At 44.2% G+C, this 119,637-nt stretch overlaps 2 protein-coding genes and 1 long non-coding RNA gene across 4 annotated transcripts; 1 reads left to right on the top strand and 2 right to left on the bottom strand.

The window, feature by feature from the left end:
- Positions 1-25,138: 25,138 nt before the first annotated feature.
- GPALPP1 (GPALPP motifs containing 1) lies at positions 25,139-47,730 on the bottom strand. The gene is given in 10 exon segments (XM_068425346.1): positions 25,139-26,159; positions 28,132-28,224; positions 28,632-28,726; positions 28,729-28,777; positions 28,779-28,796; positions 29,033-29,167; positions 35,613-35,721; positions 39,700-39,795; positions 40,807-40,948; positions 47,547-47,730. Coding segments are annotated over 10 exon segments (1,041 nt in total). The 5' UTR covers positions 47,632-47,730; the 3' UTR covers positions 25,139-25,940.
- A 114-nt stretch (positions 47,731-47,844) lies between these two features.
- On the top strand, positions 47,845-73,577 carry NUFIP1 (nuclear FMR1 interacting protein 1). The gene is made up of 10 exons (XM_068425118.1): positions 47,845-48,161; positions 48,410-48,498; positions 49,620-49,724; positions 50,357-50,419; positions 50,747-50,823; positions 58,175-58,267; positions 62,222-62,484; positions 66,539-66,667; positions 69,597-69,829; positions 73,119-73,577. The coding sequence occupies exons 1-10, from the start codon at positions 47,915-47,917 to the stop codon at positions 73,458-73,460; spliced, it is 1,641 nt and encodes a 546-aa protein (XP_068281219.1). The 5' UTR covers positions 47,845-47,914; the 3' UTR covers positions 73,461-73,577.
- A 13,480-nt stretch (positions 73,578-87,057) lies between these two features.
- LOC137677858 (uncharacterized) lies at positions 87,058-94,121 on the bottom strand. Of its 2 annotated transcripts, XR_011050329.1 has the most exons (3): positions 93,966-94,121; positions 93,753-93,849; positions 87,058-89,196 (listed from the first exon to the last, which is right to left on the bottom strand). It is a non-coding gene; the product is annotated as an uncharacterized lncRNA (long non-coding RNA). The 2 variants fall into 2 exon arrangements; XR_011050330.1 differs by lacking the exon at positions 93,753-93,849.
- Between the last annotated feature and the right edge of the window lie 25,516 nt (positions 94,122-119,637).

Below are 119,637 nucleotides of genomic sequence, written 5' to 3'. Positions count from 1 at the left end.
TCAGGGCAATGGTTGGACTCGATGATCCCAGAGGTCTCTTCCAACCTGATTGATTCTGTTAGTCTGTTATTCTGTCTGCCCAGTGCGGCTGGTTCTGCTTCACGAGGGGGGTACTGGGCTTAGGTAACTTATGTGAGTCCCGATTTTATGACTCTTTCCCTGACACTGGGGAAGTTTTCCTAATGTCTAGACTGTTCCCTTTGTTACAGTTTAAGCGTATTCTTTTCTTTCTGTCTGTTGGGGACGTGGAAAGCATTTTATTACCATCCTCTCTGCAGTTTTACTTTATCCCTTCACTGAGATGTTTCCTTTTGTTTCATCTCCGCTTATACTAGACAACCTCAGTTAATTCAGTTTTGTCTCATAGGTGATATTTTCTAGACCTCTGGTCGTGCCTATTGCTCTCTAAATTCTCCCTGTACGGGTTTACATCCTCCTTGAAGTCTGGTTGCAGAACAGTGAAGTTCACACTCTGAGACTGCAACAGCAGCAAGCAGAAAATAATTCTGGTACAATACGCAAGACATTGCTCATCTGGCTTGCAGAAAACAATCTCAGCATCACATCTCAGATATGATAGTCTGTCTTTCTAATTATAGGCAAGCATCTAGGTAAAAAAGGAAGGCAATGGTTTTTTGCATGCCTGAAAAAACAGCAGCTAGCATTGAACTATTCTGATTAGGATTAATTGCATTTAAAAATTACTTTTGTTTTTACATTGGAACTGTGCATGTCTGCAGAACTCAGCTGGGAGGGTGGATGAAGCTTATAATGTTAGTCAGCTTCCACTAAAAATTCAGATTTCATTAAGACAACCTTTCGCAGACACACCAGAGGCAACTCCTCACATCCTGACAAAAATGGAAGCAGATGTGTCTCAACAGTGGCAGAAACAGTCACCATTCCTGGGACTGTGCGACCCTCAAATATTAGAGGTCTAAGATCCTTAGGATTTATTCACCTGGAAAAAGGGTGGATCTACACAGTCTAACACCATCACTTCCCAGTTTGCTTTTGGGTCCTATTCCACTGATTCTTCCTGCTGCACATACAGCAGTGTGTTCCTGGGGTTTCTTTGAGAACAAACCAGTGAATCCCCTCTAAGAGAAACCCAGAGGCACGGCTGGATATAGAAGAAGGTGTGTATGCAGCTGTACCCTGCTCTGCTCTATGTGCCCAGTACAGTCCTCCAGCATAATGCCAAGAAACACTGTGACCTGAACTGCAGCCAAAACCTCACAGGCCATATTTCAGCATATGTGCTGTTCTCCACCCTCCTGTAAAACCACTTGGTGATGGGTCTGGCAGAAATGAGGTGCTCAGTGATACAATTTTCAGAGGATCACAGATTTACAGAATCACAGAATGGTTTGGGTTGGAAGGGGGCTTTGAAGATCATCTAGTTCCAACCCCTGACATGGGCAGGGACATCTGTCACTAGACCAGGTTGCTCAAAGCCCCATCCAACCTGGCCTTGAACACTGCCAGGGAGGGGGCAGCCACAACTTCTCGGGGAAACCTGCACCAGTGTCTCACCACCCTCATCGTAAAGAATTTCTTCCTAATATCTAATCTAAATCTACCTTTTTTCAGTTTAAAACCATTCCCCCTCGTCCTATCACTCCATGCTCTTGTAAAAAGTCCCTCTCCCACTCTTCTGTAGGCCCCCTTCAGGTACTGGAAGGCTGCTAGAAGGTCTCCCCAGAGCCTTCTCTTCTCCAGGCTGAACAACCCCAGCTCTGCGAGCCTTTCTTCACAGGAGAGGTATTCCATCCCTCTGACCATTTTCATGGCCCTCCTCTGGACCCACTCCAACAGGTCCATGTCTGTTTTGTGCTGGCAACCACAGAGCTGAAGGCAGTACCCAAGGTGGGGTCTCAAATTTTCCCATAGGATAAACATTGAATTAGCAACAAAGTTGTCCCCCTGCCACCGCTCCCAGCTCAGTCTGCATGCTCAGATCACACCTGCCACCACTTTTAAAAAAGAAAGAAGAGGTGGAATGGGTGTTTATAGCAGGATTGAAATTTTCAGTGAGGCGGCATAGCGGTGGGTTTGGACAAGCCTGTGCTCCGCTGGATGGGCGATGGAAGGAGAGGAGCTCCTGCTTGCAAGCATCCAGGTTGCAGGCGAAGGCAGCATGGATGACCACCTCGGGACCCCTTAGAGAAGGAACCCATAAGGAGTCATCACTCCTATCCCACATGTAACAACAGTGAAAACCTCTGTAAAAGCCTGGCAATTGGGGTGGCTCAGTTTCCTTGGAAATGGGTCTGGAGAGGCTGCCTGGAGGGATCTAGGAGAGATCTCTGCCTGGCTGCCTTCTCCTCCATTTTCTTCTTGCTTGCATGGAAACAGATGTTGTGTCTGAGGAGATAGGTAGCCAAATTCAGACTTGCACAACCTTTCTTTCTCTCTCCCCTCCCCCCGCACCCCCTCCAGCTAGGTGAGATGAAGAGGCTGCAGTGTCACTGGCAGCCGCACACAGTTTCTCTTTGGCTTTAGGAACAGGCTGATCGCTGCAGACTGGTGGTGCTGGTTGAAAACCAGTGCAGCAGGAGATGCAAAAGGCCTGATGCTGTCCTGTTGAAGCTGACAGGAGTTTTGCCATCAGGAACTGATGTGCTTCCCTCAAAGCCCAGTGATGATGAGGGGAGATGTGCTCCCGGGAGTTGGTAGTGGGCCCTCCCAAGATGTCAGTGATGGACACCATCAGACAAGTTTCGCTGAAAATACTTCTCAGGAATCAAATGGATTTTTTAGGGGGAAAAGACCTACTGGCAATGTGAACTGCACATGAGAGTGCTCAAACCACTCAGCTGCATCCTCTGTGAGGAAAACCTGCTTTATTGTTGGGTAGCACTAAAGCATGATACCTGGGAATGCTCTTCAGCTCCCGGCATGGTGTGCACATCTCCCCAAGGGTGCCCCAGGGACAGCACTCACGCGTGCTAAACTGAGGAAGTGTGGTCTGGATGATCGGGTAGTGAGGTGGATTGTGAACTGGCTGAAGGAAAGAAGTCAGAGAGTGGTGGTCAATGGGACAGAGTCTAGTTGGAGGCCTGTATCTAGTGGAGTCCCTCAAGGGTAGGTACTGGGACCAGTACTATTCAATATATTCATTAATGACTTGGATGAGGGAATAGAGTGCACTGTCAGCAAGTTCGCTGATGACACAAAACTGGGAGGAGTGGCTGACACAACGGAAGGCTGCGCAGCCATTCAGAGGGACCTGGACAGGCTGGAGAGTTGGGCGGGGAGAAATTTAATGAAATATAACAAGGGCAAGTGTAGAGTCCTGCATCTGGGCAAGAACAACCCCATGTACCAGTACAAGTTGGGGGCAGACCTGTTGGAGACCAGCGTAGGGGAAAGGGACCTGGGGGTCCTAGTGGACAGCAGGATGACCATGAGCCAGCAGTGTGCCCTTGTGGCCAAGAAGGCCAATGGCATCCTGGGGTGTATTAGGAGGGGTGTGGTTAGCAGGTCGAGAGAGGTTCTCCTCCCCCTCTACTCTGCCCTGGTGAGGCCGCATCTGCAATATTGTGTCCAGTTCTGGGCCCCTCAGTTCAAGAAGGACAGGGAACTGCTAGAGACAGTCCAGCGCAGAGCCACGAAGATGATTAAGGGAGTGGAACATCTCCCTTATGAGGAGAGGCTGAGGGAGCTGGGTCTCTTTAGCTTAGAGAAGAGGAGACTGAGGGGTGACCTCATTAATGTTTATAAATATGTAAAGGGCAAGTGTCATGAGGATGGAGCCAGGCTCTTCTCAGTGACATCCCTTGACAGGACAAGGGGCAATGGGTGCAAGTTGGAACACAGGAGGTTCCACATAAATATGAGGAAAAACTTCTTTACGGTGAGGGTGACCGAACACTGGAACAGGCTGCCCAGAGAGGTTGTGGAGTCTCCTTCTCTGGAGACATTCAAAACCTGCCTGGATGCGTTTCTGTGTGATATGATCTAGGTAATCCTGCTCTGGCAGGGGGATTGGACTAGATGATCTTTCGAGGTCCCTTCCAATCCCTAACATTCTGTGATTCTGTGATTCTGTGTGCTGGTCACTGCTTTGTGATTCACTGGTTCCTGCTGGAGGGAAGGAGACCTGGACACGCAGGCAGAGAGCTGGCCAGAAAGCCTGGAGGCCACCTGCTTTCTTTTCCTGAGCCCCTCTAATAGCACCAAATGGAGAAACCCCAACAAACAGCTCTTGAAGGTGTCAGGATTCCTTTGCCCCAGCCTCACTGATTTTCGTTGCAAGATGATTCAACATAGTTCTTATTCCCTGCCTGGCAGGAAGAAGTCTTCGGATAATGTTGTTTTAGTAACATTGGAGGCCTTGATGAAAACTACATTTTCTCCATATTTTCCCGCTGCAGAGAAAGCCCTTGGGAAGTGAGGCAGGCTGTGTAGAAAGGAAATAAAATAGAGCACATGATAATTACTGTATTATGAGCTAATACAATGCAGAGATCTATATTGCTTTCTGTGCAGATGTCCCCAAACCTTCCACATCAGATAAAGTAGCAGATGACAAACAGTTTTCATATACCAGACCAAACAAATCAGCTATAATCACACTAAACTGCAAGCACTGAATTATATTAAGCAGGTGGGTCCCAACTTGAGATTCAGTTTATAAGCAAGGTAGAGTGCGTGCACAGAATTTTAACAAGACCAACAAAATTTCCATACTTGGGGTGCATGACAGCAGAGAAGATCAATGCTTTGAGTGACAGAAAAATGGAGTCACAGCCATCTCTGGGTCCTTTTCACTATGCTTCCAGCAATGAGTTTGCAGACTCCCTGTCTTTATTTCTTTCCATGTGGTGGATGAGGAGAAGTGTGTGTCTGGCACAAGGCAAGGAGGAGAGGGACGGCAGCTCTTGGGTGTGGTTCTGTGAAACCACATTAAGCATATGAAAGCTCCTTCCTACCTGAAATGCTGCAGCCATTGCTGCTCTGGGGCTCAGGCTCCAGATGTGCCACAGGGATCCAACTGTGGGCTCTACCTGCAAGATAGACCACATCACTGGGCCACAGGCTCCCCTTCCCTTGAAAGGCATAGGAGCATGGCCAGCAAGCCCCCATCCTGTCATGGTGCTTGTGTGGCTGTGGACACGCAGGTGTGGGAAGAGTTTGAGAGAGGCCACAAGGCTGCCCTGGTCGTGCTGGCCACCTGGCTAGCTTGAGAGGTGGGCAGCCCTGAAAGCCAGAGGCCACAACTTCCTTCCTGTGGCCAGATGTGGCTTGGCCATCTCACAGCCCAGAGGCTTGGTTATCAAAGACCAAAGTGTTCACTTAGTTTCATGCAGCTAGAAGACCCTGTTTTGGTGATTTATCACTCCTCCTCACAGCGGGTCTCCTTGGGGATGGCTGGAGCACCCTTCTTTTCTGGCTGCTGGTGTTGAGCATGTTGCAGGACCACCACCTCCTTGAGTCACACTCCACATTTGATGGGAGACCTTGGCATCTGCACATGATTCTTGGTAGGTTTGGGATGTTTCCTCATCTCTTGGTTCCCAGGTTTCCAGAAGGCATTTCACCGGGAAATGGTGATGCCCCAGAAACCTGGTTTCACCTCTCCTCTTCTCTGTGGAGGGGGTGACACCCCCAGTCTGTTTTCTAGCATTTCCATGGGCTGGAGGAGCTGAGTGCTGCCCACATCTGGATGACCTCTGAGTTCAGCTGTGTACACAGGAGCTGTGCCAGGCCTCCATAGGGTCAAAACTTTCGGGTCTGGAGCTACAGCTGATCTCTGCTGCCAGGCATGGAGGGAAGATCCTGCAGAAGCTGACTTCCACTTGGGAGCATTGAGCCAGGAAGGAGACTATTCCCCTAACAGCTAATGCTCTGACTTCATTCATTCCTGTCAGCCAACCTCCTCATTAACAAATTAAGGTGAGCAGGGCACTCATTTTGGAAGAGGAAAACTAATGGAGTGAAATTGTTACAGAGCTGCTTGTCCTACTCCATTACAAGTACCGCATGGCATTGGCAGAGCTCCGCTGGCCAGCGAGAGTCTCTCCTATAGCCTGAATATCTGATTTCGCAGCCAGCAAAGAACCCACAGCATCACAAATGTCCAAAAATTAAATCTCAAAGCTACCACTAATGCTTGAACAGCCAGGGCAAGCAGACGGCAAACTGACCTTTGCCGTCTTCAACTGTGATGCATCGTTCTCTTGCCTGCACTGCAGATGGTCAGTGTAACCTGGAAAAAAAGAGAGGAAATAATCTGCAAAGAGGCAAAAAACATCTGGGCAAAGCATGATCATTTATTTTGGAATAAGAGAAAAGAAAGTCTGCATAGCTTATTCCCAAAACAGAGCATGGGCCATCAAGCTGCATATCTATTTCCTCTGGCAGTGAAGGATTCTGTGTGCCTGTTTAAGGTCAAAATGTATGTTACAGCCGTCGTGTTTTCAGACTGCCTTTGAGCAATACATTAATAATAGATTTGGTCAGCCCAAGATGTTCTGTGTCAGAGAGGGCAAAAGCATCAAGCTCACGGCAGAGCTCCCATTTCAGTACAATGATAGGCAGCATAAAAACTTTAACATCACACTTCTGCCTGAAAATATAACTCAAAAACCCAGTTGTGATCAGAAGGTGATCTTCATTCATTAATCCTTTTTGTTTCTTTCTATATGTTTACAACTACACATTTTTATGTATGCTATGCATTGGAGAACACCTGCTTTTCAGGTTAGTGGAATTGCAGCTGTGCTTACAGGTTCACCCATACCATGTCTTCCATCACATTAACAACGTGCAGTGAGTTTGACTGTAGGCAGCTTGGCTTCTCGTTTGTTTGGATTTTCACCATATCAAGAAAGGAAAAAAAGCGCAATGTGAAAGATGCAGCTGCAAAATTAAAAAAAAAGGAAGAAGAAGGCGGCACTTGTCAGAGAATTTCAGAGATACTTGATATGATCGTAATTTAAAATAATTTCTTAAAAAGTGACCATAAAATTGACATTGTCTCTTCAAGTCTAGGTCCCTTTTGTTTGTCTTTGGCATAAAAAAGTATTATCTAGAATTTTTCACCAGCATCTCTCAAGAAGGGGTTTTAAGGATGTGACAGTTTTAACCCAGTAATGGTATAATGGTAATGTGAGCTTTGAGCAGCCTGTTGCTTTCTAAAGTGCTTTTTCATTGTTGCTGAGCAGATGTTATATAGGACTGAGTGCTGCCTGTTCTCCAGTCCTCCACTCCTTTACCTTTTTTCTGATCCTTGAGTTTTCTCTGGCAATGTACTACCTCAGCATGAAAGGTCAGCTGTACCTACAGTCACTCATCTCCTTGAGTTACCACTAATGACTTGGTGTAGAGTGAGCCATTTTCTGTTCAGCTACCAAAAAAAAAAATGTTTTCAATGGATTTATTTCCTTTGTGTTATAATTAAACAAACGTGGTTATATGCCAGTGATATTGCCATAATTATGTAGGTACAGACAATGCAAAGTTGCCAAGGTATGTTATTGACATATAAATTATCTCCTAATGGACTATTGTTTTGCAGAGGGAGCTTTCCAATGACCCTAGGAGAAGACTCTGTGACTAAGCTGAGCTAAAACAGCATTAGTGACCAGAAGAACAAATCTAGAAGGCTACTAAAGAAAAACAGGACGCTCCTATATAGGAGTCCGTGTATAGGACTGGCTGACAACCTCCTGCAGCTGCCCACGGTTGAAAGCATAGGCAGGCATATACAATTTTGAGGTTGTGTGTATATATGAATGCGATATAGGCACCTAGTTTGTGTGTGCCACTGCTTCAGAAGCGATCGCTATGGTACCCTGCAATGCCACATATTTAATCACTGTCATTAAAAGAAACAAACTACATGTATTTGCATCCAGCCTTGTATCTCTCCCCTGCGCCTGGTTGCAAGTCAGCCACAGCAGTGCCTCCCAACAAGCTCTCAATGAGATAATTAACCGGAGACATCAGACGCATCTGCTTCATTTCTGCTGCAAACTGCCTGCAGGTTCCCTCCAAAGCCTTTCCACCTCATGGCCTTTGCTGCCAGCTCTCTTTTTTCCCTAGGTGCCAATTGTTGGCACTTCTCTAAAACAGAGCTAATGATCTAATAAATATGATTATATGAAAGTGGTTTGTCTCCTCACTGCATGAGCGAACAATGCTACTATGGACCAGAGTTCTCTTTGCCACAAAGAAGGGCTTTCCTGCTAAATTGAAATGAATAAACCGGAATGAGCAGAAAGTGTTACAGACCTAAAACTGGATCGCATTTTACTGGGTTTCTGTTGATGGATGAGGTTAAGTAAGGTTTGAAATTTTGCCTTCTAGTTAATTATTATGAGTTAAAAATGAAAGGAGAACAGAAACAGCATTTCAGTCAGTGGGAGGAAAATAAGCAGAAGAAGAAGAGAGGGAAACAGCAAACAAAACCAGCGAGGACAAAAAGAACTGATAAGAACACGGGTGTCAAAGGATGGTGAGAGGGGCAGGGACCGCCGCTAACCCTGACGGACTCGTGTTGCTTCCTTTGATATTCTGACAAATGGCATGTCGGGTTGGGGGAAAGAAATGTGATGATTCTGGGATTATTTATCATCAGAGGCTCTTTCCTCATAGCTTGCTTCTTGCTGAAAACCGCAGGCTTATCGCTGAGAACAATTTGTCCCAGAGACTGAGAGTTTAGCAGCAGCAGCCCTCAAACCGGCACTTCCAGCTTGCAGGATATGTCTGCCTCCCTCCAGAAGCTCACACCCGGTTTCACATACACTTGTCATTTCTGGAGACGTGACATAATCAGGAGTTCACTCTACACATCACTCTTAAGGATGAATCATTGAAGCTTTATTTAACAAAGCTGGATGTTAACTTCTTTCTTAAAGTTACCGGAAGAAGGAAACATAAATAACAAAAGGCCGTTTCTGACTGCAATGAAATTTCCCTTCAGAGCCTTCAGTATTTTCACTACCTTTGCAAACCTTGTCCTGTTACTTCTCCCTGCCCTAAGGCTCGCAGGACCTTTCCTCCTTTCACCCTCTGGCTTACGGTGGCTCTCCTTGCTGTTCTGTGAATTTGAGCTCTTGGCCCTCATTCTATTACATTACTTAATTGCGCTCCTTTTTAATATGCATAGTCATCCTCACTTGCATAACCTTCCTGGTTGTTACAGCTCTTTTGAGGCTTTACCGTTATATTCTGATTCCTATGTGTATACCTCCTTAAAACCCCATCTCTCACGCAGCGCCAGTGCTACATCAATCTTATATAACATTATCCTTTTGGTGTTCTTATTAGCGGAGCATTTGCCTAACCCGTCCTTCCTCAGACTGGGGCTCAGAGCCCCCCAGCAAATTACTGAAGTCTTGCTTTTCCACTCTGTTCTTTGAGAAAGAGTATTCCCCCTCTGCCTGCCTTGCCTTGCCCCGCAGATCTGGTTCATGCCTGCACGGCACGTTACCTAGTTATTTCTTACAGAACAAATGGAACATAATCCTTTTAGGAACATCCCCTTATGAGCCACAACATGTCTCCTACCTTCAACACCTCTGCCTCTAATTTACTGATTTGTTGTTAAAGATTTGCTGTTGGTGCTGACTCTGACTCAGCCGCCTCACAAATAAACACCAAAGAACAGCGCTGGCCCCAGCTGAGCTTCTCACTCATCTCGCCGTCCCAGCTGTGCAGTACCAGCACCTCCAATGGCCCCTGGCTACTGCTGAAGATCCTACGCTTTTGATCAGGTGTTGAGACAGCAACGACTTGAAGCCAGCCATAGACTTTATCCTCATTTGCTGGCATGTTACAGTAGGCAGTAAGATCTCCCTAACAGCATGACGGTTAAATTACGTGGACTTTCTTTGTTCGCGTGGAGATCTTCTGGAGTTAGGGAGAAGGCATCATTCTGGCAGTGCTAGGAATAATGAAGTCTGATTTCCCATCTGCTTGTGTCTCTTGCTTGACTGACTTTGAGTCCTTCGTCTCAGAGAGGCTCTTCCTCTGTCATTAAATGTTAAATATTAACACTACATTAACAGCTATATGTGGCTTTTCAACATGTAGAGGGTTAGAATTGAAAAAGGGCCAGATTTAAGGATTTTCTCACTATGTGGATAGGTGAGTGGCAGAGCTGAGATTAAATTTCTGGGACTTGCCTTCCTTGCCCTTTTGTTCTGGTCTCAGTGACATACAACCGTGCTTCTGCTGATGAAAACACAGACATAGGGAGTTCCTTGTGCCTGCCAGCCCATCATGGGCTTTCTAGGCATATAGAGTCAGTTGCAGAGAAGAGCCCACTGCTATATTAGAAATATGGACAACATGAAGTCATCAAGATAACTGCTCAATAAACCTCAACTTTTGAAAATCAAGACAGGTCATGCTAAGTGTCCTCACATCTCGATGAGTTGTAGGTTTGGCATGACCTCCATTTTGAGCACTTTTGGGTCAAGGCATTTTTCCTCTTGTAAGTCATTATTGATTGAGCCACAATTACAGTTTTGATGAGGGACTTCAGAGTGGCAAATTCACGCAGAGAGGAGCAAATGTAAGAAGAATGGGTAGCAATTTCCTTTGGGCCAGATGTGTACTGATCTGACATGTCTGTGCATAAAAAAAGGCCTGGATATGAAACCATCCATTGCCTCTGCTGAGCGACGGCGCGAATTATTTCTCACAGCCATTCAGAGGTGCTTCAGTTAAGCACCCAAAGCCGTGCAGCTCTTCACTAGAAAATTTGCTGGTATTTTGAAAACATTGTGATACTTCCCTAGTCTAAAAAATCGTTGACAACCTGTCAAAGATAAGAGTCAGCGTCTAAGTCTCCGCACTAATAATTACTCCTCTAACCTGCTACAGAAAGTGCCTTCCTCTTAGGAAATGTGAAATCTATGGCAGCTAATAACATCTTTTCAACATATTTACAGCAATTGTCCATTCTGACCCTCTCCAGAAACGTAGCTTCTGTTAGCTGCTTTTGAGAGTGCCAGGAGAGCACTGGCTGGTAGCAGATTCCCATTCTTTCACTGTTGTTAGTCTGTACTTGTAAACAGTGACCCAAAATAGAAACATGAGTGTTGTTTGAGCAGCTAATATTTGCTACAAAGAAAGCGGCTCCACAACTAAGGGCAGATCCCACAGCTTCTGCTCAAGTGAGTCATCTCTCTGCACCCAAGTGGTGCTGTCAGGTTCAGTAAGCCTGTCCGTGCAAGGCTTGAGGATCAGACTCATCGGCCTCCCATCATCTGTGGCATGGGGACAAAGACATGGATGGCTTTTGCATTGCTGATCCTCTGCCTATTTGTGCACGTGTTCATGAATATACTCTTAGTGGGGGAGGTGTGTGTGGGAAGAATGTAAAAAAGGTGAAAAACCACAAAATTAAAAGGCATCTTCCTCCACGTAAACACACTCCATTAAAGTTAAGGTGCCATTGCACGAGCTACTGCATTGCATATAAAAACGCTTCCTTGAAAGAGTCATTAAAATTGCAAAGTCAAGTTGCCAAAGGTTAAAAGAAGCCAAAATTTAGGCTGCCCACACAGTATTATTTCTGTACATCTAAGTTTGTGTATTATAATAGAGCCTTGAATGTCATGATTATATACCATTTAGCTTGTTTTTCTATGGGGAAGAGGCCCTTGTGGTCATGCTGTCTGTGTAGGTGTATGTCTGCTTGACAGTTGCCCCCTCCCTAGTTTTTGAAACCATCCACCAGTTTCAGCCAGATCTCTAAGATACTATACTGCCATAGATATATAGAAATTGGAGGTCAAATTGAGGAAAGAGATCCTGCTAGAGATCCAGTGAGAGAGAGCAGTGTAAACCCAGCCCTTACTAGACACCTAGAGAACCAACCTGAGGGAGGAGATGCCAAAAGTGCTCCAGGTATGCGAAAAGCCTCAGCTGGTCTCCATGCTTTGTTAAACACTTGGCCACAGTCAAAGTTTACCTCCTCTGTTGGTCCTCTGAATGGGCTAAATATATGTTGTGGTGATGCTCCTTCAGTAGGTCACCCTGCAGGCTGGGTACCTGCTGGTCCCAGAGCTTCTCACTCTTCTGCACAGCCCAGCCCACTGTGGTCAGTGCTTCCCATGGGGGCATTGCTGCAGTGCTGGTTTAGCCCACACCATTGGGAGTACCACATCCTCTGCCCCACATGCCACCTTTCACCAGCAATGCTCCTTCTCCATGGGATCTTCTGTGGCAGCTGCTGCCATAGCATGTGAGGGCTTCCCAAATGCTGGGTAAGTCACCTTCAGAAGCTCCCAGTGAGGATACCTGGCTTCAAGGAGAAGAGGTTCAGGTCCTCTCCCGCTGTTGAGACACACAATAGGGATATTATGCACATGCCCCAGAAGGTATTGGTAGGATCTGCATCCTACTTATGCAGTAATTTGACAGTCAGAAGCTGTACAAACCCCTGGAGGAGAGCAATGCTGGAGGGTCCCTGAAGAGAGACTGGTCGTGGTCAGGAGCAAACACAGGCAGCAATGGATAAGCAGCGGGGGTGACAGCAGGCTGGAGTGACTAAGCCTTAACCTGTCTCCCTAGGACTGAGGGAGACCATTATGTCCTTATTCTACAGACGGGAACCTGAGGTTCAGTGAAAGGGCAACTCAGATGCTGCTTCCTTTCCAGAGAAGAACCTCCTGAAGAAGAGGCAAAGAGGTGTTTCTTCCAAGTAGGGGCTGAAGGAGCGAGGCGGAAGATGAGCTGCACCAGAGCTTCTAACCATTCAGATGAACACTGATTTTAAACTAGTGTTCAAATGCCACCATGTCTTATGAAACAGAGTTTAAGATCTGCTGCGAGGCATGTCATAGTGTTACACCTCCATTTTTTATAAACCAGACCCAGCTGCACACTGCCCCTCCTCTTTCCAGTGTATGCAGCCTTTTGGCATGGCAGTATTGCTAGATCCAAAGGTTTAAAGATAATGATTTTTAGGTAGGTGTAATAGCTTTTATGAAGCCAGCTAATATAGCTGGAGAAAGCAGATAAGGTTTCGGGCACACACGCTCCTCAGGAAAGACTCAGTGAATTTCAAACCTAACTGCACATGGGGAACAATTGTTGTGGGTTAAATTAGACCTGTGTCTGAGCTAGACATCTGACAGCACCTGTGGAATATAAAGAGGATATTGGTGGTTATCTCCTAAGGGGAAAAGAGAGGCAGGTAATTTGTAGAATAATAGTAGCACAATGTAAAGCACTGAGAGATTAGTGGGAATGGTGAAAAGAGGAGGATGGTAACGTGCTCTAAAATGTTAGTATTCAGAAAAGTGATGAGATACAGTTCCCAGATTTACTTAGGGCAGGTTTTGTAGATTTTCTTTGAGAGTCAGGGCTGGGAGATCAGAGGTGGAATGACTACACTGTAAGAAATGTTGCCTGTTGGAAGCACTCCAGCTGACTCTCATAAGGAGTTGAAGATTGTATCTTTTGACAGGCTGAGAGAAAAGCTTTCTTCTGCCTTTGCAAAGTTGTGCCTACTGCATTTCAAACTCCCAAGCATTTGGCAGATCTTCACTGTCTCAACTTAGCTGCTAAACCAAGAATTCCTCCCTGTGTAGAGTTTTTAATGTTACTTTGCAACCAAAAATGCTCAGCTGCTAATTTAGGGGTGGGCAGCAGTCAAAACAGGATGATGCATCAGCTGACTGCATCATGTCTCATCTCACTTGCTGTTGATATTTGGATGCTGGTGAGGGTCCCTGTCTTTTCTGTGTGCCTAAAACCATCCTAGAGGTTCCAATTCCACTGTTGAGCAGTGTTTCCTCCTTAGGACAGAAGGGATACAGGAGGTTTCAAAGGAGGAAGCCTGACATCCATGTCCCAGGACATATCAGCCTGTTGGGTTGTGCCCATCTCCCAGGGCTAGTGAAGATCACCACCAACCGGTGGCCAGACAGCTCCTTCTACCGTGTTTTCCAGGATATCCATGAGCAGAATTCAACACATGGGGATGGGACAGAAGCTTCATTGTTTGCCTCAGCTGATAGTGAGATATCATTTCATCCCAGCAATGGACAAGGCGAAGCACATCTCTCCGCGTGCTCCAAGAGAGCAGGCCATGAGGCTCCCGCAGGCCAGCCCACCCACAGAGAGGGAGAAGACTGATCCCATGGGGTGGGCAGGCTCCCTGCTCACAGATGTGCTCAGCCTGGTATTGCTGCAGCTCCTGCCTGCCTGTAGATCTCAGCCAGCCCCCTTGCCTGAGGGTAGAGCATCACCAGAGCAGGGAACTGCTCCTCAAGCTCCAACCAGTCTCTCCTCAGCATATGTGACCTTAGAGGGTCCAGGGGTTGTAGATGGGGTTAGATTTGGTAAAAAATAAAATCTTCCTGACACTAATGGGACTCCCAAATTTTCCTCTTCCAAATCTAATCCATATTCCAAACCAGAGCTTCTCAGCAACATAGAGCTAGGAAATCTTCAATATCGGCAATGCTACCGGAGTTGGTGCTCTGAAATACTTGAAAAAGAAAAGTGATACGGAGTCTTGTGGGTGAATCAGAGCTGACACCTGGGGTAGGTAATGCCAGCTGACAGAATATTTCAGGAAAACCTCGAACACAGGGAAAGGAGGGCCTCTTGATGCCAAGTTTTTCAGACAATGTTTGCAGGAGATGTCATTGCCAGGTCCCCTTCTGGGTCCTGGCCATGCGCTGGTTCCTGCCAGAGTATCAGTACTGTGCAGAAACCTCCTCAAGAGCATCACCCATAACCCTCGGCACTGCAGTGGTGGTCTTACACTGGCTTGTGCCTGAACAGGCTCAGCCCGGCACCTGCATCTCTCTCCCCACCTGGGCAGCCGTTGTGGTGTGAAGTTAATGGAGAGAAGACACTGAACCAGGGGCAGCAGAGGTGCCGCAACTTGGCCGTGCATCTGTGAGCTCTGCGGGAAGCTGACGTTTTTGGAGTGGGCTCCCTGCCTATGCACAGCATGATAGTGACGGGAACAACCACGTGAAGCCTTTGGCGATGGCCTTGGTTCCTCTGCTCTTGGAAACTCTTCCTTTTGTGGACAATAATGCATACATCAAAGAATTAAAGTATTAATTCAGTACATGACCGTGAGTGTATCCTCTCACCACAGTTGTTTTCCTCTCTCGCATTGATTTTGAAGAGGCAATTAAAACCCAATGGTTTTTGTAGCAGGCGGTCCAGAGGTGAACAGCACCTGACTCGTGTGACCCCATGTGTGAATAGCTACCCAGTTCTCTGTGACAGCAGCCCAGCTCTCCTGTGGCTGCCAGGGAGATGCAGTTTGGGAAGCCTTGACACCCTTATTTCCCCAGAAGACCTTGGGAAGGCCTTGAGGCAACAGCTGAGCCCAGCTGGTGCCAATGCCAGGATCATGGACTCATGGATGCTCTCAGGTGAGCACACAGTGAAGGTCAGAGCCAGACTGTGGTGCACCGTGTGGTGTGGGCACCAAGGGGCGTGGATTAGTGGGGTCCCTGGGCTCTCGAGTCATGACTCCAGCTGGAAAGCCACCTATGGTAATTTTGAATTACCTGGCTTCCCTGTGGCAGCAAGTGAGTTGTGAAGGTTTAGCTGTGGTGGCCAAATTCCTCGTTCCTGGCACTTTGCCTTGGTGGGAAGGGTGGAAGGCAAGCAGCCGCTAGCAGAGCATCTGGGGTAACACATGGCATTTTGTGTGCATTTCATTTTCCACCTCAGACCCACTATTTGTATTCTGCCCGCATGCTCGTAAAGGCTGAGCCTCACCTGGGTTGCAGAAGTTGGAAGTTGCCTTGGAAACCGCAGCAAGCCCTTGATGGTTTCTAGACAGCTTCCCCCAGGCTGCGGGCTTTGTGCATGCCAGCAGCCAGCCGGTTTGCTTTTCCTGAAGTTGCTGGGTTTCCATCGTGCCTTTTCTCCCTGGATGGGAACCGATCACTTTGACTTACCATCTCCTGGTGCTCTGGGGGCATCAGATGCCGAGAGGTGCCACACCTGGAAGCTACGGTGGGAGGTGGGCTTGCCTGCTTTCACACAACACAGACGTCCCTCTAGGTAAGGTAAAACCGTCGTTGCCCTGACAGGAGAGGTACAAAGCAGCTGAACAGAAACAAACAAACCCCAGGCAGGTGACAGGTTCATTAGTCTTCCGTGGCCCCATTGTAAATGCTCTCCAGGCCTCCTGCATTTAGCATGGTCAGATCAGCCTGTGCGAGGTGGAGTGGACCTGGTCACCATGGCCATTGCCAAGTGCTGCGCAGGGGCTGTCCCTGCATCCTGGTGAGATGGGGCCAGCCTGCCCACTGCTGCAACAGACCCCGTTGTGTTCCTCTTGTCAGCTGTGCCTTCCTGAAGGGCCCATGAGGCCACTCTGTCATCTACAACTCCCTCATGCACCGTGCAAAGGGAGGAGGGGAAAGGCAGGCAGAAGAGGAAGATGCCAAAAACCACAAATCAAAACCACAGTAATGGCACACGTGGGGTAAGGAAGAGGAAGGAAGGGAAACACCACCCTCTGTCCTCTCCTGTGAAAACTGCCTCTGTCTCCTTTACCAACACCCGCCACTGTTGGGGTCCTGGAGACTCCACTCCCAAACTCATATTTATCTCCTTAAAATTATACCGTAGGAGTCCCCTTCTGAACGACGAATGGCATTCAGGAGCTCCCATACCTAACACCTTTCTTGTGTCTGTGGGCAAGACTATCCCCAAAAAACCTCCTTTGCTGGAGCATTTTGTGTGGGAAAAGAGAGATCCAGCAGCAGCAGAGCTCTGATGTGAAGCATAACGTGGTGCACATGGCCTTCATGTGGGTCATGGAGAAACACCTAAAGGTATTTAGGACAAGATGATGGGTATAAGACTTATTATGGGATGTGGTGGGAAAAGCATTTTTGGGATTGTCTACAACTTATTTTGGGATGTTTTTAAGGGACTTGTGGGAATGTGCAAGACTTAGTTCAGGATGTTGGGAGATGGATTAAAAGTGGGGAAAGGAAGGGATCGAGGTGGATTGGGAAGGAGCAAGCGTGGGAAAAAAGAAGAGAAAAAGGGCAAGTCAGTACGCTTGCCTGAGCCCTGCCTGCACTTGATCACTGCAATCTGTTCTATATTCTCGTTAAAACCTTTTTCTAGCTCCGTTCAATGGGCTGTGCTCTCTGGTCTGAGTGGAGATGTGTGAGCACAGCGAACGTGATGCTGGACTGGTTGGTGAGCAGGGGAAGAGGGCTGAGTACCACAGCTGCAGCAGGGCTGTGAGTTGGGGGCTTGCAGCAACGGGGAGAGCAGGGGATCAAGGACCAGCTACGGGCTGGTGTGTCCAAGGACAGCTCTGTGTGTGTGTGTGTATGTGTATGTGCATGTCCACACCCCACTAGTGGTCTTCAACCCTGATCAGCTGTTGGAGAGGAAGAGGATGAGACGGCAGGCTCCTCTGGCAGGCAGGGAGACCGGCCTGCTTGGAAGAAGTGATTGTCAGCACAGCAGGACAAATCTGAAGCCTTGCAGAAATCTCCAAAACCTTCAAAATAGTCACAGCTCTAAAAACAGGAATTTTTCCTTTCAAAGGTCTTTTGCTTTTCTTGCTCTGGGCTCTTGAGTGCCCAGTGGGGACAGAAGTTTGCCAAAAAATACACCAATTGCACTAATACGAAAAAAGTTAAAACCAGACCTACAGATTTTGAAGAGAGACACAAGAAGGCCGTGCTTTTTCCCACATAAAGATTAGCCATCAATAGGAGGCAATATTAACCAAAGGAGTGAACCAGGAGGGGATGTTACCACATGGGACTTGCACGAGGCTCAGGAGAAACAGTCCACTGGGCTGCCAGGAGCTCTGCTACTAACTGGAGGGCAGAGGGGTGGCTGTCCTTGAGTCTCGAATTTCTTCTGCTGTATTTGTAATGAACAAATTTAAAGTAGTGCAGGACATAGGATACCCTTCATATACCATCCTCCTGTTCCAGAAACAATGTGATAGTTTTAGTTGCTGCAAAATACCACCCAAAGAAAGTCTCCCTATCTTCGATGCTCTACCACTGGAAATGAAGTTGAAAGCGCATTGCAAAGCTCTACAAGACTTTACACCAAAGACAGTCTTTACAAGACATTACAAGACAGTCTTAGAGACTCATCTACAGTAAGTTTTACACTAAATTGCAGAGAAAACAGGGAAATTATTTACTTATCTGGGGCAACCTTTTATGGAAGAGCTTTAAACTTTGTGGGGTATTAGAGCCGCATAAATTCCATGGAATATACCATGTTATATTCAAATAGAAAATGTTGGGTGTCGCTATTTAGAATCGCAAATAGCTGCAGGTCTGGAGCGGCAGCAGCCTGAGTGTGGTCCCAATGGCTGTCATTTCGTTTAGAGCCTGGGAGTGGGGAGAATTTCAATCAGTTTTTATGTTCTGCAACAGTCTCTTTAGCTTCAGCTGGGGCCTGGTATCACAGCCTGCTCTGTCATACTGTGGCTCATGGGGAGACGTGTTAAGCCCTCACAAATATTTTCTTGCCAAAAAGGAGCAAGTAGGTTACAGGAGCTTTTTTTAATATATATATATTTTTTGTCAAGTGTGTAGAAAAAGGAAAACCTCTTCAGTTTCCAAGGGTATGTCTCCTAATAGCAAATAAACACCTAGAAGAACACCGCTTCCAGGGATGCAGCTCTGTGGCTCTTAGGCAGTACTGAGCTCAGCCGTGCCCAGCCGCCCTGGGGACTACGAACATAACACTTTCTAAAAGGAAAACTGAGGTCCATACATATAATCACAGGTCTTCAGGCTCTGTGGCAAGTGGAAAGAAACTCTTGGAAGCAACCCTAATCTTGATTTACTCATGACTAAAGCAGCGATGGTGAAGGGCCCCAGGAACTGTAAATGCTGGCCACCAGCTGCATCTTTGTGTCTTTGCTCCTTCATACATGTGCCCCTCCACCCCTTTCACACTGTGATCCTTGGGGATGCTCTTCCCAGGACCTTGCTCCGTGTTAACCAAAATTCAGGAAAGCATTTGGTACCGAAGCATTAAAGCGTGGCAGGGCACAAATTGCTGTTAGTTAATCCTGGTTGCTGTCAGGCATCCTGTGAGTCCATCTCCCTTTGCCACTATTATCAGATCACCTCAATGTCACATAGGCAATGACATCTTGACCTGTTTGCTCCTTCATGCTTGTGCCTCTCCAGTTCTTTTTGGGTATTTGCCTCTTCCAGGGGTGTGACTTCTGGAAAACTTTAATCGAAGTATATTGCCAGTGGGAATGAAAGCTATGCAGAGATGAGTCTAATGGGGTTGAAATCCAGTGTCCTAACCACATGCACAGCCGTTGCCATGTTAACAGTATAGTTTTATGATTTTTCTATAACCAATGTGGACAAGAAAGAAGACCCACACCAGAATTTCCTTCCCAATAATATCTGAAGGCAGAATTTATGGTACTATATGTTTGTGTCTTCAGCATCTCCTAATACTATTAGGAGGAGGAGGAGAAGGTAGAGGAAGAGGAGGTTGGCTCTGTGGGGCAGCTCACGCTGTGGCAATCCAAGGGTGGTGGCTGGCAAGGCAAGCAACATAGGACCTCCCTGGGACCAACAAGGGGAACACTGCTGGGGGTGATTTTGCTAGGGGGGCCCCCAGGTACCCCAGGGGAAGTCCTCCCATCCCCAGTGCTGATGTGCTGCAGGGAGGGAGGGGATGGTTGAGATTTAGCATTAGCTGGGTGGGCATGTGAGCTTGGGTGGTTTCCTGCATCCTGACCAGGGAGACAACCCAGGTGTCTTCACAGGGCTTTTAATTCCTCCCTCAGCCCCAAACCTCAGGCCAAAGCAGCGTGGCTCTGTAACACACACCAAGCCACTTTCAGAGCACTCACTTTGGAGACTGTTTCTTCAGACCTGTTTAGAAAATTAATAATAAGAATAGTCATGGTGGACTTAGGCCAGCCAGGCTGGATCCAGCCCAACAGTGCATGCCTGTGGAAGCCCCCCTGGGCTGTCTGGCCAGACACCAAAGAGGAAAGGTGTCTTCAAGAGCTTCGTTGATGGAGGGGCATGCCTAACACAGAGATGGGTCCTGCTGAGTGATGGGTCTGTTGCTCAGGCTGAGGAAAGTGAACATGTACCTATGGGGCTCTCCTGCTCCTGGATTTCTTGTGTTTGAACCAAAGTCTGGCTTGAGAGACTTAACCAGGGCAGCTGCTGGGTTCAGGATGGTGTCACAGCTCTACTGCTCTACCATAAAGCCCACTATCAAGCTCCAGTAGGCAAAGGGTTTTCTCTTCCATGAGCCAAGGGTGATGTAATAACTCAACACTTGTCCTCTCCACATGGTGGCTGGGCTCAGGCAAATTCCTTCCTGACCCTAAGTTGGTGACAGATGACAACCCCGCACAGGCCAGCAAGATCTAAGGACAGATCCTGGGAAACAAAGGAGTAGCCACAAAACTCTGCAGGTGGCTGGTTCTTAGAGCCAGGCCACCAGGAGGACCGATGGGGAGAGCTGCAGCGGCTCTTCCAAGGCTCACACAAATTAAGACATATCAAAAAGTATTTATTGATGTACATCAAGTGTTTTGTAGCAGCTCAGGTATTGGTATACATAGGGAGTGAGGCTCCTTGAGAGAGAGACAGTCAGGAAAGGACAGAGAGAAGATGTAATTTGGCTCGAGGCTGGGAAGTTGTCAAGCTCCTGGTCAGGTGTACACGTGCAAGCACAAGCGGTTACAACCCTCTGAAGTGCAATGTTAAGTAGCTGAGAGCCTGGGCCAACCGCTTCTTTTTTATTTTTTCTTCCCTCTGAAGTCTGCTTATGAGAATTGCTTTTGAATATTTATGTTTGGATTGCTTATTTGGAAGAAGTCATGGCTGCAGCTGCTCCTGCTGAAGTGACAGTCTGTGCTGCTGTCGCCTAGAGACCTTTAGTTCCCTCTCTAAAAGAAAGACTTTTTTTTTTTTTTTTAATTAAGGCTTGATTTGCCACACTGATTCAAAATGGGTATAATTTCAAAGAGCAATGGGATTTATTACTGGTTTAAAGACCAGTGTAAGAAAACAGATGATTGGAGCCACAGAGAACAAAGATGGAGAAAGGGCTTTTGCCTGTTGCAGCGATGGCTACTGCAGGAGGACCCAGAAGTGGCTACTCTGAAAAGATCAGCTCTGCAGGGGCAATACCACAGCCTTCACATCACACACATAGGAACTGCAGAAATAGTTTTAACAATCATAGAATCATAGAATGGTTATGGTTGGAAGGGAGGAAGGGACCTTAAAGATCATCTAGTTCCAACCCCCCTGCCACAGGCACGGACACCTTCCACTAGACCAGGTTGCTCAAAGCCTAATCCAACCTGGCCTTGAACACTGCCAGGGAGGGGACAGCCACAACTTCTCTGGGCAACCTGTGCCAGTGTCTCACCACCCTCACAGGAAAGAATTTCTTCCTAATATCTCATCTAAATCTACCCTCTTTCAGTTTAAAACCATTCCCCCTTGTCCTGTCACTACATGCCCTTGTAAAAAGTCCCTCTCCTGCTTTCCTGTAGGCCCCTTTCAGGTACTGGAAGGCTGCTAGAAGGTCTCCCCAGAGCCTTCTCTTCTCCAGGCTGAACAGCCCCAACTCTCTCAGACAGTCTTCATAGGAGAGGTGCTCCAGCCCTCTGATCATCTTCATGGCCCTCCTCTGGACTTGCTCCAACAGCTCCATGTCCTTCTTATGTTGGGGGCCCCAGAGCTGGATGCAGTACTCCAGGTGGGGTCTCACGAGAGCGGAGTAGAGGGGCAGAATCACCTCCCTGGACCTGCTGGCCACGCTGCTTTTGATGCAGCCCAGGATACAATTGGCCTTCTGGGCTGCGAGTGCACATTGCCTGCTCATGTTGAGCTTCTCGTCAACCATCACCCCAAGTCCTTCTCCTCAGGGCTGCTCTCAATCCATTCTCCGCCCAGCCTGTGTTTGTGCTTGGGATTGCCCCGACCCACATGATTTTCATGACCGAAAAGCACAGAAACGCCACATTTGGGTGAATTATTGTTGAGGGTCACCACTTCCTATGTGGCTGCCAGAGCTGGAAGCATCAGGAAAATGCATTTCATGCAACAACTGCGGCCTGCACTTGGCGTTCCTCACTGACTTCAGGTAACAAGACACCATCTGCATTAGTGAGCACATGAGAAAAGTCTAAAGCTGTTGGCTGGAAGATGCCGCATAAATTTCTTTTTTTTTTTTTTTTTTCCCAGCACATAATAAGGCTACAAATAATTCATAAGGACAGAAAATCACATGCATGTGTTTTATTTGAGGATTAGGTAATCATGCAATTAGAAACTAATACTGTGTGCAGGTGTGGCGGCTGAAGGTAAGGGTGCATGTACAGAAAGTTTTCACAGATTCTGATTTTTAATGATATATATATTACTCTTAAACCAACATACAATGTATAATTGGCTGGACAGAAATAACAAAGTTTACATGTCAGCAACAAAACAAGTCCCCAAGCACAAGTGGCTCTGGTCTCCTGGATCCCTCTGGATCATTTTGAATTTTCTTTTATGCAGAAACCCCCTTTTCCTACTAAACAGAAACATCTGAATGTTTAACCTCAATGTTTCTTTCAAAAAGAAAAAGATATTTCGACAATGCCATTTTTGTGCTATCAATATGACTTCACCAGAGTCCTAAATAAAATGTATTTCTATTGCTGTTTATTATTTGGGAACCGCACTTCATCCAGAAAAGCTGACATGCACATCCTGGAGCAGCAGAAGCAAAAAATAACTCTCCATAAATAGGTGTTTGAATAAGACGAGCAGAGATTTTTCTCAAGAATGGAAATTTTTCTCAGGTGACAGTATTGCTAGACCATAGTCTAACAAAATTTTTCTGGATCAGACATTGTAGTAGCTTAATATTTTGTCCTGAAGATAGATGCAAAGGAATCAGAAAGTTTTCTGGAAATGTCTTTATTGGTTTTAATTTCTTCTTGGTAGTACAGCAGACTCAATGGTTTGTGTTGTGGGTTTTTTTTGTTATTAACGTCTAATATTCCTTAAAATTTTCTTAAATATCCAATATTTCATTTGCCTACCATGAAAACGTTTTTTATCTGTTTCACTATGAATCGCCTTCCACAGCTATTTCACATTTCAGAAGAAGGGGAACCTACTCGAGCAGAAATTTTTAACATCAGTATTAATAAGGGATGTCTATGCCAGCACTAAACAATGGTGAGCACTTTAAAATCTAGGCTGACAGGCTTTTCACGGCCAGGAAAACTTCCCTGACATTTTTTTTTTCCTAAAACAGTTTCCTGATGCGCCTCGACGTGATATGCCACGATGCAAGCTGGCAGCACAGAATAGCAATAGAATCCATTAAATCTGTGTCAGGAGCCAGTTACCAGAAATGTTACATAGTAATTCTGACGAGGACTTTCTGTGAAATAAATTCTGGTTTTTCAAATGAGATTCTGAAAAATCACCCACTAACATTTCTGCAGAAACGCTTTACAGCTTGTGCAAATTGTAGAGGACAGCTCATCTTTGCCCACAAAAGCTTAGAGAGCTTGTAATTTCCTGAGTTACTGCTTGTTCTATTGACCGTTTGAGGGAATCGTTTGGCATCGGTAAGAGATTAGTTTGTGTATCAATGCAATTCAAAAGTTCACTCAATTTACACAAACTGATGAAAAGCTTAATTTGAACTCTCAATAATTCTACCTTCCCCCGTCTCAGGTTCACAGCACAAATTTCATCCAGTCTTCGAGAGGTTGCTTCACAGCGGGGGAAAAAAAAAATTTAGCAGATGACAGAAAACATGTTCCCAACTCGCATCAAGGCTTCACTAATTAGAAGGGCACGTCGCGCATACAGAGGTGTAATGTACCGCCGCACAACAGCCAAGGGGCCGCCTGCGCACCCGTTACAAGAGCTCTCCTCTTGAGCAACATCGCGGAGCCTCCTCTCAAAAACGTCCTTGGAGAGGGCAGGAGACTGCAATGGGGCCAGGCAGGGCAGCGAGGAAACAGCAGGGATACAGCAGGATGGCAACATCTGGCCATCTGCGACGTCTGATGACCGGTCCTGTTTGGAGAGGGAAGCACCAAAGACCAAAAATGAAAAGAAAGCACATAAAATCTTAATACAAGCAGCCCTTTTCCCTGCTACAGACTTGTCTGAATGAGCAAGGACTGCGTGATGCACTCATGAGATCCACTCTTTCAGCATAAGGCCACACCTGATGATAAATTGATTTCTTGAGGCAGTCAGGTTTCCAAAAGTGGGCATGAGGATCATTTTTTGTCAACCACAGATTGAGCTAGTCACACGCTGCTCACCCTGACATTGCTTTAGTTGCCCAAAACCCCCTGAACTTTCCTAATACTACCCAATTAAGAAATCTACGTTTGCTGAATTGATACAGAGATGTTATTTAACCCCCAGCTGCAAAGGAGCTCCCCAAAAAGGGGAAGGAGACAACTCAGAACATAGAAACCTAGTGGGACATTGTTTGCCAAGGCAAAAAACCATAAGGCACTAACAGCAGTCTGTCGGAGGGGAGGAAAAATAAACAGCCCTTGTTTAAACCCTCCTCTCGCCTCAAAACAAAAATGCTCAGAAACTCAACTGATTAAAGGAAAACCCAACACAATACAAAACTAGTCCCTCTTCCTCCTGAAGGTAGCAGATTTTTCAGATGACAAAATAGCCTATTAAAAAAAAAAAGCAGTATCTAAATATATTGAAATATATTGTACATAAGCATACATTTTGTGATATTGAAAATTCTCCCAAGACTTCTTAGCACGTGGAGGCTGTGCCTTGGGCTCACGCACACGTACAATAAAATAACACCAAGTTTTTAGCCATTCGTTTCTGCGGCTTCTCGGGTCACTGCTCCGTTAACATGAACCAACCCAGACACCGTCTGTCACAGTAGACTTCTTTGAAATTACAGTGAACCCCATAGTTTCTAATACACAAAATGTGTCACACTTCCAAACAAGGTGCCATGGTCTCACGTATAAAATGTTGCTCATATTTAGACACTTTCAGTAACTCCTCAAAAAGGATCCCAAACATTACTCGAGAAAAAAAAGGATGAAAATACAAGTCCAATTTTAAGTAACACAACTCTCCCTTCAGCTGCTCCACACACACACAAAAGAGCTAAAGAACTCTAAGCACGGATGTAGGTTTTTTAAAATGTCAGATTTATTTCCATTTTGATACCAAAGAGCTGTTCTGCTCTGCAAATTAACTGACAAAATAAGCTTTATTTTGGTTTGGGTTTCACATTGTATTTGCTTAAAAAAGATAAGATTTTCTGATAAGCTCTGCAAATTGAAGCTCAAATTACATTTTCTCTTCTTGTATACTACCATGTTCTAATTAAATCTGCAAATCTTGAGGTTTTATTACTTCTGTTACCACTAGCTCTTCCTGCTATAGTACGGAAATTATACTGCACACATATAAACCTGTATTTATGTACAGACACAGAATCATAGAAATAAAAGCACTGGGCCGACATAAAAGCTGCTATCCGCCCCAGCAGGAACTCCAGTCAAGCAATGTCCTGCCCATGAGTCTAAAGGGGATTTTTCCATGGCCTTCAGGTCAGGCTCAGCAAGAATCTCTCAAGCATGGCAGCAGAAATGGGGAAACTGCCAACTCCATTGCAAGATCAAATCTAGAGCTCCTTAAAATAATACCTATTTTAATTTATTATTTTTCTGCTAACAACAACAAAACACCCCTATGTATCAATGTTTTAATGCAACAAATTTACATTATCTTTTCTTATACCAGGACTTTCCTTTACCCGTTTAGTTTTAGTACAGATGATCCTCCCTAACAGAGTATTTACAGAGAAGGAAAAATAGTTAAACATCAGGATATTTATTTTGCATACAAATATTTACAGCAAATACTTTAAAAATTAAGTATTCAAAGTTTAATTGACTTCACTTCAAAAAGCTTCATGCTTTTATGTTATAAAAACATATTGCCTTTACTGTGCTCAAATTTAGTATTCAGATCTCTGGATTTTCTTAGAAGAGCTTTCTTTTGTGCTTCGTCAAATCGATTGACTTTGAGATCCTGGTCTCGGTCAAATGGCCTTCTTTCTTGAGGTTTGTTCTTTTCTTCAGACGCTTTGCTCTTTAGCTTTTTCTGATGTATGTCCATGAGAGATTCTGACCTCTTTGACTCCTGGAAAAATGGGAAGAATGAAGAGGAAATAAAGTATGACAAAATATTAGCAGTGTACATAAAATCCAAATAGAAAGATTGGAATTAGGAAGGGTAAAAATTCCAGAAAAAGACGACAGCTTGTACACTTCCCCTAAGCGTCTGGTTTTGGTCACTGCTGGAGGCAACTAGATAGCCTTAGATCTTACTCTCATGCACTCTCGTGTTTGAATAAGTACTCTTAACTTTTCAGTATTTGAATCATCTGTTTTAAGCCCACAAGACAAAGTCAGAGGCTTGAGCTAAGCATGTTGTTTTGCCAAGTCAAGGATGTTAGTTGTGTTTAATAAAGGGCATGATCCAGCCTAAATACAAACATAAAGCTTTTGCTGATTTCACAGGGGAGCAGGATTAGTTCTCACAAGATTATGTGGCCCCTCTTTTAGTCAGATGAAGTGTATTTGTGTATCCCTAAGTAGTCAATTTCTCAGCTTCTCAAATCATTACAAACCAGCCAAAAGACCAGTCCAAACTAATTCTCTCATCAGAGCAAAAGACGAGCAGCTCTGTTTTCATATGTCTAGGAGCACAAGACCTTTATTCTGAGTGGTTCATTCCCTTCACTCCCTGTGCAAACACTTACTCATCACACATACAAATAATAATTCATATGTGATGTAAGAAATGATTCTCATGGAAACGGAAACGGACAAATACTTATTCATGTTTAACTGCATCAATGTTGACAGAATTGCACCAGAGAATGTATATGGCATCAGCATTGAAAGAATTAACTGTAAGAAACTATTTCAAGAATTAAAGCTCCTTTTCTGTGAAAGTATCCTTGATAAAGGTCAGTGGAGAAAGAAATAGGAAGAATAGAGGAAAAAAAGTTTAAAGAAAAAAAGAACACCTGAAAATCAGAAAAGAGCTGATTTAAAAAAAATAAACAACAAAACAACCCAAGAAACATTGTTCTTAACAAGATGCCTTCTTCAATTTTTTTTTTTTTTTGTTGAGAGAACTCTGTTAACATTAGAAACAGTAAAGGCCTATATGTTTTATTCTGGCCAGTGTACAAAGCAAAACTCTTAGTTTACATGAAAATTATTCTATGTTCATAACGGACAGTCGAAACAGACAATGCAGAAGAAATTTAAGACAGTAAGGTAATAGCTCTGAATTTTCCAAGCCTCTAAGTCAAGAGGGACATGTGATTTAATGAACTACAAATAAATTATTGAAAGTGCCAGATAAACTTCAATCATGTAATATAAGCCAAGGCTGTGATTCTCAAGTTAATTATACTCTCAAGAGACCAGACTGACTTCCATAAGACTTCAGGCCATATATCAGGGAAGAGCTGGAACGAAGAGCTGTAAGGCAGGCAATAGTCCATAGACTCCAGTGGACAGGGTTGGCAGACAGAAAAGCGAGAGGGAATTTGACATGGAGTTCAGATTTCTAGTAATCAACATCTGTCTGTGAAAATTACTTGCTTCTGCAGAGACTGAGGAAAAGTTCATGTAATAATGCTGTTGTAATGAGCAGTTAATTTAATTAATTACACAGTGTAATTAATACATTGATCTGCTTAGCCCATCAAGCTTCTTTTGGGTTAATGCATATTTTGCCCTAAAAGTTAAATTTTTACTACCGTTTTATTCTTGGGATTTGGTAATTTGGAGAAACAAGCTAATATTTGAATTAAGGTTGTGTTTTAAGGAAAACACCACCTAAAAAAGAGACAATATACACAAACCCCAATTCTGTCACACTGTTTTCAGCAGCGGCTTGAGGACCCAACCCTGCTCTTGTTGAATTCAATGGCAAATGTTCTAATGACTTAAACAGCACTAGGTGTGGGCACTAAAAGGGAAGACTGTAGTGGCATCACCATGGAAACCAGCAGCACTAGAAATGAGAACCAGCAGAAAAGAATGAAGAATTAAAGGAAATGCAGGAAGAGGAAGTATTTTGCTATTACACTTACATTGTATGAAGCCACCTGCTCAACAAGTCTCTTGTCTCTCCCAGATAATACAATTTCTTCATTATCCTTACTGGTTGACTTTTTGCCTCTTCTCTTTCCTGATTGAGTAGAAGCAAATCACACACTATAGTAATCAGAATTTCTGAAGTAAAAAGCACAGAAATCTATATTTACTTGAATTAAATCTGAAGAGTAGAGGCCATGATAGAGGCCACCAGATATTTTTTGCTCAGCTTGATAAAAGAAGAAACTGGACACACTGTAACTGGAAATTCAATGAGCTGATACAGAGTACCTGACTATTGCAGAAGGGAGAGGGAATAAATGAGTATCACTGTTACTTAAAATCATTATTTGCTTGCCTTTACCTTTAAGCCTGAATTAATAAGTTTTGATAACAAAGAAAAATCTGGGAAAAAAAAAAATCACTGAACAGCTCAGGGTAACTGTACTTTGTTTTCACAGCATATCAACAACATACATACTGCCTGCATGCTCACCTTGGCTTTTCTCTCTCTGTCAGCTGGCGTATCTGTCCAAATAGATCTATCGCCTGATTTATCATCAGCCCTTCTCTTGAATGTTCTTGGGCCAATCCAAAGCTCTTCAATTCAGGTGGAAGCTCTGTCATCCATGATTCCCTGGTAAACTTTCTTAGGTTCATGCTTTACAAAAGAAATATTGGGGGGTGGTGGTGAGGGATTAAAAAAGCAGATAACCAAAAATTGCTGTCTGAATCTCTTTAGCTTCCAGCAGAAATAATGGATTTTTTTTTGTCTTAACAGTTGCAAACACTTAGCATCCCCAGCAGAACTGCAACTGGGTTCACACAGAAATAGGCAAAGAAAAACACAAATACACTCCAGCAACAAAATATTAGAAATTAAGAAATCCAACTTACACTGTCTGCTGAAGTAAGTTTTTCCTTCATTCTCTGAGCTCTGCGTTCAAATTCTTTAGACACATCAGACTCCACTGGTCCTTTAGCAGGCATTGGGCCTATAAGATTGTCTTCTTCCTCACTACTATCTGTGACCTTCCAAAAAAAAAAAAACACCAAACCCAAAACATTTCTGTCAGCCATAGTGCTAAGACCATCAAGAAACACTTTAGCTTCATACAATTAGAATGATTTTGTCTAGAAGAGCATATCACAGAATCACAGAATCAGCCAGGTTGGAAAAGACCTCAGGGATCATCGAGTCCAACCGTTGCCCTGGCACCACCCTGTCAACTAGACCGTGGCACTAAGTGCCATGTTCAGTCTTTTCTTAAACACATCCAGAGATGGTGACTCCACCACCTCCCTGGGCAGCCCATTCCAATGGCTAATAACCCTTTCTGAAAAGAAATCTTCCTAATGCCCAACCTGAACCTCCCCTGGCGAAGCCTGAGGCTATGTCCTCTTGTCCTATCACTAGTTGCCCGGGAGAAGAGGCCGACTCCCACTCCACTACAACCTCCCTTCAGGTAGTTGTAGACTGCAATAAGGTCACCTCTGAGCCTCCTCTTCTCCAGGCTAAACAACCCCAGCTCCCTCAGCCGTTCCTCGTAGGTCAGACCCTCCAGACCCTTCACCAGCTTGGTCGCCCTCCTCTGGACTCGCTCCAACACCTCGACATCTTTCTTGAAGTGCGGGGCCCAGAACTGGACACAGGAATCAAGATGCGGCCTCACCAGTGCCGAGTACAGAGGGACGATCACTTCCCTAGACTGGCTGGCTACACTATTCCTAATAGAGGCCAGGATGCCATTGGCCTTCTTGGCCACCTGGGCACACTGCTGGCTCATGTTTAGCCGGCTGTCGATCAGCACCCCCAGGTCTCTTTCCACTGGGCCGCTTTCTAACCACTCTTCCCCCAGCCTGTAGAGCTGCATGGGGTTGTTGTGGTTGAAGTGTAAGACCTGGCACTTGTTCTCGTTGAACCTCATGCCGTTGGTCTCGGCCCATCTATCTAACCTGTCCAGATCCCTCTGTAGGGCCTTCCTACCCTCCAGCAGATCGACACTCCCACCCAGCTTGGTGTCATCTGCAAATTTACTGAGGGTGCACTCAATCCCTACGGCTAGATCATCTATAAAGATATTGAACAGCACCGGCCCCAGAACTGAGCCCTGGGGAACACCGCTAGTGACCGGCCGCCAGTTGGACTTTGCCCCATTCACCACCAATCTCTGGGCTCGGCCATCCAGCCAGTTTTTAACCCATTGAAGAGTCCACCCATCCAAGCCCCGGGCAGCCAGTTTGTCCAGGAGGATGCTGTGGGAGACAGTGTCGAATGCCTTACTGAAGTCTAGATAGACGACATCCACAGCCCTGCCCTCATCTACTAAGCGGGTCACTTGGTCATAGAAGGAGACCAGGTTGGTCAAGCAGGACCTACCTTTCATGAATCCATGTTGGCTGGCCCCGATGCCCTGATTGTCCTGCATGTGCCGTGTAATGGCACTCAGGATGATCTGTTCCATCACCTTGCCTGGCACCGAGGTCAGGCTGACAGGCCTATAGTTCCCTGGATCGTCCTTCCGACCCTTCTTGTAGATGGGCATTACGTTTGCTAATTTCCAGTCAGATGGAACTTCTCCAGTTAACCAGGACTGCCAGTAGATAATAGAGAGTGGTTTGGCAAGTTCATTTGCCAGTTCCTTCATTACTCTGGGGTGAATCCCATCTGGGCCCATAGCCTTGTGGGTGTCCAACTGGCACAGCAGGTCACTAACCGTCTCCTCCTGGATTACGGGAGGTTCACACAGCCCCCCGTCCCTAACTTCAGGCTCTGGGGGCCGAGTCTCCTGAGGACAACCGGTCTTGACATTAAAGACCGAGACAAAGGCGTCATTGAGCACCTCTGCCTTTTCCTCATCCCCTGACACTACACTACCCTCCTCATTCAGCAAGTGGTGGAGGCTCTCCTCGACCCTCCTTTTGCTGTTGATGTATTTGTAAAAGCTTTTTTTGTTGTCTTTGACTGTAGCAGCCAAATCAAGCTCTAATTGAGCTTTGGCCCTTCTAATCTTCTCCCTACATGACCTGGCCACGTCCCTATAGACCTCCCAAGTTACCCGACTCTTCTTCCAGAGCAAATAGGTTCTCTTTTTTTCCTTAAGTTCTAGTCTAAGTTCCCTGTTTAACCAGGCTGGTCTTTTTCCCCGACGGCTTGTCTTCCTACACACCGGGACAGCCTGTTCCTGAATATTTAGCAATTCCCTTTTGAAGCATGTCCAGCCTTCCTGGACTCCTTTGCCCTTCAGGACCGACTCCCAAGGGACTCGGTCCACCAGCCTCTTAAACAGGCTAAAGTCAGCCCGCCGGAAATCTAGGGCAGAAGTTCTGCTCTTGCCCCTCCTTACTTCCCCCACTATCGAAAACTCTAACATTTCATGGTTGATACTCCCAAGACGGCCACCGACCCTCACATCTCCCACTAGTCCTTCTCTGTTCACAAACAACAGGTCAAGCAGGGCCCCTCCTCTAGTGGGCTCATTTACCACTTGCATGAGGAAGTTGTCCTCCACACATTCGAGGAATCTCCTGGATTGCTTCCTCTCTGCCATGTTGTATTTCCAGCAGACATCTGGCAAGTTGAAGTCGCCCACAAGTACAAGGGCCGGCGACCGGGCGGTTTCTGACAGCCACTTGTAAAGCGCCTCGTCCGCCTGCTCATCCTGGTTGGGTGGTCTATAACAGACTCCCACCGTAATGTCCGCCCTGCCAACCTTCCCCCTGATCTTCACCCATAAACATTCAACCTTGTCATCCTCACCATCTTCCTCAATTTCCACACAGTCCAAGCACTCCCTAACATACAGCGCTACCCCACCGCCTCTCCTGCTTCGCCTGTCCCTCTTAAAGAGCTTATAGCCATCCACAGTTGCACTCCAGTCATGAGAGTCATCCCACCACATTTCTGTGATGGCAACCACATCATAACCTTCCTATAAACCTAATGCAATGCATCTGCCAGTTAGACAACAAAAACCTGGATTACAACTCCAGGTTAGACCTGTTCTAGCACTTCAACAAGGATACTTAGTCTCCACGCTTCCAAAAGCATCATCTCTTGTCTGAGGCAAAACTGCTAGTAAACACAGTGGCAATACACAAAGTCCTGCTAAAGTAGCAGGAGCTACTGCATGTAGCCACATAGCCTCTGTGGCCATAGATAAATTTGAAACTCACAAGCGTACATCTTCGATACTTTGGGCTTTATCATCACTAGCAAAATTTGGATGCGTCTCTGTCCTAAGGATCGCAATTTTCGCGCTGCAAGGAGAAGCATCTCAAGCTCAGATTCTGTAAGGATGCTAGAAAGACTAACATGCAAGCTAGGGTACAGGGGCATGCATGGTTCTACACCCCTGGGACTATAGTACCTGCCAGTCTAATCTCTTGGTTCTGTCATTCGCTTCTTCTATCCCTTTTAACATTGCATTCTAAGCACTTATTTGGAGAACTGCTCAAAAAACTAAATTTGAAAGGGACTAGATGTTAAGAATTTTTGTGAATGCCATGGGTTTTACAGAAAGCTCACAGGTCCCTCCAAGTTAAAATGGTACAGATGTGGACGGAGGCAGAACTAGGCAGAAAATGGTGATGCCACAGTGCCCTACAAGCAAAGTTAAGGTGCCCGATATCTACAAAAGTGAAAAGATTTAGCTACAGTCTGAACGTGGGCAATAAGGCAATGGGAGTATGATGATGACAAGGCTGTATACTCAGGAAACACAGAGCATTACTTGAGAATATAAGTTGATGGCAAAGAAGTTTCAAGTGGAGGATGAAGAAGGTGGGGGTGAATGGCTTGTTTTTGTCATGCCAAACTTCGGCTACCAGGTGGACATCCTAGAACCAAGATACGACACCAACAGAGAAGACAAGGGCTCAAGAGTGATGAGCAGTGCAAAAACAGTATCAGGAGCCTTCTATGTAAAATAAGGCTCCCGAGGCAGAGGTGACCCAGTGGAGAACACAAGAACAGAGTACAGAACCTCACTAGAAGGGTCATCTAATAGGAGCATGTGGAATGGAGGACGAGTGAAAGGAAGAGGAGAGCAGGAAAGGTATCCTGCTACACTGAGTTCAAGCCTAATACTTCAGGCTGCTCATAGCTGGCATCCCACTGCTGTAGAGGGATTTGGGCTAAGGAAGACAGCAGGTGTGAAATAAGCCACTTCAGTCCTCTGTGTGCCATTTGCTACAGAAACTGGCATGCTTTAATGACACTGCTCCAAGCTAACCAAGCCAGTTGGCCCTGTCTGCCTTTAGGAGTCAGCAAAGGTATGAACAGCAGGGAAGGCAAGCTTCACGTAGCAAGAGACACAGTTACGTATGGCTGTGGACCACAAAGTGCAAGAAGAGGCTCAGCAAATTTAACGTCTGTAAGATCAGTTGCATGAAATGGATGTGAAAGACTGAGGAGGGTGAGAAATAGCTGGTCATTTATAATCATCCATCAATGCAAGGTGGTAACACCAATTTCTCTTGTCATTTTTCTCAAAAACATTTCCATAGTCAAGCTTTCACTAATTATCTACCATTGAGCTATTGCTTCAACTTTTGAAGAATGAGGTGACTGCATTCTCGCCCTTTTTTTTCCAAAGAAGGAGTTGGTGGGGAAGAGGAATAACCATCCTGAGAAACCAAGGTAGCAAAACACCTCCCTCTCTCTTTGTACAATCAAAAAATGCAAAGATGTAAGACTTTCATAGTAAATTGTATTGTAAAGTAGTTGAGGACGAAAGACAAATTCCATGCTGAGTTTTAATTGAAGAAGCATGTCTTATTTCCTTTCTCATTAGTCTTAAGTTCAATTCACTCCATTACCACCTGCCTCAAACAAGATGAAATTAAACAAACATTAAAATATACTGCTTTCCAGTTTGAAGGGGAAATCAATACAAAGAGAAGAGTCAGTATGGACTAAGCTGCCTCTAAAGATGTACTAGAATACAAAATAAGGAAATAAATTAAAACAAAATAAAAAAAAATTACCCATCATATTCAAATGTAAAAAAAAAAATAGAGTACTATTAGGAAGAGAAAAAAATAAAACAAGCTAAGTTCTGTAATAGCTGTAACAAAGCTGATACTAGAAGATCTGTTTAGGAGAAAAGAGACTTTTTTGTTTGTAAAATATATAAGCAGACCAGTTTTGACATCCCTACCTCAAGAGATTTGACATTATGATAAATTGCTTAATCGGTATTTGGAGTTATAAGATGATGAGTATCTTAAAAATGTCAGACAATCATTCTTCGTGAAGGATTATGACAACACTCTCTGTAGGAGGCTGGAGAATGATGTACTTCACAACTGCTAATCAAAAAAGTGAAGTCCCAGAGCAGCCTTTGCCTCATTCCTTTCTGGCACATCTAGCATGTCCCATAGTGCCTGGGAGTTAAACTTAAAAATCTAAGTATTTGAGAAATAAACAAAATAACTTAATTCTCACAATGAATTAATATTTAGTTTATCATAGCATCAGAGAGATTCAATTGCCTAAACACTGGTATCCAGCACCATTTTTGATGTCTTAGGGTATCCTGCCTGGCTTAAGAGGTGCTGCCCAAGAAGGATGCAAGCTTCTCTAAGGTGCTACTTCCTATCTGCCAGCCCACTGCAGGCGATTCAGATCTTCAGAATGGTACTAGAAGCCCACGTTTAGGGAGCTGAATCTTCCCCACACTTCTAGCTATATGTTATCATGCATCTTATTCCTGAATGTTCTTTAGTAGTACATGCATTATTTTGCAGCTAGGGATTAGACTATAGGAATTCTACCTAGTTTTTACCTAACCTGATGAGAACAGTCAAAAAACACGAACCAAAAAATTTGTGTCAGTGTCACTGTCCTGCTCTTCTTTACTCCCAGTTACAGGTATCATCTTGCTATTGGTAAGAACAAGTAGTGACACTGTAGTGTCACTATTTGCATTCAAGCCTTGTCTTGATTGCATTCTTTTGGATAAATTTATTTAACACATCCACTAATAAACATTTTTAAGGAGGTGAAGATATGTGAAATATTCAATCATTTTGCTCCCCCATCAGCAAAGGAGTAAAAGCTTGAATTACAGGTAAATATTTTCATTCTAACAGGTTGCATTACTTCTTTAATGTCTTTAAAAAACTGAACTTTGCCAAGGTGTTCACTTGTGAAGGACATCACATCAAAAGAAAGAATGGAAAAACATTAGGAAGAATTACTGTGACTGCAGTTTAGGATGCCTAGATCTCTTGTGTTCAGTGAGTGCATCATCCATCTAACAACACAATCACAACAAACCAGACCAGCCTTTTTCTTTTTTAAGGGTTATATATGCTTCAGTATTTGACTCAGGCAAAAATATGCCAGACACTTTGTGGTCTAAAATTAAACTGTCATGCTGAAAAGTAAGTCTAGTAGACTCTTTCACGCTCCTACTTGTTTAAGCACTTCAGATAGCTTGTAGTAAAACAAAAGGCTTCTGTTTTCACAAACCTGGGTACGGAATTCTGATGGAACAGGCGGTCCTATGAAACATCTGCTATTCCCGGTGTCCTGTGAAGGTTTCCTAAAGCCAGGTGGTAACGCAGGACCTATAATGGGCCTTGAGGGGGGCGGGAAAAAAAAAAGAAAAACTTGTTTTTCAGTTGAGGGGGAAAAAAAAAAAAAAGGAAGTAACACAACCAACATGGACAGTACATGAAATGACAGCCTTCCACTGTTTGCTGCAGGAAAAACATGTAGTATATTAACACAAACATAAAAATCAAATGTTGATGATAAGAGTGATTCTCCTTCCTCCCCATGCCAACAGTGCCCCCTATGAGCACACCATAGAAATAACTGAATAAGAAGAGTTTCTCCGTTTTCTGTGAGGATCTCTGAAGATAGCTGGGATGCAAGAAAACAAGGAAAGCTGCAGCACGCAGTCAAGGAAATCCACTTTTTTTCTTCTCTAGCTTCCTTCACCAGATTCAAGAGCAATGAAAGGTGGGAGGTAAATATATGCTACTCTTTCTATAGCAACAAAGCCAATTTTGTTCATTCTTGCCTTGCACCACAGCTTCACTGTCCTTCAATAAACAGAATCAGCAAACTGCTCTGATTTTAAGTTTATTTTCCCTTGGAGTGGGGATGAGAGAAGAAAAGTTTTGCCATCCCAGGTAACTTCATTGGTTTGGTTTTACACAGCAGCTCCGCAAGCAGTATAATTCAATTGTCTCCAGGAACACAGAAAGGTGGGAATCTCTTTTCCATGGTGAAACCAGTTCAAAGCATACTACAAACTGTGCTTGTGGTACTGAAGACTTTTGCATGAGAGTTCCTCTTAATAATCCACCATCGTATTCTTTAAAGCTAATAAAAGCTAATTAAAAACCCAAACAATTATCACCTGAAGAAATATCCAAGTGACAGTATCCTCACAAACTATCAGCAAAGACTTTGTTTATTAGGATCTTCAGTTTCTGAGCTTCAGGGCAATCAAACGTAACACAACATGAATTGAATTATGCTAATTATGGTCTTCTACTAAATTCCGCATAATCTAATCAGTACAGCACTGCTCTAGTGATATTATTGTCAGGATTTGAAGAGGGGAAATAAAAAGCAGAAAGTCCTGCCAGAAAGCCAACCGCAGACAGACAGACACAAGCAATAAATGTGAGTTCAGGCCAGGACAAGGGCACTGGTGAGGTTTCAAACCCAGGCAAGAGCTCTGGGTTACATTTGAAGTTCCACCCCCACCTAGATGCTGCTGCTGCAAAAAAAGAACCAGTTTTTATTTTCCTCTGTTCCTTTCTGACTGCTTTCTTGTTAAGACCATATTTCAAATTCCCAATATAAAGAGATTGAATTTAAACCTATACAGATACGGCCAAAACAATCTTTTATTTTAGTATATAAGTACCTTTATTTTGCATGGAGAGACAGTTAAACCAAACGATAAAAAAAGCTTTCTACTAGAATATGTAAGAACATCGATGCTGTGGGCTGTATCTGCACAACTTGTGAAAAAGAACACATCTCAAATACTCTGTCTTGCTTCTGTCACAGGTCAAAGGCTCTTCCAAGGAATAGAAAAATGGTTCCCATATTCATCCCTCCCACGCTTTCCATTTCTACGCCTTTTTTTTTTTTTCCCACATGAATAACCCTGGCTCATTCTCCAGCAGCACACGGCCAACGTGATTTTGACAGTTTCCTGGATGTCCAAAGGCTCTCTGAACTGGTGAAGTGAATCAAACTAAATTGGCAACTTCGGTACCTGTCTATACACGTTCAAAAAAACACCCCAAACTTATAATGAATTAAGCTTTCATTTAAGTAATATTAGATTTCATATATGGCAAAGAATACTTTCCTGTTGTTGGACTTGGAGTCCTTGCTAATGCATGTTTCAAGACAGGCATTTCAGCATTCTGATGTACGACATAAGATATTTTTAAGATAACCTTCGCTCTTTACCTTGATGTGTGAATACTTAGGGAATATTTATGAGTGCTGCACTTCTGTCTAACATTCATAAACAGCAATATCCTTTCCAAAGTTGAAGGAAATCTGTTCATATATATATATATATATATATATAATGCTGGAATGATTCAAACAATTTTTAACAAGCTGTAAATTGCCACATGAGCTGCTCCAAATCATGAATATGTTGCTTTGACAAGTTTGGAAAAGATATAATAGAACAAAAGCTTTTCTAAAAGAATTCACGCAGAGCTAATAAACAGTATGTCCATACATTGAAACAAATAGCCTGCATTTGTTTCAATTATTCATGGCTAGATCATCAGCTGGCAATCTGCTTAAGGCTAGGGGCAATGCAGTGGGGAGACAGTTAACAGCATTGTGTCTACACCCTGCACAGCTTACAGCACAACTAGACTGCCAGGTGTATGGGGGTGGAAGACAGACAAGGCTCTTCCCACACATCACACCTTTCCCACCTGTTCAGGGAATCAGGCTGGGTGCAAAACAGCTCTGCTCAATCTGCTTTCTCAGTGTCTGCTAGGAGCAGTTGTATGGTGAGCTAGGACAAAAAAAAAAACCCAGACTAGCAAGTGCCTTTTACTGCTTTGATCTCTCATACTCACAGACACAGAGCAGACTCTTGCTCTCTGAATGTAAATGCAAGTTATCCAGCATTTTGGAAGTAAACTGCTAAGTAGAAATACAAGTTGTGTGAATATATAAAAGACTAAGATTATATGATGGGTGACCACCTGTATTACTGCTCATGTGTCTAACTTTCACAAGACAAGCTGCCTCTTTTCTTCCTCTTTTCCTTTGCACACTTTGACATAACATTTTCCCACAGGAGTATTCACGTCAAAAAATCAAGAAAGCGAGAAGGCTACCTCTGCTGATATTAATAGCTACAAGTATTTAGTTGCTTTATTAGAGATCACATAATTTTTAGTGACTTCCTAAATTTTGTAATTGAAATAACATAGTGTGCATACGAAATGCATGAAAAAGAAAAAATATTAGTTACTCTTGGACCATTAAAGCACCAAACTAGCCCACTGAGCACGATACCCACAATTACAAGAGTTTGCCAATTACAGCAAAGCGTAAGCAAACAGATACGAAGAGGATACTTCCAAATAACCTTAGTTACATAAATTCTTGTTTTCCTAACCACTGCCAACATCATAAAAATTTATCCAAACTAAAAAAAATTTCAACTTTGAAATTTCCTTTGAGACGGTATACTACATACACAACTCAACAACAAATTGAGTCACTTTCCTAGAACTGAAAACTCATACCTGACAGGTAGGTATTAATTTATTTTATCTACCAGCTCCCTATTGCTCTGAGGAAGATAACAGTGATCAAGGGACTCTTGTACCTTTCATCAATAAGTGTCCCCCTGGAAGTACCAATTTCACTACGGATTATCATTTCAAATTATAGAAGGAAGTGTACAGATTGATGTAAAGACTAGAAGGCTGTGAGACACGGTTAAGTTCTGCATAGGAAATTCATAGGGTTTTTTTTGGAAAGTATTTTTTAATTGCATGCATTCAAATGGAAAGTTTCCTGATAGAGGCTATAAATAATGCTTTTTTGCTTAGACCTGACAGCTTGCCTTCTAGAAACCTACACTGTTCAGATTAGTTGTCTACCTGGAGACACATAAACAACAATCCTTGGTGCATTTGCAAACAACAATTCCAATAATGTGCATTGTATTGCACCACACAAAAGCTAACTGCTCTACTCCCTCACAGCCCAGAATGAACTACAGAACTACGGGTCCTTGTACCTGTAATTTGTTTTGTCTGCACTGAGACCCATCATAAGAAACGGTAAAAATTTGACATTCAAAATATAACTCAAGACAAATCCCATTTTTTCTTCTTCTCTCCAACCTTCCAACCAGGACTAGGGTGACCATGTGTTCTGTTTCAAGGGAGTGCTGTTCCTGTTCTCAGAATGTAGAGGAAGCAATTCTAATCATCTGAATCTGAAGTGCACAATTGAAGTGTTCTGTAATAGTGCTACAAAATATTTTATGTAAAATAATTGTGTTTTAAGGAAAAGAGTCTGAATATAATTCCATAATTACCTCTCTGGAGAATCATCCTCTTTTTTAAAACCAGGAGGAAGAGCAGGCCCAAAAAAGCCATCATCATCATCGTCTTCCTGAATTCTTTTTGGCTTTCTGCAAATACAAAGATTTCACTTAATAATTACCTTGACAGGCATAGCAATTATCTACATTTTAAAAAGGAAAAAAAATACATAAAATTATTTCAGTCTTATGTACTAAATATCCTGCTGTTACCAAGGAAACAGTGCAAAAGGATCCAAAATAATTTGAAGCAATTAAAAAATTGGGAGCATAAGCTTCACTCCAAAAATGCTCTGACATTTAAAAAAACATTAAGAATGCTTTTGCTGTGGAAAGAAGAGTAGTACAATGTTGAAATATCATTTTCTAGTCACAAAGTAATTTTAAATTCGGCACACTTCTTTCTCCATTTTTATACACTGTCTGCATTTTGACTAGTATTTTTCCCAGTTCAGTTCTAATGAACTGAAAAACTGTTGAATAAGACAACAAGAAAAAAGCGAGTAATAATTACTCTAACACTCATTAAAATGGCACAATGCCCTTCTAGTCCCTTATACAAGGCCTAGCACAAACACACACAAGTTCTTAACATAGCAATTGTGAGTAATCAACCCCACCAAATCAGAGTATGTGCAGACTCCTGTTACTTGCTAAACAGTTTGGTTTTTTTTTTCCATTAGAATTGACTTAATTGAATGCATAAATTCATGCCCATAAATAGTTCTTATGACCTCTCAATGAGAGGTAGTATACCAGAAACAGGGCAAAACTCAAGCACCAAATACTTACATACATGTTAAGTGGTGTCTGTCCTTAGTATAAACAAGCAAAACATTAAGGATTTCATTACTTTAATTGCAAAACTAAAATAAAACATGTAAATACAGAGATCTGATTGCCCTGAATAACTTAATTCCACCGCAGGGTGTCAAACAGGTCAGTTGAACATTCTTGACTGCAAAGAATGTGCAGAACAAGTACACAAGTACAGGGTTTACCTTTTTATTTATATACCACTGTCCCTTTCTCATAATTTATGCAGACACATTTCATTTGCAATACAATGTAAATATACAAATAACCTAAGAACATACTCACTTGGGTGCTGGATCTCCTGTCTCCTCTTCAGAATCTCTGTTTGCGTCTTTGGGTAGAGGAACAGATTCTGAGTCGTCATCACTGTCAGCAGTTTCTGAGCTACAGCTGCTTTTATAGCCTGGAGGCAGTGCTGGTCCTGCAACTGAACATCCAGAGTTATTTGGGATACTCGTTTGAAATGTTTAATAAGTATGATCTATCTTGGTATTCCCAAAACACATCTCTACCTGGAATTAAGTTTATTCAATCATTGCTCTGTCTAGCATTTAGAGAAGGTATCTAAACAAACTTCTAGAAGTTACTGTTTTCAGCACCATATTTCAACAAACCACACACACCCCCCCTCCCCAAATTAAATTAGTATCTTCTGGAACAGGACTAATGAGTGTGTTCTGGAACAGGACTAGAAAGCCCTGTTTCATCTAACAACCAATTTCAAATGCCCATCGTATAAACTGGTATATTTAAAAGAAACTACCAACTTAAAGCATTTGAAGCTTACTAGTGAAGAATCACATCATTTGTACATACACAGGATGGGAGACCACAGATTAGTGGAATTTAATTGCCAGCCTGCTTTAGGAATGGTTTAATGATTAAGGTTATTCCCAGTTCAGCTAAGCATGAAGAGTAGGCACAGACTTAAGTAGTCTGCTGAAAAAAAGGGTAATTTAGGCATTCAGACTTCAAAGAATCGTTGCTGTCAGAAGGGCAGGGCAGTGGATGGAGCTCTCATGCTCTGGTCAACCCTTCACCCTCTGGAGTAATGAGGAGTGGGGGATACCCCAGCAAAGGAAAAATAGAGACCCTAGCACTGCTAACAGGCCTGAGCTGTTTCTGGCACTGTCCCCACCAGCAGGCACAGCAGTTTATAACCTTATTTGGATAGAGTACCATGCACACTGGATCCAGAAACAGCTTAGCCACTGACCCTAACAGCAAATGCCCCCCAAATGAGACACTTAACACAGGTACCCTCACAGGCTCAATCAACACAGAGCCAGCTGGAGTAAGCAAAGACCAGCACTGGTCCCAAGAGAAGAGGCGTTCCCAGATCCAGGGCAGCGCATACACACACAGCACGAACAGCCATCCGATACAACGGAGATTTGATCCTACTGATGATTTAGAATCCTGAAACACAGACACCATTCCTCCTTTTAATATTTCAAGCACTGAGTCCAAGACTGACAGGACAGAAAGATGTCTTGGTGGGGAAAAGACATTGTTAGCTTTATGAATAGTCAAGGATTAGATGAAAAGATGAGGTGCAATAAAACACATAAATGAAGGGTACCAGGAAATTACATCTCCAGGTAAAGAACGACAACCTTTTGATGGTGCAAAATAAAACCCGATACAGATTATGGTTGCATTGTTAGCTGACAAAGAGTAGGCAGAAATTGAGTCCTTCAAGGGAACTTCATAAAGCTTTTACTCCTCTTTAGCACAAGGCACAGAACAAGGACAGTCTACTAGTTACAAAGCATCCAGACAGATCTGCCACTTATTTTGTTTTCTGTTTTAACGGGAAAGGTTTTAACCAGGACATACAAATGCATTTCAGCACTAAGAAGGAAAAAACCACAACACGCCAGCCTATAAAGGTAAAGTAAGTTCAAGATGAGAGGGAACCAACAGATGAATGATCAACAGGAATAAAGACTGCTATCAAGAAGCCTCCCATTTTGGGATGATAAGCACCACTGGATAAAAAGCACTTAAAAACCAGACAAAACCCACGCAACAGCTTTCTCCAGCCACCTGGTGCCCTGATATGATGAAAGCAGAGCTTCATTTGCTCTGAATGCAGACAGGTAAGAGAAAGGACTTGGAGTGAAAGGAGCAAAGTGAGATGCGGTTTGATGAGTCTGATACTGCAGAGGAGGAGAGAAATTGGGAGCAGCTTTGTGAGCTGGAAAGAACTAGTAAATCCAGAACTATTTAAGGAAGAAGACTGCTCCCACTGACATGCTGTCCAACATCAGGGCTAACATACATGCTTTCTATCCCAACTCCTCTCCATTACGCTGGTACAACTGTTTGCGTGGGCTATGCAATAAACTGGGTCAGGGAACTTAAAGAGGCACAAAAATAACAGTGCAAAACACAGCACTGCCCTGAAAGAACTGTTTGTGAAACTGCAGCCTGAGCAGGACAATCAAAAACAAAACAGAGACAGAGACAGGTTCATGACAGGAAAATCGTGTTTAAAGCCTGGGGAAGGAAAAGTCATTGGACATGGTGAAAGAAGTGGTGGAGAGACTTGGGAGAATGCGAATTAAAAATTAATATGGTCATGGTACTGACGGAGACTAATAACCAGCACAGGTGGGGACAGAGCTATGGATCGGGGTGGGGAGCGGCAGGAAAGAGTAGAGAGGAAGGAATGGGAATTCCTAAGCATAGATTCTGGGAGCAAAGAAAGGGTAAGGAGGGAGACCAAGATCTAATGAGAAGTCTGTGAATGAAATTCCCTGAAAGCCAGGAAAAAGTGGAAAGATACAGATCAAAGGAGGAACAGAGGAGAGCTCAGAGTGTCAGGAAACTAAAACCAATAAGGTGAGGAAGAGAAATGGATGCAGCAATGGTAGAGCAACAGGAAAGTGAGGAAGTAACCAGAACTCCGAAAAACTCAGAGCAAGACAGCGGGATAAGAGTGTGAGAACAAAATCTTGGGATAGAGAAGAGAGAAACAGAGCCAAGGATAGATCTCAAGTCACACTGAAGTGAATGTTTCACAGTTGCTAGAAGTGGCTATCCTACTGCCGTTGCTCTGACTTGCCCTCTCCATTGAGCTGCCTCTGGTGACTATTCGCCTGAAAATGAAGTCAATTCAATTCATAAACCAAATGAAAAACTACTTTTTCTTTTGTTTTTGCTAGGTTAATGTCTGCTGTATTTGGTGATTCTAAGCAATCTACCACACCATCAGATAGGCACTGCGAACCTCTCAAGGACAGACAGGAGAGGGGCCTTTCACCTTCAGCAACCCTGATAGATCAACTCCGACACGTCACATCAACACATCTGTACTTTAACAAATGTGGCCTTGATGCAGAAATAGACAAAACCCCCTTCCGCATCTCGGGTTATTTTTGTCCGTTCCCTAGCATTTTTCTCCTGCTGGTACAAGGACAGCACAGAGGCAGGGATGAATGAGCCAAAGGAAGTATGATTCTTCTGGCAGGAGCACATTTAGGCCAGCTTTGAAGAATCATCATGAGATGAAGAATAGGGAGATGAGTGTGTCCCATGGGTGGAACAGTGACAAGCTGAAGAAGGAAAGGTAAAGGATTTACCAGGGATGAGCTTTTGAGTCTGTTCAACTACTGTTTGCTCCCATCCTGGTCCTGATTAAGGGTTGCAGGGCTTGAGTAGCATCAGTTCTCTGACACCAGTGGACATGGGTATCTCCTGGCAAAGTCCGTTTCAGCTCCCCCCACATTGACCTACAGGCAGAGCTGCAACTGGCACTTCACCTTAGTTACTCCCTTATCTTCCGAGGCAGGGATGCACAAGGAAATGAACAACCAAGCTTTTAACTCTGCTCACATTTCGCAATGCGAAACACATGTTAACATCAATGTGATTACACAAGCTACAATTACATCTTCAGTTTTTCTTCAGTAAAAAAAAAAAAAAGAGGCAAGAATTCGCATGCTAAAAGTTACAAGTATTAACAGAGCTGTTATGTCAGAGGTTGGATCTAGGTGATCTTTAAAGGCCCCTTCCAACCCAAACCATTCTGTGATTCTATGTTATGCATATCCCGAGGAAAGAAATGCAAATCTCAGAATGGATCAACAGACATTTGTTTTTTTCACTACATCTAGCACGGCAATGTCATATTGCAGACAGAAGACAAATGCTTATCTGGCAGCCAAGAGGGCAAACTGAATCCTGAGTTGCGTCAAACACAGCATGACCAGCCGGTCAAAAGAGGTGATGATCCCGCTGTGTTCAGTGTTGGTGTGGCCCCACTTTGAACCCTGTGTGTGGTTTTGGGCCCCACAATTTAAGAAGGATGTGAAGGTCCTTGAATGCATCCAGAGGAGGGCAACAAAGCCAGTGAAAGGGCTGGAAGGAATGTCCTGTGAGGAGCAGCTCAGGACTTCGGGCTTGTCTAGTCTGGAGAAAAGGAGGCTGAAGGGCAACCTCATTGCTCTCTACAGCTTCCTGAGGAGGGGAGGTGGAGAGGGAGATGCTGATCTCTTCTCCCTGGTATCCAGTGATAGGACACGTGGGAATGGTACAGAGCTGCACCAGGGGAGGTTTAGACTGGACATTAGGAAGCATTTCTTTACCGAGAGGGTGGTCAAACCCTGGAACAGGCTTCCTAGAGAGGTGGTCGATGCCCCAAGCCTGTCAGTGTTTAAGAGGCATTTGGACAATGCCCTTAACAGCAGGCTTTTAACTTTTGGTCAGCCCTGAATTGGTCAGGCAGTGGGACTAGATGATCGTTGTAGGTCCCTTCCAACTGAAATAGTCTGTTCTCTTATATCATAGTTCTGAATGAAACCTTTTTGACAGAATTCTCAGAATGGCTGCTCAAAGTCCTACTTCGTTGTTGTTGGGAGGCAGAAACTATGAAAGTAGAATAAAAAAACAAGTGTTCCTAAAGAAAAGCAAAGAGCAGCTCAAATATCAGTGAGACCAGAAGGAAAGAAAACATATGGGAAAAGCTGTTCAGCTTTAAAAGGTGAAGTATCTCTTAAAATAGCTAGAATACACAAGGGAATAGTCACAGAACAACTTCTAGGCCCATTCTGTCTCAAGACCCAGCAAGTGTTACAGCACAGAAGATGCTTGTGGCAGCCTTACCACACAATTTTGTCACTCAGAACCTCCAGGAACAGGGCTCCAGCTGGAGCTGTACTTCTGTACAACAAACACTCTCTCTTTCTCCTCTGCACTGCATCAGTATGGCTTGTGTTGAGCAGGTACACTTAGTTGTTGTGCCAAGCTGTTGTAAGTCAGGAAAAGTTTACAAAAGCTATAAAACCAAATAAACAACCCCCCAATAGTTGAGGTTTGGGGGATTTTTTTTTTGTATAGGCAAATAAATTCCTTCATCCACTTCACACAGAAATGCCCAAGCACATCTGCCAGTGTAACTGTACTACTATGGAGCTGATGTACACTGGGACAAAAAGTGGACAAACTGGGCTGACTAACCTAGACTAGATACTGGCAAAACACTTTGTATCACGAAATCATGACCTAATGAGAAGTTTAACTTATTTTGTTCAGTGGATTCATACACAATATAAATACCTGCAACATGTACCAGTATGTTGATAGAAAGTCAACACAAATATGCATAGGAAAGGCTACATCAGCTCAAACAAGCAAGTAGTCAGGACTTCAGTGTAAAGCCAAGCTAGGACCCGGAGCTTGATGTTGCTATGGTGTCAGCTAAGGCAGCATCTTTGCTTTCTCTTCCTATTACTCCCTCTTCTGGATTAAAAAACAAGAAGCGCAGAGGAGCACAGCAAACCCTTCCCATCAGAGCTGCTTTGTTCGGAATAACCGAATGATCACTGAAACACTGCCAGAAATTGAATATATTATATATACTAGTGACTTGAACCAGGGAGTACTAACACTCAAACTGCTACTTCCAGAGATATTACTGATAGGGAACATGTAAGAGTTTAAGTGGGGGAAACTGAGCTCTGCGGCAGAAGAGCCAGCCTGGCAGCTGGCTGGTCTCAGAGAGACCCCACTGCTGATGAGACCCTGGCAGGTGAGGCACCACAGCCCCCATGATAGCCTGTCAGCTCTGTGTCCCAAGGGAAGCTGACTGAAAAACCACAGTTTCACAAAGTGTTTTGGTTTGACAAAAGAAAGCATGCTGCAAAGCCCCAACCACCGTGTTTTTTCTCTGCCCACCAACTTCATGATCAGAGCTACCACAGAACAGAGGGTTCTAAAGCGTGTGTGGGACTTGAGCAGGAAAATAATAAATCATAGAATCGTTTTGGTTGGAAAGGGCCTTTAAGATCATGGAGTCCAACCATTAACATGGCACTGACACCACTAAACCATGTCCCTAAGCACCACATCTACTCATCTTTTAAACACCTTCAGGGATGGTGACTCAATCACTTCCCTGGGTAGCCTGTTCCACTGCTTGATAACCCTTTCAGTGAAGAAATTTTTCCTGATATCCAATCTAAACCTCCCCTGGCACAACTTGAGACCGTTTGCTCTCATCCTATCACTTGTTACTTGGGAGAACAGACCAACACCCGCCTCACTACACCCTCCTTTCAGGTAGTTGTAGACAGCGATAAGGTCTCCCCTGAGCCTCCTTTTCTCCAGACTAAACAACCCCAGTTCTCTCAGCCGCTTCTCATACATCAACGCGGTATTTTTCCCAAACAAGTTTCAGGCTGTTCCACACCCGCAGGATCCCATCGCACGCCGTTTTTTTTCCTGAAGCAGTCACTATAAAAACCACCCGGGAAGTTCCGCCTCACCGACGCCCCACACCGGGCGGTGAAACACCCGCCGCAGGGGTGGCCGCGCTCCGCCCCCACACGCCCGTTCCGGCCCCCGCACACGCCGGGGCCCCGCGGGGCCGCGCTCGCCTCCTACTGAGGAACGAGGAAACGGGGGGGGGCGCCTCCTCTCCCCCCTCTCCCCCGGCCCTGCCGCGCGCGCTCAGCGGGGGGGCAGGCGGACGGCCCGGAGCCGCAGCCGGTACCCGGGGCGGGGCGCCCCTCGCTCCTTACCCTGGCTGAAGTCCTCATCCGGGTCCGCCTCGGCGCTGCGAGGGAAGCCGGGCGGCAGCGCGGGACCGATGAGCTCGCGCGCCATGGTGTCGACAGGCGCATGCGCGCCAGGAACTCGCGCTCGGCGGGCCGCAGCCCGGCCCCTCTCTCTCTCTCAGTTCACTCTACTTCCCCGCCCCTCCGCCGCCGCACTTCCGGCGCTGCCGGATGACGTTACGCCCGCTCGAGTCAGGAGGGTTTAACCCCTCGGCGAGTGGGTAAACTCCGGAAGTGACGTATTTTGTAGTGGCCGCAGTAGTGGCCCCACGTGCTGGTGGGAGCGCATCGCGGAGCAGGGGCTGCGCCCGGGCGGCTGCTCCGGGCCTGACATGAACCCCTTCGCCTGGTACCCGCAGCCCCCGCCCTTCTTCTGCCCGCCGCCTCCCTGGGAGCCCAGCTTCTGGGCTGCCCCCGGGCACTACCCTCCTCCTGACAGCTACGCGCCCGCCGACAATCACTCCCAGCCTGCCAAGGGCTGCCCGCCTGCCGAGAACTACCCGCCGCCTGACAGCTACACCTCACCCGCCGCCTGGTACCCGCCGGCCTACGGAGAGCACCCACAGAGCCTGCACACTGGTGAGGGGTGCGGGGGAAGTCGTTTCTCGGGCCCATGGGCTCCTTCCCATCCCTCACTGGCAGGGACGCGGGGGCTGTCCCTAAACCTTGAGGGGCAGAGGACTCCCCCTCTCTCCAAGCATGTGCTCTGCTCTCTGTGCTGGTCATGGAGCCCCAGGGCCTTCCCTGCCACACCAGGCCCACCGAGGTCGCAGGGGGTGTGTTTTACCAGCTGTATGTATAACTGACTTTTTTTTTTTTCTTTGAAGGTGGAAATGGCAATTTCTTTCAGAAATGGCAAGGCGAGCAAGTGCCTGGGTTTAGTAAACGCTTTCCAGAAGAAAACAACAAGCCAAAGGTATGGACTGGCTCCCCAGCACAAGACAGACATGGACCTGTTGGAGCAAGTCCAGAGGAGGGCCACAAAAATGGTCAGAGGGCTGGAGCACCTCTCCTGTGAAGACAGGCTGAGAGAGTTCAGATTGTTTAGCTTGGAGAAGAGAAGGCTCTGGGGAGACCTTATAGCAGCTTTCCAGTACCTGAAGGGGGCCTACAGGAAAGTGGGAGAGGGACTTTTTACAAGGGCATGTAGTGATGGGACATGGGGTAATGGTTTTAAACTGAAAGAGGGTAGATTTAGATGAGATATTAGGAAGAAATTCTTGACTGGGAGGGTGGTGAGACACTGGCACAGGTTGCCCAGAGAAGCTGTGGATGCCCCCTCCCTGGATGTGTTCAAGGCCATGTAGGATGAGGCTTTGAGCAACCTGGTCTAGTGGAAGGTGTCCCTGGGGCTGGAACTAGATGGTCTTTAAGGTCCTTTCCAATCCAAACCGTTCTGTGATTCTGTGATGGTGGCAGTCATGTGAGACTTGCCCTGTGGTACTACAGAGACCCTATACTCTTGTCTAATGTGCCCGCCCTTACAAGAGAGCAAATGTATAACAATCAGTCTGCAAATCTTGAGCCTGTTGAAAGAAAGATACATTTCAACCAGATTCTAACACAGATTTACTTTAGAGAAGCCCGAGTGCCTAAATTACATTAGCGCTCTGTTATATTATTAGGGCCTGACAGCTAGATCACCCTGGTGTGTGTAGTGGGAGAAGGAAGGATCTCTGCTGCCCTCTGAGCTCTTAGATGTCATGTGAGAACAGGCATGGTCTGACTTGATGGGGAAGAGAGGGCTGTAGCCTAGCTCTCCTCCCTCGATAAATCTGTGCCAGCGTGGTATGTTTGCAGAAGTGATAATTGATGGAGAGGTGGCAGTGGGAAGAGCTGAGTGTAGGGTGCTTTGTTTGGAAGATGAGTGATTTGAACTTGGTGTTATGTTAGGTTCTCTTTGAAACTTTTGAAACATGTTTTAATTGATGGCTTTATTAACAAAAATACTCATGAAAGTGTTTCACATCTAATTAAACATAGAAATACCTTGTAATCTTGTAACTGCAATCTTGAGATGACTTCTTTTTTTTTCAGACCAAAAAGAAAAAAGAGCCAGTTTTTTCTCATTTTTGTGATACCTGTGACCGTGGCTTTAAAAACCAGGAGAAGTACGATGAACATATTTCACAACATAAACAGGTTGATGAGTCTGGCTTGTTTTATTTACACTTTGATTTTTAACTTTGTGCCTGATAAGTAGTTAGCTATAGTTGCTCTTTGAATGGAAGGCTTAGCAAAGAGATTCCAGAGCTACAAAAAGTGTTAGTAGGGGATTTTTTCTGAATGCTGTGTGTAGGGGAGGTCTCAGTTGTATTTTTGGTTTTATTGCTGAAATAATTTTAATATCTTTCTTGTGATGTCACCCCAGTGGTAGGAATTAATTCACTGACATTAGTGTAGCATGTAAAATTTTTGTGTGAAAAGACTTTATGTGGAAAACATATTTTTAAAATCTACTCCTTTAGTGCAAAGAAGTATCAAAATTTGAAATTGGAGAGTCTTGTAAATCTTTCTCTTAGGTTAACTTCACGTTACCTCCAATTGTCAGATATGTTGGCTTCACTGGTTATTCTAAAATCAGATGAAACTTAAAAGTATATTATCCCTTCTTACTGTTTTTACAACGTTGTTTCTTTTGAAGCTGGGTAGCTTAAAAGTTCTGTGTAACTAACTACAGGTATCTGGCACTGTGTTTGAAGTGTGCTCGAATGCTTGTTTATAATTTGTTTGTGTAACTCGGTGTGTCTTAAGTTCACCCCCTTATCTTGCAGTGCACAGAAGAAGGTTGCAATTTCAGCGCACATGAGAAGATAGTTCAGATACACTGGACGAACGTAGGTATTCCCCTGAGCCCAAACTATGAGTCTGTGCAATCTTCACTGCAGTCCCTTTTCTCGTTCTTCAGAGGCTTGCTTTCATTCTTCTGGAAGGAAAACATCACCTCTGTGTAGGATCTGTTGTAAGACAATATTGTGGATGAAAATATGTTGGATACTATGGGTTTTTTAATTGATTCATTTTGTAATTTTTGTGTGCAGTCTCTCCACTTTTGGAGTTGAAAAGAGTGTAATACTACTATAGTTGACAGAATGATGCTTTTTTTTTTCTTGTGTTTTTTTTTCCTTCCACTTTTAAACACCTATGAAATACTTTTTCCTTAGGCACATGCACCTGGTGCTAAAAGAATAAAATTAGATAGTCCAGAAGAGATTGCTAGATGGAGAGAAGAAAGAAAAAAGTGAGTACGACTTGTGACCTATGAATTTGTTCTACTGGATTTTCCCTGTGTGTGATCATTAGATGACAGCTGAAAGGCAGCAGCAGCACGTGCTTGCTGCTGCTGTTCCTTTTGAATCTGCAAAACTCCTGCGGTAGTGGTCTGTGTCAGAATGCCTGAGCCAGGAGGGTGCGAGCTGCAGAGACTAATCATTTGGATGATTATAATAGAAGGCAAGGTGTCAGTTGAGAAGGAGGTAGCCTTCCCAGACGTTTGATTTGGTACCCCAGGTTAGGTGAACAACTCATTCCTTTTAGCCTGATCACTGAGACAGTTTAGGTCAGAAATGTGTCTGTGTGTTTGCTTGGTGATTTTCTGATAGCTAAGAAATCTGGAACTACTGTACTGAATATAATTGTAATCTATCCCACTGTGTACAAATTTCCACAGCTTAAGTTGTCCCTGTAGACTCCAACAGGGAGTTTTCCTGTTTTTTAAGAACTTTCTGCATTGCTTGACACTTTTCTGCTGAAAGAGAACAGAATTCGTGAATGATGCTGTTTCAGACAGTTTAACTCGCATTTTACCTAGGGTGCAAGGTGAAGTTCCCATGTAAGTGGTATTTCTCATTATTTCTCATTCTGTGATGTGAGGTGGTGTGGGTTTTTTTTTTTCTGTTGACCTGCACTGAAGTGTTTAAAAATTTGCACTGTGCTTCCATAGACCTTATCCCACTGATTTTTTCTCTGAGTTGAACAGATTAAAATCTACCCTTTTTCAGCGGGTGAAAGATGCTGTAGGCTTTCCTCACTTCTGTTCCTCACTTAGAATATAGTCTTGCAAGTGATCAGTACACGGGTTTTGTTTCTGTGAGCAAGAGTCCTATAGGCAGAGGGGGAAGTGATACAAATTTAATTTCAAGATCACTGGTGATAAGCTAGGGCAGTGTACTAGCTGCCTGTGTTTTTTTTAAATGGAAATAAACCTAATTGTCTGATGCAGTCTTATGATGAATCCAGCTTGCATTTATGTCAGAAAGCAATGTTAATGCATTCTTACTTTGAACCCGACTTCTCTTAATAATTTTTTTACGTTGTGGCTTTGTAAAAAAAGAAAAATGAGCGGAATGTGTCGTAGGAATTTTTATTTTTTTGCCTCCCATCACTTTTTGCTGTATTGAGAAGCACAATTTCTCCCCATGTAAGTTCATCTTCGCAAGTGGTAACTTTCCTTTGGACATGGTTTCAGCTTTTTCTGCAAATTTCAGAAAGGCAAAGGGAAGTCTTATCAACTATGTCAGCACATCACAGCAGTCAACTGTTGCACCTGCTGTTTGTTTTTTACAAATTAAGGTAATCTGTAGCTGCTGCTTTTTTTAAAATCAACTCTTGTTGATACAGAAACAAAAATTTATTTTCTCCCATGTTTAAAATGCCATAATTAACCAGACAAAAATTGCTTGTGATGTGTGCAGTTTGGTGTTAGATAGTTTTGGTTCCAGGGTTTCGTTTTGGTTCCAGGGTTTCCATTATTCAAAAGATACTTGAGGGCTTGGCTTTTATTTGCTTTCAGTCTACATATTGCTGTCCTTTTTTTTTTTTCCCCAACAGTGATACTTACAGTGTCTTTATTACGTACAATATGAAGTGTTAACAGGGTTAGCAAAACCTAAAATGTCCTTAGATTTGTTTGGCTGGTGGCCTATACTTTATTTTTTAAGAGTAGCTCCACGGAAAAACATCAATACTTGTGTGCAGAGTCTTTGCTACTCATTTTCAACTTTTCATATACTTTTCTGTTTTGGGAGGTGTTTGTGAGAGTTCCTGTCTAGTGGCTGATGCTAAACTTTAAGTGTTGAAGTTACATTTAAGGGGTGTATGTCAGTACGTGCACTACTATATACTAGAATGTGAGGGAAGCAGGAACTGAATGTACAATCATGTTTTAGATACTGTTTGCTTGGGGAGTGGGTGCTGTGGGTCAAAGCAACATTTATCTACAGTTAATTGTAAGGATGATGGTACTCTGCCTGAGATTGTTTTTGCTGAGTTTCTTGAGAATCTCGTGGTGGATACTGTTGTTTTTTTACACATGAATATAATTTGGCTGTGGTACAAAGTTACTGAAAGCCTTTGTTCACTGCAGCCCAGTGAAATCAATGGAAAAAAAGCTTTGTAGTCACGACCACCAAACAAAAAAAGCAATATGGGATTAGGACCTTCTAAGCCAAGGCCACTAGATGGAGTAGTGCTGTGGCTGATTTTGGTACTTTGGTCCTTCTGTGGGCATCTTGTTTACCTATAATGGATGGGTGCAGAATGACTACCTGGGTGGCTTTGGTTACTCTTTGTACAGCAAGGAAGCTGTACTAACATTCTTCTTTTTGGTTTTTTTTTGTTTGTTTGGTTGGTTTTTTTTAATTAAAAAGAGAAACCCAGCTGAAACTTTTGTAAAGCATTAATTGGGTCGCCAGCAAAGCATCAGTTTAGTACTGAAGGTCTGTTGTTGACTCACAGTAAACATTGCATTGTACAGAAAAAAAGGACACCAGAGGGAGTCTGAGCTATTAGGCAGGTTTGGTTTATGGTGACAGGAAAAAGCCTGTTTCTTTTTAGAAGCTCCAGTCAGAGCTAAGAATGAATCTTTTAGGTCATTAGTAGTTTGTTTCTAATTAGGTTGCAGTTATTTAACATGTGTGTTTCCATGCTGCATCCCTAACATTCCTGTTTTGCTTGTTCTTTCAGCCGTTATAAATAATTACTTAGAGTTGAGATTTTTTCATCTTAATTAGCTGTGTGTTGCTCAGTTGTGTATCCTGCTTAAAATCTTTTAGAAAGAGCCTGGGTTTAAAGTGCAGACTTACTCACATAGAGGGAAGAGAAGGGGTAAGGAGCTGGTAGGGAGTGAGTATCTCTGGATGAAGTATGCTGGGTCGGAATGCTGCTTTCCTGCCTGATTCTGTACAATGACCTGTTCATTGCTGCAGCCTTCAAGTCTCTGCCTACCTGAAGGACTCTTTAATGGTTTGTGGCCTGTTGAACCTGCTAAACCAGGCAATCTAATTAAGCGAAGAGCAATAGAGATGAAGTTCCACAGGATCTCAGGGCTTTCCTGTGTTTTGCAGACAGATGGTTGTGAAGTCTGACATCAGCTTTGGTGATTACAGTTACTTTTCTCCTTTTGACTTGTCCTGTCCCTTCCAAGTGTTGAGAAATGTGCTGTTTTCAGCATTTTTTTTCTTAAACACGAGCTTAAAGGGAATTATCTACAGTGTGTTTCTTTAACGTGTCAGAATGAAGTATTGCTGTCTTCCGTTCTTCCCAAGTGAGGTCTAGGTCCTGTCAGCCCATCTGTTTCTAATCAACACTTCTTGAGCAAAAGTTATTAGAAAGAACGTGGCAAGGCTGCTCTGGTGTTAAAGAAAATCATTAAACTTACTTTTGCTTAGGTCTTAATATAACATTGAAGGACTTTTTTGATCTTGTCTGTTGCTTGTAAATTCTCCCCCTCCTCCCCCCTTTCTTTAATCTGTTGGGGTTTTTTGTTCAGTCAGGGATTGACGGCTGTATTTCCTTGCAATACATCTCAGAGGCTGAGCATGTGCTTAATGAATGAAGGCCAGTACTGTCAACCACACCACTTTTAATTTGTGGTTTTCTAGTTGAATAATGATAATCCTAGAGTAGCTTGGAATCCTCCCTGGTGTCGCATTCATAGTAGTTAAATATGTAATAAGGAAAATAACGTTTTAGCACCTGGTAAAAGTAGAGAAGACAAAGCAAAGTAGAAGGAATGTGTTGATGGATCAAGGTAAACGTAGGTACAATAAAGCTTACTCTGAAGTGCAGGGATGGATTACCAATAAAACTGCCTCAGCTAACCTATGGTAAAATAGCACTGGAGTTGCAATGCTTGATAAAATGCCTGGGAGTCTTAAACCAAGATTTTATCAGCTCTCTGTTGGGCCATCTTTGTTCCCTTTGGGCTATCCATGTCCCCTTTGCTGTTGGTTGTGCGTATGCAATCAAGACCAGCTCAAGAAATTACTGAGGCAATTTGATCACACTGCTGTTCCTATAAAGATGATAAACTTGTATAGCTCTCGACTCAGCAGTTCATTGTGTAAACTGCTATAGAAACAGGTCTCTTTTCTGTTAGATATAGACAAAGCTCTTTTTCTATTGCTTGCTAAGAGCTGGTTTACTCTGATGTTTATGCGAGCAAGATAGAGTATGCTGTATGCTGGCCTGTAAAACAAGTATGGCTCTGGCTAGTGCACTCATTTATTGAAAAAAAAATCTATTCACTAAGGCACACATGTTAGTGATTACGCTCAGTGTCACGATTCCCTGTCTCTGGAAGTTTAGGGTATCTTTTACCTGCATGTCACTTTGTTGATGTATATGTAATATACTTGTCTGAGCCTGAAAGCTAGTTTTCTGGTGTTACCCTGACAATTTATACTGAAAAACTTCCAGTTTGGATTATAGGAGTGTCTGTGTTTGGAAACTGCAGCTTCTATGAAATGAGGCTGCCTTCTCAGGCAACACTGGCTCCTTCAAGTGCCAGACCATCACATCCTTGTTTAACTCCCTCTTTTGCAATAAGTTACTTAGGTTTGTAAAGCCTTTGCGGTGACTAATGAAGCTGTCTGTATTCAAGCTCTGACAAGTTGTTTGCAGGACCTAAGTGCTGGGCTACTTCTTCTACTTCAGTGGTGTTTGTAGGTAACAATTTAAGAACCTCATTTTATTAGGGGAGGAGGAAGGCATGCCTTCTGAGAAGGGTTCAAACCCAAGTCAGCTCATCCGATTTTAACACATGACCTTTTATGTGGAAAGATTAAGCATAGCCTCTTTCTTCTGCATTGTCACACCTCTGTTCAGGAGCAATCTTCCTAAATTTAGCCTTCGTGAATAAGAATTCTCTGTATCAAAAAAAAAATAATATTCCCCTCTTTTTGATTTTTTGACCTCTCTTGAGTACTTTGTGGCTGTCCTTAGATAGTGAAGCGTGCAAAGTCTGCCATGAAGTTGTACCTCAAGACCATAATGTTTCCATTGTAGGCATCTACCTCCACTTAGGGTCCAGCTGAATTTTGCTGCCTCCATGGGTAGATCTAGCTGATGCTAGGAGGTGCTCAGACCTCTTTGTGCTGGGGCTGGGATACCTGGTGAGTTGTGGAGTTGCACTGGAGCTGGTACATTGGGGTGGGTGGGTAACTGTGGCCCATGCACCTTTAGTCCACCTGTTCCTTGCAGGGACAACTGGGTTGACTTGGCCAGGTCCCACCAGGACCCACTGGTGGGTTTAGCCCAGCCTCATCGTCGCACAGCAGAGCACCTGGGGAGGAGTGAGCCCAGTCTACCTTGTACCAAGGCTGGTGACCTGAACACCTGTTCAGACTTGAACATCTAGAGTTTACTGCCCACCAAGTCCTTAGATGGAAGAATAAACTAGCAGATGCTCATTGTGAATGAAATAAAACACTGCACGTGTGCTGTCAAAATAGGTACACTTTCTGCACAAGGTAAAGGCAGGGAGTGAAACGCTACTTAACAGTTGAGAAGAGCTGGAGAAAATAAACACAGCCACTACAGGTGCCTTCAGATGTGCTTTTGCAGGCATACTTGGACTTATGACTTGAGCTCTCCTTAGCTGTTGGTTACTGCCTGTGTCAGCTGGAAGGGTGGTTAGGAGAAATCTGTCTTGGCAATGAATAGAACTGAAAGCGTTCATGGAGTCCATTACGGTGGCTCAGTGGAGGGAGTGGTAACTCATAGGAATGAAAGTGGGAGGCAGTCACGTCTCATATCATGTTGTGAGAGCGTGTCTGAATATGTCCTTAATCAGCATAACTACAGGAGCACTTTGAAGACTCCTTAGCTCCAGGATTAAGGGTCTTCCCTTATGTCTTTAAAAAAGAAATTCTAAGACAAGCTTGGGGCTCTTTTGAGCATAACCACTTATGTTATAGCTCGCTCTCCTTCTGTGAGCCTTACTTGTGTGAAGGAAAGTACCTGATCCTAAAACTGTGGAGAGGTGCCAAGCACGGGGGTCTTTGTCAGTGGGAAGCTCTTAAGATTAAATAATTCATTGCACACTTGCAGTGTGCTGAGAGTGTTATAACATGGATGCACAAATGTAGCTAACAGGGAAGAGCGGAGGTAAAACATCACAGCCCTACACTCGCTTGAGCTGGATGGTGGATTTCTGGGAGAAATCCAATGAAAACAGACGTTGACAGCTCATGTTCAAATCCTCTTAAAGGAGACAAGTTCTGTAGCGTGTTTAGGTGTGTCTCGTAGGAAATGCTTCTCATCTTTTTCCCTTGGTATGTGGTTGGAGCTGTCTTGCATCAATGTGACATTTAACATTCATGTTGTAAAATGGGGAAGATGCACGTGATAAGATTAAATATTTAGAAAGACACGTGTCCTTTTTGATGGCTGTATATAGTGAGTAGCTGTTCTAAGTTTCTTGTTACTCCATTTTAATAGACTTATCAAATATTTATACTTCGTGTTTCTATCCAGAAGCTGGTGGGGGTGTGTGTGTGTTTCTCATTTACTGCCTTTATCTCAAAGCACTGGGATTTAGCTAACTAATGTTTACAGAAATGAGTGTAGCCATTTTTGGGCTTTGACGGTAATTTGCAGCACACTTTGCATGTCAGAACCAGCGTGGCATTTGTCTGTAGGGAGGGAGGTGGGCAATGGAAGAGAGGGATAGTCTGGGAGATGGTTATAACAGTAGGTTTGTTTTGGTCTGCATGACTTAGCAATTTTTCTTGAAGCTAGAATTAAAAAGGGGCAGTAGTTTTGGTGAACTAGAGGTCAGTGTGCAAGCACAATACTGAATATTGCTCGAGAGGAAGCCTGTGTGCTTTTCCCCAACGGTCACATTAAAGGAATCTTGTGCACCCAGAAGCTGTTCTTACGACCTTTTTTTTTTTTTGATATTACAAGAACTCAGCAGTTGATTTACTAAAGGCATATTGTAGCTTTTAAGACCATTCAAATACTCCAAATGAAACACTATAAAAATAAAATTGCAGGACTAAATCGTGCTGTTATGTGTAGGGGCGGGCAGAGGGTCCATAAGCACAACTGAACTGTTTGTCTGTAGCTTGTTTGATGGTTTAGTAAATCTAATCATGCCAATTTGGTAGATTTTTCTTTTTTAATTTGAGTATTTAGGTATAAATGCACTCAGGTTTCTTTTCCTCAACAATGCCTTTTTAAGAAGGAAACAGTCTTCCAGTGAAATGTTTTAAAAATCTGTTTATAGAGGATGCTGGTTTGGTAAAGGGGGATTGACAAAGTACAGTGAATCATTTAAGAGCCAGTGATTTTTTTTTTTTTCCTTCTAGAAATTTTCCTACGTTGGCAAACATTGAAAGGAAGAAGGCGATGCAGTTGCAGAAGGAAGACAGGGGAGAAGTGCTGACTACCCAGCAGTTTGGGTAAGTGTTTTGAAACAAGCTCGTTACTTTCCTCCTCCTGAGTTCAGAAGTACACTCTTACTGTGGTCTCCCAGCACTTACTGCTTCCACTGTACACACGATCTAGCTGCCCTTTTACAGAGGACAGGTCATTTGACAAACTGCAGATGTAATGTTCTTTTGTTTACAGTGCTTCATACAGTCCACTTCAGTTCTATTACAATTATTGTTTAATTTAAATCTGACGTTCTTGCTGAATTCTGCACTCTGTCTTGTTTGAGAAAACCACATTCTAGTGGCTGTTCATTAGATCAGTGCAGCTTTGGTCTCTGAAAAAGAAATAATGGGGACAGAAGTCACGCAACATAATGAATGCACATGGTCTAATCCTTTAATGCCTGAAAATGGCCAAGAGAGGTTTTATGAGCAGATTTGGCTTCTTACTCTCTCCTTTCAGATGGTAAACCAATAATCAAGTGAAGAGGGGAGGAAGATTTAACTTTATTTTCATACCTTAAGTAGTGCTACTTCTTTCTTGTACCCTCCATCATCTTTATCTATCTACTACCTTTGTTCTGAGCCTAGTACTTACTCCTCTTGGATTTTTATCTGTTCTTTCCCTTACATTGTGAAATACCTTCCAGTATGGTGTTTGTTCTTTTCTCTTCCCCTCAGTGTCAGTGTTAAGTGGAACCAGCTAACTTCATTAGCTCCACTTCAGGGCCTCTGGGAAGACGTTTTTAAAAAACGTTATAATGATCTACACTCCTGGAATATCACTTGTTTAATCTGGAAGGACTGAACTGGAAGGCAGGAGCAGACTCAGTTCTAAGGGCCTCTTGATAAATACCATTTGCTGCTGCGTGGAAGTGAAGCTGGAGCTTGCCTAGGTGTTTGTTTTGTTTTGTTTTTTATAGGGGATGGCACCAAACGGAATAAAACTTGCACCATGGTAAAGCAGTTGAACTAGTGCAGAATAGGATTCATGTCAGGCTAGTATAATTTGTTAAATGGTGGCACTGCAAATTACCTGGTGCAGCATGTGCTTCAGAAGACCCCACACTTACCCACCCCCTCCAACCAGTTGCCTTTCATGGCTTTGGAAAGAAACATTTATGAAAGACTGACATAAAACTTCCTTCAAAGGATATAAAGTTGCAGAAGTGCTTTGGACACAAGGAACCAAACATAGGCATTGAGACTAAAGCCACAAACATATGTAATATTATGTTTGGAGGTTCTTATGAGCAAAGATGAGTTTTGCTTGTAACAGTAACAAACTGTTTGGTGTCTACAGGTTTATTTGGTAACACTTGTGGCTGTGAGTTGGATGCATTATGTAGTGTTAAATGTCCATCAGCAATTCCATACTACTACATTTGTTAGTAACTTTATATCTGGAAAATTGTTTGGAAAAAAGCCCTCAAAATTATAGGTTGTTTGCTTTCACATTGTGACCTTTAACTCCGGTTGATTTTAGAAATGTCGTCTTTTTTCCCCTCCCTTCCCTGAGCTGCTAGCACTATGGACTTGATGAGCTGTCCAAAAAGCTGTCGTTTCTGCTTTGTATATCAACAGTAAAGATTCTGGAATTGGTGCTTATCTGGCAAATTTACTGATGCACGAGGCAGAAATAGAATACAGCGTGTTCTCTGCAAGATGTACTATTAAAGCAAATAGCTAAGTAAGATTTAGAAAGGATTAGATACTTAACACTTCTGCGACGCTTTCCATTTGTGGTTCTCTGAAGTGCTTTACAACTGCTAATTCTCAGCATCCCCACGTGTGAGATTAGAGATGCAGAAGGGCCACTTTGGTAGTCAGTCTGGTGTCTTGCAACAGCTGATTAATAGCGCATGGCTCTTTATCCCCTCTGAACACGAAGTGAAGAGTAGTATATCTTTCACGAGGGGAAGGCAGAAGACAGATGCCAGACTGACGTTTGGGATGTGTTTGTGACCTTGGGGTTTCTTTCTGGCTGTTTGAGGTCCCAGGGAAATCAGAATGTTGTTTTTAACCCGTGGTCAAGGACAACACCTCTAATTGAGCCTATATTTGCTCAATATCTTCTGGGTTATACAACATCCTGAATTTAGAGCCCGGTTGTACAATTTCAGAAATGCAGTTCTCTGTCTAGATGGAGTTGAATTATGGGAGCTAATATTAGCCTCCTTTTGTGGATGAGAGACTGATGCACAGGAAGGTGGTGGCTCGCCTCTTGTGCCACAGGAGCACTATGGTGGATGACGCTATCAGGGCTGAGCAATTGGTGTTAGACACTGTCATGAAATGACTGGAGAATGAAATGAAATATGTTTTGTTGTGATATAAAACCATTTTGAATGCTATGGCAGACCCTGTTCTCCTGTCAAGAAGGACTTGATTAGGCTGGAAAGGTATGGGAGAGAGGAATGTTGGTAATGGGAATGTTTTTGTACAAGCAAAGAAGTGGGTGGCTTGGAAGGGCTGTATGATGGAGGTCTAGAAAAATTGCAAAGGTGGGAAGAGGTGAAGAGGATGCAGTTATACACTATTTCTTGTACCTCAAGAAGGATGAGGGTACTAAATGACCATTTTAGACATCAGAGTGAAGACAAACCCAAAGAAGTCCTTTTTGACAAAATATTAACACCTTGCTACAAGATTTCAGGGATGCCAGGCATTCACACAGCATCCCACAGCGTGAGACAAAAAAACATCGGTGTCTTGGGAGCATCTCTAGTCAGAGAGGGTCTCTAAGTGGTACACCATGGAAAAGTAGGCAAGGAGAAAGGTGACTATCTGCCCTGCTTTTATGCTCTTTTTTTCTTTCCTCACGAGTTCCACTGGCTGCTTATCAGTGACAAGGTACCAGGTTAGAAATACACCTATGAGACTTTGCTTGCGGGTGTGTGACTGTAGACCCAGGGAGAAGTTTCAGGAAGAAGCTCTTGCCCGAGTATGGTATTACATGGTTGACTAGGGATAACAGGACCTCTGCCATGCTGTAGGTGAGGCTGAGGAAGAGAATACTGAGCAGAATGAACGATGGGGCTCATTCAGGACAGCAGATCTTGCATGTCTTTTGTGTTTGCAATGTGCTGATGATTAGTTGCAATCTTGTTTTGCTGATTTAAGTTTCTGTTGCTTGAAAATAAGTATTTTCTGTAAGCTTAGGTTGTCCGGTCTATATTTGCTTTTCTGTCTAGAAACCTATTCTTATGTCTATGAACTTCGATGAGAGTTTGTTAAGCTCTCCAGGTACTTTCCTATAAATATGTTTTGTGTTTATAGCAGAACCTACAAGATTATGAACCATGGAAGATAAGTGGAACCAGCATTCTGTGCTCTTCCCATATTTTAGGAATTGTTATTTTGTTTCAGGTTTTTAAAAATCCATTGTCCTGATAGAAATTTCTTTTATTCCTTTTCCATCAGAGTGACAAAGATGAATAGCATGTTAGTTGGAGGCAGGAATAGGCAGTCACTGTGACTGATGGTGTCAGATGGCTGAATGGATTTAGTGCAGCAAGATCCTTCTCTGAGCTGTAACTGGAAAAAGAAGGCTTCAGCAGTGGAAGTATGCTTATAGTAGATGCTTCCCTTTTAATTTCACGTTCCCCCTGTTCTGAATGACTTAATTGCTTAAGTAAAGGGAATATTTATTGACTTTGTAATGTGAAATGAAAACACTGTCCTCACACTCTAGATGATCAAGAAACTTGCTTAGCCCTTGTACCCTTTGCCTTGTTAAAAGATAAGTGTCATGAACTTCAAACTCTTCGTTTAGGCTCCAGCTTTGTCACATTGCCCTGCCAATGAGATGAGCTGTGACTGCCTGTCTGGTCTGTCACCACATGTTAGCTGAGCTGCAGTAAGTCTTGGCATCATGCTGTGTTGCTGAACCTTAAATATGGGCTTGAGCAGTTGGTTACGTCAGTTGATTTTATTCTCATAGCTTGTCATTTGTGTGAGCTTTGTGTTTCTATTCTCCAGCAAAATGAAGGGGATGTGGAAACCTCCAGAAAATGGAGAGAGGCTTGGGCAGCAAGGAAGACAGAGGAGAAGACAAAGGCGCCCGTTCTGGAAGAAATTTAGGAAAAATGGTGGCGATTGTAATACACATAGAACTCCAAATGAAGTCAATGGACCAGAAAACGGCATGTGTGAAAAGGAACATGAAAAACAGTGTGCTTTGGCAGCTCAGCCATACTTGAAAGACGTGGACCCTCTCGGTCTTCTGGCAAACAGTGATGTTGGTAAGATGAAGGAACTTGGAGAGCTTTTATTTTAAGTAGTACTGCTGAAGCGATTACTGACCTTTTGTATAACTATCAACTTCTGGGAAGAGCTGGGGATTTCCAAAAACATGTAAACTCTGTCCTTGATTGAAAGAGGGCTAACTGTGCATGTTTAAAATGGGAAAACTCTCCCTTAGTAAAAGGTTGATGCATCATAGAATCATTTATGTTGGAAAAGACCTTTAAGATCATCAAGTCCAACCATTAACCTAACATTACCAAGTCCAGTACTAAACCATGTCCCTAAGCACCACATCTACACGTCTTTTGAATACCTCCAGGGATGGTGACTCCACCACTTCCTTGGGCAGCCTGTTCCAATGTTTGATAACCCTTTCAGTGAAGAAATTTTTCCTGATATCCAATCTAAACCTCCCCTGGTGCAACTTGAGGCCATTTGCTCTTGTCCTATCACTTGTTACTTGGGAGAAGAGACTAACACCCGCCTCACTACAACCTCCTTTCAGGTAGTTGTAGAGAGCGATGAGGTCTCCTCTCGGCCTCCTTTTCTCCAGACTAAACAATCCCAGTTCCCTCAGCCGCTCCTCATCAGACTTGTTCTCCAGACCCTTCACCAGCTTCATTGCCCTTCTTTGGACTCACTCCAGCACCTCGATGTCTTTCTTGTAGGGACGGGCCCAAAACTGAACACAGTATTCTAGGCTTTACAGTATTCTTGGAGAAGAATACTGGAGAGCCTGTTGTCATACTTATCTTCTCATTCTTACTAGCAAAAAAGCCCAGGATTGCTGTATTGTGGCTAGAATAATGCCAGGGCCAACAGGGTCATAAGCTTGAAGGTAGTCCAACATCCCTGCACCTAAAACTTGCACTTAGAACTTCTTTTTAAATTGAAATTTCCATTTAGAGAGATCTTGATTCAGGACATGGTCTTCTAAGAAAATTCCCAATGTGATTGTTGTGAAAGAGTGGGTCAGTGCTTTATGTAAAAGAAATTGGGTAAATCTTGCATTTTGGGGAGCTTCTGCCCTAGTAGTCTTGGCCTGTTATGGAGGAAACTATCTCAGTAGTCTAGAGAGGTCTTGGAGATACATGTGTGTGTCTGACTGAATCCATGTCCACATATGCCGGTAGGGGGAGCTAAAACTAGACTTGGCCGAGATACGATTTGGAAAGGAGCTGAAATACAAAGTCATTGAAGAGGAAGAAAAATTGTGATTTGGAAATGCTGACACAGGAATGTTTAAGATACTACCAGCATTAAGCACTTCTTCATAAGTTTGCTTGCAAGCCAAGTTGATCATATTTAAACACACGGGGAAAAATCTAGCAGACTACTTCTATGTCTTTCTGACTGTACAATAGCCTAAAGGACATGCACCAACTTAGGCTGCTAAACCAATGTGTAAAATAAGAAAATCTTTACAAAGCCAGAAGAAGATTAAATATCCCTTTGTGGTTTTGAAAATAACAGTATTTAGAATGTGAAAACAAATGGATTTCCTTGTGTGAGTTAATTACTTAAAATGTCAGCATTTTTCTTTTAATTCTGGTTTTTGCTGTATTATCTAATTTACTCCTGATACTCTCCGTATGTGTGTGTTCTCTGAAGCATTGCTGCTTAGGTTGTTTTTTTTTTTTTTGGTGAGCATATCTTTCTTCCACATGCTGGCAGCAATATAAACTCTCCAGATATAACTATTTAGAATATAGTCAGAGGTGATGCAGTACTCTTAGAATATGGCATGCAAGCTGACTTACACTCTGGCTATTTTTAGCAACAAGGCTAGAATGCATACCCTGGAAAGACATCTGATGCTGAGTTTTTCCTATTGAAAACATAATCTTCAATTAGTGGGAACAAGAACTCAGCATCCCTATGCAATTTACTTATTCCACTAATCTCTGCGTGTTGGGAAACTTAAGTGTGCTTGAATATAACTGTATTTCTCCACAGCATCTGTGCTTTACTTAATGATAAAAAGTTGAATTTTACTGAAGTACAGCTAGTAACTTCTGTTATAATAGGTAGAAAATGTGTTACTTGCTTATTACACATTATTAAAGCCAGTTGTGGATTTTTATACTATTGAGAAATATAGTCATAACAAATAATAACAAACACAAAGTAACTAAGTAGAACTTTTTTTAAAAAATCATACCACTGAAGTCTATGATTTTACTGTATAGGTACATTTTGTTGCAATATTTAAACCTTTCTAGCAGCAGCAGCCCTTTCTATAGAGGGAATGTATTTTTTGCATAACGCATTCCCTTAAGTGCTGTTTAGTGGCTAGTTCCTTTAAGGCTAAGAAAGTGAATGTGAGATGAGAAAACGGAATTTTCCTCTTGATTTGTAAACAGAAACAAGGTAAGATGATGAGCTTGTCAGGTGTAAAATTTTGAGGGATCTACTGACCAGAAACAGTCAGTTGTATTCAGTAGTGCATAATGCTTCCTCCACACGTGTTATGCTTAATGGGAAAATGTATTCCAGTAAATATGTTTTCCTGATTCACTAAAAAGCAAATTAAAAATAATTCTTTAAAATTTAAAGAAAATAAAAAGAAAAGGCACACAACCACCGTATACACTCAGCATTTTGGATGAGATAGAAAAAAGCAGCAATGAATCAAAATAACTTGAAGTAAATGCTATTTTTATGATTGCTGAAGTATATATGTAGGTGCTATGCGTTCTCCATTAGAAAAATGCACTGTGTTTAGCATGAGCTTCCAATGTAATTGCAAATTGGCATGACTACTAAATCAGTGAGAATCAACCTTTCTCAAAAAGAGCTCAAAGTAAAAAGAGGAAGGTAAGTAGTTTAGATAAATACCTGTGTATTTATATAAAAGTTGTGTTAGCAAATGGCATGAGCTCCCCAATGAATCAAATTGCCAATTGTTAATGTTATATTAGAAGAGAATAGAGAAACATTTGTGATTTCAAAATAAAGATCTCAAAAGTGTTTATTTCAGTAAAATCTTTTTAAGAAGTGTGAGGCAGCTTTCCTGTGGGGCAGGCTTAGACAGGGAATGGGAGGAGGCACAGCTCTTTTTCTTTGTGAAAAAAGATTGCAACCAGCCTTTTTCGAGAAGTCTCAATAGCCTAGTTTCTCAAAATGTTTCTGTTAGTGTTGTGTGTGTGTGTATATATATATGAAATTTGTATGTAGGTGTATTACTGAAAAGCATTTCCTAGTTTTCCTGTTAACTCTAGCACTGTTCACCTGAGAGTCTTTCCAAGATGTTAGTGCATATATATCCTTCGTTTAAAACTAAAGCCATCACAAGTGTGCATGTTTATTTTTAGGAATCTGTTTCTGGTGGGGCTCTGTTTTTCTAGTATCCTCAACTTCAGCATTTTTGGTCCGCTTGCCTCCTGTCTTCCTGGTGTTCTCTTTTGGGGTGGTTTGAGACTGGAATACCTCACTTACTCATGCATGTCTGTAATGCTCTGCGGGGATTTAAGTACCAAATGGCCTGAAGTACTGCTGAAAACCAATCACCTAATTTGTAGCCTTGGTTCTGAATGTCCCTTATGAACTTTTTTTACTATCCAAAAATGTCTTTGCTTTTAAATTCTCACTTTGAATGAGCCTAATTCTCCTTCACCACTACCACCAGCCCCCTACCCCCCAACTGGCCTTTGAATCCTTCTTCCCCACCCCCAGCCTCCTCAGGACTAAATCCAAGGCTTCAAAACATATGAAATCCTCTCTCTCTCTTTACGTACACTTGATAATAAAACCTATAATTACATTTGGTATGTGAAGAAAGAACCAGAAAGCCAAAGCTCTTGTTCAGGAAACTTTTTTTTGCCTTTGTAGCTTTGCTGGCAGGACTGTAAACCAGTGGTGAGACGACTTTGCCACTGAATGTCTGCAGAGGGTAGGCAAACGTGGGGTTTTCCCGTCAGTCCATGGTGTTGAGCAATGGCGCCCAACATCGTGCTTGCGTAGTGGTGAGATGGGGATTTAGCTGCAAGGCTGGCTGTTGGCATGCAGACTATTGGTGAAAAATCCCTCTTGCCTTTTCTCTCCCTGCAGAATCTGACAAGGACGAAGCAGCAGCTGAAGATGGGAAGGTGGGGTTGACTGTTGTTCCCAAGCAGGTCACCTCTGCCCTGAGTGCATTGTCGGCCAACTACGGCAGCGCGTCTGACAGCGAGCCCGAAGGTGCGTAGGGGCGCATCCTCTGCCCTTTTCCTCTCCCCTTCTACCCTACGTCACTGCGCTGGTGTGGACTGCAAGCAAGGATAAAACCTGATCACAAATTACCCTTCTTTGGGAAGGGTGGGGGGCTTCACCTCTCCTGTACTTGATCCTTTGCCATCTCCCGTCCCATTGTCCAGCTCCTGTATGTTCATAAATACAGCATTTATGAGTGCACTAGCTCAGTGGTAGCTCTTTACGGCTGCGTCCCCAGCTGCTGAAAGCTGCAGGTTATCAGTCAGAACCTATATAGCACTTAAAATTCCTTGAGAAAAAAACTTTTAAAAGAAATCAAAGGTGTTGCAGAAGAAAATACAACATGTAAACTGTGGCTTACGTTTAGCAAAGATGTTAAAGTAATGGCAGTTCAGTGGCTGTATCTCCAAAATGCTTGGCTATAGAAATGCCTTTTGCTTTCCGGCCTGTCTAGCAGTGCTGTAATGCAGAGCTGTCTTGTACCTGTTGATTTTTAGGCTTATATAAGTAAAGAGAGAAGCTTGTTAAAGGTTATGCATAGGGATCACAGAATCACAGTCACAGTGTTTTTGCGGTCTGTGTACAAATCCTTTCCAGTTTGCTTTCAGTGACAGTGCATACTAGTGCTGATGTAAGCCATGCAGAAAGACAGGCTGGGAGGAGTAAAAGGATATGCTATTACTCTTCTCCTCTTGTTTCCCCATTCCTCCTTCCTCCCAGTTTTTAGCACTAACTGGGGTTACTAGGTGAGCCATTACTTGTTCCCAGTATGGTGATAGCTCCGTGGCTCAAAGAAGCACCTGGACAGAGCACAGCATTTGTGCAGACAGCCAGTGCACAGAGATGGCCTTGTCCACTTGGCCTGTGCCACATCTAATGTGTCCCCCACACCTTGCCCTACAGCATACTTTAGAATCACAGAATCACAGAATGTTAGGGATTGGAAGGGACCTCGAAAGATCATCTAGTCCAATCCCCCTGCCGGAGCACGATTGCCTAGACCATATCACACAGGAACGCGTCCAGGCGGGTTTTGAATGTCTCCAGAGAAGGAGACTCCACAACCTCTCTGGGCAGCCTGTTCCAGTGTTCGGTCACCCTCACCGTAAAGAAGTTTTTCCTCATATTTATGTGGAACCTCCTGTGTTCCAACTTGCACCCATTGCCCCTTGTCCTGTCAAGGGATGTCACTGAGAAGAGCCTGGCTCCATCCTCATGACACTTGCCCTTTACATATTTATAAACATTAATGAGGTCACCCCTCAGTCTCCTCTTCTCTAAGCTAAAGAGACCCAGCTCCCTCAGCCTCTCCTCATAAGGGAGATGTTCCACTCCCTTAATCATCTTCGTGGCTCTGTGCTGGACTCTCTCTAGCAGTTCCCTGTCCTTCTTGAACTGAGGGTCCCAGAACTGGACACAATACTCCAGATGCGGCCTCACCAGGGCAGAGTAGAGGGGGAGGAGAACCTCTCTCGACCTACTAACCACACCCCTCCTAATACACCGCAGGATGCCATTGGCCTTCTTGGCCACAAGGGCACACTGCTGGCTCCTGGTCATCCTGTTGTCCACTAGGACCCCCAGGTCCCTTTCCCCTACGCTGGTCTCTAACAGGTCTGTCCCCAACTTGTACTGGTACATGGGGTTGTTCTTGCCTAGATGCAGGACTCTACACTTGCCCTTGTTATATTTCATTAAATTACTCCCCGCCCAACTCTCCAGCCTGTCCAGGTCTCTCTGAATGGCTGCGCAGCCTTCCGTTGTGTCAGCCACTCCTCCCAGTTTTGTGTCATCAGCGAACTTGCTGACAGTGCACTCTATTCCCTCATCCAAGTCATTAATGAATATATTGAATAGAACTGGTCCCAGTACCTACCCTTGAGGGACTCCGCTAGACACAGGCCTCCAACTGGACTCTGTCCCATTGGCCACCACTCTCTGGCTTCTTTCCTTCAGCCAGTTCACAATCCACCTCACTACCCGATCATCCAGACCACACTTCCCCAGTTTAGCTGCGAGGATGCTGTGGGAGACCGTGTCAAACGCCTTACTGAAAACCTCAAACAGAGTTTCCTGAAAAAACTGGGTGGGTTTTTTCCCCACCTCTTTGCTTGCCTTTTCTCAGCAGCATGCCCTGAGTTGAAGGGGGGACATAAAATGTCTTAGGTTAGGGTGTGTCATTGAATTTCCCAAGAGTTTTCTCCCCTAGTTGGGGGAAAAAAAAGCCACCTGTCTTCAGTCTCGCTTCAAATCGTGTTTGAATAGTGCCAAGAAAAAACTGTTATGCTCACCCTGTGAGCTAATTTCCGTGTCCTTAAGGGCTTTTTCCATAGAAGGCTGCTGGGTGTTGCAGTAGAACTTGAACTCTCCAGTATGTCGATTTTGTGCTTCTCTGAGTGTATCCATCAGTGTCTGGTAGAGAACCGCTACTGCTTCTTGTTTTTGCAGATAGTTACTATGCCTTGCTTGCCCTAGATGGCCTACCCAGAGTTACAGAGAGCATCTAGCAGGCAGGGAATTGACCTTGGGCATCCTCTGCCCTAACTGTATCACGATTTTCTCAGCAGCCAAATTTGCAGCAAGCTATATTGTGAAGCGGAAGCAATGTACTTTCTAAGTGATAACAAGGCAGAGGTTTGAAAGGCTCGTTCAGCTCTTACTACTTCTATTTTTCTTTTTGTATTGCAGAATTTCAGTATCTTGTTTTCCTTTCTGTGAATGTTTAGAGATTATTCTTTGCATTTCAAAAGAAACTCCAAACCAAACAAAAACCTCCCTTCCTTCAAGTAAACCTTGAATATCTTCACATTGGGTTATGTGAGCAAGAATAGTGCTAACGAACTGCCAGTGCATGGGGATATAAGCGTGTTAAAGAGGCTTTTAAGTTTGAGATGAAAGTGTGTTCTTTTTCTTTAAGAAATCCCTGTCAAGACTGCAACACAAGCTGAGAAAAACCAGGCTGCGCTCAGAAATATTCCTCAAACTACTTGTGTTCCTCGGAGTCAAAACCTGAATCAAAAATGTCCAGAAGGTGCAGGCACGATGTTAAGAAGCTCGAATTCAAATGCACGTCCCCCCAGAGGGCCTGATAACCGGGGCAAGAAAACATTACCTCTCCTTCCGAAGCGCCGTCCAACTCTGCTGGAAATGGTAACACTCTGAGTCCTAAAATAATGCCTCCTGTGCAAGAGTAGCACTATTTGTGAGCGGTTTTCCTCTTCCCTGTGGGAAGTTAGAGCAGTCTGTTAGCAAAGGTCCTGTCTTAAAAATAGCGAAGTGAGCGTTTCACTTGGAGGAGGTGTGGATGCTTAAATAGACAAATAGAAATACCCTGGTGTGCATTCAGGTAATGACTGACTTTGATGAGTGAGAGATGACAACTTAATCGTGCCTAAAATGAGCTGCACAAAGGACAAGAGCTTTATTCCTCCCTCTCCCCTCCCTCTGGTAGCATGCAGTAGGTTTTGTTTGTGTGTGATCCCATCTGCCTTATTCTGATCTTCCTCACTCTGCTCCCGGCTTTACTATTCAGTTGCCTCCCTCTGACTGAGTAGCACACGATTTTTTCAGGTGCAGTCAAAGAGATCTTGTTGGTAAGAGTAGTGGTGACTTAAACTGTAGAGTGGTGTTGAGCTGCAACCTGCACGTGCATGGGTTTCTCTGTAGGCATGTTTAGATCAATCTGAGGAAGTGACAGCACTGGTATCTTGAAGAGCAGGTTGGCATCTTGGAAGGGTAAAAAGAGGTTTGTAGGGGTGAGTCCGAGGTGTTACAATTCTGTTCTCAGTAACAGTGCAAAGCATCCTATTTGGAAGCTTGGTGGCTTTCTTTAGTATGAACAAAACTTTGAAGCTTTTATTGCATTTAGTACTCAAAAGGAGTATCAAGTAGGTAGACTACCCTTGTGAATCTGTAAGTAGCCAGCATAAAGCTCCCCCATCAAGGGAAAACTTGCTGTGGGCAGAACATGGGAGACAGCAGGGAGTCACTGACATCAGGGCTCTGAAACAGCTCAGGATGTTTAGGCAAGAGATACCTGATAAGGCACATCCCAAGCTGCAGATGTGGGAGAAATCCCTTGATAGTCCTTTTAGCACATACTACCATTGCTGCCAAGAATTAAAGCACCCAGTGACTGAAAAGGAAGTGTTTGCCCTTTGTGTAGCACCCTAAGCATGCAGTTGTCTTTATCTCTTGCTCTTCAAAGTTGTTGGTGATCAAAGCAGTGAGGACTCTGGAAAACAGTCAGATGAAGTCCCACATGCTGCGAGAAGCTGGGAGGACATTGGAAGCCTGAATTGTAGCTTGCCATTCTAGTCCATTTTTAAAATTGCATTTTGGTGTTTTTTTTGGCTTTTAATGTTGCTCAAAACTGTTGTTAAAGGATGTGTACTGTGGCTGTGAATCACAGAGGAGTGCCTGAGATTTGCAGGTAGGCTTCAGCTGTCAGAAACGGTCAGTGTATGAAAACCTTGAGGAAGCAAGGTTGGAATTTTACAGTGAGTCACTGCTGAGAGATTATCCAAAAAGCGAGGAAGTAGAATTGCTAAGAAAAGGATGTTGTATCACTGAAATGATGCTTTAAAAAAAATAAAAGGGGAGGTAGGGGGAATAGCTGCAGATGTCTATTGGCAGTCATTCGGCAGTGAGCTTGGGCACTACTAAAACATGTTTATTGTAGCCATGCAAACAGTAATGTGTGTTTAACCATTGTGTATGCTGACAAAATGAAAAGCTTGTGTAGCATTGCTCCACTGATACCCATACCTGCATTAAAAAGTGTAATACAAAGATATAGTCTTTGATAGGGTGATGGTGCATCCCATCTGTGCCTTTATTTGGCCATTTGGGAACTCGGCAGTTTCTCCTAGTCCGGCAAAGAGAACATCACTGTGCTGTCGCTTCTGTGCTGCCCTAATGTGCATCTGTTAGTTTGGACAGGAGGTCTATGAAGGCCCATTTGAGGTGTCAGCTCCTTGTAACACCTCTTAGTAACTAGTCTAAATACAAATATGCACACTTTAAAGTGGCTGGTTAAACCACTGTTGAACCTTATAACAAGAACAAAAAAGCTTTTCTGCGACATTACAAGCCAAATTTAGCTAGATCTCCTGCAGTGTGTAATACACATCATCTGCAAATCATCAGGTAGTTACAGATTTAGCCACTTGCTTTAAACTTGTTGTTTGTTCAGAGTCCTAGTTCTGCTGACACTCGCAATGACAAAAGGTCCTTCAGCCTTCTGGCTGATTTTTTTTTTTTTCTTAATACCAAAATGAACTTCAGTGAGGTTAAAGGAGATGAGGGGAGGCCTGTAGCACTTTGATTAAGCTACTAGGCTTAGGTTGGTGGATTACAGCCCAAACCAGTTAATGCTATTTAAATCCACAGTCTGGTACCCGGTGAAACATGCCCTTTCCTTGTATTTATAAGTATCTTTTACTCTTCGGGGTTTTCTAATAAAAAATGCATGGGATATTAAATTACAGATATAGTATAACTTGGAAAGTGTAAAAGATGCGAAGACAGTTGCTATCCTGATGTACTGGGATGCGTGGCCTAGTATTATAGTCCATGATATGAGAACATCATCATCTGGGTCTACAGTCAGATAACTGGGGGGGAAATTCCTAATATTTAGGTATATTCAGTGATGTTCTCTACCACCTGAGCAAACTGAGACTGATGGCTTAATCCAAAGGTACTATCAGATTTGTCAGCTTGTCCTGCCTGCCTTAGTGCATTAATGGCACTAAATGAGCAGCGCTTAAACATGCGCACTTTGGGCACGTATTTTTCATCCTTTTCAGTGGTACAGTCATGTGCCAGTACCATAGTGAATCGTGGCCATTATGAGCCTCTACCACTAGAAGTGGTGTTGGACCACTGACCTGTACTGCTCTGGCAGCCTGCTGCTCTCCAGAAGGGCAGTTCCCTCCCTGCTGCCTCCTCTCTGGATGCCTCTTCTCTGCTATGCTGGGCCTTTTGCTGACGCCATTCAGTTTTTGACACACACACCCCTAGAAATAAACCCAAACAAACAATAAAAAAAACCCAGAACACCCCACTACTTGCTGCAAATTGCCAGGTTCATTTTCTCCTGGCTGATGAGTTGAACTGATGCAGTAAGGGGTCTGATCAGTGAAAGCTGGCGTAAGGGAGGGGACAGCAAGCTGTGCGGTCGCACTGTCAGACACATTGGCTGGCTCTGCCAAAGCCCAAGTCAGCTGGTGGGAAAGCACCGAATGTGGGAATATGTGGCTTTCCTGTGCCGTGTCTGCTAAGGCAGTCTCCTGCCCCGTGTGTCCAGGACTCGTGTGAGAGAGCCAGCTATTTAAAGTCGGAGATGTTCAGAATTACTGAGTACATCTTGCTAGGCTTGTATCAGCTACAGAGCAATAGAGGGAAATGTGCATCATCTTCCCTTCTTTCTTTCCAGTTACTGGCCCAGGATATCCGACACGAAAGGAATGTGATTTTGCAGTGTGTTCGATACCTCATCCGAAATAACATGTTTGGACTTCATTTCAAAATGGAACCAGAAGCTGAAACAGAGACTGAACAGTCCTCTACAACTACACCTACAGCAGAGTCTGTGACGGACAAACTTGATGAATCTAATTGTTCCTGTAGCTCTGACCTTCAGTTAGCAGGAGAAGAAGATGCATTATTAATAGCCCAGGGTGAGAAAGCACCTGTGGATCAGACTTCACAGATGGTTCATTTGGCAGATGAAGACACGTGGGAAATCCCATCAATTCAGTGTGAAGAAGCACCGTAGATGATGTCTGTTGTGGACAGTAAAGCAAAGGCTCACATTTTCTCTCTGACTGATGCTTTTTGAAAGACATCAGTATAACAAAATAATCATTAAAGTACATACTGAGAGCTGTTAAAACCACTTTTCTGATCTGTTCTGCCCAAGGTGGCCATTTCCTTGTGAAAACAGTGTCCATGATGAGTAATTTCATTTCCCCATGGCAGAAAGGCAGCAGTGGCACAAGAGTATGACCTTCCTTAGAGTAGGTGCGGATCCCCGCTTTGGAGCTCTGAATGTTTTACCTCATTACGAAATGTGTGTCAGTCCCTCACCAGCCAAGTAGTGTTGTGGGACGATAGATCTTCCTCATGTGAAATCATGGTCTGGCTTATCTGGGAGCATCTGAGTGTCCAGAAATATTTCAGTGTACCTTTGAAATGGTAATTCAGTGCACATTTTTTTCCCCAGCTGTTATTGATAAATATAGCCAATATAAATGTAATATATCCAGTATAAAATGAAGAAATTAAATGGAAGATGTAACTGACCTGGCTCTAAAAGTACTGCTAGCACCAGGAGTCTCCTCCTCTCTGAACTACTTGTTAATTGAGCAGAGAAATGGAAATGAGGGTGCAGACTGATGCAAGAAGCCTTTAAAAAATAAAGACAGACACAATAATTGCTAACTGCATCAGTGCTAGGTTGCTGGTTGACCTCAGGTACCCAATATTAAGCCTTAGGCCTTAACCACTGTTACAGTCATTGCCTGACAAATCTAACTCTTGAAGCAGACTCTTAATACTAAGAATATTATCAAAGTTTAGAAAGCTTACCAAGAGTTACTGGTTTGTTCCTTTTTAACATGCATTGGGAATTTATTAGTTGGCCCTCTGGAAGAATGTCTTCCTTGGTACATTGCTACGATGCTCCTGCAGCATCCAGGTTGTTTGTTTTGTTTTTTTTTTCCCATAAACTTGTGCGTAGATCCATATTGTTGTGAGCACTAAAAAAGCATCAGCCAAGGTTGAGAAACAAGTTTAGTCTTTTGATTACATTGTGCATTTGTTTATCAGAATCCTTCTTGTCAAGGGCAGGTGTTAGTTTGTAACATTGACACTGAAAACATGTCATGAAAATAATTTATTATCAAAACCTCCGCTTCAGAATCTGCTCTTTGTCTTTTAGTCATGGTTAAATGTTGGAGTTAAATCTCAGGGACTGATTTTATTTTTTTGTTCTTTGGTAGAAGTCTAGTCTTCCTTTCACAATCTAAAATATGGAGACTCACATAGGTTTTTTTTTTGTTGCCTAATAACTGTATTTTCTTTCCTCTAGTTCCTTAATTTGTGCCATACATCTCATTTGTGGTGCATAGGAAACAAGAAATAGTTGAAAACTGTCCCACTGCTCAGTTATTTATAGCTACGACTGCATATTGTGTTTGTAATGCACTGTCTAAATTTATGGACTTATATAAATATCAACACCCTTGTAAAAGTTGCGTGTCTCAACAATATATGTGCAGAATAGAAGCAGTGATCATAAACATTTATATTTCCAAGGCAGATGATTCATTCTTCCCATGATGATCCCACGAGCCATCTCAATCTCACTGACTTGCTTAGGTCTCTTACAGTTTTACTGCGATGAAAATACCAGCAAAGGACTCAGCCACGGAGATCTGGCACTCAGGCGGAACCCGATTTCAGCGTGGAGTGGTACCAGTGCTGTTGAAAGCATGGGTAACAGCTGCAGGAAAAAAAAATTTATGTCTTAGGATTGCTACTAACTTGCACTTTAAACAACGCTTAACACGCTTCTGTCCTTGTAGAGTTGATGGCAGAGCTTTCTTTGACTGTACACTCTGACTTTGTGTTTATAAAAAAAAAAAAGAAAAAAAAAAACAAACAAAAACCACCAAACCCCCCCCCCCCCCCCCCCCCCCCCCCCCCCCCCCGCCAAAACCCTTTAATCCGAATTCTTTAGACTGTTGTCATTATGGACTTAAGAATATTAAACTTTTGCACAAAATCAAAAATCTGTTGAAGAAAGTCTTTTTAAATTTTATTTCATGTAGATAGGAGGAGGTGGGTTTCTTTTGGAGGAGATCTGTACATGGCATAAATCAGGAGTTTTAACCTGAATTGCTATTGTTCTCGTAGCAAACCGTTTCTGCCAAGTCAGGTAGCAGACATGTGGAGACAAACGCTGCAGTGATGTTAAACCCTGAATTCCAGTCTTGGTCAATGAATGGAAGGTCTCTGCCCCTTCCTCTCCCCCACTTTTCTTTTCCTGTTCTTCCAGGCCGTGTTCAGACTTCGCGTACACCTTCCTGCTATTCAAGAATGTGCTTTCTTAGGACTTTAGATTCAGCCTTTAGATAGGAGAGCTGCCATAATGACCTTTTCTGATACTGTCACATGCCTATAGGCTTCTCCAGTTCCTGCAACTTTCCTGTTCTGGGTTAAGAGTGGTGGGTTTTATTTACTCCTTTCTAATAAGATGCTTCTCTGTGTCTGTGTGAGAAGAACCTGTTGCTTCTGACATGCTGCAGGAACCAGTGTCTTGATTGAGCTTTGTGTAGCTTTTAACTTTCTCACTGTTTTGGTGTGGGGTGGTAGTTTTGTTGATTTTTTTAAAGTTTTTTTGCAGTGTTATTAGGAAAAAAAAAAATCCTACTTCTCAGGCTTTGTGACTCACTTTAGATAAAAATATTCCAGTGACAACCTTCACACTTCTGAAATGTTATTTTTATATTCTTTTATAATTTACCTACTGAAAATGTAATTGTGGCTGTCTCTGTTTGTTTTAAATCCATCTCACCTACTGAGTTAGAACAGTTGAGAGAAGAAAGAAAAAAAAAAGACTACTCAGTAGTGGTGGTGCAGCTTAGGCGATCTGGGTTTTGCTGTGAACAAAATCACTTATGCTACAGCACAGCTGCTCCTGAGATGAGGGTGAAGGAAACAAGTGGTGTGCATTTCTAATCTGTATGATCTCTTGGTCAGTGAGGGCTTTTGCAACTGATTTTACATGTTGGTGTTGCAATCCTTGCATTGAGAGCATGAGAGATGGGGTGGCTTGGTTAGCCCTGCTCCGAAGGGAGATGCTGTCCCTGCTGTCAGTGCTCTGATGTTCTGTGTCAGCGCCTTACAACTGGGTGTCCCTCTGCTTCCCCTTGTTCCTGTAACCACTGATCCAAGTCATGCAGTGCAGTCATCATTCAGGAATCACAGTCATACAGTCCTAGCAGACCTTAGATGTTTAAAAAGTGAAACATGGGAAGTTCCATCTCAATATGAGGAAAAACTGCTTTACTGTGGGGAACAGCCCAGAGAGGTTGCGGAGTCTCCTTCTCTGGAGATATTCAAAACCCGCCTGGACACGACCCTGTGCAACATGCTCTAGGTGAACCTGCTTTGGCAGGGGGCTGGACTAGATGATCTCCAGAGATCCCTTCCAACCGTAAACATTCTGTGATTCTGTGTGTGTTGAGGAACAAATACAAACTTTTTGGGCAGGTCGTTCTGTCAAAGGCAGAAGTCTGGGCTGGAATACTGCATTCCCCAGGCTATCTAGAAGAGGCAGTCTGGCATACTGTGGACCGATGTCATTGTGAGGCTATTTTTGAATATCTTTAAAAGCACAAGACAATTCGAGAAAGTTCCTGAGGGCTGGAAGGAAAGCAAATATCAGTTCAGGAGGATCTGAGGACCTACAGGCTTATCAGCTTCACCTTGACCCCAGGCAAGGTGGTGGAGCAGATGAGCCTGGAAACCATTTCCAGACATAGTAAGGACAAGAAGGTATTTGGGTTTAGTCAGCATGGATTTATGAAGAAGAAATGCTTTATCAACTGGATGGTCTTCTACACTGAGATTACTTGCTTGGTGGCTGAGGGGAGGGCGGTGGATGTTGCTTATTGTAGCTTTAGCAAGGCTTTTGACACCGTCTCCCATAAAATCCTCACTGGTGAAGTATGGGCTAGGTAGGTGGATGATGAAGTAGACTGAACACTAGCTGAAGTGCCAGGGTGAAAGGGTTGTGGTCGGTCACCAGTAGTTTGAGGGAGATGGTCCTTTGTTCAGGACTGGTGAGGTGCATCTGGAGTGCTGGGTCCAGTGCTGGGCTCACAGGTACAGGAGAGACATGGACATACTGGAGCAAGTCCAGTGCAGGGCCACAAAGACGGTGAAGGGACTGGCGCATCTTTGCTGTGGGGAGAGGCTGAGAGAGCCTGGAGAAGAGAAGGCTCAGGGCTATCTTATTTATGTGGATAGATACCTGAGGGGGGAAGTAAGATGGAGCCAGGCTTTTCTCAGTGGTGCCCAGGGACAGGACTAGGCAAGGGACACTAACCAAAATACAGGAAATTTCTTTTATATATAGGAAGAAGCATTTTTACTGTGAGGGGGTCAAACACTGGCACAGGTTGTGTGACAGGGAGGTTGTGGCATCTCAGTCCTTGGGAATATTCAAAACGTGACAGGATGCAGCCCTGAGCAGCCTGCTGTAGGTGACCCTGCTGTGAGCGAGAGTTGCACTTGGTGATCTCCGGAGGTGCCCGCCAGCATCAGCAGCGCCAGGACTCCATGGGCTGAAGTGGATGCGCTGCTCAGAATTACTTCTTGGTGTAAGACACCTTCTTTGGAAGCTCTGCCCCTGCTGAAATGACAGAGCAGGCAAACCCCACAGGCTGTCCTGCCTGCACAAGGCTAACAGGCTGCTTCAAGGATTGAAGAGAAGGTCCAAATTCAGCATCCATGACAACAGACACGACTCAATGGCCTACATTTGTCCCTAGTGTTTGCCTTTGCGTGACCTTGGACTTCAGCTCTGTGCATCAGTTTGCAGGGAGGGATGCTAACCCCAATGCTTTAACTCTCCTTGTGATGCAGTTCGAGATGGATTAGTGAAAAATGCTGTGTTAAGTGTTGGGTTTTGCTGTTACTCGGTGAGGTGGAAAAGAGTTGTGTCAGTCTGGGTATTCACTGATGCAGTCTGGGAGTGCTCAATACCTGAAACAAACTCCCACTCTCTCTACTTTTCATTACTCTTCTGGCTTATGTTATGTGACTCTCTTCCTACATTGTCCTCTAATTTCTAAATACACCCTTCAGGCGGCGGCTCACGTTTGGTAAGACAGCTTTCTTCGCGTGGTATAACTTTTCCATCTTTTCTTATTGTATAGGTAAAGGAAGCTGTATAGATTCTGTATGGGCGTGGGCCATACATATATAAAAGTGATACCAGCTCAGTAAAATGAAGCTTACGTTGAGGAGTATCTGACACATCGAAACCCCTAAGTGGTCACAGGAGCAGTTGTTTCGGGTGAGGGGAAATCCAGTACAGATTTCAGCTGAACATTTTCTTTCAGGTTAACTAACATCATCACGAAGACACCGATCTGGGTACTTGTTGCGGAAAATGAGACAAGTTGGAGGAAAACAGCAAATTAATTTTCTGTTTGTCACAGCAAGCCAGGTACCGTGTTGTTAAACCTGCTTCCCCCATTCCAGTCTTACCACTTTACTTTCTAAACACCAGGTGATCTGCCTGAATAGTGGAAGTGTAACCTTGGCTTGGTGGGGGCTGGAAGAAAATTGCCACCATCAGTACTTGTCTGTGTTGATCTCCTGCTCTCGTGACAAGCGAGCATCTGTTCAGACCTGGGTGCCTTTTAAACTCTGCTCCCTTGGCAAACAGTTGGGGTGAAATAACTGGATTTCCCACTGGATTGACTTACAGATGGATCTGGGCAAGCAGGATTTTTTTTTCAGTTCCGGAGATGGCCTGAAACATCCCAAAGTACGCTGGTTTGTAATGATTTCAGGGGAGATTTCTTTCTAATGTCTGACCAGAGTACAACATTTTTGGGACATTGGTTTTAGATTGGTGAAACCTTTCTTTTCACTTGGGACAAAAGAATTTTGTTTCCATTTTAACAGAAACGAGGAAGCCAGAGCAGATCCTCCTCAGTGTGGGAGAAGGTGACCCCCATCTCCAGGCTCCCAAGAGAGGGGTGCTCAGAGCGGTGCCCTTGGGGGGTGCTGGGCTGGCCGGCCCCATCTTCTGCTTCCCCGTGACTCCACTTGGCTAAAAGTGCTTCCCTCCCAGTGGAGGAAGAACCTGGCTGCTTTGCAGAGGGGCTGCATCTCTTACCTGGGAGGCTGAACCTCTGCAAAATAGAATTTAAAAAAAGAAAAAAAAAAGGATGCTGGAGAGAGGCAATGTGATGCTTGGAGTGGAAAGGTGTCCCTGCCTGTTGCAGGAGGGTTGGAACTAGATGATCTTTAAGGTCCCTTCCAACCCAAACCATTCTATGATTCTGTGATTCTGAGTATTCCTGGGCAGGGAGACGTGGGGGTCTGCATCCTCAGGATGATCCCCCTCCTGAGCAAGTGCTTTCACGGACTTGCCTGCTAATTAAAGCTGTCTGCTTCCTCCTCCTCCTCTGCCCGAGTTGGGGAGTCTGGTCCATGCTCTCTCGGTTGCCGGAGCTATTAAGCAAATTCAACCTGAATTTGAAAATAGCAGTGGGATTACTTAAACCACATTTCTCAGCAAGTTCACTGTTGCTAAAACTCTTCATCCTGCTGTACTTAAATCTAAACCCTCTTTATTTTCATTCGGTCTCTTAGCCAAGAGATTTTGAGTTTCGAGGGCAAGATGTCAGTATTGTACCAGGCAACGTTGGAGGGAAGGTGATTGCATCATATAGCACAAAATGTTATTGCAGCTTTCCAAAAGTGGAGGCTGTTTCCCAACCTTTCTACTAAAGCCAATTCTGAATTTTGGTGCCTATCTTGTGTCTTATGCTATTAGGTTGCACTGTTGATACAGATTTTTCTCACAAGAGGTAATGAAATTTGTCTGCCCTTGCACCATGGACAGAAAATACCAATAACACAAGAAAAAAGATTCTTTTTTTTTGCCCTTTGGTTTCATGGCCAGGAGCACGTTTTCCATCTCGGTTTCAGATAGACCTTTCTGAGAACCTGGTGTCTGTTAGCCCGGGACCTTCATCCACACACAGGAACTCATAGCTGGTGTCTGAGCTTCTGTGATCCCATCTGAGACAACCACAAGATGACCAGAATCAACACATCTGGTGCTTTCCAAGGAACAAGGGTGGTGTGGAGGGAGCAGCGTTTTGCTTCATGTATGTATGTATTCTTAAAGTGGATTTAAAAAATGCTTGAGCATTGTATTTGAACATAGATATTGATAAAATAATGTAAATCTCCAGTATTTATGAGGTTAATATCCTCATATTGATGGTTCTGGGGCCATGCCAGGCAGGTACCCTATCTCCTTTGCTTGTGGGAGGGCTCCCCACCTTCTGTCATGGAAAGTATCCAGGGGACCCCCCTGTGTAAGTACCGTGCTGGAGCCTCTGTTACGCAGTCAGACGTGGCGTAAGAAAAGCAGTAATGTTAAAAGTGGTTCTCCTCTTTTGGAAACAACTGAATCATTGTCGTCATTGAAGTTTGAGGCAGCATGGAGCACAGGCTGTTCTCGGCAGAGGATTAGGAGATTCAGTTGGGATTTAGGGACGGAAATGCACGGAGGATTTCCTTTTAAAAACCTCCTGCTTAAGTAGCTGTTTTGTTCGTACACTAAAAACTAAAAATCTGAGGCCAGTGGGCCGCTTTCTGAATTTTTGGGGCATTTTGGCTCACCCTGCGGTGTGCCAGTGCCAATGCGATGTACTGGCGTGCCATGCCACATGCTGGGAATGCGGCTCTGTAGTGGAGTTTCTTGCTGAGGGTGCTGCAATGATCTGCTTAATTGAAACACTAGAGTATGCACAGATAAAAAGGTGGGGGCAAGTCACTTCTGGAGGATCACGTGGGGTATGAGTACCTGCCTCATACCCCTCTGGCCCAAGGGGAGGGGAGTACTGGCTGCGTACAGGCAGCTCGAGGTTGCTTCATCCCATTAAGCCAAGGAAGCCAAGACATCAGCCCACTGACACGTCTGGGTCGCAAGGCCAAGGCGACATCCCTGTGACCCACTTTGAATTTACCACTTAATTCATCTTCTCCAGTGCTATAAATAATTCAGCCTGAGGCAGTTCAACGGTGATAAATAGGACAATAAACCTTGTACTGCAGCAAAGGCTGCAAAGAGAGCAGCGCTTTCTAATTGACTGTTGCGCGGTGACTAGGAAAAGCAGAGAAAACTCGCTCAAAGTGCTTCACACAAATGTCACTGAGCACAAGTTCTTTGGTGGCTTTGAAGTTTCCTAGAGCAATTCAGCCCTTATCAAAGGACCGTGTTTCATATAACGTTGGAGCTTTGAACCAGAAGATTACCTGTAATCCCAGAGTCTTCGCACAAACTAATTTAAGTTCATGGGACCCCTGTGAAGGTCCTGTTTTATCTCTGGTAGAGTCTCCCCTCGGTCTACTTCATTCATTCTTGCCTCCACGAGAGCCTGGTAAAACCTGAAGGCTATAGGTGGGGAGGTCCATAGCTCTTGCTGCCAAGCCTGGTGCTTAGACCACTGTGCAGCACCCGTCTCTCAATTAAAAGATGTTTTCTTTGCAGTTGACGCCCAGCACTGTTAGTCGGGTGTCCTTACTGCCCAGGTGTGAGCCAAAAGCGGGAGCGACAGCAGTGGCTTCACAGGGTTAGACCAGGAGCTTGTCCCAGTGACACTGGCTGTTTAAAAGCTGTCCCCAGCTGCTGGTCCTGCTCATGACCGATGGCCACCAACATCCCTGGTCGCGACGGAAACACAACCTGCGCTGTCCTCTGGGCTACCAAGTGAGCCTTGAAAGCAGGAGCAAGCCGCAGGAGGCTGGAAAAGGTTGTACATCCCTGGGTCGCCGTGTGAGCTCGTGCATGTCTGAGCGTGGAAAATAACCAGGTGTGCAGGAGGCTGGGTTTTTTGGCAGCAGAGCAGAGGCACAGCATTCCTCCCTGTGGTTCTGGGGAGAGCTGGTTAAAGCTTCCTGGCTCACTAGAGCTGCAGTTGAATCACCGGAAGAACATCCCATGTGTTACGATTTTCTGCTCCCGGATGAATTAGGCTCAGAGCTTTAGAATTACCCTTTTTTTTGATGTGTGCCTATATTTAGCTTAATTTTTAATGGTCTGCTAGACTTCTCTGTAGTTAGCTAATGAGATCTGGTTCAATAGGTTACTGTGCTACATCTGTGTCCGGTTTGACTTGCAGCAATGAGAAAACCGGGGCCAGGGAATCTTGAAGCCTGCATTTGTACACTGCTTATTCTGCGCTACTCCAGGAGCAGACGTGCCTCTGCTCTTTCCCCTGATCCCATCCAAGCATGGAGTCCCAGGGTGGCTCGTGGGAATGGCCTGTTTAATTTTATAAGCCTGGGATTTCTGCTTAGGGTCATGGGTGGTGGGGATGTAACTGGAGAGGAGCTGAGATCCGGCAAAACCATTTCTTGTCTTTTAGTGGCTCTAGGGAGTAATGATAGAAAAGGCTTCTCCAGCCTGCGTCTCGTGCTCCCTTGAGAACTGGGATTGCTGAGTAGCCTGAAATTTGGTCAGTTTCAGCAGGATCTTGGCCACTGCTAAGGGAGGCATTATGGCGCATGATGTGGGAGAGGAGGGGAGGCAGGAGAGCGAGACGGTTCAGTCTCCACAGGCAGCCTAGCTCTGATAGATGGCTTTGGGAATGCATTGCCCTATTAATGGCAAGCAAATGAGAGGGTGCTGACTTATAAATATCCACAATTTCTTGGGAGAAAAGACCCAAGAAACAGGCAACCAGCCATCGGTTTCTGGACTCAAGAAGATGCTGTTTATACCAGCAGCCAATAACAGTATCTAAACATGAATCTAAATCCGTAACTCAAGCAGTAAGCATCAAAAGGGTTAACCATAATGAAAAACTAGCTTGGCATTGAGTCTTTTCACCAAGAATCACTGAAATAGAGATTTTCATTCTGACCTGTGTAGATGAGCTCCAATCACTTGAAGGTCTCTTTAAATTCAGGCCAGCATCCCCTTGAGACTGCACTGACTTTTTCTTATAGCTCTTTCAAATTTGTATTAAAAGTGCTCTTCCTAAAGCCATTTTGATCGACTGATATTTGCTATGTTCCAAACGAAAGAGCAAGGTTGCATCCAACCTGCTCTGGGTAAAGTGAGACAGTTTTGCTCATGGGCTTTTTATTTTTTTTTAGTGGTTTTAACTGCACCACCAGAAAAAAACTTCAGCATTGCCTTCAGCTTCATGTAGCAATACATCAGAGAAGGAGCATAAATTCAGCAGGCTAACGGGGACAAAGGGTCATGGAAGTAGACCTTGGCAGATAAGCTGATGTGTGGAGCCTGGTCAGTACCTGAGTGGGTAATGTATCACTTCTGCTGCAGAAGGAGAGGCCACCCTCTATTGCAGCTGAAATGCAAAGCCCTGCAGTAACGGAGGTGGGGTTTCTCAGATGGATGGTGGTGGGGTGAGGTACATACGGGAGGGGGAGTTGTGGGCACTTGCAAGCGCATGGGTGGGGGAGGCAGTGCCTCTTCTTGTCACTCAGGTGAGTCTAATCCCTCACCTCCTGATCTCAACTAGAGATGCTAAATTCAGTATTAATCTTCAAACAATTTGCTCTCCTCAATGGATAAGCTTTGGTCTCTGGAAGTAGGACCTGCTCTTCTTTGGGACAGCAAACCCCAGTATAAGAAGCCAAACCCCTGAAAGAAACCATTACCCTGGTCTTTCTCATTGACAAAGCAGACATCTTGCACTTTGTGTTTTCTGTGGGAGGTGTGCTCACCCTGGATACATCTTCAGGGGAAAGTGTATGCCCCTTTGAGTACCTTGACCTTGAATTCCTAATAGACCCGCTTTGGCTTTGAAAACAAGGGTCCCTTCTTTTGCCTGCGAGGGTGACGACCTTGTAGCTCTTGCATTTATGGATTCTCAGAAATGAAGCTGACGGGTGCTCTGTCAGCAGCACTGTAGGCAAGAAGGTCTGATGGGGTGGTGTTGATGTAATTTGTAATCAACCACATAATTTGCAAGTGGCTATGTAGCGTTTAGGAAGGTCATGGCACCAAAACATTGCTTTACAAATTTAGCCTTGGGTCTCTCTTGTGTTCCCTCTGCAGCAGTGTCTGTCTGTCTGTCTGGCAACCCCGTACACACCTTCCACAGATCTTCAAGGCTAAAAGTGAGTGCTGGGTCTGGTTTGCAGGTAGGAGGATCCCAACAGGTCAGGAAATTGTCTCAGAGTCCTTGAGAAATGCTGGTGGGAGCTTTGTATCTCAACAGAGTGGAGACTGGAGCACAGAGACTGAAGAGCAGAGCAAATGCTAGCAGGCAGCCAGGTCTGGAGGGAAAGGGGACTCAGGTCAGGGTAAGACACTGCTGGGTTAAATGCACTGAACCTGTAAAGCAGTCCTTCAGCTCTGGTGGGAGCAGAGCGAGATGTACTTTGCACCAGTACCTTTCTCTAGCAGGTCCTGAGAGCAGGGCTGGTTCGAGCTATTGCTAAAAGCTCTGAAAAACTCACCCCTGAGTGCTAAACTAGAAAATTACTCCTCGCAGCCCAAATCAAAGATGACTTTACAAGTGGGAAGGAGTCTTGAGAATACCCTAGGGCAGCTGTGGCTTCCTCCTTTCAGTCTGTTAACGTTGCCCAGTGTGGTGAGCGTTCATACAAGAGCTGCCGCGTGCGATCTTCCTCCCTCCTTCCCCCATCAGCACTGCAGCTGCGCCCAGTGTTGTAGCTTCCCGTAATAGCAGCTATAACCAACCCTGTAAATCAAGCTCCGTAATTATGGGACCCAATGTGGCATAACAGGATGAACGTAGTGGTCAGCAGCCACTTTGAGAAAAACATGCCAATACACTGAGGGGCCCCAGTAGGTGCTAAAAACAGTTTGTACTGAAATCCCAATCATCCTAACAGTTTGTCTAGTGGCGATTTGTGCTTTTGCTGTCTCCAAACGTAGCCGAGTATCGGCTCCCTCCTCTGTTACCTTCTCAAAGGGCAACCACAAGCGCACAGTGAGCCGCGTCTCTTTGCAAAAGAGTTTGGAAATGAAAACAGCAGGCAAGGCTTCATTCTCCCTCGCCATCCTCTACAAAGGACATTTGCAAAAGTGTCCCAATAAAAGGCCCTGGTATTCTGCAGAGCACTCATGTTGCGCCCCAGAGCTCAAACTTTGTGCTTTCAGGCTTTTAGTCATCGATAAACAGAGCGATTACATGTTCTTTCTGGATGTGCTCTCTCTCTTCTGCAGTGAAATTGTTTGTTGCCATGGATATCGCTTTGTCTTGAGAGACACGTAACCAAAATGGTTTTAAACAGACCCTTATGGGTCAATATTTCCATAGGAGCAAATGCACATCTTGAGGCTTCCTAGAATTATTTCACTTATCCCTGATGCAAGGAGCATGAAGCACCCAGAGCTTCAGCTGGAGAGGTAATAGATGCCTCTTAACTGTAAAGAAAGTTGGAATAAATTTTGTAAATTATTTTGCCCAAACCCAGAAGGGTAAAGGAACCTCTCTGATCTCAGCAGCCAGAAAGATCAGGTAGAAGTTTCTCTATTGTTTGTTCTTGACAATTTGAAACTACTTTTTCTTGCCAGTCCTAATTTTTTTTTTTTTAGAAGTGCCTTTCAGTCTGGAGTTTCCAAGATGTGTCATGTTGCAGCTCATAAATGGACTTGTGTTCTGGGTGAACAATAGTTGTTACTGTTTAACGCAGAGATTTGATAAAATTTGCTAATGACTGCTGCAGAAAATGGGCAGATCGAGTGGAGAGAAGTTTTCGGTTTCTACCCAGGAGCAAAACTCCCACTCCCTAGCTTATGAATTTCATTAGGTGGAACTAATTAAAGGGATGTTTCTTATTACCAAGATGAGAAGCAGTCCAAGAGGAGTCCAGGGAGGTTTGTATGCTGCTGCACAATAGCTCCGCTTTTAAATGCTGCGAAAGCGTTGTGTCCTATTTAATTTGACATTCCTTGTGTTTGTTTCTCTTCGTGACTCATAGCACAACACTGGCAGCAGGCCTAGGAAGTAGGTTATGGGATCTGGCGTGGGGACACTGGTGGATTGTGTTCCAAGTGTTGTGCTTACATTGCACCACCAGCCATGAGAGCATCCAGCAAAGTGCGTTCATACTGCCCAGCAAGCTGGTGGCTTCAAAAATCAGATTAACAGCTGCAGCAGCAGGCCAAGGCAGGCTTGACTTAGCATTTAATTTGCCACAACTCTTAGCCTGGTTTGTTTAATATGAAACAATTTAGTACGTGAATAATAATTTAGTACGTAGACTTCCTGTCTACAAGTACCTGAAAGAAGGTTGTAGCGAGGAGGGTACTCGTCTCTTCTCCCAGGTGACAAGTGATAGGACGAGAGGAAATGGCCTTGAGTTGTGCCAGGGGAGGTTTAGATTGGATATCAGGAAAAATTTCTTCACTGAAAGGGTTATCAAGCATTGGAACAGGCTGCCCAGGGAAGTGGTGGAGTCACCATCCCTGGAGGTACTTAAAAGGCAAGTAGATGTGGTGCTTAGGGATATTGTTTAGTGGTGGACTTGGTAGTGTTAGGTTGATGGTTGGATTCGATGGTCCTTTCCAACCAAAACGATTCTATGATTCTAAAAAAGTCCTGCAAAACGTGCACTGCTAACATCCTTTTATTCACCTCGCTGTTGTATTCTGGTTTTAAGCAATAGGTTAATCCCTTCCAGCCTCTCACCCATCCCCTGACAGAGTCGCCACACTGCAATCATCAGACTTGCACAAAAACAGGGTGATCAAGTAATTGTTGACAGAAATTGCACGAGGGCTCTGATTTCACCCACTGGTGGGAAGTAAACACATTTGTTTTCACACTGATGGGGATTTGATGGCTGGGGGCAGGGGGTGGTGAGTGGCAGCAGCTCTGCCTCACCTCTTCAGCTCTCAGTCTCGCTGGTACAGCCCAGGAGCTCAGATCTTCGCTCCCCCTGGCTTTAGCTAATTAAAAGGCACAGGCATCATGCTGCTCTTGTGGCCTCTGAAGCCGAAAACGCTAATGGTATGTCTTGGGAAAGACTGGGTAGTTTATCTAGCATTGCTCTTAATTTGGTCTTCTGCAGAATAAAGAACCCAGAGCAAAGCAAATAAAGTGTTTAGGAGCGTCCTTTGGCTTTGCATGGACATTTCATGACCAATAAAGCCAGCAGGGCATAATATACAGCTGGATGGTGAGCTGTGTGAAGGACCAGAGTCAGGATTTAGGTTGTCTATCTTTCTTTCTTGATTTCTTCCGAAAAAAAGACAGATGATTTCTTGCAGCTCGGTGACAGGAAATGAAGAATATTCTGGGAAAGCACCATAAGACCTGATCATTTGCAAGCAGAAGAAGTAAAAGCATCATTAAAAGATGTTTGTCTGTAGTGCCTACCATAATCATGCTAGTGGCTTCTTGTGTCAATTAGAATGGTGTGTGCATTTTGCAATGCAGGTACCAAAAGGGTATGTGCATGTTTGTATGTGTTCTGCTGAATACAGGGCTAAGACCTCAACTAAATTAAATTTAGTTTAGTTTTCTAAATTTATGGGGAATTTACAAAGTGACAGGTCAAGGGCAAGATGCAACATTTATGCTGGCTTGTGAAGATCTGAACAGCAACATTCATTTTGAGTGATTCAGGATCGATTTTTTTAAAATATTAACCAGAATTCAGCTAAGCAATGAAGCAAACCAAAAACTATTTCCTATTGCCTTTCATGGGACTTGTTTTCTTAAGAAAAGGGTTTCTAAAAAGTAGGCCTTGCCTTCAGGGTCACCACCCCGGGGTCCCCAGGAGCAGTACAAATCCAGCTCTTCTGCTACTGTGCAGCATCCAGCGCCGTGAAGGAACAGCAGTTTCCTTGGGAATCCAAGGTAGCATGTACCCATCTTCTCAGGCGTTCCTGGAAATGCGTGTTTGCATTTTATCACGCTCTCAAACACTCAGGGAAAATTTCAGAGAGCACTTAATTCTCTCTGAACTGAAACGTCTCCTTTTTTATTTTTTGCAAGCCATAGATGTTTCACAGTGGCACAGGGAGACATCTCTAGAGTACTGGAATACACAGAAAAAGTGAAATTAAGCAAGTCATTAATATGTTACTTAGGGTTTTGTTTTTATGGTTATTTTGCAGCTTGGAAACAAAGACGGAAGCCAGCGCCATACTGTCAGCCAGCTGGGGACAGGCCAAAACCTGGAGACACACACACACTCTCACACTGTCTCCTTCTGCTTTTAAATTCTTGACAAGATTTTTTTCAGAGCTTCCTAAACATCTGTCTGGCTTCCCTTTTGGAGAAGAGGCAATGGAAGATGGGAGCCATGACCGAGGCTGTCAGAAGCAGTTGCAGACCGGCCACTCCAAGCCTTCGCAGCGGGCTTTCTGCCCGGGTGATGCTACAAAACAAGTCCCAGGAATGGCTTCATCTGGTGTCAGATCCTTATTCTGCAGGGAGGGAAATGATGGAAAACACATGATGGTTGGAGACTTCCTCCAAGTTTGCATTTTTTAAACATATTACATTTCAATGATAAGTGCAGTGAAAGGGCAGTCTTCCTTGTGCCACTGTGAGTCCTAGAGCAGATTAAGCTCCATAAATGTTGTTACTTTGATTGTCATATGGTCCAAATCACTTTAGCTCTGGTAAAACATTGCGTTATCTGTGAAAAACAACCTCTATCTCCAGCCAGGGCCATCAGTTCTTCAGTGCTCACTTTGACATTCTCTGCAATAATGCGTTCTTCTCCAAGGCTGTAATTTTCTGTGAAGAGAAACGTTAGACAGAGGTCTGATTTATCAATTATCTTGATAAAAATTACGTGCATTCCCATGGTAGGTTGATACTATTTTTAGAAATTACATTTTGCCCCACACTGAAATAATAAACACCATACAGTGATGACTTCCTTTTTTTTTTTTCTATAATCTTGTGCACATGAAATCAATGAGTTTATCCAGCTGAGAGGAATTACTTACCTTCTTTCTTACTCTTCCCTTCTCAAGCACTGCTTCTTCCCCAGGGAAAGGTGGTGTGTCAGCAGGATGTGCATTAAAAATCTAAGTGCACTTTCTTCTTGAAATTTTAGCATAAGGTCAGAAATATCCAAATGGAATAACCTGGCTTAGGGGTTGTCAACTGCAGCCTCAAAACATTAACCCAAATCCAGCATTGGTCACTTGACTATAAGAAACACATCTTGGTGATAACTTTTGCTCCCCTGCTGAATAGTGTGTTTTCAAAGTATGTCTGAAAGACCAAATAATTCCCCATACATGATTTTCCCCACTTCAGCATTGTATGGCTACACAGGAAGAACAATAATTAGTATTCCTGCTTTCCTGAGCTAGAAGATCCATCTATCTGCAGTCTTGCTGCTCCATCTTAAATAATGCACACGTCCGTATGTGCATGTAATTTCTGCATGAGAACAGGATCTGTAATAGCTAATCAGTAAGCTCATAAGAAGCTCTGCCTCACCTGAAAGTATAATCCTTTGTTTGTGACATCCCAACTAGTTACTACTGGAAAGGATTATGGCTCCATGTGAGAATTAAACAGGACCAGTGGAACCTAAGAGGCTAAGAGATGAGTTTTTTTCCACACAAATATCTCTAAGACATATTTATTAAAAAAAGAGGAGGCGCTTGGGTAAAGCTTTACCCACAGGAATGCCCGTGAGTAAGTTTATTCCTGGTACGTCTTGCTAAAGTTTGCCTCTGTCTTACTTGGACCTTATTGCCAAGGAGAAATGGATAAGCTGTACAAATTTTAATATAAAGAAAAATCTGAAATAGCAAAAGGGACCCATGCTTTAATACTGCAGAAGTAACAATGATGGATGTTATCTGATGTGTTTTTACTGGTATAATAAAATGAGTCTTTCCACTAAAAATCAAACCAGATGAAACAGCACAGACTCAAGATTTGACCTGAATTTAGCACTGGGCGGTTTTGTCCATCCCCTGCCGAGCCCTACCGTGAGGTGCTGGCTTGCTCAGGGAAGGGCTGAGGTGTGCCCGGTGGCAGTGAGGCGATGCGTCTCCCCGTCCAGCTCTTCTGTGTCCTGTAAACCTGCAGACCCAGCCCCGCAGGACTGTTCTGGTAATTCGTGATCGTTCCGGGGACCCTTGGAGGATCTTTTAGTTGTTCAGGAAAGTGCAGCCTGCTCCAGTGACCTGGCCCCGCTCACGTCTCATATTATAAATACAGGCTTGACCTCGTGGCCTGACTCTGGCCTCAAATGTTCGTGCCTGAAGGGTTGGAGTGTAACACTATACCTCCCCATAGAAACAGGATAGGGGGAGATTTCTTGGAAACCGCTGGGACAGGCACCAAAAATAAAAGGCATCTGAGCAACAAGTCGAACCACACGGACACAGTGCTGCTCTTCTCTGTTTGCTTTTCTGGTTGGCGCTTTTATGTTATCGTTTCCTCTTCGGGACGTTTGTGGGAGGCTATAGATACATAGAACCTGTGCAATTGTTGCTGTGGAAATGAGTCTCTCCTGTGTCCCTGTGCTTGGAACTGAGCACCAAGGTGTGCACCAGGCATCGGTGCTGTGATGGGGGGCTCTGCTGCTGGGCTGCTCTGGGATGCCTCTTCCAGCAGCTTAAGGGAAGGGAAAAAAGGAGCTTGACGTTTTGAGGTTGGTACTGCTTATGTGGCACAAGTGAAGGCAGTATATAAGGGCTGGGGATATTTGTCCTAATTCAGGATTGTAACATAAGGCTATTCTGTCTGTCTTCATCCCCACCCCATCGTGGCTTGCACGGAAATCCCAGCATGCCCATGGCAACGAGTGGCTAGAGCAGAGACTCGGCTTGTTCTAAAACGTGCAGTGAAACATCATCATGAATTACCCCAAAATACTCAAGCCTGGGAAGGTTCCTGCCCAGAGACCCTCCCACGTGGCTGTATGAAGAGCACACAAAAATTCGCCTGCGCCTGTTTTACTGGGAATGCTACTCGTAGCTGTGAGCAAAACCGCAAGATCAGTGATGAAATGCAACCTCGGCTGCTTTTCGTGGCAGCGCGCTGCGGCGTTAGACGGTTTCAATTACAGTGCTGGGACCTGGGTGGCCTGTGTGGGTGCACCGGGGATGTGCTTCCCCGTGAATGCCATGGGGCAGGTGGTAAAGCAGGTCAGGCTTCTTCCCTCCAAATGCCGAGGCCCCATTCCATCTGGCGCTGGTGCACGCTGGTAAAATGAATTTTACCACTCCAAGCTGACTCTGGAATACCCTCTCTGTTTAGTTTCTGGTTACTGAGTCCAGGGAGAAGCAAACCATGCCAGAAGGGTGACCCAGCCCTCTGCCTGCCAACTCTGAACCTGGAAGCTGGTACTACCAAGTGGTGGCTGTGCACGGGATGTTGTGACTTTGTGCAACACCTGTAAAGTCCTCTGAAGCCTGGGAGTGAGGACAGGAAGGTTTTGCTCCATGAATAACTCCTCAGCTCAGTGGAACAGGCTAGGCAGTAAAAAAAGGCTAAATGAAAAATTATAGGGTGAATTTGGCCTCATAATCACACACAGATAATTTGTTGCTTGAACAGAGTTGGCTGAATATAAACAAGTCTACAATGTGCCTCATTAATTGGAGCTATTTTTCTAGCAAGCCCCATGGAAATATGAAGTGGCTTTGCTCTGCAATTTGCGATATAGTTTGCTATTAAATGCATTCAGTTTAATTGTGGCAATGCGTCTCATTTTGGAAGCTTTCACAGACACCATGTAAAAATAGCAGATGGCAGAAACCAATTCCCCAGCACAGATGTCCTCCTCCATTTGCTGCGTGCTCTTGGAACAGTCAGGTGTGCTGGGTGAACCTGAACTGCAAGGCACAATAACGCTGATGGCAGTGAGAGGCATTTTGGGACAAATGGCTTTCCTCCACTGGTAGCAGTACATGGGATAGGATGTCACAGGTTTTGATTGCCCGGACATTCCTCATGCCCTGTCTGACCTTCATCTAACTTTGGCTTTCCATCTGTAGTCACAGCGGCAGATCCGTACACCTCTGCACAGATACAGTGCCTAATGTTAATCATATCTGTTTTATGCACCAATCCCATGACATGGGGGTGATGGTTGATGAGAAGCTCAACATGAGCCCACAATGTGCGCTTGCAGCCCAGAAGGCCGACCGCATCCTGGGCTGCATCAAAAGAAGTGTGGTCAGCAGGTCGAGGGAGGTGATACTGCCCCTTTACTCCGCTCTCGTGAGACCCCCACCTGGAGTACTGCATTCAGCTCTGGGGCTCCCAACATAAGAAGGACATGGAGCTGTTGGAGCGAGTCCAGAGGAAGGCCACGAAGGTGATCAGAGGACTGGAGCACCTCTCCTATGAAGAGAGGCTGAGAGAGTTGGGGGTCTTCAGCCTGGAGAAGAGAAGGCACTGGGGAGACCTTCTAGCAGCCTTCCGGTATCTGAAGGGGGCCTACAGGAAAGTGGGAGAGGTGGTTTTTACAAGGACAAGTAGTGACAGGACGAGGGGGAATGGTTTTAAACTGAAAGAGGGAGATTTAGATTAGATATTAGGAAGAAATTCTTTACTGTGAGGGTGGTGAGACACTGGAACAGGTTGTCCAGGGAAGTTGTGGTTGCCCCCTCCCTGGCCGTGTTTAAGGCCAGGTTGGATGAGGCTTTGAGAAACCTGGTCTAGAGGAAAGGTGTCCCTGCCTGTGGCAGGGGGGTTGAAACTAGATGATCTTTAAGGTCCCTTCCAACCCAAACCATTCTATGATTCTATGACCTCCCAAAGATGAGATCATGCTGGGCTGCCATATATCAAACACTCATATCAGCCTTTTGTTGACTTTGGCCGTATGGTGTCAGAGCAATGAAACAAAAACATTTCTAACCTTGACATGCTGGGGCTTAAGACAGTAACTTAAAACATTTTTCCCTAATTGGGGGTACAAAGCCTTCTCTTTAAATGTACAGTTTATTTTAATCTGTGTGCTTTAGATTGGACAGAAAGCTATGAGTGGGTAAAGACCAAAGCTGATTAGGAGCTAGGTGAGCTTGCCCATCCCAGAGATCTTTGTTTCAATGACAGAATATGGCTGCTACATCCCCAATCATAAAAGTCTCTTACTTGGCACAACCAAAATAGACCTGCACAGTATTCGAGTGATTTGGTTTGTCGACCATGCTACATGGATTTGGGCTTTCAGCAATCTCAATATGACAGAAAACGTGATCGTCCAACCTTTCCAAAGAGCTGCGGTCTCAGTGCTGGCAGGTAGCATGTGGCCAAAATGGGTTAACAGGAATGTGGCTTTGGGAGAATGAAAATAGCTGTCAGATATTTACCCAGCATCTCTCTTTTGCCCTTAGAGCGATTGCTAGTGGTGCACGATCACTGTGCTGCAAGGGGCACGCATGAAGCAGCTCCTGGATGTTAAGGAACCTGTGAAAGATCACGAAGGTGTGGCTTTACTCACTGCAGTGAGGAGGACAAGTCTCATTCATGGGGGAAGCAACAGTGCAGAGATAGCTGAGGGACAAGGTGCCCAGAGGTCTTACCTGTACAAGTCAACGCATGCACGGTTCAGTGATGATCTGTGAACTTGGTGACATTTGGCAGCGGAGAGCTTCCCCAGCCCATAGCCCAGCTTTGCCGCGGTGGGACGGACGAGTAGTCTCTTGACCGAGACCTTCTGACTGCTTCCTCTGCACACGCGAACAGCCCGCCCTGGAGAACGTCAGTGCAATTTCACAGCGCATATTTTTCAAGGACACATACTGTGATGACACATGTCACCCAGTGTCATCTGCGCCTGAAAAAATATGGCATTCAAGAGTAAACACTTGGCAGAAACAACAGCAGAGGCTCAAATTTAGACAGGAATAATTTATGCTGTGCAGACCCCGGCTTGCTGGAAGGGGTCACGCTCTCTGGAAGGCAGGGAGGGAAACGTGTTGCTAATTTTGCTAGACAACTTCTGCCCTCCCCTCCTTTTCATTTTGTAGTTGCCAGCCTCCCTAGTTGCTCTTAAAATAGAAACATCTGATGCCTTGTTTAACTTATTCTGGGGGCCTACAGGGAGGAGGAGGAGGGGATAAATCCCCTCTCTGCAGTGTGTCGGTCAGCCTCTTCCAGGAAGCCCTTCTGGGAATTGCATCCCAGTTTGCCACTTGCCCCCAGCTTCACAACCCCCTCCCTTCTCTCCTTTTCCTGCCCCAACTTTGTGCCGGGTTGGGGACTTCCCTGCCATTGTCCCACATCTCACATCACTCTCAGACACCTCCTGGGTGCGCTGCTGTCGGAGGCACAGAGCTGGTGACAACCGCCGGGTAAAGGGGGGACTTCTCTGTGCCACGCAGGCAGGGCACCTGCACCAGCAATGGGGAGAGAAGCTTGAAATGGAGAAGAGGTATTTCAACGTGGCCGAAGTGAAGCTCTCCTTGCATTTCAATGAGCCCGTTATTGTTGCCTGCTTGCTTGCAGTTAATCTCCCCATGTGGTATTAGCTTTAAGAAGGATGGCTCAGTCATGTTGCCATGCTACTGAATACACTGAGTTAGCCAGGACGGGGGCAGATTCTACATCCAAACAGTTCGAGTGCTTCCCAATCCCTGGGGATGGGAATACGATGACCTGTGTAATGATTGGGGTTCTCCTTATTCCTCCCTCCCACAGGGCATCTCCTTTCCCCTTATTACAGATGAGAAATGAGGTTTGATCTTTGTTTTTCTGAAGGAAATACATAGAGAAAGTCTGCAGGAGGCTCCATGAGACATCCTCATGGGGCGGGTTTTTATGCATCCTCTCTCTCTGAGGAAGATGCAGACAACCCTCAGAGGTGTGGAGCCTTCAGTGGTGAAGCACTTGGGTGCTCTTAATGAGCCCAGAGCAGCAGTGCATCCCTCCCCGGAGGAGACACGTGTGCAGTTGAGCACAGTGGAGGAGCTCCAGCCCATAGGACTGTAGGTAGGTATGTGCCCACTTCACCTGTAGTCACGTTGCAGCTGCGTCTGCCCGATCCCGTTTGTCCCAGGGAAGCCATGGGACAGTTCTCTGGAGAAGATGCCCTGCTCCATAGGTGATCTGGAGGATGCTTTTTTTTGAAAGGGGTTGTAACCCAGCCATGATGTCATTGGGCTAAATTCCATCCAAGCCACATCCTATATAATTTTCTAGTCCTTGTTACCCTGCCAGCTCAAAAGTTGTCCAATCTTCTAAAATCCTCAATTACAAATCAATGGGGAATGTAATGGAGCATATAAAATGCCAATGAGAAATACATACAGGTTAAAAATATAAGAAAACTTTCCTGGCAGAAATCCCCTGAACTCTGGAGATATGAGAACTTTCTCTCCTCAATTTTTCTCTCTTTTTATTGTTTAACGAGGTGCTCCCAACCTCATGTTCAGTCTCAAGCTGAAAAGTCTGGTCAGGTCTTGGGAATGTAGTCTCTTTGTGTGTGTGTTGCTTCTTTGTTTGTTTTCTCATGGCTTTGCAACAAGGGCAGAGGAACAGGACACAAATATTAAGGTCCAGCCTCAGTTGTATTCCCACCACTTGGCTAAGGACGACCTCAGTTTTGCAAGAATTAAGCAGGATCTCTACAGTCTCGGGAATGTGCATCGTGACAGAGACCCATAAAGCACTTAGACGTGCTAGAGCTGAAATGATTAAGAGGCTTCCAACTACTTAAAAACCAAAGCGACAGTAGAAATTTCTATTTAGATAGATGTGACAATGGCAGACGCATGTGACAAGCCCATCCTAGCTCTACTCCAGGATGGCAAACATAGTTTGGCCATCTGGCATCTGAGAGTAGGAAGTTTAATTTGGATTTTAATAATACATTGCACCGTCCGATACCACGATGACTCAAAGGAAACCCGTTCTGCTTACACCTTGAAGACTGCAACCTGCGCTGAATCCCAAGGTGCAGAGGAAATCTGCTATTTCTTTTCAAAGGGAGTCAAGCACTTAGCTATTAAGAAAAAAAACAGACAGTAAAAGCAAATGACTTGGGTTTGTCATTTCTGTTTTACAAAGGAAGCAGCGATTAGGTGACAGATGTGTAAATTCCCCAGCAATACTGCTGAACACAAAACACACATAGATTTGAGTCTGTTCTTGGAAATCCTTTACCAACTCATCTAGAAGGAAATGATCACACTAAAGCTTTTATTTCCTCCTGAGCTCTGAAAAGTTTTTTTTTTTCCTCATTTGTTTCTCCAGAGAAACAGAAAGGTTTGGAGATTGAAAACATAATGATGGCTCTTACAAGAAACTGACTTTTAAAATTAGAGACTAAGGCAAGAGACAGGAGAAATGAATGATGGTAGCTAGCAAGGTTTGCCACTCCCTCCAAGCTTTGTGGTATTCCAGCTTGAAACAGCTATAAATCATTTCCACCTCTGATCTAGGCAAAGCATCATCTGTGGGTCCCAGTGCAACGTGCATGACTTGCACAGCTCCCTTTCACTCCTTCCTGGTATCACTTGGGTAAAGGCTTCAAGTCCTAAATAGCTGGGGTAAATTATTAATCACATGTGCTGTTTCAATAGCTACCACATGGTTTTCACATTCCAATCTGGAGTTGGCTCGATTTTTTTCTTCAGGATGTAGCTATGTAGGTTTCTCTTCAGCTTTTACTATGTGTTTGTTAAAGAAAGTTAAAAAATGGCTCTGTCTGTCCTCTGTACCTGATGCAGCTTGAATTGCAAAGATTACAATAGTGCATATTATTCTGAGAAGGTCTCACCAGGGCTCCCTGCAAGGGCAGGAGCCATGCCTGGCCACCACCACCTCATGTGAGCTGCGATCCCTGAGCCATGTTTGGAGGCGAGACAGACCTAGTCTGAAATCTGAGCCATCAAATGTCTCTGCCTAACAGGAGGGATGGAGGTGGATGGGCTGTGAAACAAGGAACATGTCTGAGTGCAGAGGGAGCTGCAGGTGACCATCCCCAGTCCAGATGTATGGCCAATCCCACCTTCACTGGTTGGCAGACATGTGCTGAGCAGTTGTGAAATGCAGTGATTAGCTGCTGGGTTAAAACCTTCTCATGGCGAGAACTACTGCTCGAAAGGTCTGTAGCTGGGCTGGAGACACATTACCCTTTGCTCCCTCCCTGCCTGGGCACCTCAACCCTACGCTGTGCTGTCAGATTTGGCATCAGCAAACTCTTGGTGCATTTGGTCTGCAAATGAATGAGCCAGGCTCCAAGCTGCCAGGCTGACGTTCTTCCTGAGCAGTGAAATTCAAAAGGAAACAAAATTGGAGCTACTGCATGATGTTCCTTGTCTGGTTGTGCATCGGCTGCGCTGGCAGCCATAATGTAGACAGTGCACACGAATGGACAGAGGAGAGTGAAAATGAAGCTATCCCTGCTGCTGTTCATGTCCTCTCAAAGTCCTTGACAGTCAATAGCTCCCTGGGAACACCAGGCCGTGGAGGATACAGGAGACACAAAATATGCCTTGCTCATGGCTTGTTTCTGGATTGGGTGGGGTTTGGGTTTTTTTTGGGGGGTGGGGTGTTTTGGTTTTTTAGGGGAAGAGAAATATTTTCCTTGTTTTAGAAACTTCCTGTTGTTTTGATTTTCCCCTCACCTTCAGCGCTTAACCTTAGCAATGATTGATATATATGTATTTTAAGTGCATCAATCAGCATTTCAATCAGCTGAGCATGAAGCCTGAGATGACAGCTCTCTCTGCTATGGCTGGTACGTGCAGTTGGAGTCTGCTTTGGCTTTCATTTTTGTCTGACAATGAAGAGGTAAAATAACTCACTATGTATTTAACTTTATGAGGGCTCACAGGCTACATCACTGTGGCTGCATGGTGACCTGGCTGCACCGTGCCCTTACAGATGTTTATGGAAAGGGACAAAAGGGAGTACTAAATTTAGGACCAATCAAGTTGTTAAAGACAGTATCATTATGATTTTGAAAAAAAAAAAGTCAATGGTTGTAAGTATGTACAGAGGAGTGTCTTGTGTAAAGCGTGTAATGGCCTTAAACTATGTCAGTGGAAATACGGGTTAGGTGTTAGGAAATGCTGTCTGCAGGAAAGGATAATGAAGCATCTGAACAGATTAGCTAGGAAATGTGCAGGATTTCCACTGCTGCAGATTTTCAAGACCATTTGAGAAAGGCATTCACCAGAAATGAGGTAAATATGTTTAATCTTTCCATGGACAAAAGGACCCTTCCAGCCCATTTTCCATAATTCCCTGCATTATTACACCAACCAGAAACTTGTCTTTTCCAAGGCAGAATGGTAAAGTGATGCTTAGATACAGACAGCATCTTCTGTAAGACAAACTGGTTTATTTGCAAAAAAATAATAAGAACTCAGGGTCAGAAATCCTTCTTCAGGTATTAAACAGAGAGAGCTTACTCTAGAGCTGGGAGACTTAAATATATCCACACACTTAAACTTGCAACTTGGATAGCAAGAACTACAGACTCGTTGATACAGTTTTACGGTACATTACAATTCTCCCCAACTTTACATTCCAGGGGATGTAAATAAATTATCTGCTTCCCTGGAGATTATCTATTGCTTTTCCTTCTCCTGCTAACATCCCTTCTTCTCCGCCAGTATCAGCTACATCATCTTTCGGAGGTGGTCCATCTGCTGTGTATCTAGCATGTAGCTGCAGCAGCCTACATGCCGATCTGAAGTTAGGGATGGAGCACCTCCACCACATTTTTAAGGCTAGCATTCTGGTCCCCTCGAGCCAGGAGTCTGGCTTCATGTCCCAATCTCTCTGAAATGCTGCCTGTCCCAGGGCATGCACCCGCTCTGCAGGGGGAGGCTCTCTGATCCATCTTCTGCATAAGGGCAGCATCATTCCTGACAGATATCTGCCCACCCATCAATGGTGGAGATCTTCAGCAATGGAGAAACCACAGTTTTCTCAGTCTTCTCCAGTGCTTCCTTATCTTCAGTTTTAGACAGCTTTCCATGCTCTAATGTCTAACTTCTCACTATTACCATTAAATCATTTTGTTCTAGACCTGGCTGCCCTCCTCTGACCTCTCCCTGCTTGGTCCACCCATCATACAGCTTGTGTCTGAAGTACTGTTGCCCAAATTGTGCCATTCAATCCCACTGAGGGATATGAGAGAAGATCCTCAAGCAGAGCAGAGTAGAATTATCTTGTGTTTTCACATCGGGACACTTGTGTTTATATAGCCAGTACAAGACTTACATTTTTTACAGCAACAAGGTATCATTGAGTTATGCTCAGCCTATAGCCCACTTCCCCTAAACTCCTCCTGACCTGGTAATTCCCTGGTGGGATTTGGTGAAGATGTTTTTTGCTGTGCAATGCAGAACTTTGTATTTGGCTAGTCAAAACTGAGTCATACTGTTTTGCAGGGGATTTCTTCAATATTTTTTTTGGTAATTATTAATCTATGCACTAACTTACATGCAACCTCTTCCAGCTTCACGTCACTAGCAAATGTCCCTTCTTTTCTATTGCCAGGTTGTTACTGAAAACACGGAGTGCCATCAGACTTGGGACAGAGCATATAGACTGCTGCCTGAATGGCCTTTCAGTCTGACTGTGAGGTGAGACTATGGCACTGAGAACTACTCTCCAGCTATGATTTTTCCAGCCACTCTTGCAACCACTTCACATAATTTAATCTAGACCATACTTTCCCAGCTTTGAAAAGTCAAGATATCTGATTCTCCCACTATCTTGTCATGAAAACAAATTTAGATTTGTCTGACATAACTCAAAACAATTAGACCAGTTTGATGCACGTTGGCTGTTATCAATCTCCTAGCTTTCTCCCAAGCACTTACAAAATTTTGTGTGGTTTGTTCCAGGAGGGTTCATGGAAGTGACGTTGAGCAACATGAGCTACTGGAGTTAATCCTGAAGTCCTGAAGTCCATGGAGCCAACCCAGCCTCTGCCAGGAGTACCATGGGCAAAGACATGCTTCAGGTCCTGGATATTTTGAATTTTCTCTGTGTTGCAAAATAATGGGATCTTTGATATTTAATTAAAGCAATTATCTTTCCTATCCATGCGGAAATGTGCTATAAGTATTTTACAGGGAGAAGAGGAGTGTTCAATAGGAAACACTCGAGCAGCTCTGGAGGCTGGTGGCAAAGATGAACTCGCCTCCCCCTTAGGTGAAACTAACCTGACTTGCTCACTGCGGGCCTCCTCAGGATCACCTGCAAGAGGAGGACACCAGGCTTCTTGGAAGTCAAATAGGGGGATGTTGGGTGCTGTGGAGGTTAAGCAGCAACTGAAGCTTTTGCATTGGTCTAATCAGGGTTTGGGTGTCCAGTGCCACGGTTCTGCATTCAGGCTCAGACCTTTGCTTGCCTAACTTGCATGCAGTTGTCAGGTATTTCTAAGGGAATGCAGTTGTTCATGAAGAAGGAGGGCAGATCTGGGCCTCGAGAGAGAAAAACCCTAGATGTCTGAATAATTATTGTAAATGGAGGATCCATGCATGTTTTTAGGTATGTGGGCAAGAAGGAATCTCATGGCTGCCTCCAGCACAGCTGTGATGCACTGAGGGGATCTTAACCCCAACAGCTTGGTCTGGAAAAAAAACAGTCCTCCCATAGGTACTACTTTCTCTGTTTCCCTTATTGCTGATCTAAGAATGTGTTGCAGGTCCTTAAGTGTGATAGGAAATAATCTGGATGAGTAAACAGCTTCTCAGCTCTGATGAGCACTTTGCTCCTTTCACAGCACTCACAAACAGCCGGTGTGTTTTGGCTTTTCATTCCTGATGTTTTCTCACACCAAGCCTAGGCGCTCTTACTTTTTTTTTAAGGTTATTCTGCGACATGGTGTGTTTATTCCTATATATTTTTCTCTGAAGGTCATCGTGACAATAGCATAAAAGGGTCTGTGCAACTCCAGCCACAACAGGTGTGTTCAGCTGCTGCTGAAACTACATAAAGCATCTAAAAATAAGTAAAACTGCCATGTTGCAGGGTGAATCTAGTTTCCTGGGATCTACTGCAGCCACGAAGGAGGAGGGGGCTGGCTGGAGCTGAAACCCCCCCAGACCCCTGCCTCGTGGCAGGGTGCGCTGAGCTCTGCCCCTTCCCACACGTGCGCAAGGGGAGCTGACTCCTGCAGTGGAAACCCTGTGGCTGGGCTGGCGTTTTTAGAGGAAGGTCTGGTTTCTGCCGTGCCAAATGCTGGGTTTTGACAAGCCAGGCAATGTCTTCTTGGTATGTTTGCCTCTGCGTAAGCCTTCTGGTTATCATCTGGGGGACGTGCAGAGATCACGCCTTAACTATGAAAACAGTTCTGTTCTCATGTCAGAGGCTCCAGCACACCAGCACGTAGGAGCGCTCAGTCCCTTCGAGCAGCACTGGTTTATATCAAAAAAAATGGGGAAAAAAAAAAAAAGAGGCAAGCAAGTCACAGTTTTGCTTCTGTTGTTCCTTAAGCCACTCATCTGATGCCAAGGAGTGGGGCTCTGAATTTCCAAACACCATTTCTGGGTAATTTCCCTTCCTCTTCTCATATCTTCAAGGAAAGTCTGATTTTCATAATCACTGTATTTGGGAGTTTTCTTACTCTACTTTTTTTTTTTAATTACCATGTCAAATATTTTAGATCAGGCTTATGCAAAAAGACTAAAGAATATGACTGTATTCACCCAAAAGTGATTATTCTTATGGGATAATTCAACTAATGAAAGTTTAATTGTATTTCAGGGAACTGTATGCATTGTGGTGTATTATTTTTGTACCTCATGGCTTGTGCTATTAAAAGATTGCAGCTGATACAGAGTGATATGGGAGGATGCCAACTGGATTCAGAGTATTTAATCAGATTACTTTGCCTTTGAAATCTTTTCATTGGTTAGTTATAAAATTTCCTAATAATTTTAGGACACTTCTGCTCACTTTTGAGGGATCTAATAGCATTAGCTTGAAACCTCAGAAATGATTTGGGAAGGAAGAGATATTTCATGTTCTTATTCTGTTTTCCTCCAGTCATTTTTTCCTGAAGTTTCAGCTTGTGTAACTTTGGGATGTGTGTTGAATACCTTTCGAAAGCACGTGAGAGCAGATAATTTTAAAGGCTGTTGTCCACATATCCGAAATCACCTGCCTTTGCAGATTCGAAAGGCTTGACTCAATTTTCATTTGCAGCCCTTCGTACAGCTTTTAAATTTTGAAGTTTCTTGTTTGAAAAAAAAGCATGCAGGTGCAAAAGGCTGTAAAATATTAGTTACAAATGCAGTGTTCTCCCCCACTGATACACTGGGGTGGTAGAAAACAGCTACTGGGTGGATAACACTTGGGTGGAAGAAAAGAGCAACTGCTGATGCTGGGTACTGCAAGCAGAAAGAGGAATAAATGACTGATGCTTAAAGAGAAGCCCAACTGAGTTCACATTGCTGGAAAAAAATGCCCACCAGAAAGGACATCAGATAACAGAGTACTTTGCCTAGCAAGGTAATTATGACTCAAACAGTGGATGTATTCAAGGCAAGATGAGATAAACTCTCCCAAAGTACGGTGTAGGCAGAATAGCGGCGCGGGGGAAGGTGAGGGCCTGGGAGACCCCGACCTGGTGTCCGGTGACCCACTCCCCTTCCCCACCGCTTCTTCATCACCCGCAGCCTCTCCTGTTCACAGGCAGCCACGGGCAGGAGGCTGGCAGGCTGCGGGCAGTGGGTCCCGCTGCATTTCACAGGAAAGAGCCAGGGCCAAGATAATTGCCTAATAATTATCTGAGCCTGTTTGCTCACTTCTTATCGAGTAGGGGTGTATCTGGTGCCTGTGCCGGTGCCAGTCCTGGCCGTTTTTTTTTTCAGCTTCTTAGTACAGAGAAGAGGGAACTTCTGCCCCTCTGTTTAAAGAGCAGGGGTGGGAAGAAAACCCCACTGACAGCATATGCCTTATAACAGCACTAGCACATTCATTGTGAAAGTAATGGGCAGCTAATGATGTCAGTGTAGGAAAAAACCCAAACCGTGTTTGTCTTTTTTTCTCTCAAAAGCTCTGGCCTGAGAAGGGGCTGCAGAAACAATCACAGCCTGTGAAATCAGTGCAGTATTTAAAAAAAAAAAGATGTGGAGGGGGAAAGGAGGATATATAAGTAGTGCCAGCTGGATGTGAAATCAATCTGGCATTTCAAAATAATGAAAATATTTCTTTCCCATTCATTTGGTCTGGCATGTAACATCAGCACTGCTGCCACACCATCATTCAGAGTTAGCACGCCAGAAAGGAGACACCAGCAGAGACCCAATTGCCACTCAGCCCCCCAGAACAGAACACTGTTGTGGGACAGTGCCGCAGATACAGCACCACCGGGAAGGATGCTCCAAGTAGCAACTACCCAAGCAGGAGCACTCCCCGCATCCAGGGCAGCACATGGAGGGGGGTCTTCAGCAAAAAAAAATATTCACATTTTGCAATTTGCAGGAGCAGCCACTGAAAAAGGGAGGGGTAACTGCAGCTGAGATAAAAGCGGGCTGATGGCAATGGCACAACCTTTCCTATGTAAAATCTTGCATTATTTGTTGAGTCTCATTCAATCCAACTTCCGTTTAGAGGTAGGCTTTTAAAGTTTAAACTTCCCATACACACAAGATGAGAAATTTTTTTCCAAAATGTATGACACAGCCTTGAGTCAGGCTCTGTTGGATGCTCTGGGCATCCCAATTTACAATAGGAGGAATGAACTCCTTCAGTCTTCTTTAGTCTGACCCTTGTTTCCAGCCACCTCTCTCTTTCGGAGTTACGCTATCACCAGCAAGTGCTGTCAAAGCAATGAGGAAAAGCGACTTCCACTTCTCTGTGCTTTGGACACACACACCTGCCCCTTTTCTTCACCCAAAGCTGGGAGCTGTGGGGACAAAGAGCCATCTTAATGAATAAGGCACCTTGTTGAGCAAGCAAACCCCAGACTTGGAAGCATTGAACAGGGAGATATGTTTCACACTTTATTTCAATGCCTGCCCAGGGGCCACTCTGTGATTAAGATGAGACAGAGATGAGCCAGAAGAGCACATTTTGGGGAGCATAGCAGCACGGAGGTGCAGGCGGTTCCCGTGCTGGGATGAGTGTCACAGAGCTGTTCAGGAGGAGGCGGCACCTCCTCACCCGGAGAAGTGCCCTGTGCTCAGCCTCTGGGACACCCCTCACCACTCCTGGGACACCCCCCTCTGCCCCTGGTCCAGGTTTGACACTGCTTTTCCTAAAGCAAGACACACCAAAGGCAGGGAGTCCCTTTAATGAACTGTATGGACTTTGCAAGGAAAGGCTCCAGGCCTACTTGAACAAGTGACAAAGGGACACTGGGGAGGAAGAAGGACCAAAAACAAATTGGGAAAAGCAAAGGGGTCTCTATGGGTTGATATAAAGAGGAAGTTGCTGTAAATCAAGGTGAGTTAGACCCTGCAAGGACAGCAAGCAGCTAAGTCCTTTCCATGGCATAAACAGAAAGCAGATGAGGTGAGTAAGGAGGCAGTAAGGGAAGAGGCAAGTACAAGAGATGTTTAGATAGTGCATCAAGCTAAAAAAATACCACAATTCAGTTTTCTATAAGCAGATGTTAAATACTTGGGGTAAAACCATGGAAGCTGTTAGGAATTAGGACATAAAAATTCAAGGGGCCACACCATGGGTAAAAACAAAGCAGCGCGGTCAATGCACCTTACCACATAGGCAAGATCATCTCCAGCCCAGGACCCCTAAAAACTCATTCATCAGATTGCATGAAATCATTAATCCAAGAGTAACTAATTTTTCTGTAAACCTACTCAGTCAGAGGTGCTAACTCAGATTCAGAAAATGGGAAATTATTCTTAGACCGTTGACTGCTGTGGTCTTGATGTTAGGAAAGGCCTAGAACAAAGTCTGAAGGACAAATAAAAATTAAAAGGGTGTTTTGGAAAAAAAAAAAACACCTGTGAAATTCAGACTAGGTTTAGCAGGAGTTGTTCATGCCAGCCTAGTCTGAGAGACAACTGATAGATGGGTAGATAACTGATAGATAATCGATTTTCTAGGCACGAGATATTAAGTAGATTAATATAGCTGAATTTCAACAGATTATTTTGATACAGAGATACCTAGAAAATGATCAGGGAAGCTAATGAAGATGGGCATTAGTGTAAGAATGATGAGATGAGTAAAGGTTTGGCTCACAGTGAGAAATATCTTTTGTACTTTAAGGGAGCATCAACGCAGAGGGAACCTGCCAGTGGCATTCCTTACAGACGGGTCTTGGGTTTGCTTTTCTTAAATACTTACATGACTGTTTTTGGCACAAATGGGAGCATACTGATGAACCCTGCTTTAAGGTGCTGTCACTACAGAGTAGGATCGGGGCAGTTTTTGGGAAGAACCTGTTGAGTTTGAGGAACAGGGTAGTATGTGCAAGATGAGATGGGGTAACACAGAACTGCAATGTGATGCACAAAGGAAATTTTGTGCTACGTTTTGGGAAATTTGCCCATTGAAAGTCATCCGGCCTGTAGAGACCTGAGCACTGGACTTGACTATGGGTGACTATGGAGAACAAATGTGAGGCAGCTATGAAAAAATGCAAAGCAGCCCCTATAGGTGTGAAAGCTAGTATGAAGGAAGGACCCCTAATGAAGGTACTGGCAAGCCCTGACTTATACAACTCCAATTACTCACTTTCAAGAGAGAGAAATTTTACCGAAATCAAGTGCAGATAAGGATATAAAACTGGGCTATGGGAAAAAAAATTACCTAACTGATAAAAGGTGAATAAAAAGCTTTGGCTTGCTTTCCTTAGCAAAGCTGAGGCTGAGAGGAGTTATGGTTGCTGTCTATCAAAATAATGCAGGTAACCCCAAAGGAGGGATACAAGCTATTTAAGCAGACACAAAAGCAAAAGCATCTGAACTGTCTGCTGTTAGCTAAGGCTGGAAAATAGAGGATTTCTCCAGCTTTAGAGCAGGGAGGCTCTGGGACAGCCTTCAGACAGAGGAAAATGCCCAGCTGGCTTGAAGATGGAGTTTGAGGAGGGTGAGAAAGAACTGTAAGCAAGGAGGCAAGACTTGAGGTTATATGAATTTAATTCCCACCCTGTCTTCTTCTGTTTGAGTAGCCAGTAATCCATCGATGAAGCTCACAGAGGACTCTGCTCTGTGCTGTATCAATGTTTGTCATCTCATTTGCAGCAGAAAAAAACAGCCTGGGAAATGGGAATTTCACTCCGAGGAGAAATGCTGTGGTGCCCTCGCTCGCAAGCTGTGAAGGGCAGATCTGCCTCCAAGTTTCAGCAGACTATTCTTCAGCCATCTTCCATTCATCGTTGGGAACGAAATCTAAATAACTCCTAGCCTGTTTCATAACGGAGAGACTAGCCTCTCTAAGAGGTAAGACACTTCCTTTCTTTGCTTGAAACATCATGAACTTTCAAACTTGGCAAGGCTCTTTTGAGTTCGATCTAATAATAAACCCAAACCTTCCATCGCACAAAAGCAATGAGCCTGAACTTGCCTGAACTTGCCTCGGGGAGCTGAGATCCAAAGCTCTGTCATTCCCTCAAAAGCCATTCTCCTCTTTGCAAGGACAGGATGTTGTTGTAACAGAGCATCCTTGCTGTTTGCTCAGCCTCCCTTCCTCGTGATGAAATCCCTCTATAGCAACTCTGGAGGTCCTCCTTCAACTCTGGTTTTGGGCATACAATGTGCTGCCCAACTAATCCCTGCTCTTTTCTATGAGTGATTTATGGAGGCTTGAAGGACATTGAGACTCAGCACATTCTCTGTTTACCAAATGTTGGTGCAATGAGAGTGGTACTTTTCCTGCCAGTGGGAACCTGAAAGACCTGATGGGCTTTTCTGGCAGGACTTGATGTCAGTGAAAGGGGCGCCAAGCCGCCTGTGGAGCAAGAGGAAGTACAAATGTGCGTTTGCTTTGACTTCCACTGGGAACCACGGAAAAAATATTTTGACTTGATTTTACAGTTCAGTTTCTCGTTAGCACAATGCGAGCGCTCGGCCAGTGATCAGAAATGCCCTTGCTTCATTTGCATCAGTTCCCGTTCAGTTATTAGGCACAATTGGCATCACAAGAACAAAAAAACAACCACCGCATTGAAGAGTGAATGAAATACTTCTTCTTTTCTCATAAATTTTTTCTTGCGGTACTGGTTCTTTTTTAAAAAGAGAATGGTCTTACGTCATCATGAAGTATTTATTCTAGGAGGGAGGAGGGGAGTCTGCGATGTTTGTTCTAGGTATCTAAATTTAAATTACTAACTTAAGCATGTAATCTCCCTAGGCTGCCTATAAAAACCAATGGAGAGGGAAGGGCTCCTCTAGTGAGCAGTTCAAAGGCTCTTAGCTTAAGTGAGCAATATTTTATTACCATACTGTGCAATATAACAGGTGTTTAGGGTTATATTTTATTTTACCTTCTTGCATGCTCCTGTTCTCCAAGATCATGACAGGCTGAGAGAGTTGGGGCTGTTCAGCCTGGAGAAGAGAAGGCTCTGGGGAGACCTTATAGCAGCCTTCCAGTACCTGAAGGAAAGCGGGAGAGGGACTTTTTACAAGGGTGTGTAGTGATACGATGAGGGAGAATGGTTTTAAACTGGAAGAGGGTAGATTTAGATGACATATTAGGAAGAAATTCTTGACTGTGAGGGTAGTGAGACACTGGAACAGGCTGCCCAGAGAAGTTGTGGCTGCCCCCTCCCTGGAAGTGTTTAAGGCCAGGTTGGATGGGGCTTTGAGCAACCTGGTCTAGTGGAAGGTGTCCCTGCCCATGGCAGGGGGGTTGGAACTAGATGATCTTCAAAGGTCCCTTCCAACCCAAACCATTCTATGATTCTATGATGTGAAAAGCACAAGAAATTCTCTGTATATCTGGATTTGTTATGCACCATCTTCCTATATTTTACTATGCAAATCACAAAATTACTAGAGCACAAGGGAATTAAATAGGTGACTTCCTTCCCCCCTATAAAAGCAAACAGCCCGCTCCAATGTTGAGTTTGAAGCTCAGCAAATTTTACCTATGTAGGAGTGGAGATTGCTGGTGGAAACCCATCCCTTATATTTGGAGTTGGAAAGTGAATTTGGACTCATATGGGCCTGATCCAAATCTCATGGAAGCTGGGAAGCCCATTATTTAGGAATTGTTACACCAAATTATTCCCAAAACCATTTTGCCCATCATCCTATTTGCAGTGAGGACCACCAGCAGATGTTTTTGGTGAATACTGAAAGGGGTTTGCAATAGGCAGGCTTTGACATTCGGTCACATCCTAATCCTTCACAGACAGAAGCTGGCTGAAGTTAGGTCTGACATATGGACGTTAGTTTCCCTTCTGCATGTTATCTTAGCATTAACTATTAAAAACATATGTTTTCTTGCTGCCCATATAATAGAGAGAAGCTATAGATACAATATTTTGCCTTTTGAGAAGCAGTGTTCTTATAAGAAAATCAAGGGGAAAAGGGTTAGGTGAAATTACTAGGAGTACTCAGAGAGCAGTTACCAGGTGAACACTGTCAAACTGGAAAGATTTATCGAGCTAGATCCCTAGGGAGACGGCCTGGGTTCAGGACTATTCAGTATTTTCATTAATAATTTGGATGAAGGGGTAGAGAGCCTCTTTGTTAGAGTTTCAGCAAAGGGCAAGAGACACTAGGGAGGAGAGGATTAGTGCTCAGGAGATCTCAGTAATTAGAGGAACAGTCTGGAAATAAACAGAATGCAATTTAGTGAAGACAAGTGCAAATCTGCACCTACGTTGAAATAATCAGCTCCACAGGCACACGGCGGGAGAGAGCAGCCAGGTAGCACCTCTGCCACGAGGGAGCTGGAGGTTACGATGGAGCAATGATTCAGCTGTGGAAGGATGAAACATTGGGCTGGGTTGGACAGGTGAGGATGTCGCATGTTAGGCATGGAGGGATAAACCCTTCAGCTGGATCACTGGGACGGGTTTCTGGCATTATCCCTTGGGAAAGATGTGGCTGCAGCCCCAAGGGGAGCAAGGCTGCAGAGAGCCTACAGAACAGCGCCTATGAGGAGAGAGAAAGCATTTGTATTTAGCCTGGGGAAGGCAAGGCTGAAAGGAGACACTATAACAATCTTCAAGAGAAGTTAGTCTGCCAAATAGAGGAAGGTGGTGAACTATTCTGTGTCCAGAAATTATCCTCTGTGGTTTCACCATGATTTTCTGTGGTTAGGAAAAAAGAGAGGGGGAGAGAGAAATTGAGATGGTAGATAAGTTGATTTTACTGCTTTACTTATGAAGTGCCTTGGGGCATGAAGCACATGATCAAACATAGTCGAGTTACTGCAGCTTAATGAGTTATTGCCTGTTGGCTGAACCATACTGATTAACCATGTGTGTGCTCTTAGCCTGCCTCAATTGCCAGATGAAATGGGCTCACTTAAATACTTGTGTTTTACTTTTCAGACAAGGCAGGCTGAAAGCTTGTGTAAGGTCAGTGATCACAGCTCAGCTGATGGAGGGTGACTTCTAAGGGATAGGATCTTGTCCTTGGCTCAATGGTAACATTGGCACTGTTATATCTGGGGATAATAAAAGGGATTTGACAAGGGAGGAGGAGGAGCAGAAAACAGCTATATAGATAAAGTATGTTAATTCACAGGCTTATGTCAATAGGAAAGTGGCTCCATACGAGTGTATTGGAAATGTAGTAACACTGAATTTTATAAAAGATCTCAGTGGTTTTTGTTTGGGAAGGCTTGTAATATGGTAATTTTGAAAAATGTAGCATTAAGAACGCTACAGAGCACTGCACTCATTTCCAACTGCACACCCACTTGCTTTAAGTCTCTCCTGTTTTTTTAGTGCTTTCTGGTAAATTATTCTTTTTGACTCATATCCTCATGCTCCCTCCAATTGTTGCTCTTAGACATCAGTAATGGCTGTTGTAGTTTCTCCTTTCAATGAGCTGCCTTCCTCCTTTTACTGGGATGAGGAGCAGCTGTTGGAGTGGAGCCTTCCTGGTGCTGATAAGTGTGGGGTATACAGTGCTCCAAGTTTCTTCTGTTGTCCTTCCTTCCTTCCTTCCTTCCTTCCTTCCTTCCTTCCTTCCTTCCTTCCTTCCTTCCTCCCTCCCTCCCTCCCTCCCTCCCTTCGTTCCTCTTTTTTTCCCCTTTGCAGTTCTTTTTCTACTGTTATCACCAGTTTGAATTATATTCCTAATGATGAATATTTGGATGTCACAGTCTTAGTGAAGTCTTTTGTTTGCAGCATATTTCTGTCTGGATGGTGTATGTTGTCCCTTTTAAAGCAACTTATTATTTTGCTTATAGCATGCCATTTAGGGAGACAGCAGACTTGGCAAATATACTTAGCAGACATACTTGAGAAGTGCTATGTGAAATGGAAGCAGAGACTTCTGCTTTGGTAGTTTGTTGCTGTTTTATCGAATCACATAAATTAGCCTGGAGAGGACCTCAAAAAGTTATCTTGTTCCTTTCTGTGCTCAGGGCAGGATCAAATACATCACCGCCCTTTCTGGATGATGTTTATCTAACCTGTTTTTGAAGCCCTGCAGTGGTGCAAACTCCAGTCCCCCTGGACAGCCTTTCCCTGTACTTTCTTATCTTCAGCCACTCCTTCTGATCCAAAATACATAGCTGATGACAAGTTACACACAGTTCAGCCTAAACCAGCCAAACTACATTCATTTGCTGCTGTGATCCTTTCAATTTTCTGTAGGAAAGAGAAATGATAGAAATCTTCATAGAGATTATTTGATAGCATAAATGTTTTGTAATCTAATTTAGTCTAAAGATTATTGTTTTCCCTTCAGGACATAGATTTTGTTCATTGGGAGTGAAACTACAACATACTGGGAGCTATAATGCTACAGTAGTAATGTATACAAAACATTTCTCAAGTGCCTGCGACATGGAAACAAGTTTTCATAGCTGTGTTTTATATATGTGGAAGGAGGTGCTATTATGTACCTATTCGATGTTAGCTTTCCTTGCTTTCCCAGATGCATGCTCGAGACTGAGGATGTGTGATTTAGTTGGAGTTGAAATTTAGTCCGGGTCTGGGGAATCTGTCTACTGCAGCACGGAAATAATTAGCATCTGCATGAAGTTCATATCCAGATGTGGATCTGCAGTGGGGGAAGGTCTGTGGCTGATTTGATCTGATGTTTGTCTTTTCTTTAGTTTTACTGCAAAGAAATTTTATCTTAAAACAGTACTCTTGCAGAGTCCTTCCAGTACTGCTAATCTCCCCTCTGGTATTACCAAGTAAATATCAGACAATAACTACTCCATGGAGATCCAAAGTGAAGCCGTCATGCAAAGAAGAACGTGAGAACTGCTGAGCAGACTGTATTTCCAGTTATCTGAGAACAACTGTACATCTACAAGTAGCTGAAAATTGTGCTGCCAGTATGATTCTGTCACGTCCTTCAGCAGATACATTTTGTACAGACAGACCCTAGTACAGACAGATAGATTAAAGAACAAACAAACCGTTTTCTCCCTCTGTGTGCAGAAGGAACTGTATGCAGCTTGCAAGTGAGGTGCAACGCAGGAAAAATGATTATGGAACTAGGAGGTCATCTTAAAACATGAAAGAAAGCCTATTTCTTACACAATGAGTAGCGAACTTCTGGGATTTATTCCTGCAGAAGGCTATGGGTACAGGTAGTACCAGATAGTTCAGGAAGTGGTTAGATAAATTCATGGACAACAGGTCTGTAAAGAGACGCTAAAGGGAATAAGCAGGGTTGTACTCACTGAACTCCATACACAGCATGTCCTACCACCATCAACAGAGGCAGGATATGGGGTGATGTGGGCCATCGTCTCATCCCAATAGTGCCAGTCTGATATTCTTATGAACTGCATCTCCTCCCCATATCATCTGCCCTGCCCATGACACCAGTGTCAAACCTATCTATCACAGGGGTAAAAAGGTTCTTTGCTGGGCTTGCAATAGTCTACAAAACTGGAGCTGGCCTGTGGGGAAACGGCTAACTGGTGTCATTGGCATAAGGGATACTAGATGTGGATCTAGGTTAAGGGTACTTAGATCTACCAGCATCATTGTCCAACAACAGCTGTAGAGCAAGGTTGGTGATAGCAAAACACAGCCTGGGAACACCTAGCTATTCCTCAAGATGTGCTGGGGTTTGCATCTGGATTCCTCATTCACTGCTCCAGGAGAGGAGAGGAGGGACAGACTATCGGACACACAACTTGTCTATTTTTGCTTTCACTACGTTTGGTGAGGGTTGGAAACGTGATATATTTTCCAGAGCTCACAGCATCAAATAATTTTCAGTAGTGTCACAAATAACGTTGTTTCAGGTCTGTCAGGGATTTACAGACAAGAGCTAAAGACCCTGGAAATCGATATCAATAATTCTGCTGCTCAAGCCGAAGGCAAATCTCCACCAGCTGTCAGGGGCTGTGTTTTTTTTATACTCCCTCTAGCCGCAAGGAGTCAAGACCATCATAATTAGCTGCTAATTGAGAAGCCTGCATCTGAAAAGCACAATTTCAGAGAACAAAGAGCCAGAGAGACCCATTTCCAGGGCTAATTAGAATTAATTCATAGCTATAAGTAGAAGGGCTCCCACAGTCCTGGGACTCTCTCTTGCCTTCTCCTGAAATACTAGTCTAAACATATGCATACCAATCATAGAAGGCTCAGCATGACTTGTGCGGCTCTTGTGCAATACAGAAATAGTGCTGCTTGTTAAAACTGAGTCTCATTTTCATTTTTTTGCAGCCTTGGGCTATGTCTTCCTTCTGCAGCCTTTGGCACCTGCACTTGTGTATGAAGCCTTCTGCCTTCACTGCCTCTGGGGGGTATCACGGTGTTTGTCCATGTGGGGACTCCATTACTGCCGTCCTCACCCAGGCTTGCAGCAAACAGCTGAGTGGCTTTGCTACCTGCCCTTCCTTCCCTCACCCCCTGTACTTGGCACTGGTGAGGCTGCACCTCGAATACTGTGTTCAGTTTTGGGCCCGTCCCTACAAGAAAGACATCGAGGTGCTGGAGCGAGTCCAAAGAAGGGCAATGAAGCTGGTGAAGGGTCTGGAGAACAAGTCTGATGAGGAGCAACTGAGGGAACTGGGGTTGTTTAGCCTGGAGAAAAGGAGGCCGAGAGGAGACCTCATCGCTCTCTACAACTACCTGAAAGGAGGTTGTAGTGAGGCAGGTGTTGGTCTCTTCTCCCAAGTAACAAATGATAGGACATGAGGAAATGGCCTTAAGTTGTGCCAGGGGAGGTTTAGATTGGATATCAGGAAAAATTTCTCCACCAAAAGGTTTATCAAACACTGGAACAGGCTGCCCAGGGAAGTGGTGGAGTCACCATCCCTGGAGGTACTTAAAAGACGTGTAGATGTGGTGCTTCGGGATATGGTTTAGAGGTGGACTTGGCAGTCTTAGGTTAATGGTTGGACTTAGTGATCTTAAAGGTCCTTTCCAACCAAGATGATTCTATGATTCTGTGATTTCTTTTGTGAATCTGTGTACTAAGAAACAGAACTACAACCTCAGCACTTTTTCTGCTACTTCAGGAACAGAGCTTTTAGAGAAAAAAGCTCTGCAAAACCAGCCCACACTGTCTGTTGCACCTTCCTGAAGATGGCTCAGGCAGGACTACCTTCAGGCACCTCCATGAGCTGCTGGAATCCATTTGGTTTTCCCCGAACAGGTCCACAGCAGCTGTTTTCCTACCTGAACTGGGGCTGCACCAGAGTCCTCACCAGCCCTTCAGGCGGTGAGGACATGGGCTGCAGCTTCCAGTCCTCATGTGGTCTCTTAAAAGCCTTCAAGAGCTGATTTTATTCTTTAAGGCCTTAAGCTAAAAAAGCCCAAAAGTTCTGTACAGTAAACATCTCAGTAACAGGTCAACCTACAATATTCATATTTTATTTGAGATGACCATTTCTCTCTTATTTGTGTTTAGGCAACTGCTCACCAGTCCCAGGACCTCTCATTGCATGAGTTCTGATTCAATGCAAAGGCACTCCAGTGAGAAAATGAACAAGACCGCTTCCTTATGACAGCCAGCATTTTCAAAATGCCTCCATTTTTGGTTGTCCAATATAAGGTGCTTTTAAAATGAGCTTGATTTTTTTCAGAAGGCGCTGAACACCTGTCTTTGGAAGGCTGCAATTACTTAAAGTTGCTTCAAGCTGAGGACCCAAAAAAGAGCAAGAAGATAATTGATTTGGAGGAATGCAGGATAACACATTCTCATTAGTGATGATCTTGTTATAGAGGAGGTGGCCTGCTGAATTCTGCTGTGCTGGCCTCCATGTGTAAGGATGTCTAACAAACCTTAGAAACTTCACAGTTTAATTGTGGGTGTCAGAAGCTGATGCTCCTAAAGCAGACAAGTGGCTTAACTGCAGGAAAGAGGAGTCTGTACTGCTCAGTAGTTGTGAGGTGCCTCATTTATGGCTCCAAATATAGATGCACTTCTATCTTTAGTTACCCACCACTGAAAATCTGGTGTGTGATACCTCTGCGAGCGTGTGCTGGGGCACATGTGAACACCACGTTGCTGAGGTCAAGACTGAGTTCCTTGAGTACCGTTAGATTTCTTGTTGAAAGAAACTGATTTTCTAAAAAAAAGATTTTCAAAAGGATTTTCTGCCCACAGGTACTCATCTGGACCATTAAATTGCAAGAACAATCTTCCAATTATTTTCTACATGGCTTAGGCTCATCCTCCCTTCTGTGCAGTGTATCTTGTACATTATTACACAATTCCTATATGCTCAGTTTGGTGAGGCATGGTATCTACTGCTGTCATAAACGAGGCCAACTGCCTTACCTTGGCTTCACAGCCCACTGCTGAGAGGGGATCCAGATGCCACAGTCTGTGCCTGCATTAAGGCTTCAGCTAGAAGAGAACCCAACTGTAAGCCCTCTCCTCCCCTTCCCCTGCCTCCAGAGCCCCAAGTCCCCTCCTTCTGCATAGCAGCTTCAGCCTGAGAGCTGGGACTTCACATTTCCACCTGACCCAGAGAACCAGACCTCCTTCCTCAAACTTCCCCATTGCTTAGACCCATGTTGTGCCAGGAGCCTACTAAAGGTTTATGGATAGCTTGAGCCTTCAGGTGCTGCGTGCTAGGTAATAGCAACTTGGCAGGCAGCGAGCTGGTTTGTTCAGGGTTGCCAAACACAGTAATGCTCCTCACCTATGAGGCAAAATAACACCCTCACCCTCCCCTTCGTACAGCCATCGCTCCTGCCCTGCCATCTCACGCTGCTGCGGGCAGTCTGCAACCCACCACTTCTGACCTGGCTTGTGTTGATACAAACTCAGGTGCTCCTCACAACAGGAGCCTCCCATCACTTTCTGGGAGGCTTCCATCAATTTCCTTCTCCAAACATCTGGATTCCCTGTGCAGTCTTCAGTAACTTTACACTGCTCCAGTCCTGTAGGTGAATGTGGATGAGGTGACTTGACAAGGTCCCAAGCAGTTCACTCTTGCTGAACACCAGAATTTCCTTCCCCTTTACACATCTGATTCCTGCTGCATTGCCTGCAGTCCTGCCTTCTGCTGCTGCTTGAAACACTGAGAAGCAGTCGCAGTGGGTCTCATGGTTTTCCGTTAGGTCCCGGTGGCTCATGTTTGCTGGATTTGTTTGTATCTGCAGTGGCTCGCATTTCTTATGTTAGGTCAGCAAAGCTGGGTAAGGGTGCATAGAAGTCTGATTTTAAAGACTTTAAAGCTATTTTTATTTAACATCTCACTAACCTAGCCTGTAGCAGAACAATCAGATGACTAGAGAGCCAATTGCTTGTTGGGCATTGTTCTCCTCCTGACCTTAGGTCTTTTCCTCTTGAAGGCATGAAGCATGGTATCAAATGAAAACTCTTTCCATGGGTTGTAGAAGTTTCTTTAACATCTTTTTTGCCCCCTCATTTTGTACACAAATGAACTGACTGATTGCGGTTAGAAGTGGAACCAGAGATACTGAAATACCATTAGGATGGTGCTGGGACTGCTCTGTACCTAAGTGATACCATATGCTGGCCTGCTTCTAGCAGTGTTTACTGTGTGACTACATCGGCTCAGTAGGGATCTGTCTGGAAAAACAGTCAGGGTGGAAAAGAATAGCTGCAGAGAGCCTCCCTGGGCAAATGCTGAAAGAGCTGCTAAGGGGCAGTGCCAGAATCATCATCTTTGATGACTTTTTTTTTCCAAACCAGCCAACCTACAGAATTGGTTATGACCAGTAAAGGAAGAAGACTGTTCCAAAATGCACTCAGGAGGTGTCTTTTCTCCTTGTTACTCGGTCTGTATGCAATGATGATCATCAGCCCTGGGGATGGCACCCAGCTAGAATGCCAAATACCACTTTGGCGTGACATTGCATGGCAGGGGACTGCAACCTGCAACAGGAGAGAACCTGAAAGCTGGCAAGTGGCTCCAAGCTTTGTATCTAAACCCCATCTGTCATATTAAGAAGTGCCTGTAGATTTCAGTGCTTGCATGATCTTGCTTTCTGTAGGACAGTCAGACAAAGTCCTCATACCCGGTCTGGACACCAAAGGTGGCAATGACAAAGCTCCCATTGCCGGCTTTGGATGTAGGCTTAACAATCAGCTGGCCACACTTTGGTCTGTTGTGAAGGGGAATAAATCACATGAAGTCCTTATAGTCACACACATGCGGACTATGGCTGATACCTCATTTATCTCTCATAATTACTGCAATTATAAAATTTCTAACGTTAAACAGAACTTTTCTTGCACTATTCCCTAAACATTTCTTTTTGAAGTCTGTCATTTACTCCCATTATGAGGCTCAAAATGTCCCAGAATCTGAAAGGTCCAATCCCACAGCTGCCATCCCAACAAACATGTAAATAAAACAAAGATTCTCTGAATGGGGATCTCAAGCAGTTGTGGGGAGGATTAGGGATTAGTGAAAGATGATTCTGCCATTGTTCTCCTAATTGATAAAAGGCAGACCACTACTATTTTGAATAATGCTGTTACCACACAAGCCTCAAGCAACTTAACAGAAGATCCTGTGTAATAGAGAAGAAGTGCTTCTGGATGTTGAAAACGTTCCTGTGAAGTTACTCCACTCCAAGTGCTTAAAAATAAGGAGCAAAGTGAGTGAGGTGGTATCTCTGCTTCCTCTTTTTAATTGAAAAAATTGCTTTCAGATGAATCCACCTCATTTTTCCTCTGACAATTGCCTTTCCTGAGCTGCATCTCTTCTGTGCCTGAGTTCCTTCCCAGCCCTGACACAGACCCGTGGTGTGCTTTGATGCTACATTGCTCCTGCCTGGACAGTCGCTCTTCCCTTCCCAAGCTCAGAAGAGCTGGAGAAAATATAAAAGCAGCTCTGTGTGATCCCCCTCCCACAGCAGCTTTCCATGCAATGCTTGTTCATCACCTGAACTTGGCATCAGGCAGGTTCACGTTTATAACAGCTAAAGCAGCAAAGAAAATTGTGTGAGATTACAAAGAACTCAAGATATCTTCACGAGGTGTACTTAGAAATGTACACCTATATTTACTCTGGACATCATCTCTTCTGTTGAATATTGCTGCATATTTAGAAGGAATTCAAAAGAAAACATGCAAAAGGGAGCGGCACGCTTGTATAATGTGTGAGCATCATCCTAATGAAGAGGTCGTGTCTTAGAGGACAAAAAGAAGGTGCCTGGCAACTGAAAACAGTCATCTGTAAATTTAAAGGGGATTTAAACATGAGATTTAAAAGCAGCTCATCTCTGTGGGATATGTGAGCAAATCCTAACACAAACCTTACTAACTTGGCCTTTCAGGAGCTCCCAAGACAAACCAACTGCTGAGCCCCAAAGCCTCTCATGGGATTGCGGCAGGATCATGTGTGCAACACACTCCAAGTAGGGCTGGTCCCATACAAGCTTTGACCAAATGCCACCATGCAAGCCTCTGGGGTGAATGTGCAGGGTGAGAACCAGTCCATCCCTTTGAAGCTGAAGTGGTGGCTGTTGGTTTAGAGCTGTAGCAGCATCTGTCTGGTTGGTGGGCACTGGTCTCAGGTCGGGGAGAAGGAGAAACCATCTACTCAGTGAAACTGGAGCAATGAAGGGCAAGAGCCACCAAAGAGTTTAGGAGGTTGTACCACTCCGTATACGGTACCATAGCAAGTTAGACACTGCACTGAGCGAGCTCCCATGAAGCACGCCTCATCTCCTTCCCAGCTCCACCACGTAACTATCTATGCCCTCCCAGGGCTGCTCTAGACACCAAACTTGCCTTTAATACCATTGTGTGGACCCAAGACCATGTCACACACAGTTTACGTTGCTTTTTGGGGAAAGGCTCCAGGGAAGTTTTAAGTCCATGCAGGTCAGATGAAAAATGGCCATCTTTGGACATAAATTATTCTCTTTTTCTCACTCCAAAAAGCAAGTGTGTAAGCAAAGAAGCCGGAGGCAAAGGCTGTGATATTCCTTGCATTCTTCTAGCTAGGACCTCCTGTCCTTTCCCTCCTGTCATTCAGGGAAAAAAAAGTGCTCTGCTTCAGATTGGCAGCTGCTCACAAGCCTGAATGAGAAGTGAAGAGTGATGTGCTGGGGAAATCTGACTCCCAGTGCGACAAGGACCTGCAAGCAAAAAAAGAACTGCTGAATGTGTACAGAGGAGCTAAAGAGTCACCAGTGGTCCCCTAAAACTCCAAGGAAAGCATTTGATAACCATTAAGTGGACAGCATAGTTGGGTGAAATTAAGAAAGGGAAGCTATAGACCTTGAAATCAGGGAGCTTTTATTAAGATATACTTTCTAATAGCACCCCAGGAGAAGAGCAAAAGCTGTGTGACTTCAAAAATTTAAAACTGGAGTAGACAAAGCCCTACTGGATGAAACAGAGTCAATAAATGAAACAGAGTCAGTAATCATGCTCGGGCCTGGGGTGAATTGTTGGCCTCATGTCATGTGTCTTTTCCATTCCCCACTTCTGTGATACTAAAAAAAAGTCTGAACCAATCCAGGGATTACACGAAGAATGTGCTTCAACAAAGGGAAATGCATGGCCTTTCTGCTCACCCTCCAGCGGCATTCAGGACCAGAAGAGGGGTTGGTCTGAATAGTCAGGATTACATTCCTGTCTGTGTCTAGCAAATGCCATGTGAGTTGAGAGGAAAAATATATGTGTCCTCTCATTAGAATATTTTCTCTGTGTTCTCCTGTAAGCCAGGTGTCAAACGGAGGCAGTGATGGCCATTGAAGCCATTCCTGCTTAAACAGCATGT

The sequence above is a fragment of the Nyctibius grandis genome, chromosome 2, assembly GCF_013368605.1.
Source record: "Nyctibius grandis isolate bNycGra1 chromosome 2, bNycGra1.pri, whole genome shotgun sequence".
Classification (NCBI taxonomy): domain Eukaryota; kingdom Metazoa; phylum Chordata; class Aves; order Nyctibiiformes; family Nyctibiidae; genus Nyctibius; species Nyctibius grandis.
This window is presented reverse-complemented; position numbering and strand designations above follow the sequence as displayed.

Excerpts from the sequence above, each read along its gene's own strand:
- NUFIP1 (XM_068425118.1), top strand. The coding sequence starts at position 47,915 with ATGAACCCCTTCGCCTGGTACCCGCAGCCCCCGCCCTTCTTCTGCCCG. Across the intron at positions 50,824-58,174 it reads TGGAGAGAAGAAAGAAAAAA|AAATTTTCCTACGTTGGCAA; the intron begins GTGAGTACGACT and ends TTTTCCTTCTAG. Across the intron at positions 58,268-62,221 it reads CTGACTACCCAGCAGTTTGG|CAAAATGAAGGGGATGTGGA; the intron begins GTAAGTGTTTTG and ends TCTATTCTCCAG.